The sequence below is a fragment of the Nyctibius grandis genome, chromosome 6 (genome assembly GCF_013368605.1).
Source record: "Nyctibius grandis isolate bNycGra1 chromosome 6, bNycGra1.pri, whole genome shotgun sequence".
Classification (NCBI taxonomy): Eukaryota; Metazoa; Chordata; class Aves; order Nyctibiiformes; family Nyctibiidae; genus Nyctibius; species Nyctibius grandis.
In genome coordinates, this window is record NC_090663.1 from 6,402,443 (window position 1) to 6,523,238 (window position 120,796).

The 120,796-nt window shown below is 42.9% G+C and overlaps 4 protein-coding genes across 6 annotated transcripts; 2 read left to right on the forward strand and 2 right to left on the reverse strand.

The window, feature by feature from the left end:
• Positions 1 to 5,975: 5,975 nt before the first annotated feature.
• Positions 5,976 to 12,878, forward strand: CD8A (CD8 subunit alpha). Its single transcript, XM_068402995.1, has 6 exons — positions 5,976 to 6,021; positions 6,595 to 6,963; positions 7,540 to 7,629; positions 8,216 to 8,326; positions 10,201 to 10,231; positions 12,824 to 12,878. The coding sequence occupies exons 1-6, from the start codon at positions 5,976 to 5,978 to the stop codon at positions 12,876 to 12,878; spliced, it is 702 nt and encodes a 233-aa protein (XP_068259096.1).
• An 8,606-nt stretch (positions 12,879 to 21,484) lies between these two features.
• On the reverse strand, positions 21,485 to 47,369 carry RMND5A (required for meiotic nuclear division 5 homolog A). The gene is made up of 9 exons (XM_068403147.1): positions 46,999 to 47,369; positions 42,954 to 43,096; positions 35,896 to 36,030; positions 35,624 to 35,724; positions 30,346 to 30,512; positions 29,442 to 29,607; positions 26,941 to 27,043; positions 24,591 to 24,745; positions 21,485 to 23,210 (listed from the first exon to the last, which is right to left on the reverse strand). The coding sequence occupies exons 1-9, from the start codon at positions 47,138 to 47,140 to the stop codon at positions 23,147 to 23,149; spliced, it is 1,176 nt and encodes a 391-aa protein (XP_068259248.1). The 5' UTR covers positions 47,141 to 47,369; the 3' UTR covers positions 21,485 to 23,146.
• A 5,096-nt stretch (positions 47,370 to 52,465) lies between these two features.
• On the forward strand, positions 52,466 to 87,109 carry LOC137664856 (charged multivesicular body protein 3). 3 transcript variants are annotated; one of them, XM_068403427.1, is made up of 7 exons: positions 52,488 to 52,817; positions 54,971 to 55,110; positions 77,059 to 77,119; positions 81,347 to 81,526; positions 84,133 to 84,254; positions 84,989 to 85,103; positions 86,543 to 87,109. In XM_068403427.1, exons 1-7 carry the CDS (start codon positions 52,592 to 52,594, stop codon positions 86,674 to 86,676), a joined length of 978 nt encoding a protein of 325 aa, XP_068259528.1. In that variant the 5' UTR covers positions 52,488 to 52,591; the 3' UTR covers positions 86,677 to 87,109. The 3 variants fall into 3 exon arrangements, with proteins under 3 accessions (XP_068259526.1, XP_068259528.1, XP_068259527.1); XM_068403426.1 differs by lacking the exons at positions 52,488 to 52,817; positions 54,971 to 55,110 and adding an exon at positions 72,385 to 72,500; XM_068403425.1 differs by lacking the exons at positions 77,059 to 77,119; positions 81,347 to 81,526; positions 84,133 to 84,254; positions 84,989 to 85,103; positions 86,543 to 87,109 and adding exons at positions 64,657 to 64,772; positions 66,914 to 69,066 and having other exon boundaries at positions 52,466 to 52,817.
• A 2,509-nt stretch (positions 87,110 to 89,618) lies between these two features.
• On the reverse strand, positions 89,619 to 120,550 carry KDM3A (lysine demethylase 3A). Its single transcript, XM_068403822.1, has 26 exons — positions 120,468 to 120,550; positions 119,774 to 119,962; positions 116,969 to 117,124; positions 115,023 to 115,133; positions 113,268 to 113,370; positions 112,272 to 112,396; positions 111,645 to 111,717; positions 111,475 to 111,560; positions 109,208 to 109,359; positions 107,499 to 108,070; positions 106,044 to 106,245; positions 103,636 to 103,850; positions 100,480 to 100,632; positions 100,161 to 100,256; positions 99,560 to 99,687; positions 97,169 to 97,355; positions 96,513 to 96,682; positions 95,476 to 95,712; positions 94,884 to 95,055; positions 94,621 to 94,711; positions 93,906 to 94,036; positions 93,007 to 93,126; positions 92,779 to 92,918; positions 91,097 to 91,273; positions 90,880 to 91,014; positions 89,619 to 90,362 (listed from the first exon to the last, which is right to left on the reverse strand). Exons 2-26 carry the CDS (start codon positions 119,942 to 119,944, stop codon positions 90,282 to 90,284), a joined length of 3,984 nt encoding a protein of 1,327 aa, XP_068259923.1. The 5' UTR covers positions 119,945 to 119,962; positions 120,468 to 120,550; the 3' UTR covers positions 89,619 to 90,281.
• Between the last annotated feature and the right edge of the window lie 246 nt (positions 120,551 to 120,796).

Here is a 120,796-nt window from a genome sequence, read left to right on the forward strand (position 1 = left end):
CAGCATTCAAGGATTTACACAATGCATTGGACCATGCATTGACCATGGATTGGACCATTGGACCATATGACGACACAGCTGTGTTCTCTGTTTTATAGCCCATTTCTTTCCTACCTGCTAACATCTGATTTGCTTTTCCTGCTGGGCACTGAATTGATGTTTCCATGGTAATACCTGTCTTAATCCAAATTTTCACCCCTGAATGGCAATATTTGGCTCCTTATTGTATAGCAAAGCCAGGACTCGTTTTCCTTGCATGCATCAGTTCATATTTACTTACTCCAAATTTCACCTGCCCCTGTATTTCCCACTCTCTGAAAGATCCTTCTGCAGTTCTATATTTACAATACATAAATGCAAGTAAATTAATGTGCATAAAAATAAAGTTTGCAGGATATGTTTTAAACATGAATTGTTATATGGCTACTGGGTCCAAGACTCACAAACAGGGTGGGAGTGGTACCTCTAGGAGTCCAGGTATGGAAAGAGCAATCACACGCTTCAGAGCAATGGGCGGGGGTCAGGCTGTTAAAAGTGAAACTCTTAGCACCGAATTTAGTTTGTTTTGTTAAGCATTAAACCAGCAGCTGCTTTTCGATGCAGCCATCTCTCCTTCTCTCTGCCTCTTTCAAAAAAGATATCTTGGCTTAGGGCTTTGTCTTACAGGTCTAATTCTACAGCGAGGGTTGGGTTTTTTTCAAGAAAATGCAAAATTGGGAAGAAATAGCAAGTTGTACAAGGCAGCCAAATAACAGGACCACAAAACAGATGAAGCAAGTAATCTCAGGCAAGGGTTTCCATACAGCCAGCACTGTCAGCAGGAGGGGTGGATAATCAGAAGTGGGAACACTCCCATCTGACTTGCTGTAACCAACTATGGAAATTAAAGTTCCCTCCCTCTCAAAGACGTTAACAGTAAAGATGCACAGCAATACCCTGCTCTGGGAAAGTCCTCCTGCACCCCAGAGATGGGCCCAGAAACTCCCTGGGGTATCTCCACCAGGTTTTTCTGCCCAAGGTCTTCAGGGTAGAAGGTCAATGTGCAGCAAGGAAGGAGACCAGACATGACAAGACTCTGGACTGGTGGAGACAGAAGTCAGCTCCCAGGGTATGAGACCCTGGAAGGGCGATGAACTAGGAGGACAACTGCCAAACAGTGCCTCAAACCCAACAGAAATTTGATTGTGGGAATTGGAAGTGAGATAATGAGCCCAGCTGCCCAATTAAAGACAACTGGAACTGCTCTTCAGACAAAAAAAATTATACACTAGAGCTATACAGATGATTTTCCTTTTCCTAATGAAAGCCCATCTTCAGTCCTAGAAAATACAAAGTCTTTCTGCCGTTCTGGATTGAGTCTCTGTGGTATTTAGGAGATTGGAGCTGCAAAAATCCCAACCTGTCTACTGCCAACTCCGTCTGTGGCACTGGCAGAGTAAATTGTCGCCAGTCCCCAGAAGATGCCATCACGGATTGCTGATTTACCAAATGTCTGCACAAACCAGCTCTGCAGCATCAAGAGAGAAGGTGCGGGAAGCATGTGTAGGGGAAACTCCTAACGCAGTCAGGTCTTCTGGTATCAAACTCAGCTGAGGTACCAACACGCATGGAGATTACGGAGATTTTCAACCACCAGTGATCAAGTTAAAGGTCTACACCATGGAGGCATGAGAGCGCAGGAGTGATTGTGGTTTGCATACTGTATTGTACGGTATGTGATGTTTACACTGAGAGTACCCAGAAGAGGGTGCAGTATTGGCCACTGAACTGGAAACACGCAGCCACAGTGGAAAGAGAGTGTGTGAGTATCTGGTGTGTGACAGTTGCACTTTACGTTCTCCAAACCCCTTCAATGATGCAGCTTTGCAAAGAAAAGGAGGGGGCAGCAAGTTGCTCATAAACCACAGCTTCATTCCACACCGGAAAAGTTGTGTGCTGTAGCCTTAACAGGTTTTTTTTTTCCCCATTTGAAACAGGTTTGTGATTTGAGACTAAATTTTGAAATCTTCATTAAGTTTCCATTCCTCCTTACAAAAGGGATCCTTCAAAGATTAACAACAGGAAGAACTGGCAATGCTGAAGCAAACACAATCTGTTGTCACACCCTGAGTTACCATCACTGATCAGTTGCAGGGATCAAGCAGCACTTGCTCATCATCAGCAATGTTGCATCATTGCTTAGCAATGGGAAGTCCTTCTGAAGCACTACGAGGAGACACCATGGGCAACAGAAACAATGGACCTGATAGAGCATGGTCATTTTGATGCTACTTTTGTGTCTACCAACCATCACAGCATAACTCCCATGTCCTGAGATAAGCTCCTGCTGCCAGTCACACAATACTGTGAGCCATCCATGCGATGTCTGATATTACTGATACTATGAAGCTGAAGTTTCTTAGCACTGTGCAAAAGTCACTGATCTTTCCACAAAATGACCACGAAATCATATCTGAAACCCAGCACCTCCTCCAGCTCTGATGCCCCAAGCTCGCTCTCATTTCCCATGTCTTCTCTGTTAAATGGATGTAACCAAGCACAGAGAAAATTAATCCTAAACTCACCTTCTGCCAAACCCCATTCAAAAAGGTGGACCCTTGTTAGTCTGTCTCTTCCCTGCGTGATTTTGTCTCTTCTCTCCTTGCTCCTGTCTCCTTCTGTTAGTTGTTTGACATTAATTAAATACAGACCTAGGCTGGCCTTAGTATATAAAGATAAACCTTGGTCACAAGCAGCTTAGGTTGGAGCTCACCAGCAATCAGAGCCCTGTAACCTTAGCTACGAGTAAAATGAGACTTGTTGGTAGGTTTGGGAGAAAGAAGAATTTACCTTTTACTGTCTAACCAACCTGTTTGGTCTCCTGACATCTCTTACATGATGCTCTGCAGAAGTAACTGGTTGTCTGAGTGCTTTCTTCTTCCTTAGTCATATCATAACTGTGGCAATCCAACAGAAATTACTAATGAAACGTTATTAATGCTAGTGTTTCACTGATTTGACTTATGTCCTTAGTCTAACAATGACAAGTCTATTGCAAAATATCATCTAAAGGACAAACTGCCAAACCAGAGCATGCTAAAGTCAAAGAGATTCTTCAATTAATCTGGTTAACCATCTACTCCTCCCAGTTTTGGAGTAGGTCATCAGTGTAAAAACTTACATATACTGATCTTAATTATTTATAGAAGTATTGATTTTAAATTAGAGCTTTTCCTGGAGGTCCTGCTTGTGCCTGGAGCTTTTCGTAATCAAATAATTGCCGTTGCAACTTTTCCAGTTGTTCTTCACTCTATGCGAAATAGAAACAGCTTTGTGCTAAGTGATACCTAAACACAGAGGCCAGAAAAGAAAAGATCCCTGTCCCAGCTAATTTATTATTTAGGAGAGATGAGATGGGGGCACAGGAAAGGGGTGGTTTCATCTGATCACACACAGATGCCTCCATTGGAGCTACTCTTCCCTGGGTCCCTCTCTGGCCAACGAAGGGTGCCCATGCTGAAAAGAGATGCACGACAATCCACTTACAGCTATATGTCTCCACTGACAATAAGCTTTTGTCTTCCCTTAAAAGTATATATTTATTAGCAGTTTATTGCAGGCAGCAGAAAGGAAATGCTCCCCCTGAAGCCGTCTCCTGTGACTCAACGTCACCCTTCTCCAGTGCAAGGGACAAGCATCAGAAGAGACAGGGACTGGTGGTATCTTTCGTGTAGTGGTGAGTTACAAAGAGCTTCAGGAAGTAAAAGCATGAAGAGGAAAAGGAGACCTCTGAACGGTGACAGAGGTTCTGAACATGACACAGGAAATGGTGGCCTCACATGGAAACCAGCTCAATCTGTGAGCCACGAGGACCAGGATCAAGGACACCTCTGCACCCAGGAGAGGAACCTCTGGGCTCCGGTTTGGTACCTGGGACAGATTCGTAACAAAATTTACTGTTATTCAGAGACAAGAGAGAAGTAAGATGTCCCTGCTAAGAAAGTCAATAGCCCTTCATGGATGATCCTTTAATTTTATAGGTTCTACCAGCACATCCATCACCACATCTCTGAGGACACGCACTATGTGCTCTGGTTAAGCATCCACGCTCTACAGCAGAGTGAGAACCTAGTCCTGACAAACATTTGATCCACCCTCATTTGCCAGCACGTTCACTTCCATTTAAATCATACTGAAAAATGGGAATCAGGAGTTTTCCTACTTTGGTCTCGAGAGGGTTGTGCTTTTTTAAATGCCTCTGAAATTTCATTTTCTGACACTGAGTTGTGATAGCGATGGAAGTGGAGGGGCACTCGCACAACCATCCCGATGGATGGCAGGAACCTGCTCACTTCAGCATCTCAGAAAACATGAGACTCAACTGTAGTCATCTACAAGGCAGTTCCTTTCCTACATTCCTCCATCAGCCCCTGAAGACAGGCGCTTCACAAGAGCAGCTTATCCCGTTATAAAGGGAGGCTGAATTGTACTTAGAATAAGGAGAATAAACTGTCCACTGAAACCAGAAGGAGCCTACACATGTAGCATCACTTAGGTATCTCATCTGGAGATGACTGGAGAACCTTGGAAGAACCTCAAGCCTGATGTTCACATTTGCTTGATAGGATTTTGAGATCCAGATGCTTGTAACGTTGTTTAATTGGTGAAACATATTTTCCTTTTATTTTGCCAAAATCTGCTCTATTTCAGATAGACATCACAAATATCACAGCCTCATGAAAGTATGAATTTTACACATCTCAGCAGGCCTATTTCACACAGATGTCACAAGTATCACAGCCTCATGAACATATGAATTTCACACATCTCGGCAGGCCTAACAGCAGCTTTCCTCACTCACCAACATGCTTTGATGCCCAATGAAATAAACCCAGTTCCGAAACCATTTTCCATAACTCATCTCTAAGCAGCAGCCACAATAGCAACGTCATCAAAGTCAGCAGCACCCGGTTTCTGATGTGCCCAGGAAAAGGGGGCTTTCTTTGCAAAGAAGTAATAGAAAAACACCTCGCACAGCAAAATAATCAACAGAAAGCCAAGAAGTGCCAACTGAAGTAATAAATAAAACACCAGCCCACCGCCTCGCAGCCTGGTGAAACTGTTGCTATTGTATCTGCAAAGCTCCAGGAAGCATCACCCATACCCATGTGCAAGTGGTCACCTGGAGGCAGCCACAAGGGCCCTCTCCGTTGAAGCATGCAAGGGTTTTTTTGGCAGGGCGGAAGCCCCTGTGGTTAGAGGAGAAAACCACAAGATGTTAAAAAAAAAAAAAAGCGTACCCCTGGGACATGGGGCTTTCTTGGTGGGTTTCAGATCACAGACCACCTGCCTCGCACAAAGCCAATTTGCAGAGCAATTGCAAAGAGAACAATTGAGCACCTGAAGAACCCAGCCGCGTGTCAGCAGTGCATGCACTCGGAGATGAAAAATACGCATGGATACACGCCATGAAACACCCCGTCTTTCTTGCTGGGTAACAAAACCAGGTGTGCTCTGCCATCCGCGTGAGACCCATTGAGCGCACACAAGCGAGGGCAGCAGAATCCCTGCCAAGAAACGCAACCTGGAGCCTGCAGTGAAAGCACGGGGCTTGTCCGTGACTTCTGCAGAGCTGGACCTGCTGTGAAGCCCCAGACGGCTGGGAGATAGCAGGCTGCGGTGGCTGATGCTACCTCAGGCACGAGCATCATCAGTCTGAACCTCTAGGGAAGTCATCGCGGCAAAATCCTTGAGGCACTGTTAAGAACCAATAATGATAACTGAGCCCAAATTCTGAATTAGAAGTGGATTTCTTCAGAAATCTTTTTTTTTTTTCCCTTCATTTTGCTGCAGATGCCGAACATCGTCTCATTACCCAAGAGGGTCCTGATGACATCACATCCTCTCCAAAGAGTAACGCAGCCTCCCAAGTCAAGCGACAAAGACCATCTCTGCTCTGCTGCACCACCCCCGAGGACAGCCACATCTAGGAGAAGATGGCCGGGTCTCCTGCACCGCTCCTTCTGCTCGCTCTGGGGCTCTGTGAGTATGGACACAGGGTTGGGCATCACCTTCACTGGGAGGGGCAAGTAAACCCCTTCCATGGAATCAAAAAAAATTGGGCTAAATAGTTAAAGGGAAAATAAAAAGCAAACCAAAAAGGCTGACTTCGAGGTTTGCTCAGTAGTTGTGGAGGTAAAGGTGGCATCGCCTCAGCCAGCGTAGGGCAGCCGGAGGGGTGGCTGCAGCATCGTGCGCACCGGGAAGGGAGCCCAGTCACAGAATTGGTTCTGGAGGGGAAGGAGAAGGGGAAAAAAAGAGGATTTTAGCAGTCAGAGTTTTTAGGAAGTCACTTCAGATAAGCTGGGAAGAGGTAACATCCCTGAGAAGGCAGATGAAAGGCTTTTCTGAAGGGCAGCACCCATCTTTAAAGCCCAGGTCGCTGATTGCTGAGCATCCTCCACGCATGATCCCAGCAAGGACTCCAATAAAACCTTCAGACAGCATGGTCCTCCCTTTGCATTTGACCTCACACCCCATGGACAGGGAATGAAGTTCGCCCAGAGAGGACGTGGCTCTTCCCAAGCAGTTCCCGTGAGGATTTCTGTCCCGCAGGCTGCCCTGGGATCCATGGTGGGAAGTACGAGATGACAGCGAGGTTTCGTGGCAGCAGCACCACTCTCCCCCAGGTGGGACAGCGGCTGGAGCTGGAGTGCGTGACGCCCAAGGAGGATAGTGGCATATTCTGGATGCGCCAGGACAAGGGTGGGACCCTTCACTTCATCGTCTTCATCTCTTCCCTGTCCCGGACCACCTTCAAGGGGAATGAGAAGACATCCACACGCTTCGAGGCGAGGAAAGAGAGCAGGTTCTACCGGTTGGTAGTGAAGTCTTTCATGCCGTGGGACGAGGGGAACTATTTCTGCCTCATGAACAGCAACCAAGTGCTGTACTTCAGCCTTGGCCAGCCTGCCTTCCTCCCAGGTCAGCAACACCTCCACCCAAACTTGCTTAGCTCTGCCAAAATGCCCGCCACCTCCTGCCCATGCCTTTTTTAATCAGTTGCCTCTCCCACAAACCCTGTTTTACCTGCTTGCTTGCCCAAGGCATCCTGTGACCAACGCACAGGTCCTCCTGCCCGAGGCTCCCCGCTTGCTGTCTCTTCTTGTGGTACCACTCCTGCCCAAAGGCAAAGATGATCACCTCCCTATCCCCACTTTTCCATCCCATTCATGGCTCTGAAGGGATAAGACTAAAGTGAAGTCCACCACCCCCCCCTCCTTCCTCACCTCACATAGGTCCCAAAAGTCCTACCAACCTCAGGGTACTCAGGCTTTCTGAAGGTGGTGGAAGAAAGCAAGAAATAAGGAGCCTGCAGCCCCTTATTGGGTCTTGGGAGACCCTCCTTGGGGGTGTCAGCATCCAAAATGGGCTCTATGAAGTCCCCCCAGACCTGAGCCCTGTGCTGGCCAGAAGAGCAGCCATGCCCTTGTAGAGGGCAGGAGAGCGCTATTTTATTGTATTTCCCTCCATTCTGTATTCATCCGTTTTCACTTATAGTCACCACCACAGCGGCATCCACTTCACCGGCGCCCACCACCCAGTGTGGCATCACCGAAAAAGACCCCTGCCCGAAGACCCCAGATCAAGGTAGCCCAGCTGCAGGGAGGGAGAGGGGAAAAGCTGGGCTCTGGTCCACTGATACCGAGGGGGACCCTGCAGCCATTTTGGGTTTGGGGGGGGGGGGGGGGCAGGAATCCTTAGAGCTTTCTCAGAGTTGGATAACTGGGTACGTGCAGCTGGGAGGGTTAAACCCCAGCCTTTCATCCCACGTAGGAAGGCTAAGGATGACTTAAAAAGCATGAGGATGTCTCATGACTGGGTACATTGGGAAGAGGTGCAGGGATGGCAGACCCTTGGGGGCTGGTGCTGGTTTTAGCCTCAGTAGGGGACACAAGAAAACTTTTGGCTGTGTGTCCTCCTTCAAGTCCCCAGGAAAATGCTGAGAGCAGCAGCACTAACGAACACTCACTGCTGGGGATGACACCCATGCTGTGCTTGTGGACATCCCTGGTGCCCACCTCTGCCTTTGCAGGCCAGGGGAAGCCCTCTGCTTCACCACCAGCCTCACTGAACACCAGGCAGGTCCCTTGGTAGGTCCCTTGGCTCCACCACAGCTGACCGTATCACCAGCCATGAGCACCTGGTGGACCTTTCCTCTTCTCTATTCCTGCAGAGCTGGAGAAAGAGCTGAGTTTCTTCTGCGATATCTTCATCTGGGTTCCCTTGGCAGGCGCCTGCCTCCTGCTCCTCATGGCCCTGGCAGTCACCATCGTGCTGTGTCAAAGTAAGACTCACCCGTAATCCCCTGTAGATGTTCCCCTAGCCTGAAACCACAGCCCTGTCCTTCAGGGGAATGGATCTTCTAGCTATCCCTTTTACATAGACATCAGATAACCAGGACGCAGTCAACCCAAGAGAAGGACCACTGTTAAAAAAATCAGTGTCCATATTTTCCTCATCAGTAGCCTTAGCCTGAGAAATAATTATCAATTTCTACACTACAATGAAGAAAAATAGATTATAAATAGACAAAACTTACTCTATCAAACTGTATTGGCTCTACCATCCTTAAATTGGTGTGTCGGGGTTAAAAAGGGCTTGTAAATACAAATGCTGAGACTCCCATTATTAGCAGCTTGAGCTGTAACCAAATGAGCAACTTAATTACACAGGTTCAGAGACTGCTACGGTTAAAGCAGTAATGCAAAATCTCTGGGCAGGCGAAAGTCCTTTGGTGAAATTTCATGTTTGAAATGTCTTTAAATTACCCTGAGCAAGCACTGAGTGCAAATGTATTTACATCAATTTAACTCTCGCTGAAATCAGTTTAACTTGCCTTCGGGGAGTGCCCCGATACCCCCAGAAGTTACACTAACTTCATTAAACCAGCTCAGCTCGTTTGCCTGGAACACCAAAGTGTTTTTCTGCTGAATTAACCCCACTGTATCCTCACTGATTCCGCAGCCTGGAGCTGATGGGAGATGAATTTGCCAGCTGATCCAGTTAAAAACATTACAATTTTTCAGCATCCTTCAACCCTGAAAAGTAAAGGAGGCTGAGGGGAGACCTTATCGCTCTCTACAACTACCTGAAAGGAGGTTGTAGCGAGGAGGGTGTTAGTCTCTTCTCCCAGGTAACAAGTGATAGGATGAGAAGAACAGCCTCAAGTTGTGCCAGGGGAGGTTTAGATTGGATATCAGGAAAAATTTCTTCATTGAAGGGGTTATCAAGCATTGGAACAGGCTGCCCAGGGAAGTGGTGGAGTCACCATCCCTGGAGGTACTTAAAAGAGGAGTAGATGTGGTGCTTAGGGACATGGTTTAGTGGTGGACTTGGCAGTGCTGGGTTAACGGTTAGACTCGATGATCTTAAAGGTCCTTTCCAACCAAAACTATTCTATGATTCTAATCACCATGGTCTGCAGCAATAGGAAAGAATACATGAAAAAACATTGATGAGCCACAGCCAAAAATCATTCTTCACGAGGGAAACAGCTGATGATGCAGCAGAGCACCCGGAGTTGGTCCAAATTCCCTCTGAAGTCACCAGGAGCCAAGAGCCCTCCCCACGCACTAGGATTCCCCAGTGACCTGCAACATCGTTAACCTACAAACGCCACTCAGTGATTTATTTCTGCCTTTTAATGTAAATGATCAGTGAAAAGCCATTAACTGCAACTCATTTCTGCAGCAGGCAGCCCAAGCCCTCAAGGACAGATTTTTATTCTGTGCTAAAATTAATGGCTGGACATTGTATGTTGCTGAATACATCCCAAAATAATGACATCGATGCTAAAATGGGGGAAGAGTATCACACAACTTGGCCACGTGCTGCATGGCATCGTTGCCACTCGCCTGTTGTAGAAATTAATTGCTGCCACAGGGTTTTCAGCAACATGCTGAAGTTGCTGGAGACAGTAAGAAAACATAATTCACTGTCAGTGTTCCCAGGCTGACGCTGATACTGTTACTCACGTGAAAATTTAATTCCTGAAAATGCTGAAGTGGACTGCCAGGGAAATGGGAGCTGTAGCCCTGCTCCCGTGCATGGCTTTCCTCAAAAATAAGCTGCTAGGGAATGCCAGACCTTGCTGCAGCGTTTCTTCACTGAGCTGTGACTCGGTATCTTTGAACTAAAACGTTTTCTTTTTTATTGTAGAAACCAAAAGACGAAGATGCAGATGTAAAAGGTTAGTAAGTGACAGGTGGTGACATTTTTCTCTTAAACTCGGCAGCGTCTCGCCCTCAAGCGATAAAGCAGGCAGGTGCCAAAAAGCGACCTAAAAATTCTTCATTTGATATACGGTGGATGGGAGGGGACCATGTAATGAATTAAGGGCAAGAAAGAGAGATAAGAGTCTCTTCTCCTGTGTTTGTTTTTTTAAGTCATTCAAGCCACTGAGCTCTGACACAGCAGTAGGTACTAAACAGAGAGACAGGAGCTGTTTGTGGCAGCTTAAAAAACTTTGTGAATCACCCGACGCTCAGAACTAACATCACTTTTGAGTGCTCCCAATGCACTGCTCCAACTTGAGCCCATATTTAACCCCTTCCCCTCCCCAAACTGCTCATTTGATTTCATCACTGGACCTTCAGGTCGTGTCCATGGATTAGATGCAAGTTATCGCGTCCCAAATCCCCCTCTGCACAATTTGGGGCCAACTTCACCATGGCTTTATGCCTCCCTTTCCCCCACAGGCACTAAGTTACAGCAGCAGAGAGGCTGATGCAGCCTTAGGTGACTTTCCTGAGAAACAGCAGTGCAGATAGGTACAGCTTTAGAGTTAACCTATTGTCTAGGGCAGACAGGAACCGTTCTTTTATGCTTTACTCCTGCCTCCCCACCCCACCCTTCACCCTGAGTCACCAGGAAAACACTATTGGAATAAGAATTGCAAAGTTTGGAAGAAGAAATCCTTTTGCCCACAAGTAACGTGCAGTTTTTGCTTCTGCAAATCGACCTCCCTGCAGCCGGTTCCTTCCTTTGCCTGCTCTGCAGAAACCCACCAGAGCCCTGAGCACACCGTAGGGCTTCAGCTCTAGCACCAAAACCCCCACCACTGCTCCAGCCAGGCCAGTGCTGGGGAAAAGTGGGTTGCAAGAACATTTGGAACAGTATTGTCACACCTCTGGAGCCTTATTCTTTGCGAATCAAACATCTTTAAAAGCAGATAAATTCAAATTGCATGTTATACATAGTAACAAAGTTAATAGTTGTTCAGTTGTCCAAATTAATACGATCACTCAAAGAACCTCCCTCCTCCTACATTAACAGAAAATTGATCCCTACAATTACTTTTTTTTTTTTAAGGCAGAACGCATCAGAAATCATTGCCTGAATAATAACAGTGTTTAAGCAAAGAGGCACTGCGTGGCAATGCCTTCTGCGCTTCGGGTGCAAACTTCCTACGTATGTATCAGGAACACAGCTGCACCCACAGACCTGCATTTTCTTTTATCTGTCTGGAAAAGGGAACAGCCTGTCATTTCTGTGATGGATATTTATTATACCCAGCGTTCTTCTGATCCTCGCCTGGCTTTCCAAGGGCTAAGTGATAACCAAGAGCTCTCCTTGCAGCCCTGTTTAGGACCATGCTTGCATTCTTCACTTATCTCGATGCCTGTTGCCAGCCCCTGTGCAAAGATGTTTTGTCCCTAAGGGGAAAAATGCGATGCAGAGCTCTTCAATTTTGCACCAATGGAGCAGCTGGTGCCTCAGGAAATCATCTCATCAATGATTTTAAACTGAAAGAGGGGAGATTTAGATTAGATATTAGGAAGAAATTCTTTCCTGTGAGGGTGGTGAGACACTGGCACAGGTTGCCCAGAGCAGCTGTGGCTGCCCCCTCCCTGGCAGTGTTCAAGGCCAGGTTGGATGGGGCTTGGAGCAACCTGGTCTAGTGGAAGGTGTCCCTGCCTGTGGCAGGGGGGTTGGAACTAGATGATCATGTAAGGTCCCTTCCAACCCAAACCATTCTGTGATTCTACGATCGAGGACAGCTTTCCTTCAGCAGCACTAACACGACAGAGTTCTGGTTTAAGCAATTGTAACGTATTTAAGCTTTTATTTAGAGAGGAAATTCCTGCTGCTCTGAGCTGTTCCCACTTACTGAAATGAAGGTTTTTTGGAAGTTAATAGTGCAATTCACTCAATTAAAGAGTGCCTCAGGATCTGGCCTGGGATTCTTGCTGGCAGCTGAGGGATTCATTTTCCACCACAAATTAATCTTGAGTGAAAACTGGTGCCAAATCTCCAACTCATTAAATCAGCATAAAACTATCAGTTGTTGGAGACCAGTAATTTCTATCATCTTGCGAACACACTGGTAGTCTAGAAAGCTTCCTTTTAAACTCCTCTGCAGGAAAGCGCTTTGCAACAAGAAAAAGTGCTTATGAACTGATAGCAGCTTCCCCAACTCCAAAAGAGCCCTGAACTCTTCTTCCTTCATTCATTTCTGAATGTGGAGAAAAGCTTGATGAGGGGACAGGAGTGTGCAGAAGTCAGATGTAAATTTAAAAAAGCCTTTTTTTTTTTTTTTTTTTTAAATTAGTGTAGCAATTGATTAGCAGTGTATCTTAAGAAAGTCCTTCTACCGGCTGTCACTAGTTGAAATGTTGGCAGATCCTTCCCTAGTACGAAGAGGATTTAGGAACGCTTTGCAGCCTGACCTTGGAGGTCCCTGGCTGCAGACCAAGGCTAAACGAGCTGATCAGCAGCCGTACATTCATTTCCTTCTTGTTCCTCTCACATCAAAGTAAATCACCACCTTTCCTCTCTCTAGACCTGCAAATGGGAAGCCCAATGCGAAACCCATCACGCCAAGCCGACACGTGTAAGCATCTGCACCGTCTGGATCATCTTCTGGGAGCTGTCACCACATAAGCCCGTCACCTATGTTATCTATAATGCTACTGCTTCTCATGCACTCTACCCTGACAAATTTGAACAGACAAGATGGAGCAGACACACGGACAGCAAGCAGGCACTTCTGCAAACTGCAGGCTAAAGCACAGCTCCTTCCCAAACCTGAGCTTTTCAAATGTAATTCCCAAGGCCAAACGCCATCTCTATTCCCAGTGACGGAGCTCTGCGGTTCAGGCAAAAGAAACAGCTCAATCCCGATGCTGACATGCTATCAGTGAAAAGCTGATGAGAAATAAGGATATTAGCCAGACCTTTGCTCAAGGGCGTGTAATAATTCTTTCTAAAATGCAGACAAAATTTGAATTTGCTGCAAAATGACTTAGAAATAAGAGCCCTCACTTCACACACTCTTTTTTCACGGCACCACGTATCTCCCAGGAGCTTTACTATTTCATCTAACATAACACAAGGCTGCACTGAGAAGGTAAATATGGACTAAAAGACATGACTTTTTTAGGTTTTTACAGTCCTGGGGGCTAAGGTTCACTGTTTCCCTCTTGCTATTCTTGTTCTGCTGCTAGCCCCACTCCGACCGATTTCAGCAGGAGTCTTGCCTGAGCAAGAAAGGTGGGATTTTCTTTCTTTCTAGAAGAAATTGTTGAGTGGTAAAAAAAAAAAAAAGTCTTTGTCACTTGCTGGGTTAAGCTGCTTGGGTTAAGCAGGACTTCTAGCACACCCACCTGGGACATGTTGGTTGACTACAATGAGTTCTGTTTTTTCAGCTCTGTATTTGATGTGAATATTTCCTTACTACACTTGCAAATCGAGAACTGAGAAACAAATAAAACAATGTTTCTAGTCAGATTCAATAACTGAATGTTTCTTTCTTTCTCCAGTTCCTAGCCTCAAAAAAGCTAAAATCCTTCATGAAGGTGATAAATGAGGGTTTGAGGAAGTCTTGGGTAAGGCAAAAGGCAAGGATTTACATACCAGCCTGAGCTTTAGGATACCAGAGCTCAGCTTCCAGCTTACCACTGCCTAAAATGATATAAAATTATTTTCCCAGGGACTCGCAAGATGGGCCCCATAACACTCCTCTGTCCCAGGTGGGTGCTGTGAAGGCGGATGAGATAAAGACTCTGGAAGCACTCGGGTATCCTTGCCAAGGGGCTGATAAAAACCTGGGAAAAAAAAAAGAATGAAAGAAACTTTGCTAAACTCCTCTCCTTTGCAAACAGGCTGGGAAGGAGAGAAATTCGGAGAGACACAAAGTTCTTCCGAACAGTTTTTTGTAATAATAATAAAAAAATAATTAGGGACTAGATAAGTGTCCCTAAACAATAGCAGGCAAATACTGAATAACAACTACACATATCTACACACACTATAAAGGAAAAATGAACAGAAAAGCCTTAACATTGAAATGTCTATGAATTTACAGGCATTAAGAAACATTAAGACACCTTCAATCTATTAAGGGTGGCCTTGTTCAAGCCCCAAGTGCTCAGCTGGGGAGAAGCAAGGCTCCCACCACACCTGTAGTGCCAGGGTCTGCCCCATCGCAGTCAGCCTCATCACCAACGTGCAGCTGCATTTGGACAACAACATGAAGCAGATCTACTCACCAACCTGTTTCTAGGCAGGCTAGGCCCAACCTTTAGCCCTGTTTTAATACATTATTGTTAACTAAATCAGTCCAATCTCATCCTACAGTCAGCTCTAACCATGCAGGTGAAAAGCTCATACCTCTTCTCTCTCTCTTATGAGCATCAATGTTATTATTAGCTTGTCCCAGAGTCTCTTGTTGACTTAGTTCGAGCTAAAAGGCTTCACTTATAAAGCCTTAACTCATAAAGAGTTTCTGCAAAACAGTTTACAAGAGGTGGAAACAGCACAACCTCACTGGTAGCATTCTCTACAGCTCCTTCCTCGCTGCTCTCACTCATTTTATCCTGGGTTTTTATATTACACTGGAGCTTTGCTCTACACCCTGCCACGTTCCTGTAACCCAAGCTGTCAGGCAATGCTCCTCCTGACCCAGCACTATCCCCTGAACCAAAATCCTCTTCCAACACCTTAGATGGTCTCCCCACTCCCACAGTCACCTTCCCCTCCCACTCCGTCTCTTTTAAACGTTTTTGTAAAAAGGAGGTGAAGAGATCTGACTGCATGAAGATGTTGTTGTTTGCCCACGAAAGGCCACAGATTCTGCATGGGAAGTATTTCCTTGGAAATGCATCTTCTCTAGCACTGTAGTTGAGTGGGGCCTGTGACACACACCAAGATCAAATGTAGAGTGTTACACACTGAACAGCAAACCTAGCAGAGGCATTTTTCTGTATTTTACTCCCTATAAGCTATGCTATTCTTTCAAATTAAATAATCATTTCATGATCCACAGGTCAAATATTTATTGCTAGTTCTATTGCTATGAGAGCCTAGAGAGGTCAATCCTGTAGTGAAAAACAGGACATGGGTATTTAAAACTCAAAGCATTTCAATAAGATGAACACATGTACAACAAATTCCTCGGAACAGAAACTGCATTGAATTCTAATGCAGGATACAGAGCAAAATAGTACCCTAAGCAATGTAAAATACATATATTTAGGCATTACTAACTACTGACATTACTAACAGCAACACTCCTCTGTGCAGTCAACGACTGACCCCAGTCCTGCAGCAAGATCGATGCAGCCAAAGCCCTCCTGACACCGCAGCTGAAGAACTGGAAGCAGTACACGTCTGTCTTCTGGTTTTGGTTTGTTGGGTTTTTTTAGTAGTCTTTATTTGCACAGGAAAGCAACATCTAGAAAAAAAATTACACCACTGACAGTAGTAATTACCCTCCTGAATATAGCACAAACCCCACCACACAGTGGGGGCTACCGATGTGTGACCTCTGGTTCAGAGTCACAGAACATCATTGGTCTCTTTTAACCCCAATGACAAACTCGGGGGGCTGTGGGATGCCTCCTGCCTCCCTCTCCATGCTGAACCTCCAACTGCACTCCACAGGCCACAGTCCTCATAGCACCCCGGGGTACACCCTGCTCGGCACAACCCTCAGGACCCAGCGTGCATCCAGGGGTCAGAAACCCAGATAAAAACTGACCATCACACAAAGGCCCGTGGCAACTCGCACCTACTGCTTCAAGCTCTGGTTCCACAGCCAGGTGCTTTAAAAGAAACCAAAACCAAAATCTCATCTTTGAAGATAACTGGAGCCTTCATTCATAAATTCACGAACCTAGCAAGCCCCCAGCAGTTTCAGCCCTGCAAAGAAAGGACTTTCATCGCAATATTGCTGCCTATGTAGCATGTTCCCTCTTTAAAGGGTATGTTTCATGTAAAAGAAAGCCCAGTTAACAGACACATTACCAGTTCTTCTGCCTGCCAACCTCCGGACAATGTCACCACAGCTGTAGGCTATGAGGGCACGGCTTTTTACTGGGTATAATCAAGCTGTTAAAAATACATGACTGTCCACTGAACTCCATTAGCAGCTTTCAGCTTCTTACTCGCTAACTATCATGTGAGCATCATCTTCAATCCTTTATCTTCGTTCATGTCTTGCATCTCTTTAAAATACAGATCTTGGTGATCCCTGATTTTGGTTCTTAGATCTATAGACAACCAAAGGGATCTACCACCTAAACTGAATATTAAGCTTGGCTGCAAACTGCATATAAAGTATCAGTAGAAATATTATCCCTCTGTACTGTTGTAACAGGTATCATGAGTTAGCATAAACCTATTAAGAAATTAATTTTAAAAGCATATCCAGCTCTCCACCTGAGGACTTTCTGCAAGATACTACAAATACATGTTCATGGACTGTTGTCCATCCCAGGATACCCAGGGATAAAACTTATCTGTCTCTTACATGACCTTTCCTATTTGCGAACGACTGTGATTTAAAAGTTTTAGAAATACACCAAATACACTGGACTGAACTGCTGTGATTCAGCATTTGCTACACAACCAGCAAAATCACATCTGCAGAAGGTCAGAAGGCTGAGGGAACCAGAAGAGGCAGCTTGGGGCATGCACCAGCCTAAGCACTTACTTGTGTTTAGTCACTGCCATGAGTTTCACGTTGAATACCCCCAAGACGAGGAACACCTCACGGGCAGACACCTCCATGAGAAGTTTCCTTCAAACCACCAGACTGACTTCACCGAGAAACCCTCCAGCAGAAGCAGTGGCACTGCACAGCTCTCCAAACCAAGACTGAGTTTCCTTTGCCAGCTCTTCCTTCCATAGTCCCATGACCGATCCCCGATCCATCTGCCCGTTCAGGCCAGCTGTAGCCAGCACTGCGTCTCGTATTTAAACCTATAGCTCAAGAAGGCTCGTTAAGTTTTCCATTTACACGTAGAGCTGAGGAACAATGTTGTTTATAATCAGCTTAAGACCTGAATTTTCTTCACAAGACCAACATTTACCTTTGCACCCCTACTGATAAAAGGCAAAAACCAAACCACATCTTTTGCACCAAAACCTTGATAACCAGATGCAAATATCAGTGCAGCAGTGAGAAGGGAAGGAGCTGAGAGCGACTCCAGCTCTGCCATAGAGGTGAATGACTAACACAGCATCAAGCAAAAAGGCACGTAGATGTCTCCAGCGAATCAAGCAAGTCTGGAGCAATCTGGCTGAGTTTGTGGTTGAGTAGCAATGTCTGGGCAAGAAGCCTGGACTGCTGTTTGCACCGATGAAAAAAAGGACTGGCTGAGCTGGAGTCTAGAGAAGAAGCTCGAGGGTGCTTGTTTCTCCATGCAGGAAGCTGTTGTTGGACAGGTCCTACAGATCTGACAGCTTTTTGTTAATAGCATGTGGAAGAGGTTCTAAGTTACACAGTGAGATGACTGCACTGGGTGCAGAGGCAAAAGCTGGGAGCTGTTATGGGTTAATAGGAAGCAAACAAGAGTCTGAGACATGGAATGATTTTCAAAGAGAAGCGGAAGGAATAAATTTGTTCAGAGGTTGAAGGTTACCTAATAGCAGAGACGGTTAAAACTAATAGTGTTTAGTAGGAGTAGCTCAGAAGCTGATGGGCTAAAGACAAACCTAGGAATGAACACTTAAGGGTGGAAAGAGTAAGAGCTGATTTACAGTTTCAGCATAACCCCAACTAATAAAGAAAAAAGGGTACAAGATGGTCACTGAAAGCCCTATGAAGCTGACAGAGGCATCAGATGCCCCCACAACATAGAGCATCCAGAATTTCTTGCTTTTGTTAGACGCCTGCTTTTCCCTCATCCAGTGCTTCACTTACTCTGAAATATTTTCTGAGTGATAAAAGGATTTTGATGAGTTAAATAAGCTCCAGACAAACAAAATGGCCAGGATGACCCCAGAAGAGCCAGTAACTGGACTGGTCAGTTAAAGTCACTTTGTCTGTCCAAGCCTGTATTTGACAGCTGACCTGTCACAGTGAAGGCACCCAAGCTCAACCCAGACTCCTCAGACTGATTCTGTGGTGCAAGTTCTGCAAGTGCTTGGGAGCCGCCCCGTAGAAACCATACCCTTGGCTGCTGTTTCTGCAGCATTCAAGACAGAAAAGCAGAATAAGGTGAGGGAAGAATTGCAGAAATCACAGAGACAGTGAAATATGACCTTCCTGTAACTAGGTTTCTTCCTTCTGATTCATTTGTAATCAAATCTGACATGCAGGGTCAGCATCCTGGATTCCCATCCTCAGATGTGCTGAATAAACTGAATACTTACAATTTTTGTCATGGGAGACCTATCACATCTGCTTGTGCTCCATAGTCTTGGAAACCTCTTGTGTAATTTAGAAACCCTGGAAAACACTGGAATTTACCCTCAGTTCTGAGGGGGAAAAATTGTCAGACAAAATAGCTGTGTTTGTATGTTTAGTTCCTCCCCCCACATGCAAATGTCTCATGGATGATGCTTAAATCTTGAACCGAGACACTATTTGCATCTTCCCCATCCCTTTGTTTCTTGAACCAAAGTAAAGCAAAACCCACAGCGATAACTTAGTAAGAAGGAAGAAACCAATAGCAGTGTCCCCAAGTCTGAAACTGAACAGGAGGCAGAGGAAGTGCAGGAGAGAAGGGGATATCCATGCCAAAGGCTGAATTCAGGTAAGCTTTGCTCACTCCAGGCCAGGTCACGGCACCCACCAGCTTCAGCACCAAGTCTTTGTTCCAGCTGCACTGGAACTGTGCTGTCTGGCTACGTTCAAAATAACCCTCTAGAACATGAAAAATTCTTAGTTCTGAAGTGGAATAGGAACCAGGCCACACAACCAGGGCTTTTGCATTTGAATAGCCAGATACAGCTGTCCTGTAAAAACTGCTACAAGTCAGCGGGATGTGAAAACACCAGTTCCTGCACACAGGCCCAGCAGGATTCAGTAAGAGCTTACAGTAGGCTGTCAACAACTCCAGTTTCCATATTTCCCTATAGGACTGCTAATCTAATGCAAATATGAAGTCACAAAGGAATATTAAGCCACTCTTCTCTCATATACATACAGTTTTGCAAACCACTCTTATATGCATTAGGGCTTGAATTAAATTCAGAATAGTAATGTAACATCACATTACAGCTTTACTCACTACAGATCATTGCTGGCACTCTCTCATTTTTCCTTCTGTTCTCGAAGCGCCTTTCCCTACACTGCAGTCTCCTCTTCACAAAAGGAAAAGTGCAGCAGTTGGGATGGATGAAGGAGCATGAATTTTTCTCCCCCTAAAGACAAAGCAACCTCTGCAGTGATAAGCATAGAAAAGAAAACAGTACCTTGGAGTAGGCAAACAAACCTTGCAAGGAAAATCTAACCCAAACTTCCTATGTTAAACCTGGCAAGTTGGCTCTGAGGAGTCATAAATAACTTCAAACTTAAATTTTAGCAGCAGCCATCCTGTAAAATGTTAAGAAGAAAGAATGAAAGCAACAGGATGGAGACAGGTCTGAGTGAACAGGGATCAGAAGCTCTAACTCATTATTTGTAAGATACTTTCCCTGCAGCTTCTACACACATTAATGAACCTGACTTACAGTCAGAGGACTGAAATCAGAGTATTTCAGTACAGAAACACTGATTTTTAGTAGGGAAGATGGGTTGTTCAGCCATGTCTTGTTGCAATGCATAGAGCTGAAGTCATTGCAGGAAAAGTCTTTACTTAATTCAAAAATACTTCACAGAGCAGCTGATCATCAAGAGTACTAACAGGAGGTGAGGACATGAGCTTTGTGTTAGTGACAGTCACAGTACTACAAAAATGATCAATACCTTTTGAGATCACAAAGGCTATGTACTATTTTCATTTCCTACTATCTGTTTTTAAGGTTTGATTATGTTTTATACCACAAGTCAGACCTGAGACCCCATAAGAACGTATCACAATAGATTTCCTATTTAAGACATTTACTAAAATTCAAACTATTAATAGAGTTAATGTAATACAGCTATAAAACCACATAGAAACAACGCTACTAACAAGCCACTCCTATGGAAATCGTAGTTGTAGCCATCCATTACTTTCAGAGCACCTAAAAGCTAAACCTTCTATATAAGCACGGTCAAAAAATCCTTGGCTTCAGGCCCATCTCCATTACTAGCCCGTGTGCTTGTTGCCCACACGTTTTGCAGAGGAGGGGGAAGCACCGGCTGCAAACCCAACACAGTGTGCAGAAGTGACCCGGCGATGTCAGTACAGATATCAATGCGCTCAGTCTCCTTACTCTCATTATGCAGCAGTCTCATTAAAAGGCACTTGCTGCACAAAGGGACTAGTTAAAGTGGTCCAAAAGTGCCATAGAGACAGACCTCAGATACCACTGTAGCTTTAGAATCAAAGACATTTTACTATGGATATTGCCAAACCCTGTTAGAGCAAATGTATGCGTATCAGGGGCTAAGTATATTTTAAGTTGGAAAACCTCAGAGAATTATTCCCTTCTCCCCGTGCAAGCACTGTCTCTAGTTACCAGAAGCCTACCAGGCAGTAGCAGGAGACAACTTGCATCACCTCGACGGGCAAACTGGATAGCTGTACCCACCAAAACGCAGACATGTTTCACCAACACCCAGCACAATATCCCCTTGCTGTAAGCACATAAGCATTCTGTATTAAACTGCTAGCATCATCTGTTGGTGTAACTTCAAAACTGCAAGCAATTATTTTTAAGTAAACATACAGACAGCTAGGAAAAGAACTGCAATTATCTGGTGCAAACAGCAGAGTTTTTGAATTACCTATGGATCTAGAACATGCACTATTTAAAAGGGAAAACAGGACCACTTCGTATTAAAAACATTCTAATACGTAAGTTGAATTTGTACCCTATTGTCATTTAAAAACTGCCATTTTTGTACTCCAAGCAATTGCATCAGAGGCACCATCAACACTAACCGGTGTTCACACCAGTGCCAAAATACCAGCAGCATAACAGAGAAAGAGATGCAGCATTTACACTTCAGGGTGGGTTTTGGGGGTTTTGTTATTATTGGGTTTTTTTTAAATACTTCATATAAATCCAAAGCATTAAACAATTCCACTCAAAAGATTAAAAGCAATTTCAGCAAGACTAGGAAACCTACATGGAAAATAATATCCTCACCCGTTTATTGTTGATTTTACCACTTGGTAACGCGGTTGTGTTCTGAACTCAGTGTGAATACAATCGAAGTTTTGCAGGAAATCACACACCTGTATTTTTCACACGTATCAAACATATTTATAGTTTAAAATTTGTGTGCCTTGACTTGCTCCTCTTAATGTCTCTTCAGGGATGTCCATTGTCACGGATCCGATAGAGTCCAACTCAGTCTCTCAGGTCAGGTGACAAATTCAAAAGGTGTAGATCTCTCAAAGACGGTCTTCTCTGTAGTGCATTGTGCTAGTGCATTCAACCAGTGTGTCAGGATTCAACCACATAAGCTTGGGTTTGTTGTTTGTTTGTTTGTTTTTTTAACTACACAATACAGAAATATAATTTTACATGTAGCTTCGCATGCCTTATGGCTGCTTGCCCTACTATAGGACAGTGCAATAAATACAAATATATGCACACTAGAAAAGATTTAACTGCCATGATCTACGTCTTGTTTATGAGTACAAATTTACCTAGTCAACAATATGACAAATTTAGCAGAAAAAGTGGTGATGGCAGTAATATTCTACTACAAAAACAAGGCTAGAAGCAAAGTGTTCTCAAGCTACAGAAAACTTGCTACCTCCTAATATATGATGTAGGGCCCAGTTCTGCCAAGGGCAGAGTTGTGATCAGTAGATTGCATCAGAACATGCTTTTCCCCCATTTAACAATGAATACTTCTACAATTTATTTGGTTTTGATAACTGTTTATAAATAGCACACTATAATGACTATTAAACTACACAGCCACATGACATTTATAGCCTAATCCTGAATACAAAGTTCAAAGAACATGACTACAAAGGCCAGACAGCAAATGTCATTGACTAAAAGCATTTCCACTTCAGAATTTATTGAATGTTCTCTTACACAAACACTTGATCGTGAAACCAAAGGAACAGGATTTCCTATTCCCTCTCTGCTCCAGTAGTAATTTAGCCACACACCACCCTTATAAATTAGTGATGGATTTCAACAGGTAGCCCCTTGGGGCTATATATTTTATATACTTTATATATATGCACATTTACTTTGAATTCTAGGTAAAAGTTGAAAAAATGAAAGAAAAACTCAGAATATATCACAGCTTTTTCAGCAAAAAAAATACAAATTAGTTTTTATAACCACTATTCAATTTATCAAACTTTTTTTTTTCCCCCGAAGTATTTACCTTTAATTATGTACACATTACAGGGAATAAAACTTTTTCCACAAACATTCTCTAAGGTGACAGTTATCAATAGAATGATAGATTAATAGCAGGAAGAATATTAAACAAATGGGGGCGATCAATTTCTGCTTTTAAAAAGTAAAAAGTCACCATATAATTAAGTACAAAAACCTGCATTGAATGACAACTGCTGGTGTAGTAACTTGATCAGATATGGAGACCAAGAGTATAGTAAAGCCCTATGGTAATAATAATTCTGTAGCATTTCCACTTTTTATGTATATACTAAATGTTGGCAAAGTTTCTGTAGCATTAGCTTATACAAACACAGGAGTCCTCAGTCTGCTGCATAAGATGGAACAAGTGTATTTCAATTCTCCCGAAATGCACCCGAAATCCAGAGTGTCACAAACTGCATAATGAAACTTTTCTTCAGAAAAATATCTGTTTGGCATCCCCAGGGCTCTGTTCCATCGGACAATAGGGGCATTTTAATCTGGGGACAAAGACAACACATTAGAATTGCGGCAATGCGCAACCACTGAGCATTAAGCTTCTTCATCCATTACAAAGGTATCGAGTTTGCAGGGATAATCCTTCCCCTTTTTTCCCTTGTAGCATGAAACAAGCGTACTCTTAAGGCATTACACTTTACTTGGCTCCATTAAAAGCCACCTTTAGCTGAGAGAGACCTTATCACCAGTTGTCTTCTAATTATATTCTTTCTCATCTTTCATTCACACACCCCTGAATTATTAAATACCAAGAAATTACTCTTTGTGATTAATCTATTATTTCTGCTTCTGGATTAGTTTGTTGCATTTTAGTAGTTTTACATAGGTTGAGAGCTTTCACTTTGACTTCCTCGGCATCCAGTGTGTTTTACTCTCTGGTTCCCAAAATACTGTGATTCTACAGCCCACTTAGATCAGCTCCTGCAGGCTATGGCTAAATAGGTCAGCCTGGCCTCCCTGCTGAGCTCTCCCCTGATACAATTCCACCTGCTTACAATATTTCTTCTAGCATTGATCCATTTTTCCCCATCTCTAAGTCTGGGCCTTTCACACTCCCTGAGTTAACATTGTCAGAGCTGTGCTGTCACTGAAGCTGATCAATGAAAGCATCAGGAACGAATGACTGGGGACAGGAATATTGTAGCAGCAAGTTTACTGGCTTAAAATGGCTGAAGTCGCCCACAAAAGCATACCTTTAGCCTCTTCTACCAGGGCAACGAACGCAAACATCACTTGACATTTTCATTCGTAGCATCACTTATTTTCACACTGGATTTCACAAAACAACTTAGGGCTCTAAATTAAGCTGACAGCCTCCACGGAAGCGGTATAAATTCAATCCAAATTACCACTGGTTCTTCCTCAAGGAAATCTGTATAGCTCGCTCCCTCCCATTTCCTCCTTCCCAAAAGCCTGTAGGCACCCCACTGATATCTAAGAAGGAGTATTTCCACAGTGATAATTCAACTACCTGCTCAATTATGAAGCCATATTCCCCAGAGATTTAATTTTATTTTTTAAAGGGATGTTTCACGCATTACTAACCCTGCTCCCAACGAAAAACTGTGTGTGTAAAAGCCTCCATTTTGAATTTAAGACAACACAACAGTACTTACAACTTGGAAAATTACTCTGCTCATTGCATTCCTTCACGTAATCTCACTTTCTACAACATCAGAGGGTTTATTATGCTTTTCTCCAGTGCATCAACCTGGCTTATCTGGCTTCTAAGTCATTCTCTAAGATTAACAAGCTTCCACCAATTATGTAATTAGGGACTCAGTTTTCCTGAAACACAGTATTCTAGTCTTCAAGATTTGTCCTCATCTATATGTTGCTTGAAATAAAGGAATGGTACTTACTTGCTGCCATTAAACATTTTATTCAATGCATCTCTTGATATAATATGACCACAGACTAATTTCATAGGTGGATTATTATCTGTTGTTTGCTGACGAAGAATGGGGCAGGCAAATATTGAATGATACCAGCACTTTTTACCAAGGTCCACTTCAATCTGTGAAAGAAATTAACGTAACAATTTGTCACGAGAAACTACATTTCCAGACAATTATCCCCTTCGGTCATGGCTCTTAACGGATTTCACAATTCAGCTGTGAAGGCAGCAAAATCCATTGTGTGGACGCCTGACAATTTCCTTGTCAAAATTACTTAATTGTGATCTTAAAATGATGACTTATGTTGCTTCTCCCCATCCTCAACAAAGCAGAGTATTCTGCCAAGGGACAAGTGCATATTTTAGTGCTAATCTATGCCCTGGCAGGAAAACTGAGCTGATGACCCAACAAGACTTTCTGTATTTCCTAGCCAGTGATTTCCAAAGTGGTTTAGATGATGTATCTCATTTAAGGGGAGGGGGGGAATAAAAAGAAAAACCCTTGGATTGATTATGTTAATGTTCTACAGCTTCTTGAAAGACTCTCCCAACACCTACATGTCATGTCAATAATGAAGTTCATCATAATCATTTATTTTCAGTACCAAAACAGAAGACACTGGTACAGCACAACTCTTGCCATTTGGACCATATGATTTCAGAAAGGGTCATCTCACAGACAAGAACAGGTCCATGACTTCAGGAATGACTGAGAACTGCAAAAAATCACAGCTTCTGTACCTGAAGCTCCTAGATCTGACCAGTCCTCAGTTCTGACAGGCTTAACCTTCAACAAAAAACGACAATATAACCTTTTCACTCTACTTAACCTCTGTCTTTACGTGATGAAAATAAGGCTTCCCATCCCCATACCACCTTAGCAGTACACGCTAGAAAACCTTAAGTTTAGAATATGCAAAGAGGCATATGAATACTATTAACTGATCTGCATCTGATAGAAATCTTTTTCCAAATGTTCCCTCGCTAATCATCCCTGTCGGGACAGCAGGGCATGAATCTGTCACACTTGGAGGTTACACTCTCAAGTGTTACAGAAAACGTAGCTGGGAGAGACTCAACACACGTACTCGCACTATAAATGAATCTCTTACAGCTACAATCAGAGGCTAACTCAGTTCGTGCCCAGTTTGCACAAAACAGGTTTTTGTTCCAGATCAGGAGCAGGCCACTGGAGAGCTGCACACACCTGGTAAGAGCTATAAAGGGAAACTGGGGTTTCATAACAACTGAACTTCATCTTAACCAATATAAATGAGTTGTGCTGGAAGCATAATGCACTGGATCCTAATTCAGTTCCTGTGTCCCCAGATGTAGCACTAATTCTTTCAACTCCTATCTGCCTGATAAGGAGTGCAAAGCAACTCATGGACAGAGCTGAAGCACAGCTAGAGGAAGTTAATGTTTCTCAGTGGGATGCATTTCCTTTCCAGTTATATAGAAACATCTCATACGTTCAGTGTAAGGCTAAGTGGAAGGTAAGAGCATCTGTTTTGTTAAGGTTGTTTGATCAAAGACCTTTTAAATGTGAAAGGGAATAACAAGTAAAGGGGGGAGCAACAAACAAAACTGAAAGATACAAACCTGACAGACAAACATAATGGAGACAATAACAAGAAACAACCTTGTCAGTCACACTAATTGACAGGTCATCAAGAAACTGCAACCAAAACTGGACTTTGCAATGGGTAAGAATGCACACCTGAGGGTCTTGTAGGAGAGGGGGTCAGTAGAACCATACAAGCTGCAGGAGCAACGTGCAGGGGAGGGGGATTGGGGAGGAATGGCCAGAAGGGCGTATAAAATGGGCCAGAAGGGCCATGACAGTATTTGAGGGTCCATGAACATGCATTTGCTTGTGAAATCTAGAGTGGTGCATGTGGGCTTTCACCAGTGAATTTCAATCTTTGCCAGCCAAAGGGGAGGAAGGGATCTTGGCTGTCTATACTTATGTTTTATTCAAGTCCTGTATGTGGGTGCCATCGAAGGCAGCGCCTCGTCTGTGGCAGCCTGTGTAGCTGGTCCTATCAAGTGTCCTTTGTGCGTGTGCGTGGGTGGGTGTCTGCAATTCATGCTCAGCTTTGCTGCTGGCTGAACCTACAAAACAGGAAACCAGCAGCCACATCCAGCGGCCTGGGGCGAGACCCCGAGGTCTCTCTACGGCAAGAAGTCCCAAGCCCAGGAGCTGCTGGAGGTGGCGGCAGTGTGTAACATCCCTCAACATTCAGTACAAAAGAAATCTGAAAACAGCATTCACCATTAGAAACCTGCCCTGGGATAGCTCAGCATCAACTCACCGGTAGTTCATCCTTCTGGTTCCAAACACCTGTGCACTGCCTCTGTTCAATAACTGCCTTGATATTAATTAGAGCTGGTAATGCTACACAACCTGCTGAAAAACTGCAGAGGAAGGAAATGTTAACACAAGATGCCTGTTAGGAAACCAGCATTTTTCATATTTCTACCTTAAAGGTTAACTGGGACACAGTACTGCTTCATTCAGTTCTTGTCTGTCCTTCTAAGCTCCCTTCAAGCACAACAAGCAAGTTTTGGGGCAGGTTATCGGTTACCCTGCATCTTAGGCTAGGGCCTTCATGTACTGCATTCTGGACTGAAAACAACCATTAATCCCTGCTCTGAGTCTTATAATGAACTGATTTTCTGTATCACCTACTTTGATTTTGAGCTGTACAGGAGGAAGACATCATGTTAGCTTATATAGGTAGTTGCTCTCTTAACTATGGAAGAGTATATGCAGCCTAAGAGTTTCCGTGTAACCCACACATACACGCAACCCATAATGCTTTAATTACATGTAATTACCATGTAAAGAAAAATGTCTTTCCACCCTCACCTTAAATCAAGAAAACAAATGTTGAAAAAACATAGGAAGGCAACTGAAGGAAGGAAACCACAGCCTGTAAGAAGAATGGAAGTATAAAACTGAACAAAGTCAGTGTCCCAACAGTTCAGCCTGCTCTGGGAGTTACCCATTACCAGAACTTACCACATTATTTTGAAATGTTTCACTATGTTACAAAAGAAAGTATGACAATGCGTTTCCACAAATTAACAGATGTTTTGATGGATTTAAGTCCAATGACAGTACTATAGGCCCGGAAATCAGCAGCAATAGAAATAGGATTTGACCTTAGTATCAGCCTGCTCTGTTTTCTTTGGCAGATGATTTTACTATTTAGAATCATAGAATTGTTTTGGTTGCAAAATACCTTTAAGATCATCAAGTCCAACCGTTAACCCAGCACTGCCAAGTCCACCACTAAACCATGTCCCTCAGCACCACATCTGCTCGTCTTTTAAATACCTCCAGGGATGGTGACTCCACCACTGCCCTGGGCAGCCTGTTCCAGTGCTTGATAACCCTTTCCGTGAAGAAATTTTTCCTGATATCCAATCTAAATCTCCCCTGGCACAACTTGAGGCTGTTTCCTCTCATCTTATCACTTGTTACTTAGGGGAAGACACTGACACCCACCTCACTACAACCTCCTTTCAGGTAGATGTAGACAGCAATAAGGTCTCCCCTGAGCCTCCTTTCCTCCAGAGTAAACAACCCCAGTTCCCTCAGCAGCTCCTCATAACACTTGTTCTCCAGACCCTTCACCAGCTTCGTTGCCCTCCTCTGGACTCGCTCCAGCACCTCGATGTCTTCCTTGTAGTGAGGGGCCCAAAACTGAACACAGTATTTGACATGCGGCAAGTTTTATTGTTTACAGAAGTCATGATCTTCCTCTCCGCTCTGCCCCTCCAGATACTTGTTTTTATGTTTCTGCAGCAACACTATGGCTAGTTTACTTGGGAGGGATGTGCCTAAAACCTATGGATCTCTTGCCTAAGCTAAAAAAATAAAACAAAACAAAAACCCCAACATATCTGTTGTATTTTGTGACAGAGGTGCAAACAGGAGAAGCAGAAGGCTTGACAATTTTAAGAGCTCTAAACTAAGCACAGAAGTCTAGTAATAGTAACATGCAAACAGTAAAAATAAAAAAGCCAAAAAAAAACAAAAGAAGAGGTAGTGAAGCTTCTGCTAAGTACCAAATCTAGCCCAGAAAGAGACATATAATTTCTTTTCTATTTAACGTCTGAAATGAAAACGAGAACATCAGGCGAGTATATTGGGGGAACTGACATCCAAAGGCTAAGCATCAGCTAATCTGTTTTATCTTCAGAGAAGCTAGAAGGAGATCAGGTTGGTTTTTCTTCACATTTCCAACAGCCTCCTACAGATTTGCATTTTGTCAGATTAGCTACTGAGCTTGAAAGTGCCTCTCTTCTTTGTCAATGTGGTCCAGCAAACAATTTGGAAATTTTAGCAGCTGAAATTGCAAAATAACTCTTAAGCATTCTTCTAAGGAGAAGACACGTAAAGTAACGTGGATTAAAAATCAAGATGATCAAATGCTGACATAATCATGGCCAGAGTTTTGTGGGTTTTTGCAGTTGAACAGCAGGGATGGTTTTCACACATTTGCTGTGGGAATAACTGGCTGATCACCATCCTCATCTTTCACACTGATATCTGAACTACGGAAGCCAAATTCCATCCACAAATGCTGCTTCTTGAGCTGCGAAGGTGCAGGGTAAAGCACAGCACACTGGAACCTCTGACTTCTAATCTTTGCAAATCTTGTTAAAGCTAATTGTAACCATACTCTTTATTTAATACCAGCTAGGTGAGACCACTTCTCAAAAGCCGTTTCTTTTGTCCTCAACAACAAACAGAAACCTAAAACATTATGTACCTGGTCTTAAAAGCAAATGAAACCCAGCATACCTAACACTGAGAGGTGACTCAACTGAGAGCCCCAGAAGAGCACAGGCATCTCTTGTGAAGATGTCACAGATGTCTGCCCACTGGTTTGCATCTAATAGATGAACGTACGGAGAGTTCTCTATACCTTGCCGCAGATATACCAGGCTGCCCATCAACACCTGAATGTCTGCAAAAGACCAGGAACAGTTAAGTCACTTTATACTACAAATGAAAGCCAGCGTCTACAGTTTCAGCTTTTACATGGAAAACAGGCAGATAAACCATGTCAATAATACACATTCTCACCTCTACAAAATACAACTACAGCCATCACAGAACAGACACCTACAGCTACGAGAGCTCCAGGCCACTACGGATAGACTGGGGAGATCTCTTGCCCCTCTACAAGCACCAGCATGCTGCCTATTAATTTGCTTAAATCAGGTTTACTTTTTTGTAATCTGACACACACAGTACCCTAAAAAAACAGGTTTTTCTGGATTTAGTTTAAGATGGTTCACTTAATTCACATCTTCTCCATTTTTCAAAAGTTTCATTTCTCTTTGTATTACTCCACACAGCAAAAAATAGCAATGACCATTCCAAGAATGTTTCTGTGCATTTTTAACACCTTATCCTGGCAGCAGGCCTATTCTAGATGTAATCTAAGTACTAAAGAGTCAAAAACCTTAAGTTTAAGTTAATGTGCAGACATATTAAAATATAATTTTGTGTCCTCTTTAAAAGAAAAAAGGAGTTAATTCAAATTGTAAGGATTCAGGTTATACATGTTAAATACAAAAATAAGAAGGCTCTAACAAAATGAAAATAATGGAGTAAAACACATTTAGAACACTATTTATATTTTATTACAAGATGCCACATCCAAGTGGTTTAAATCCCCTTAATGTGACTGAAAACTTACCTTTCTGATGATTTAGGGCAAACGGCTGGAAGTTTTTCGCGTACTGAAGTGCTTCTCTTTGATTTGCTGTTCCACCCATCAATAAACTAATGAAATATAATCTGTGCAGTTTAAATTCCAACGAACTGTTCTGTGCCATAAGCATTTCTCTGTTGGATACCGCCCACCTAGAAGAAACGAGGAGGTACAATGGGACACGACACAAGAATAATTGTCAGCCTACACCGTATGAAATTATGACAATTATCAACCACCTATTTCAAGGAGAATATGATTGTTCCCTGAACTTCTACGAGTACACAGAGCACAGAAAATGGCAAGTAATGGAGCTACACAGGGCACACAACACACGAATGATGGTACTTCTGAAGCTATTGTACAGTTAATCTCTGCAACATTCTCACTGGCTGGAAGGCAAGACTGAATTAGACACAATATAAGGCAGAAATAGCTAGAATCTGCTGTATTTGGATTAACACCACTCTGAATCTTAACAATTACAGATAGTCTTCAGCTGCATGTTCAAGAAGTTTGACCAAGCCTTTCAAGAACGTATTTTCCAACTTCCTCATTCACCAATGATTTTCTCTAAGCCCCTATGTTTACACGCACGTGTACATTGCCCTGGAGAGGGGAAGCGTGTCTATGGGGGCCCCAAATATAGACATTGTCAAGACATTACAACAGGGGATAGTGGGAAGGGAAATCAGTTTAAATATCATACTTTACCCTGCTTAAACTTTGCTTTCTGCGTTATTTTCAACTTGGACAATAAACATATTTCTCATTTTCTGGGTCTCATTCACCATGACAACACTAATGTTTGGCTCCCAAATAACATGGAAGAATCCTTAAACACACACCAAGTAAATTGAACTGGAATTTTCAAAGCAGTTCATAGAAAGTTATTTTATTATTTAGATTTTATCCATCCCTTTCTTGGTATTTTGTGTTTTGGTTTTTTTTTTCTCCTTCATTCAATTTAGTCAGGCCTAAATCAATCCGATCTTTCTCTTAAGAACTTCAAGTTTCAATGTTCTTCAGTACATCTGTTTCTCATTAGTGTTAATTAGTTATACTATGTTCACTGTGGGGGCCCCATTAAGCAAAGAGCTTTTCACTTTTCAGCAAAGAAGTGAGGTAGTCTCTGTTCCTTATAAAGAAGGGTTATGTGAGGCTTCTGTTCTTTTCAAGCAATACTAGAATAAGAAAATTAAGCATTCTTACAGTACTGGTAAAGCTTTCAATGCAAGTTAGCCTTCTGCATTAAGATGTAACGTTAATGAGCAAGTACCTACTTTCAATTTGTTGTGGTGAAAGTGTCAGGAGTCTGAGTTTACTAGCAAGGCTTTGTAATGACATCAGTAATCTTTCAGTAGGAAACAGTGAAAAACGTAGCCTTTGAACTAAGGATAAGCTCCACTGTCCCTCATTTCAAGCAGTTTCACATAAGCAGCCTCAGAAGACCATCAACACTGATCTCCACCAAGAGGGTGGCTAACCACGGGTTGTTTGGGTTTGTGGGTTGTTTGTTTTTTGTTTGTTTGTTTTATGATCAGTGTCCTTGGTTTATACCAGGTATAGTGGCAATAAAGTTCAACTAAGAAAACAAGAGCCTGAAGTTAACAACCATAGACCAATAAGCAGCTGAAAGACAAAAAACTATTATCAATAAACAGTTAAGACTAGTATCATCCACAGTCCCATTAATGAGACATTAATCTGCATCGCATCAAAAGGGATGCATCAAAAGAGCCTCCATCCTCTCCCTGCCAATATTTGCAACCACATGACACAGTACTTCATCTTGCTGAGACTGAGTCTATTTTTCCAAATTAGCTTTTAGGCAGGCTTTCCATTTTTAGCTCTTTGAGTGGCAGCACAGATTTGTATCAGAAGAAAGCAGCCACAGAAGCCAGGCCTGAGGTGTTTGGTCTAGGACGTGCTGTTCCTATTTCTAATGGAAAGACAAAAAAAAACAAGTGAGGTTTAAAACATTCAACACACACACTCTCTACCACTGTCCAAAATCATTAGTAATCACAACACCTGTCTTCCTACCTCCTCTCAAAACGATACCTTCAGGGTATTTTCACTTCTGAGACTCAAATCCATCTCCATTTCTTAAAGTTTACAGTATACTACTCAAACCACAGGTACACAGAGCTCTCTTCTAGCTCCCACATGGAATTTAGTTAAAATGAATTTCACAAAGTCTAGCAAAGATTAAATTAAGTTTAAACCATACCTCAAAGGTCCCAGCAAATACCAGGACCTGTCCACCTTGCTGCTTTACAGACATAAGAGAAGACAGTATCTCTTCCCCAGGAGACTGCAGTCAAAAGCTCTGAAGCTGCAAGTCATTCCCACCAGACCTGAACACAGAGACCCACCTGGGCTCAGAAGGGCCAGAATCCACCCAGAAAGAACCTATGGATTTCCCTGCCCCGTCACCAAATTACAATGAGAAAAGTCACTGGAAATTAATGGGATCCTGCAGAGGTACAGAGGTTACACAGCTTAGGGCGCAGGGCCACACTGGGCATTTACAAAGTCAAGTTGCACACCCCACAAAAAAAGAAAAATCTTACAGCCAGTTGTACTAAAGTTAATTCTGAAGTGTAGTATTTATAAGTGTTGGAATTGGTATTAGTAAGAAAATCTGAAAGACACTACAACCAGGGTCTTTCTTTTGGTCAAAATAGATACGAAACACTAACTTCTCACTGTCACCACAGCAGGGCTTTGAAAGTCCATTTGAAAAGGCATTAATCTGACAACTCCCTTTCGATGGCAGTGACCAGGAGCCACCCGTGTTTGCTTCGTTTCCAACACTGAGTTAAGCCCAGCTCCAACTGCAGAGCACCGGCAGAGCCAGAGAGACTGGTTATTGTTTTCATCCCAACCTTTCGCAATTTTGCATGGGTAAACCCTGCTATACTCCCCTTCCTGGTTCATGATACTGTAATTAAATTTTCCTTGTGTAACACTTGCTTTCTGCTTCAACACCACTGTCAGTAGAGTAGCCCTAGAACAGGCCAGTTTGGGACTGCTTTTAGGCACCCCTGAAGATGTATTTACTGCTGCCAATTTTAGCCATTTATTAGCTTTTTGCCCAAAGAGCACAATGACAGTCCCTCCAAGCTCCTCTCACAGATAGACCATCCCTCCAGGAGTGGTTTCTAACCCTCCTCTTGAGTGCCCACACCTGCTGGAAAATAATATGGGAAATACCTTCACTAGCATCAACAGTTCTGCAGAATGACCAGGCATTTAAGACATCAGTTACCTCCTAAACTGTATAGTTTTGTCTTATTTTGATCATCCTCACTAACAACCATGTTTTTTACATAAGCATCACTATAAATAAGGACCCTCTGTGCCCAGCCGCAGGCAAAGAGAAGCAGATAGCTTTTGCACTGCAGAGTTTAAACAGAATAAACATTATAAACAGAAATGAGACAGGGTGGGGGAGGGAGACCAGCATACAAACTGTGCTGACAATACACCCTATTCTCTGTCCATTCAGCTGTCTTGGGAATAAGAGTTCCTTTGAAGAAGGACTATGCCTTCCCTTTTGTTTGAAAAATAATTTAACACATCACAGCAACTACGAGATATGACTAAGTAGCAACGAGTAAGGCAGAAGGCTGAGCTAACTGGAGCTAAAACGAATTTACTGACTTCAAGTGGATGGCTGTAACAGCAAGTTACTGTTCCGCAGAGAGAGTCCTTCGCAACAGCTACGTTAGCGTTTGAACTACAAGAAATCCATAGTGCAGCTGACAGTAAATCCTGTTTCAGTTGTAACACGAGGCATTTCAGTGTTGCTTTCCTTCAACTGGCCAATTCAATAGTAATAAACCACCTGAGCTTTCCACCTCTGTAACTATATTCAAAGACCAACTATGTAGGTCAAACTTCGCATGACCCAGAGGCACAATCCAGGATTTAGTTTATGAACATCACGGTCTGAATATCAGAGTATCCCCACACTTAGTTTAGATGCCAATGATCTCTGAATTGACACACCCACGTTGGAACATGTTAAAGGGAAGAGAAAAAAGTTCATTGATATGAAAATGTATTTAACTGAATAATGCAAGAAAAGTATTTTAAATGTATGAATTATGCTCTGGAATTAAGCAGAAATTTTGAATTGGCTTCATTTCGTTTTTTCTACTTTTAAACGGTCACTTCAAAGCTTTTTTTTTTTTTTTTTTACTTAGAGACCAACCTAAGCTTACCAAAACTCTCACAGCCTAAAAAAAAAAAAATATCCAAAAAAAACCCCCAGAAACATAGGCTGAGGGTTTGTTTGGTGTTTTCTTGTTTTTTAAAAAAAAGCTGTTCTGAAATGGTACAGCACAGTTACTTATCCACTACTGGAAATCAAAACAGTAGCCCATGAGACATTTCATCACATTTCCCTCTTCCCTGTCACTTTTAGCACCAGCTTACATGTCTAATGGTTGTAAAGTCTACTAAGACCAAGAAAATATCCTGGTCCAAGGCTGACTGATAGACCTCAGATATTCCCACGCTTTGTTTTCATCTGAGCGTTCAGCGTTATCCAGACTTCTGCGAACAGAATCGTTGTGTTCAGAAGAAATCTCCCTAACAGATCCTACTGTCAGCCCAGGCTGCCAACTCACGTACCGCAAAGATGTTTCCTGCCAAGGAAAGGGACACATCTCTCACCCAGTGTTAATCAGCACCTACCTGGCAGCAGCAGCCTGCAAAGTACACACCTATCCTTTCACTCCCTGTTCCCACCCTGTGGTCCTTATCTGGAAAGGGAGAGTGACTTGAGGAAAAGCAAGATATTTGTTCCCAGGTCAAGTTCTGCTCACCCCAAGGGCTCAGTGAAGCCAAAAAGATTTGGAGATACCCAACACCTTTAATAAGTCCTGGTATCCTTCATAATTGGACCTTTTAAAATAAGGTTCACTAATGATCCACTACAAGGCTAAACACCATCATGACAGACAACTGTTTCTCTAAGTGATGCTTCTTCCCAAAACCTTAAAACAGCATCACAAATGATTCAAGTTAATCTTTAATCTAAGAGCAAGCCCCTTAGTTAAGTACTGCCCACAGTGAGGGACATAGAGGGGACAAAAGGAGAAGGCAGGGGTTCACTCAGTAACTAGACCTCTCAAAGGACAAATGGGGACACATCAAAATATACTAAAGACAATATTTAAATTGGAAAAACTAAGGATTTGTTAAAAGCATTCAGAAAAAAAAAAGGAGAAAAAAACCTGAGCAGACTCACTCTAACGCAGGTCTCAGAACTCTAACTTTTAATGCTTCCAATATTCGATTCAACTCCACAAACGGTTCTTTTTGACTTTGATCTATTGACAGACCAGATTCCTGAAAAAACAAAGGCAGTTTTTAGTTGAAGCATAAGAAAACACGGGATTAGGCTGCTGTTGTTCTGACAGTTTAAATATTCACCTGGAACATTAACATTCAAATAAGGACGCTAACCCAAAGTGTAATTTTCCATGATCAATAACATTGAACATCCACACTTATCGTTACCTGACAAAGCTCCTCGGCTACATCCAACATCCCCTGCCGAAAGAAGTGCTCCACCATCACCTCGTTGAGGATTCGCTGGCTGTCAGCCTGCCAGCACCCATCTATCCCCACGCTGCTGATGTCGGAGTCAAAATTCTGAAACGTACAAATTAACAGTTAATAGGCTGGAACAAATCGCGCCACGTAATTTTTCCTTAATTATGCAGGACACTTATGTCTCCACCTTGATGCTTTCTGCCTATTACTCAGTTGGCCCTCAGTTACCTCCTGTTCAAAGAGAAATATATCCGTCAGCTGCTTCATTATCTCCTACGTACAGGAGAAAAAAATCCTTTGGCTCACTCATTTCAAGTCTGAATATTATCCACGATAAGGAATTACACTGAGAAATTACAAGTCTAGCTAGCAAATTAGAAATCTAGTTAACTAATAAAGGGGTGTCTAGACAACGATGTGTTTTTGAAGGAAGTATCTGCAGAAAAGGCTTTTTCCATATGTGAAAACTGAAAATGCATAGGGAACAGAAAACAAAATCACCTACACTAGAATCAAAATACTGTTATCAATGCATCACTGGCACTACAGCACACCAAATTAGAAGTAAAAGCTTCAACTCAAGAATTTTTGACGTAGCTGGAGGGGTAGACAATGCTGAAAAAGGAAATGTCACTTCTCCTCACCCCCAAACGACAATGAAATTCAAGTCTCTGAAGACCTCAACATCCCAGCAACAGGATGAGCTTTGAAGATCTGAGAGATCTTTTACACATCTAACCCCGATGATCTTACTGCCGTGTATTTTTAGGCCAGTGGCCTACAGACATATTCCAGGAACAACTAAAAATACTGTCATGGTGACTCTTTAGTAACACTTGGCACTGCGCCTCTTGGCAGCAGAAGAGCAACACTTATTCTAACCCAAGATATAAAACAGGATTTTAACTGCTAACATGTTTTATGATTGGGGCAGGCAGATTATGTTGAATAAAAATCCTCACCCATTGCCTAAAAACAAACCTCTTGAAAAACAAAGAGTCTAGAAGTCAGTGCCTTGCTTGCTGCCCGACCTGATGGCCTGTTCACTACAGTTCTGTTCCAAGAAGGAACTTCAGAAATCCGAAGTTTGGTGAAAATGGCAGTGCTTCAGCTACAGCTCTGTGAAAATCACCAGTCCTGCACAGTAAGGAAACACCGACCTAGCACAAACGCACACTCCTGTCAAAGCAGGTAGAGCAAACAACCAAAGTTGGTACGAGCTATCTGTCAACCACGTATTATGGGTTCCCCACCAGCCAGCACAACAACGGAGCGGCAGGTTAGCCGATACCCGACCTGCTGTAAGGTCTGCCAGCGTAAAGCTGCATAACCAGCTTCAGAACAGATCTGAGCAGGCGACGTGGGTTTACGTTAGACGGACACTTTGTATTCCAGGGACATGGCATCGCCGACCTGCAGTAGGAACCCAAAGAGTCATATGTTGTTTTGTCAAAACACATGCCAGGCAACAGACATTTACAGAGCAATGCTGCCAAAAGCGTTCGGGAGCCTACTATTAACCTGTTTCAGCAGTTAAATTAAGTTGGAAGAAGATTCTAAAATTACAAAAAGTAGAGAACATCATCACAGCAGCTTCAGACTTTCAGACCAAGGGGTCACTTTTGCCTCACACACGTCTCTCTTGCACAGTTACGCCTCACCGCTTTTACCTTAGGAGGTATCAAACACCTAACCACAATTCAGATGTCTGCCTCAGAGACTGGGACTGCTGCCTTTGTGGGCTGGCTAGAGAGGACTGGAGTCACATGCAGCGATCAGCTACAGTAAAGACAGACGCATGGTGGCACCTCCCATACAGCGGAGATCAGCCCTTCAGAGGCAGCCTTACCAACAGGGAGCACATCCACCTCTTACACAGCAAGGGGGAAGTGAGAGGGGGCACAGTAGCATAAATCTGTAAAGCTTTTCATTCCTCCTCCCAGTACTCTGCACAGCTCGGCTTCACACCACGTCTTCCTTTTATTCGTCACTTACTAATTTCCTTCACCAGTCACCTCCACATCTCCTTTGATGCTGCTCTGTGTCATCGTGAGAAAGGGGCAGGCTTCTCATCCCTGCACGTGTGGCTTCAAAACCATCACTCCCTTCGGGTCTCTTCGCAACCTTTCAGTAAAACATTACCCTTTGACTAGCAAATTGTCTCTCCCATCTTTCAGAGATGGTGGAGCAAGATGAGCATTTAAATCATTGCCATTGATTCAAGTCTGCCATTTAACAACATTTTTCACTTTGGTGTCTTAACCTGTAAGCTCCTTGTCATGCTGCTTGTCTTTAAGCTTTATCTTGGAAAAACTTCAGCATCTTGAAGACTAAATAATACTGGTCCTATTTGTGCCAACCCAGTGATTCTGATATCACTGTCCAAACACCACCAACAGGTAACATAAAACCATCGACAATGCATTAAGGAAATACCAGAGGCAGTATTAACAACACACAAGCTTGCTTTTGTTACTTAGATTCTGAGGTGGGGATCATCAGTAATCTAAAAATAACTAACTTTAAGCTATTCTTCACAGAATTTCAAGTTCTAGCAAATGTATAAGCCATTAGAGCTGAACCTATGCGTTAAACATCATCACATCCTTCTCATTGCTTGGGGGCAGAGGTGGTAGAGCCACTTACCTCAGTTCCTTCACAAAATCCACATTTTGTTCTGAAACAACAAACCTATGAGCAAATCTTTTCAAAACCCATCATAAATTAGAATTTTTAAATCCCATAAAAGATGGTAACTATGAGTCGTATCAACCCAGATGTGCAGTAGATTCAAGTCACATCATACAACCTGAAGACCTCAATTACCCCCCGCTCCATTCTCCGATCAACTCAGTCTTGACCAGGTTCTTATTTCAATAACTTGTTGTTGTTGTTTTAAATGATTTCTGAGGTCTTTATTATATGTGGGATTCTATAGATCTGTTTCCTCAGGGTCCTGAGGAGCTTCAAGAACTGACTGCACATATTACAGTGACTGTCACATGTCAGAACTAATTACTGCCTGCCTTTGGCTTACATATTTCATAACCATCAGGCATGCATGATATGCTGGTGACTACATATCTCTTGAGTTTTGTTTTCTAAATGCTAACAGTATGCTAACTGAGAGCACGTGGTGTTTAATAAGATTTCAAAAGTTGGAATAAATTCCATAAGTTACAAACTCCAGAAAGGTTATTTTGTGCTTTTCATGTTTTAAGCTTAGAAGAGTGTTAGTTAAAGAAAGGTTTGTTTCTCAGGAATATTAAGAGCCTAACTAGTAAGCCTAGGGCTAAAATGTAGACTATTATGTGCTAAATATACCGATGATAGCATGTAAAGTACATTACTGATAACTGCTGAAATGTGAGAAGGACTTCAAGACACACACACACACACACACACACAAGATGGACCGTTTTAACCAACATACAACCTTCCATGTTATTAGTAACAATATGCTATCAAGAAGGCTGATGATTAAGGGCAGTTTTATTCCTCAGTTTCTCAGTTGAGATCACTTTCTGCATTCCTCCCTGCTTCAGAATTCTGACCCAAAATACAAATAAAATACATTTGTTTACCTTCTCTGTTCAATTTGTTGGTTCATAAGATAAAGCTCAACTTGCCCCATTCTTCACAGCAACATAATTAAATGACGTTCAGTAAAGGTTTTTAGTTTGTTTGTATGCAAGTTTTTACATGAAACATACACTAACTTAGGTAAAAGTTTGCTTTCGCAAAACAGAGATTGGATTAAAGTGTCGGCCCTTTAAAAACAGGCTTAAAATTCATGGGGAAAATGGAAGGAGTTATCATTACTCCACTTACTTTCCTGAATGAAGGCATTTAACCACTACTCAGATTGCTGCTAGAGGGAAAACATTTACTAGCCCCATGAAACATGCTTAGAGATGAATTCAAATCATTCCAGAAGAGTGATTGATTTACAGGGAGACTGATGAGTGAGCTACCTGATAACAACTTGCTGAACAACAGTGACATGATGAGTTCTGGAAGCAGAGCAAATGCTCGTACAATACAGAAAAAACTGGATGCAAACATTTCCTTTCAAAGGAGAAAATGCTCTTTGGAAGAAAGGGTAACCCTTCATGGATCAGAAGCATGTAATTCGTGTCAAACCACTATGAAAAAAGGTCTAGCTCATTAGATGAACTTTCCAGGAACTGCTAACTAAAAAGCAACACACAAAGATTTGGCATTTCAGACTTCCAACGTGGTTCACATTTAATGCCAAATTTGAACTTCATTTTTCAAACGCTGAGGAGCTTCTGTTCTCAGAGTGAACTCTGCAGGCAGACAAATCCAGGTCCCACCCAAGTTCATAAGCAATGATTACACTAACTTAAAAACCAACCGGTCTAAACTTTACATTATAGATACAGCCCTGCCTCAACGTGGGGAAAAGAAATTTAACCTGAAGTTTGCCACGAGAAGGTAATACAGCAAGTTCTTTCAAACTCCAAGCTTGCTAAATAGGAAGTTTGTTGTTTCTACACGTAACAACAGCTGTCATTTGGATGCGTCACATAAAATTGGTACTAATATTAGCATGTTTCCCAATCTCAAATCAGGGAATAAAATAATGAGTTACGTTTATCTGTGCCTGAGCGTATATAGCTAGGAAGACCACAAGCGGTGTTCTAGAGGTGTTAACCCGTCTATAAAATAAAGGAGGAAAAATGCCAGAATGAGGATTTACACGTGACAGAAACAAAACTCAAATCTCATGAATCCAGGCAAGGGCTGTGCTGCTTTAAATTCCAACAAGCATTTAATTCAGGAAGCAGTAGTATTCTGTCCGGAACGTGTCAAGAATCAATTCACTACATCAATTACACTTAATTACTTCTATTGGTTTAAGCTTAAGTATATTATGGGGCAGGAACAGTGGGAGGGCAATTTCAATAGGTTATGGGACACGGATGCCAACAAAGACTTTGCTGGTAGGTTTCAAGCAAATTTGCCAGCAGGGGAGGGAAATCACATTAAGTACGTATGGAAGATTTCCTTCAAACATCACTGTCCAGGGAAGCATTAAATTCCACCTGGATTTAAACATTACACATATTCACCTGACAAACAGGCCAAGACTTCAGGGTACATTTTGAAGTAGTTCCCTTAAGATATTACAATCAGGGAAAACTAATAAAATCCAAAGTTACTTGCACTAAAAAAAAAGTCAAAGTTCACATTTAAGGAGACAGTCCTGATACTCTGAACTTCATGAAAATACATCCTTCACTACGAGCAGGACTGGGGATTCATGTAGTTAATGCTTCTAGTCTTTCAACGTAAATGCCACAGACACTAAGCAAGATTGAAAAGCCAGAGGAATGAACACACTGAATACAGCAAGTCGAGCTCATTTTTGAAGACCTCACTGAAACAGCCCTTCTGACACTCAACAGGCACAGAGCAGATTATTGGTATCCTTTCTACTATTTTACAAAACTACACACTTGAAATTTAAACAATGCTTTTATTTACAGCTATCCTTTTTCAAACAAAAATAGTAGATAAAACAGCAGGACAGAAACAACACTGGAAAAACGATGCACATGACAACTGAAACAGCTATTTGGAGATTAGACTCAAGTCTAAACTTTATTAAGCTTGCAAGTGTTGTTTTCTTTGGCTTCTAAGAAATACCATCACCAATTTCCATTGAATATTCACACCCTCTATATATGACCTAGGGCTGCCCTACCTCAGAGTATTTAAATGAAAAAGGTATAGCCAAACCTGAAAGCTTATTTGTACAAAGTCCACTTGCTGAAGCAGAACAGGAAAGTTTCAAACTTAGGACAAGATCACATAGATTTATTTCAGGCTTCAAGCCAGTAATAAGGATGGAATTTTACTCCAGTTAATTGGTTTAGATACAGCAGCAAGGATTAGAGACAGATACGTCCTTAAGCTTTGGATAACAGTGACGCTTGGAATAAAGCTATCGTACAAAGTTTGAGCTCTCCACGATGGTCAATCATAAATAAGCAAAAAATATAACAATTGCTGCATTATTGGGCAGAATGTCTGTGCATTACGTACTTTGTCTCTTCATCGCACTACTGTTCGATTATGCTTTAACAAATCATCATTACTAACAAAGTTTAAATAAGATTCCCAAAGGATGAATGAGCATTCTGTAATGCTGTGAGTGTCTTTGGCCAGATGAAGAGACTCATTTCCTAGTGTCTTCCTTAGTAAGATTATAAGGTGCCCCTTAAAACAAATGTTTAGACCCTATCAACATAAGCACATTCTGATATGAAACTATCACACACGAATGTCCAAAAAAGCAAGTACAAGACTCCTTGGGTACAGAACTACTTTAGACAAAATAACACACAGATATTCCAATCCCAGTTATTCTTGAACCTGGAATTCATATAAGAACATCTCATATACAAAGACAAATTGCCCTACCTTACTATTTGTTATGGCATAGACACAGGTACTATGAGAAGTTGAACCTACTCTACTCACATAAAGAACACTGCGTGTTATAAAATTAAGCCCTAAGAACCAACAATACACCTGAAATACATACAAAATATCTTTCTTAAAAAATTCTTTGTTTTTATACTGCCTTCTAGAACAAAATGCCACTTTTGAATTATTTGCTACTGACAATTAACTAGAAATGCAGTAGATACATATTAAAAAAAAACAGTATTTCTTATTGAGACAGATACTGAAGCAAACATTTTGCTAAACTGATGTAACACATACTATTACTAAGTCTAGTAATATCTATAGGGCATGTTCTCTTGGAAATTAAGACATCCGAGCTGCCCCAGCAGGGGTACTCTGTATACAGTGAGTTCTGAAAGCAAGTACTGTACACCCCACTGTCTTGCCTCTGCCCCAATCCTACGCTTCTGCAGCTGACAGGAAGATTTAATTAAGATTAATAGTAGTATAAACCCAAATTTTGTAAAGCAGAGTACACATCACAGAATATATGTGGCAATACAATCAAACCACAAAATAAATACCTTATCAATGGCTTTTCCAACTCGGGATACGCTGCTGTGAATGTCTTTATGATCGGAGGCCAGTTTTTGAACTGTATCTTTTATTCTTTTACAACACTGTGTCATAACAAGTGAAATTGTCCCTGACAAGTCTCCATCTTGATCTAGACAAAATAGAGGAAAATTACTAACTTTGTTAGAAACAAATGATAACATTAAATCTTTCAATATGCAACAACATATAAAGACAAGAAATGGTACTAAAAAGAAAGAAATGCAATCTAGAGAGTATTTGCAAAGCAAGATCAGTTTAAATGAAGGAAGATGCACAGGACACGGCTCACCCGTGGAATCAGGAATCCAGTCGGGTGCACAATAACACTGAACAAGTGCAACAGTTTAAAAAATTAATGTAAAGTTCTCATGTGTCTCAGTCACAGTAGATCAATTAACACATCTCAAAGAAACACCCCAATCCACAACCTCACAGGATACAAAAGGAAGCTACTGAACCTACTACAGGATCAGTTTTCTTTCAGACAGTTCCCTGAAGGTATGTCAGAACGTCATGTTTAACCTCAACAAGGTGCAAGCAAAATTTGGATTAACGAGGGCCCAATTCATTCCTGCCCCGCAAGCTGCCCACTTATATCAGACTCTGTTTGTGTTTGAGCTGTAGGAAACTTCTGCTTCCTGACTTGTGGAAACAGATCAGCCAACGAGTCCCAAATTCTCCTCGATGGACGAGAAAGAGCCCGTAAAGGATCTGACTGTGAACATCAGATCCACTCTTTCTTGTTACAAGATTTTCTTGATTTCAAAATACAAAGAGGATCTCTTTTCCAGTCTTACCTCTGAAGGTCTCTCCTTCCTCACAGTTCATTCTACATGAAGAATTTTTCCTTTAGGGACAGAGACTTACCAGCCTTCAACTGCACAGGAAGGCTGATTTCAGTGGGAGCGCAGCCCAGAAATACTTCCCTGACATTCAGGATCCAAACCCTTCATGTGAAAAAATAAAATCCCCAAAATATCTCTTTAGAAGAAAGATTTAAAAAGCAACCACGTTTTTGATGAAGTTTGTTCCCTTCTCATTTTGTATTTTAACAGGCCTTTGGTTTCAGCAGCACGTTAGAGTCCACGTTAGAGGCTCTGTATTTCTCCCTAGTGAATGAGTGAGGAGTAACAGGATCAAAACAGACTCTTCAGTGCACGTTCACTAACTTGACTCTATGCATCCTGAATTAAAAGCAAAAATTTCACTCAACTATTAAATAAAGTTCATCTCCTAAAATTATTTCAAGAATAATCATTATTTCTCGGTTGCTATTTAATTTTTATGATAGACATTTAAAATCACATGAAGGATCTTAAATAACTGGCTCGTGACTGTTGCCAAGACAAAATGATCAGTCAGAGATTACGCAATAACCAAATGGAAATACTCATTCCCCAACAAACGGAGAGGTTAAAATACACTCTCTTAAGAGCCCTTTTTTTGGCAAGAAAAGCCATCAAGCTAAAACCCAAACAACTTACATGCGTAACTGTTTTTACCCCAAGCAAATAAGTGAATTACTGTCCCTTAACACTCACTGCAGCAGAAACCAACTACAGTAAAGCAATGAAAACGTCTACACAGGAAAAGCCATCAGAGCCGTAAGAGAAAAGATTTCCCCCTGCACCCATCTCTTTCAGCATTAATTAAACTATGAGCTACTCCTAATAAATCAGCAGAAAGAAGCCTGCAGACCGTCCTCCCAGTAATTCAGTGTTTAGAACACTACAGACCAACAGCTTCTCTCTGTATTGCGTACGTGCAGTCACAATTTAAAAAAAAAAACAACACATTAGTGAGCAGACACTAGGCACAGAATAGAGTCCAAAGCCAAGTTTACTCAGCCAGACACATTTATACCATCCAAGAATACGCAATCCTGCCTTGGCTGCTCCAGGTGGTGAGATATATTAGGGGAAGAGTGATGAAAAACAAACTTTGTCTTCCCATTCACGGGCCTTAGCACTGTACTTCGGCTTTAATATGAAAACAGCTCAAGAAATTTTAAGAGACTGCATGAGCGGGGAAAAGAAAATCAGTTTAGAGGCTGAAGCAGCTTCTAAGAGTTTCTTTTTCTCCACCCACTTCCTTTTTACATCCACTGCCTATTTAAGGTCTTTTCATACATCTTTGCTCTCAGATCTTGTCCTACAGAATTAATTCTTTCTTCATCAGTCAGGGTTTTCTTTCTCTTTTTTCCTTTTAAATTACATACGCAAGCATGTATCTGCAGTTCGGACCCCTGAATTACAGAGCTCCACATTAAGATGTCTGGCTGCTTCCACTTCCATCAATTTTCAAAAATGCTCAGGATACAGTTCATAAAAGCTGCAAATACCTGTTCTTATTAGAAAGTTATAAATAACATGTTAAAGAAAAAATAAGAATTCTGCCACTTATGAAGCCCTCTTATCCTCAGATGCCAAAATTTAACAGAGTCCCCAGATCTTTGTGGGTGCACTAATAACATATTGGCTTCATTCTAGAGTACTTACTAGAAGAAAGCTCAGTTTGGGATGTACTCTGCTGAGACAGCACCACTGCTTATTTGGTAAGTGCTGAAAACATGTCCAGGGCCTTCACAGGACAGTCCCAAAAACTCTTAATCCAAGTCTGGATGGAAAACCCAGTGAGGACCCTGAAGGAACTGCACACTGGAACCTTTTAATTTTATTATGACGAGAGTAAAATCTCTGGACCTGCAACAGGATTCTTACAGACAAATCTTTACAGGCCCCCAGAGTCCTATGAAGATCAATACAAAGGTCACGCCACGCAGCTTTCCAGGCAAGGTCAGCATCTCAGTTTGTGAAGACGCGCATTTTATCGACTGTCCTTAATGCACAAGCCCAAACTGTTTCGAACAGCACAAACTACATTTATTGAAACAGAGTTCAAAACAATGCCCAAAAGACTGAAAGTTATTTTATCCCAAACAAATGCCTTGGAATTGGAGTTCCATGTTTGCTCTCTATGGAAATTGCAGTGTACACACAGCAGCTCTAATACGCTCGTGTTTATGTTCCTGGGATCATACGCACTCATAAGTGAGCTTTGCACCGTATTTGTACAAGACTACAGCAAACACATTTTTCTCTGAACCAAACAAAAGCAGATCCCGCAAAACAGTGAAATAGCACAGTTTGCTCTCCAAGGTGGGCTCAGGAGCCTCCAAGTTCCCATTTTTAATCCCTGAGCCATCACTCACTTCCTGCATGGCCTTGGGTAAATCACTTCAGCTGTCTCACCATCCCCTCCCACTCCATCAATAAACACTGCATTACCTCCAGCTCAGGGATTTCGCAAGGTTTAAATGTCTCATGTTTACAGCGCGCTTTGGCCATCCAGCCCGCCTGCGCCAGCGCTCAACATCAGCTGCAAAATACGGACAAGACTTTGGAGGCCGTGTTTACTTCCTGCTAAAGAGTGGCTTTACCCTAAACACTTCCAAATCTCACCACATCAAAAGAAAACAACTTAGTGACTGAGGAAGAAAAAAAAAAAAAAGAAGAGAAATAAGAGGGGAAAAAAGAAAACAGGGCAGCCCCGCTGTTTCCTTCCCCCCCACGCCCCACTGTAACTCAACACGAAGGTGCAGGAGGTACGGACACGCTGATCAGGGCCACGCCGTACCTGCTGCTGAGGAACAAACTCGCCTCTTCAGCAGCACACAGAAGGCAGGCGAGGCCCGGGAGGGCCGATACCTGTTCCTACTTTTAACTTTTCCCTGTCAGAAACGCGCACAAAGCTCCGACTCCAGGGGGGTGAGGGGAGGAGACCTCCAGGTCATCTCCCCCTCAGCAGAGAGACCTTCCCCGGGGCCGGCCATAAGCGGGGCAGAAACCCCCCGGGAGCGGGGAGCGCTGTTCAGCCCCGAGGCTGGAGGAAGGTCTCCCCGGATGGGTCCCCCAGCCCACAAAGGCCCAAAGTTTTGGGCCTTCTCACCCCGGAGCAAGGAGCCGGGCCCCGTCTCCCGGGGGAAAGGGTAGGGGAGGGATCTCCACGTACTCTCGGTCTGGAGGATCTCCCGGCGCAGCCCGCCCGCGTACTGGATGAGCTCTTCCAGGCTGCGCTCGCAGAGCTGCCCGTAGCCCGAGAACTTCTGCAGCACCTTCTCCAGCTCCCGCTCCACCGTCACGCACTGGTCCATAGCGGCCGGCACCGGGCCGCGCTGCTGCTGCTGCTGCTCCTCGTCCTCCTCTTCTTCCTCCTCCGCCGCCGGGCCCCCCTCTCCGCCCGGGCCCCCCTGCCTGGCCGCCCCACCCTCGCCGCCCTCCGCCAGCACCGTCCCGCCGGCGCGGCCCAGCCCGGCCCGACCCGGCGCGCCGCTCGCTCCCAACTTCCCCGTCTCCTCAGGCTGCGGCACTTGTGCACAGGCAGCGCCGCAGGCAGGCGGGGACCTCGGCAGCGCTCGGCACAGGCAGCACCATAGACACCTTGGCCAAGGACCTCCCCACAGCCCGCGAGGGGCGGGACAGCGATTATTACTCAGGCAGCGCGGCGGACAGCCCTCGCGTGCCGTGGGCCGTGAGGCGGGAGGGGTACCGCGTCTGCCGGTGCCCCGCGGCCCGGGGTGGCGTATAGGGCAGGCGGTGGGGAGATCAGCTTGGGGAGAGGGGATCCCTGAGGTGTTACGGCTCAGGCAGGATGGTAGGCTGCTAAGAGCGGGAGCTCCGGGGGGGGCTGTTGCCATGGCGACAAAGAGGTCGGCGGGGTGCCCGGGGAGGCGGCGGGACCGGGCCGGGCCTGGCCGGGGCCGGGGCTGGGGCTGGCATCTCCCCGGGCTCCGCAGGAGGCCTCGGAGGGCCGGGACGGCTCCTCTCGCTCTCAGGATCGGGCTGCGCGACCCCTCGGGCCGGCGTCTGGCGGCGCGCTGCAGTTGGGAGGCGGCAGGCCGAAGCCTGCGCTAGCGCCGGTGGGGCGGGTGTGGTGTGAGCGCTGAGGTGAAGCCCCGGGCGGCAGGAAGGCACGGCGGGGGGCTCAGCACAGTAGTGTGCGACCTGGGGCAGAACCGGGTTCGCTTCCAGTCAGGCTGTGGGGAACGCATCTCGCAGCTGCCCCAAACATTTCACCAGTACAAACCGAAGAGAGGCTTTAAACAGAGTCAGCGCTGCATTCAGAAGCCTGGTGTGCAGGAAACAGAACATTTCGCCTGTCATTAGGTTGTTAACGTGGTCAGTAAACTTCCTCGAGTTTTATGTTGACTTACAGACTGGAGTCACACATCTGACGGGCAAGCATCTTGTAAAAGCGTGCTTGAAAGAAACACCTCAGCTCGAATACCACTTGCTTAACATACTCATCACAACTTCAATATCTGGATGTGGCAGCACAATTCAGATAGACTCTGTTTTTTCTCTAGCACAGTACAACCAAAGCTCCTAATAAACTTGGACAAAGTTGACTGCAAAACAGAATTTAGTGTGAGTCTGGGAAAATGTTGCTTCATCTGTGCCCACGCTGCTGGAACAGGACAAGAAAATAGAGAAATCTGCCTTCTCATAAGAATACGTGACTTGTGTAGATGCTTACAAGTCACTGTCATTCTGTCAGATTTAGGCCCAAACTGCTGCTTTTGTTTGTATTCTTGCTCTTTATATAATCATAGATGATGTTTAAAGACACGCGAATACCTTCTCATTTCTTATGTCATTAGCACACTGGTTTAATTTGTTATGTTCTTTACCGCTATGGTCTCCTCTGTCATCTCTTAGCACCTGCAAGCAAGGTCTCCCGATTTTTTTTTTTTTGGTCATTAAACAGAGTCTATCTTCACCAAGGGGCAACAAATAGTTTTTCACTGTTACAAAAATAAAAAAAGCAACTGCCTAGGAAAAAGTGTCTTATATTTCAAGCTTTAATTAATGTATCCTGTGAGTTGGTTTGGCCTTGGTTGATGTACATTTGTGTGCTGTTAAACACTGCATGTTTGTAGGCAAGGAAAATTGCCACGGGAGAGCAAGGGGTGACCACTGGATAAAACTGTAGACTGCGTAAAGCCCTGAGCAACCTTCTCTGGTGTCGCAGCTGACCCTGCGTTGAGCAGGAGGTTGGGCTTCATAACCTCATGACATCCCGTCCAACCTGAACGGCTGTGTGAATCACTACCGGATCACGTCGGTATTGCCTCACCCAAATAGCCGGTGTCAGATTTAGCTGAGGTGTCAAATATTGGCCATTGTATTACAGAATAACACCTATATATTAAATCTACTTCCGTTTGGCCACTTGTAGATAGTAGGAAACATCTTCTGATTTAAAATTCCTCTACATGCAACAAAATAGTGTCTGGGCTGCTGTCATCTTGCTTTGGGACTCTCGTACAGGCTTGTTGGTTTATTTAATAAATACCAGATAATGACAAGTAGTCACAATTTCATATCATGCATGAAAATGGGTTGAGATGCACCTATGTTGCTTAAAAAGTACATTAAGAGACTCTTATGTTAGGGGACTCCTAACAATTCTATATACAGAGTTGGCTGACTCTTAGGAAATCGGAGTTTCAGGTAGTTAAAATATTAGTTTGCTGAAATTTATCTTGATATATGGCAATATTAAAACTGTCCAAAAAAAAAGGGTATGATACTATTTTAACATGGTAAAGGATTGAATTAAGATTTTCAGTCCTCGGTTTTACTGACTTCAAAATGACAATACTCATCTTAACGTTCCCCACAGAAGTCTGGAAAGTGGATTATTTTCTGTATTCCCAGGCTGCGCAGTCAGCAACTGCTCGCTGGAGAGGGAATCCTTGCCATTTATCAACGGGCAGCAGAGACTTCAGATTTGGCTGTCTGACAAGAAAAGATGGCTGTCCCAGTTCTCAGGATTTGCTCTCATTCTCTTGTAAATCATAGTAAAATATTTTTGCTGCCAAAATTGTTTAAAAGCTGATCCCTGCTTCGGGTTTTTGTTTAAAGGTGGAATTTATATTCTTCATTCTCTTCACATTTGTAATATTTGCTCTATGAGCATGGGGCTGACTGATGACTGTTTAATGTTGTTAATTAGGTAGAGATCTTTAAAAATGTCAGCGTATGTCATCTTTGTCTTCAGCCCAAATAAATTTTAATTCACTGTAAAGATATTTAAATTTTCCAGATAATTAAAACTCCCTGAAAAATTATTCACAGGCGACATGTCAAAGATATTCTGAGCTGTGCCTGGAAACCAACAGACAAGGGCTGTATCTAGAAAATACAACCATTTCCAGTAGGGTCAGCTTCGTAAGTCAGGGTTGTAAAGGTAGGGAGGAAAGAGGGGCCCAAAGAGCCTGGGAGACAAACCGAATTGGTTTAGGTTTTCTCTGCCAGGCCTTTGGTCAACTCATCACCTGCAGTTCCTGGCTGTACCCCTCCCTGCTCTTGACGTGCAGCTCTGCCCCTGTCCCGTCTCGTTGCCTGGGTGCTTCTGTGTCAGGAGCTGCTTTGCTTTTGGTTGTTGTGCGGAGTTTTGAGTCGTGGTTTGAAACATCGTTTTTACTTTCTTGAAACGACTCCAGGGTTTTGAGTTTTGGCAGATGATTAGCTGCGTCTCTGCAGGGGACTCGTCATCAGTTACCACTGGGGAATGTTAAGAATTGATTTAACTCAGCCCATGAGCATTAGGAAATGACATATTGGTGACAGCCTCCCCAGCAGTTGGTGTTGCAAATAGTTGAGCTGTGAGCGTAGACACGTAATTGTTGCAAGGTGCTTTCCTGCCGGAGGGGGCGAGGGCATCCCCGGATGAGTTACAGGGGAGAAACACAGGGATCGGGTGGAGAGGGATCTACAGTGCTCATTAAAAACAAACCAGCCAACAACAACAACAAAAAAAACAAACAAACAAAAAACAGCAATACGTTTTCTAACTAAAATTAAGTATACAAGGTTCCTCTTCAAACACTTCCTCCCACCCATCACTTCACATACGCTCGAGCTGCTCACTTGAAACAAAAGGTAGAGAAATGAGGCAACTTCTTGTCTGTCTGACGAAAGAAATGGGCCCTCAGGAAGCATTTGCAGAAGACCTGTGTTCCTGGAGTGTGTTTTCAGGGCTCGGGGGCCAGCCTGCCTCTGGCCCTTACAACAGGTGACGTTACGTGTGCGTTCCATTGAAAGCCCTGTGGCTCTGAGATCGCTTTGTATTTAATCGAGCAGCATTAGCACTGTTGGGTTTTACAGTCCCACCTCTAAACTTCACCGCATACAAATTATGAAGAATAAAGGTTCATATGATGCCCAGTGCGAGGCACAACATTTATCAGCCCATAAGGGCTTTGTGAGCAGCTACTTCTGCAATCCGTCTGCTCTTCCCCTTTCAAGACACAAAATGAGCCCATTGCCACAGAAAACAGTGTCATGATTTTTCCTCTCGAAGGGGGCTGTGGTGGCTGCATGACAAAATGGGCTGAACTTGGGTTGTTTGGGTTTTTTTTTTTCCCTTTTTAAATCCTATCAGCACGCTGAGAACCCTGTAAACGTGTTTTAAAGGCCCTGAAGAGTACGGCTGTTGAAATGCTTTCTACAGGTCAATAGTAATGTGTCTTTTTGAAACTCGATAATACAGAATTACTTGTGCGTGTACACTCCGGGGGGTTGTCAGTGTTTTAAAAATTAGGCAGTGCTATTGTTGTGCTCATTGGCAATTTTCATGTAAATTATGGATTCTTAAAGTAACGACATGTTGAGTTTCCTTCAGAGGAGAGCCTTCGTCTCAGAGGAGCAGCTTGATTTTAGTATGTCTTTTTGTAGCGGACTAAATCGTATCTTTGCAGCCTAATGCTTTTTGTATAGCCCGGGATAATTATTTGTGGATCCACTTAAAGGAGGACCCACGCTGCGCTCCGAGTGCTTCCGACGTGAAGAACAGACCCAACTTAAACCTCTGTCAGAAGTCGTTGCCGGTTGCCTTTTACTGTCGCTTTAGCACGACAAGCTCCGAGTGCTCGAGTGCTCGAGTGCCAATGCAAAGCTGCGAACTCCCACTTTCAATCCGTGCTGAGGGATTTCACTTCATTATCTGCTGTAGCGGCGGGGCTGGAATGAGGAGCGGGGGGATCACGCCTACGCCCGAGCGTGTAGCACCCCGCACCCCCGTAACCCGTGTCCGTTAAGCTGCCCTCACGCTGACCGAACACATCGACTCAGCTCCGGCTGGGTAAATATTTTTCTTCTCCTGAAAACCGTCGATCCGGGGTTGGGATCCCCCATAACCCAGACCCCGGGTATTTATTTATACGGCAGGTTTTTTCCGCACCGAGCGCAGCCGCTGGGTCCCAAAGCGGACGGCGGGGGCGGAGCCGCCGATGCCATCCGGGCCCGCGGATCCGGGGTCGGGCCGAGGTGCTGAATCACGGGGGGGGAGGAGGCGGTGCCGGTCGGCGGGGCAGCACCGGGCGCCCCCCCCGCCCCTGCACACGTCACCTGTTATGACTCCGCCGGCGGCCGCGGCTCCGCCGGGGCGGGGACAGCGGCGGGCGGGAGGCGGGGGGGCCGCGGCCCCGCGGCGCTGACAGCCCCCCCCCGCTTCCCCTCCTCTCCCCGCCCTCCCCGCGGCAGCCCGGCCTCCGGCTCGGCTCTGCGCGGCCCCTCGGCGGGCAGCCCCCGGCGGGAAGATGTGGGTGAAGCTGTGCTGTTTGCTGCTCTACTTCCTGGCTCTCTTCGTCCTGGCCAGGGTGTTCGAGGCCGTGGCGTGGTACGAGAGCGGTTTCCTCGCCACGCAGCTGGTGGACCCGGTGGCGTTGAGCTTCAGGAAGCTGCGGACCATCCTGGAGTGCCGGGGGCTGGGGTACTCGGGGCTGCCCGAGAAGAAGGATGTGCGGGAGCTGGTGGAGAAGTCAGGTACGCGGAGCTCCCCCAGCGGCCCACGCGTGGGGAGGGAGGCCGGTCCCCTGCCGCCCCTGCGTGGGGAAAACCATCCCCGGTGGCCCCCGCACGGGCTCCCGCCGCCCTTGGCACGGAGACCCGGGCGCTGCTTCCCACGGCTGCGGGCCAGCGCCTTCCCGGGGTGAATTTGGGGAGCGAGTCGGTTTCCCCCACCGAGGACCGAGACGCCGGAGCGGTTAAATGGAGGAAGGCAGGGGGGAAGCTTGGGGATGGCGACGCTAAAAACCTCCGCGGCGTTTTGAGCCCGGCTGGGCTGCGCGGAGGGTAGGCCTTGGTTAGACGGGTCACCGAGACGTGGTTCTTGCTGCTGAGTTACGCCGGGGTGCTGTGGGCGGTTGGGGTCGGGATGGCGAGGTGGTGGGTGCACAGATGAGAGCGAATGTCGTCTGCCGTGAAAAACGAGGAGGAGAGAACCCAAATGTGTGCAGTGGGTTACTGGTTACAGCCCGGGCCGGCTTTTTTTCCGTCTGTTCCTCTCCGTACCCGTTTGCTGATTTCCTTACAGGTATTGCTATCAAGATGGGTACTGAGGAGAGCAGTGATTTTATAGCGGAGGAGCAGAAGTGATGGGGACTGATGGATGCGGTGGTTTTATAGAAGATCCTACGTACAAAAAATGGCTTGGAAAAAGGCAGGGAAGCGTTTTGGAAGTAGGGAAAACCAGGTGAAAAGAGGTGGACTTTTGAGGGGTGATGAATAGCGAAGGACGAAGAGCAATGGAGATGTAAGGAATGGCAGAAGTGTCTTGAAAGTAAGGGTGCTGGCCTGGAGGGAGCTGGCCCCAGGGACTGGGAGATGGGGCTGATGTAATAGCTGTAGTGCCAGCCAAGGAGGAAAATGTGAATAGCTGCTTTTAAATCGATGTTCGAAGGGCTGCTGATCCAGGAGAGAGAAATCCCAGTGGTCGGGATAGGCAGGGGTTTAAATGTCCGCACAGAAAGAGAGAGGGATTTGGATGAATAGTGAGTGCCATAACCTTACAAATGCTAACTCCTTTTAAATAATTTATATTAATGCTGGGCATTTAAAACTAATTTGCTTTTGTTGTCCATTGTTTATTTATGTTGTTTATTCACTTTGCTGCTCCAACAGTAAAAAGTCTTACGCGATTTCACTTTTGTTTCCAATCACTTTCACTCCTTGGCTGTCAGGTACTTTCATAATGTCATGATGTTTGGGTTGCAAATGCTGCAGGGAAGTGTTTAACTCCAAACAAACTGTATTAACTGACTTCTTCAAATGTCATGGAAACACTTCTCATACCAACAGGCTTTGCAGCATTTTTTCCATAATTTTTTTTTTTCTAAATTCTATGAATACTTTTGGAAACCCCTCAAGCGCTTCAGCTGTAACACTTTTTTATTTTGTATTTTGAAGGAAACAGCCTTTTTGGACAAGACTTAAATTTCTTCAAGCTTCATAGGCTGGTTAATAGAATTCGAGTTGCCATTAACAGCGTTTGTAGTGATTGTGAAACAAAATGTGAGAAGGAAATGAGATTACAAAGGAAACATTATCAGATGATTTTACTGTGAGCTCCTTACGTCACTGGGATTGGAGTTCGTGGGAACTTTTTCCAACTTCCCAAACAGAAGCCAACAGCTAAATTATTCTACCTGAGATTTTTACTTGCAATGGGATAATCAATATGTTTTTTTTGGTACAGAATTACTGATTGAAATTCTAGAAGGCTGTTTGAATTATCAGTGTTAAGAAGTCAGTTGCTGCAAAGTTACTATCTGTGAAATGAAAGTAAAGATACATGAATTCAAATTGCTCTCAGCCACAGAATGTTGTTATTTTCAGAGAGTGAGGCTTCGAAGATGTTCATTTTTTGTTTCATGCACTCAGCTGCACGTGTTGTCTATCTGTGTAATCAGAAGCATAGTGTTCATATCCTCTGTGGTCTGACAGCTGAAGTCAAATTGTTCATAGTCATGTCATTGTAGATAGAATTAAAATAACTTTAAAGTTTAGCTACCTTCATACTGAAAAGGTTCTTTGAGCCACCATGTAAAATATAGTTAGTTAAACTGTTACTAGAATTTATGAAGTGATCTTTCTTGAGTGCCATTTTAATTGAATTTCTCCAATTGTTTCTTTCTCAGGAGACCTAATGGAAGGAGAGCTTTATTCTGCTCTCAAGGAGGAAGAGGCCTCTGAATCGGTTTCCAGTACAAACTTTAGTGGTGAAATGCACTTCTATGAGCTTGTAGAAGACACAAAAGATGGGATCTGGCTGGTACAGGTATAGAAATTTGATCATTTATTTTTATATATTTATCACATCCAAAATGTGTTTCAAAGGAGGAGTTTATGAGGGTAGTTAACTAGTAGTAAAAGTGTATAACAGAGAGATGGTGACAAAGATAAACTACATCAGGGAGATCATAAGGAATAAATCTGTTCAAAAAAACAAGAAAGGCTGGAAGTGACAGAGTTCCTGTACAGACAGGAAGAAAAAAACCTGTTATTCTGTGGATTGCTTTTTGAAAACCAGGTACTTCAGAACCAGAAAACAAGCAAAGCAGCACACACTTCAGTACACAGACTGTGCAAGTACTTGGCCCTGGTATTGTAAGAGCTTGTGTAATGTGTGAAGTGGGCGCGTTAAGTATAGATGCTCCCAGCTGGCACAGGAGAGGTGCCTCTGGTGTTGCTCTTCCTTTTGGTTGCATTACATGCTCAGACCCAACCAGTTTAAGATTCTGTTTACATAAGGGGCTTAGAGCACTTTTAAAATCTCTGTTGCCTCTTCACAAAAGCAGGATCTCAGTGTGCTGCATCCCAGGCTAGCACACTGCTTCTACAACGTATTCCAGTAGCTTAAGGCTAACCTTTCCCCAAACCTTGTGGCCCCACCGATTTTAGAGTGTGCTTCCCCCAGGCTGCATGAGAATAAGGGAACATTCAGGAAAAGAAAGAAAGACTTTGGCAAACAGGATTCTGAAACAATTTATCATCACTCTTGAGAACATAATGTAAAATGTAAAAATGCTTTTCTGCATCAACTTCTCTATTGGTAAGAGATTTTTTTTGAAAGGCGTAAGTTCCTTGCTGACAGCCACATCAGGCAATCAAAATTCTCCACCAGACAATTAATTGTTCATTTGACAGCTCTCCTGCCTGGTTTGTCTGGTCTCCTCACTTCGTGTTTTCTATTTAAATAGATTTATCAAGATTTAATGACTTCCTGTTATTAGCCCTGCACTGTCACCACATCAGATCTCACCCTAAAACAGACGATGAGAGGACAGATTACCTTCACAGTCGAAATGGCATTTGTGTTTTGGGAAAGATATGCTTGGAGTTTATTGAATCGAAGTTGCAGGTTTAAGTCATACAGAAGGGGATTCTTCAAGCAGAGAGCGAGCATTGAAAGGAAATTTACACATCTCCAAGCTAGTTGACAAATATGAGTATGAATATGCTATGAAAAACCTTCCCTTCCTCCCCGTGCAGCTCAAAAGAGTAAAATATGGTAGTTCTCTGTTTCTGTTGCTTACAGGATTTTAATCGTAATATATTTTCAGCTAGCTTCATAATAGCAGATCAGATAGGCTGCGTTTTGATATCTGTAGTGTAATGAATGTTGTCATCATTCTGGGAATATTTGCACAGCTATTCAGTTGGTCACAATAGCTGTGGAAAAAAGAATTAGTAGAATTTACTGAATAATTTACTTGCTGAATGCTATTTGTCTGTTTCTCCACAATAAAAACCACTAGATGTGTCAAATTTCTTTTTTTTCATTCTTGCCTTTCGAGTTTTCATCACTTTGAAGTTTCATTTGCTCCCTTCCCCACCATAACTCCTGTCTGGATAAATCCTGTGCTGGATTCTCTGTGTCATTTCACAGGTTTTCCCGTGCTCTTTTCTTAGACCTTATCCCTCCAGAGTTGCTTTTTATCATCGCTTCCCTGTTCTAATTCTTGATTACCCTCCCTTGCCCATTCTCCTTTACTGTTAGGCATCCTGTGGAAACTTTCTAGCTCATTAATCAGCTCGATGCTTAGGCAGGGGACAGTATGAGAGTGAGGATGCCTCGTGGATGGGTTTGGTGACTGCAGACAAGGTCGGAGCATTCCCCTGCTCTGTTGTTGCTACTGACTGGGAAGCAGAAAGGATCTCCAGATCCTTTTCAGGATCCTGACCCTGAATCTCTGATCCACAGGGGCTGCTGGAAAGTGGTAGAGGGAGAGGAACAGCTCTGTCTCAGCTAGCCCAGTGGCTGTTGGTTGAGTTGGTTTTGAAGACGACATGATGATGTATGGGAGGATGGGGACTCTGAAAATGATTTTTATTTTCCAGTGCATGTGAATGAAATTTCTGGGGTGGCACAGGCTGGTAATATGATAGCCACCACTGTCTGCAGAGAATCAAAGGAAAAAGAGGAAACAATTATTATTTCTTGATATGTTTGACACAAATTCAGATATGAATTTATCATTTAGAGCCCGCAACATTAATTCCTTGTAGAAAGTCAAAGTCCATACACAAGGAAACTTTCCAGGTTGCTGCTGCCAGCAAAAAGAGAGCACAGCCTCTCAGTACCCGTAAACTTTATTAAATGTGTGCTTTTTCATTCTTAAAATAAATTAAAATCAGCCTGTTTCATACTGAAATAGCACCAAAGGGAGGAGGATGACAGTATCACCAAGCAAAGGGGAGGGAGGAGAGAAAACCCAGAAACTGTTATATACGAACAAGGATTTTTTTAATGGTTAAGAAAATGGGCAATTTTTCTCTTTTTTTCTTAATCTGGAGACTTAAAATTGTGTATGCTAGTGTGTATGTGGGAGAACCGAGGAGGCAAAGGATGGGTGCAGGGTGGGCATGGCCAAATCACTGCTGGAAATTCACCTTTAGTGCTGCACCCCAAAGACCACCCCAAATACCATGTAGAGGAGTCTCGTACGCTGATCTCTGTGGCACATTGCTGCTTATATTCCTTTTAACTGTGTAAATTATTGGGTGGCAGCATGTGAGACCCTGGCCCAGGTTGCCCAGAGAAGCTGTGGCTGCCCCCTCCCTGGCAGTGTTCAAGGCCAGGTTGGATGGGGCTTGGAGCAAGCTGGTCTGGTGGAAGGTGTCCCTGCCCGTGGCAGGGGGCTTGGAACTAGATGATCTTTAAGGTCCCTTCCAACCCAAACCAGTCTGTGATTCTGTGAAACAGTGTTTTGTGGCTTTGTTTCTTTATTTTCTGCAAATCCACATGCAAAGCATCCAGGTTCAGTGGTAATTTGTTTACCCGTGTAGCTGTTCACAGGTGCCCTCTTCTCCTACGTGGAGCTTCTGTAGAGCCACAAACAGCAGCATGTTCTCTCTCCTATTAGCTCATGATCTCATCACCTTCCTTTTTATGCCTTTCTTCTTGCTTGCCAGCTGCTGTTGTGCACTTCGTTGGCTGGCAAGGAGGATGAGTGGTAGTTTCTAGAGCTGCTTCTCTTGTTGGTAGGGGAGTAACACGTAACGTTCTGGCTTTTCCAGACTGCTGTGGCTCATGCTCTCTGGTTAGTCTATAGAAGCCTGTCACATCCAACAACAGCGTAGTCATTATGACTTTTTAAAAACATACAGTAAATGATCTACAGATAAAAATCCTCTTTGAATGAAGTTAAAATGTAAATTAATGTATATTTTTATTTTAAAAGTCTCTACTGTAACACAGTGGTACAGAGAAGTAAAGGGAACTTTTTCCTGGCATTGAAGCAGGAGGACAAACATTTTGATCATGTCTGGTAGAGGTGCAAAGGACGTTATTATAGATATAAAATGTTGCAGTCTATTCTGCATCTCTGCTTCTTGTTCAAGTGGCGTAGTCACACGGCAAGGGATGTGCCTACAGGATTTTAGTGGTGGTTCGTTCATTCATTCGTTCTTTCTGTCTTTTGCTTGCATGTAGGATGAGTAATTTTCATATTTGCCTTTTTAATTTTGCCAGGTGATCAGTTATTCTTGCTACAAGGAAATTAAGTAGAAATGCTCAATTCTTTTAAAACACGTCATTCAGTGTTTGTATCTTTTCCAGTAGCCCTTCAGGATCGTTTACCATAGGACACCCGATTTTAGCTTCCAGTATCCTTCTTTAGAGTCTTCCTATCCAGTCAAGGGTGCAGAATACCATCAGCTAGAATGTAATAGTTCTCATATTGCTTGCATATCCATGTTAATTCATTACAGAAGCTCATTTATTCTCAACCTCTGCTGTAACTGACAGCTTAACTGACCTGTTCAGATTGGTGCGTAGATCACCCCACCTCCCTTGAGAAACTACATGTAATTTTGAGGTGGTTGATTTTTGCATGCTATGATGGATGTAGTCTTGTGTCTTGGCCTATTTTGATGTAATTTCTCACAGACACTTTCTCAGAAAAGCAAAGCAAAAAATCCCCAGACATATTTAATCCATATGGACAGGTTTTGAACCAGTTGTGAGTTCTTAGGGAACGGCGACTATGCGGAAATCCAATTTCACCAGCACGATGCCGAATAATAAACAGAGAGTGAGATGTCTCAGAATTAATAAAAGTAAAATCATGTAGAAACTTACTGATGTTGTCTGGAATAAGTGGGGTTTTTTCCATGCTGCTAATAAATAACTCACCAGTCCATTTATAATTAATTCTAATTCTAAATGAGAATTGTCCAGGTCTTTTTACTTCTATGAGTGGGAGGATAGTTTGCAACATAGCTGTTGAGTGTAAAGGGTTCTATGAAAAGCACATAAGCAGCTTAATTAACAGACCAGAGTTGTTGAACCTTTCTGTCTTTATGGATCCCTAGAAGTCTTCCAGCGAGTGCATGGACTCCTTACAGTAATGTCACGCTTCCTTTGCTCCTTTACCCTCTGCAGGCACTGCGAAGGAGTTCCTGGACTTCCCAGGGGTCTGGATATCTCAAACTGGAAACTCCTGAACCAGACTGACAATTCTGGTGTACATACAACCTTACCAGTTCATTAAATAAGTGAGAAATCAGTTTTGCCTTTAGCAAAATCATGCAGTTTTTTCCAATTCAAATGTCAGTACTCCTTCATGCAGAGACTGACTTGCTGAGGCTGGGCGAGGATTGACCGCTCCCGAGAGAACCACCTGCACGCGTGTGCGCAGCGGGAAAGGGTGTCTCTTATTTAACAGGTTTTGTTCTTCCTGATGGTTTAAAGCCTGTCACAGTGCCCTAGTGCCCTGAGTTGATGAGCACTTGGAGTTGTTGTTTTTGTGGCTAAGCTGTAAAACCAAGTTTTGACTATTCATGCATATTCAAAATTGTGTGCTCGTGGTATGAGCAGGTGTGCCTGGCACCTGGTACCCTGGCTAAATTCCAGCTCAGATAATGCCTGAGCTTCCCTTGGTGCTTTCATTTGGATACAGTTTTCTCTTCCTTTCGTGGCATGTACTCCTATCCCATAAAGGCTGAGAGATGCTGCCAATGTGAATATTTTTCCATACAAAAAATTATATATATAAAACACATGTGCATTCTTGCTTTCTGCTTTGAGTATTTTTTTTTAGTATTGTTCCCATCTCTGGCACAGTGTAACAAACACAAACAGAATGACTCTTAATCAAACTAGCAAGGCACAAGGGCTGTGGAATGTGCAAAGTAGACAATTCATCAGGAGGTTTTTCCCTTTAGTCTTACTGAGGTTCCTTGAGGTTCCTGGGGCCGTTAGAAGCAGTAATAACTAGTTTTAAGGGCCGTTTTTAAAATGTGCTCTTTAAAAAAACCTATTTGTCAAGGGCGTTTAGGTTCTGTGGGAAGTTACCTGTGCGTATTCTGTGGTTGCAAAGTACTCAGGTTGCTGCACGTTGTTGGAGTGAAGGCAACTTGTTAAGAGTGTTGTTTTCATCCCAGATGTTATATCTGGTCTTGTGCACGGTACATTGTAGGGATTATTCCCCATTAAAAAAATACCGGTTAATCCTATTTTAGTATCTTCGCTATCAGGATATGTGTAAGCTCTTTCCTCCATCATGCTGTAATTCTTCTTATGCATCAAATGTTCAGTACGTTTCTTTCCTCCGTATGCCTTAACTATAGGAGAAAGCAGAGAAAATAATTGAAGGAGCTAGAATTGGTTAAAATAATGAGAGCTGAAACATGAACTGTTTGTTCTGCATTTGTCCATCTCTGACTTTCATTCTCATCCCTTGTGATATTTGAACATTTCTAGTTGTGAGTGAGCTTCAAAACTTCCTGAGACCAAATCTTGTTACAGTGGCCTGTTTTGAAATCTCTACGTACCTGTCCAAAAGGGATCGAACAGTATCTGGTTTAAATGAACAGAAAATAGGAGAATGCTCAAATAAGGCTACTATCATGTTGTGCTCAAGTACTGCTGGAGTACCAGAGCAGGAATCTGTCTTTGCATATGGCATTGCTACAGCAAACACTTAACAGCAGCAGTGTTTCCTTGAGGGAACTGGGACAGTTCTGTCTAATTCAAAGTCAGGAGAGCTCTTCCAGTGCAACAGCCTGTTAAAATAATCAGAATTTCGATGATTTCAGTATTGTATGTCCCTAGATGAATTCTATTTTAACTTTATTTTCTGTCGTATCTGAAAGCCACCTTTTTAGGTACTTACGGAAACTAAACAAGAAAACTCAATCAGAACATGAAGAAATAAAGGGGATTTCCAAACCCCCGTCTTTCCATTTTCATTTTGCACATCTTGGCGGCGTAACTAACCTGCAGTATTTCAGTGTCGTTGGCTGAGAATCTCCTGACCTTTTGGGATATTACGTGGTCCTCCCAAATTCACAGATGGAGTACAAAAACCCTTGTGTGTGAGACTTCAGAGGAAGTTTGTGGATGGATGTCCAGTGAGGGCCTGGCCTTCTCTCCAGCGTCTTCTTCCACTAAAGCAGCTAGTAATTCATATACACAGGTGGTAATTCAGACGGTGTAGTCAGAGCCAGTCCTCTGGCCTGGGTTAGATTAGGGAGCAGATCTGTTCCGTCATGTGGGATTGTTAAATGGCTGGGTTACTTTGATCCTGTTGGATTCCCTTAGCCCATTAAGATGACTATTCACAGAATCACAGAATGTTAGGGATTGGAAGGGACCTCGAAAGATCATCTAGTCCAATCCCCCAATTCCCCATATTCATATGACTGAAAAATCTTTTGGTGCAGTTTGGAATATTCTTTGTATGGTCTAACTTGAATTGCTCATTTTTCCTTACATGGTTTTGATTTCTCGCATATCTTTCTTTGCTAGCTCTTCCTTTTGACCTTTTTTCATTCCTTGTAGATTCTCAAACTATTTCTAACATCTTTTTGGAAGTGCTTGCTAGGAAGAAGTGCAGGACTTGACAACATTTTTTCCCCCTTGCTCGAAATAGAAAATCCTGATAGCTTTAACACCTTGGACTTGAAGAATTTCCAGGCCTCTTCTTCATGCAAATTCCTGCTCTCCTCAGTCACAGGTTTTTTAAGCTAAATTTCTTAGCTTATCAAAATTCACACTTCTTAAATAAAATCTGTTACAAGTGTTTGCAAGTTATCATCTTTAATTTCAACTGAATTACATCGTGATTGCTTAACCTGCAGTATTTTCTCAGACTCCCTCACCCACAGAGGTGATGACTACTTTCCAAAACACAAACCCTTGCCTCTGTGTGGTGAACTCCCAATGTTGTAAGCGGGTGTTGTCTGCAAGGAGCAGCTGCGATGGACATGTTTATTTGGGCTTTTTTTTTTGCCATAATGACATAAGAAAGCATGAGCCCAAGAAATTTTACAAAGCTTCAGTGTGCAAAACCATAGTAGGGTTCTCTCTGTCTAATAACAAAACACAAACTGCTAGTTGTGTTGTTGTGCTACGTTATAAATAACTTTCCCCAAGAGGAAAGACTTTTTCATAGGAAGGAAATTAAACTGGTGATAAAAAATCCACCAGTACAAACAGCCAGATGACAATAAAACATACCAGTGACCGTATTTCTTGGCAGTGCTAGGTTAATGGTTGGACTTGATGATCTTAAAGGTCCTTTACGACCAAAACGATTCTACGATTCTATATTTGCAACAAATCTCCTTCTCTTGACACTTAAAGTGAATATTGCAATATCAGACAGAAGAAACAGCTGTGCAGGACATGCACATAGAATTTTGGAAGCAACGGATCTCTGAGGAGTTGTACCAAAGAGTAATCCAGTTACCAACGTTTTATTTGTATGCTTACTAATAAACGTAGTGCTTCCTTACTACGTTGGATGCATTTATCATGCCACAGTAGCTCTGAGGATATACTGGCTTTAAGGTGTCTTCAGGAATGCGGTCTCTTTTAGTTGAAGCACCTGAAAGGAAGAAGTTTAAAATATCCAAAGTAATTGCCTCAGTTATGTTGGATGATGTAAAGAAGCCTCAATAATACAGCAGATTTCCCCAGCTGGTTGTCTCCGTGCTTGAAGGTTGTGTTTAGCTAATCAAAAAGCTTTTCTGTGTGATGTGTGTGTTTTGAAAATAACTTGAAGGATTCTTATCTAGATGTTCACCTCTGGTTTTATCTAAACATTTTGGGCTCAGTGGAACGGGAGTGTAATCTGTAACTTCAGTTTAACTTTGTTTCCCTATGTAGAATGTTCTGCTTAGTGAATTCTCTTATTTTAAGTTTCTGAGAGGATACTACTTACCACAGAGCAGGTAATTCGTTTTGAGTCTCAAAGGCCAGTCATGCTTTTCACTCTACGTCTCAGCCTGTATATAGAGAACTGTTAATCATGGTGACAACCGAACTTCCAGAGGAAAGCTGACATTTGAGGTTATTAAGTCAGAAAATGACTGGGACAAGTTTAATGGCAGATAAACAAATACCTAACAAATGGAAGTTTCAAAACTTAATTTAAAAATATATTTTAAGTAGTTGCCAGTAAGCCGGCAGAAGCATGTGAGGCATTTCTAAAATAGAAACCGCAACGGCTCATGGAACAATGCATGATCAGTCATGTCATTCAAAATTACCTGTCAACTGCAGGCAGGCAGGTTTTTCTTCTTCTTTTCTTTTTTTTTCTTCCTTCCCTGTACAGTTGTAAGTCAGAGAATGAGTGCTTATTCTTTGTCATTTGCGTCTGCAGCAGCGTACGTCTAGGTAACCTGAAGTACTACTTTAATATACTAAGTTAGAACAAATTAGACCTTGGGATATATCACAGTGAATTATCATTCTGAAATGGCAGATGAGACATTGGAGCTGGTGGAACAGTCCCATAAAGGTACAGTGGGAGTCACTGGTAAAGCTGGAACGAGTCAAGATTTTTAGACATTATGTGGGAGTTTAATCACTAGTTTCGACCCCTTAGAAATGGTTGTTGGCAGTGTAATCTGGTACCAGGTACACACGTTCCAACTCATTTTACTTGCTCTGAGGCAACATTTCTTTGGCATGTTGTAACTTTTCATGGAGAATTGTAATAACATAATGGTCTTTTTTACTGCAAAGAAGAGGAACCTGCTGCACCCTCTTCCTTTCTCCCCTACTAGGAACTGGTGAATGATAATTTTGTTATTTTCCCAAGATTTTTGTTAACTACCACTGATTTTATATCTCAACAGGTACTTAAAGTGATGATGCACTTTTGTCTTTCTCCAGAAACTATTTCTGTCTTAGAGCTTCACTCTCCAAAGACACGTAGTGTGACTACCAGTTGTATATATACCTATTGTGTGTTCTAAGAGAAGGGGAAAACGGTATCAAGGGTGACTAGATCTCTGTTTTCATGAAACTTGCTCTTTATTTTGGGAAGCAAACTTACTGTAATATTAAAGTATTATTTCTTTTTGGAAATAGGTTGTAGCAAACGACAGAAGCCCACTGGTGGGTAAAGTCCACTGGGAGAAAATGGTGAAGAAAGTGTCAAGATTCGGCATACGTACTGGCACTTTTAACTGTTCCAGTGACCCCAGGTATATTCTTAAAGGATTATCTAAATCCCAAGAATATCTCAAGGCTCAGCTGTGTTCTGGCAGCAGAGCTTGCTGTGTTGTAGAAGTAGCTATAACAGAAGGTGGCTTTATTCATGTTTTTATCTCTAGTAACGTCTGTTCAGAATTCTCCATTACATTATTTATCAGCATCATAAACAGATCTGCAGCTTCCTAAAGCATCATGTGGGAAATAATGATTAGACTATGTGGAGTGTAATACACCAATGGAAGGGAATGAATAGATGAATCTGGCCTTATAGTCCAGGCGTTTGGGGACAAGAACTGTGCTTGCTTAGGACAAAGCTGAAAATATATATATATACACATATATATATAGCGCCTATATAAGAGAGCTATATCAGTTGTGGAGTTGTTATATAGCGAAACATAGGTTAGCATGAACCTTGCGAACGGTGCCTGCTTCTCAGGATTACTGACAAATCCTGTTCCCTGACAAATGTGTATTTTATAAATAAACTTGCACACACCCTTTGACAACATCCAGGGTGCTATGCGAGATTCACTGTTGTTTGCATATGATTTCGAACAAGGAAGAAGAGCAGAGCCAAATAAGTGATGAATAATTCTGTGCTGCTGTAAAAAGAATTTCTTTTGAACATTTTGTTGGAAGCTTTTGCTTCACATGACAGGAAACTTCGTCTAGAATTCCAGTGGCATCTATGGATATGCATGTCTTACACAGCTTAAGTCCTACATGTTTACAGAAATCTCAAAGTTAATCTTAAGAGAAAATTCTTAGACTTTGCAGTGCTTGTGCAAAATCATCTTGTATAATCAAAACACTGCTATTTGAACGTCTTAAAAATTTGGCAGTGTTTCTCTTTTCATAGCTCCTAACTAGTCCTAATGTTATGATCAAATATTATGTTCTAAATTAATTCTTTTTTTCCTAATACAAGAAATGTTTTGTTGAGTAACCCTCATGAAGAGTTTTCATCAGGTTGCAGCTGAAATTCAGAAGAACACTGCGTGCTACAGTAATCAGGATACCTTTATTAGTAGGCTAATGTCTTACAGCTCCTTCTAAAAAAGTTACAGATTCCTGAGATGGGGAGTTGTAATTGTCTAAATTTAAGTTGATGGGTCAAAACGAGAGAGGACGTAGGTAAGATGGCTAGTGAATGAGGCTGATGGCCCCTATTTCCACGTGCAGGGTTCTCAGAAGCAGTTTTCATGCCTGCTGCCTGTGTCATGTTTTGATTGTTGAAACTTGGCAGACATTTCCTAAAAGGAGGACTAGATAAACTGGGTGGCATAGTGATGCTGGTACAAAAGATGCATGTGAGAAGGCATCTTCTGAGTCACCAGACTTGTCTCACAGTTCCTGGGGTCTGGACCACGACTCAAGGTTCAGCCTTGAAGAGCCTCTTCTTTTAGGTATGGATTTGGAGTTTATTCCATCTCAGCACTCTGCCTGCCAGACAGTGGGGGTATTCTTTTAGCCCAAATCATCCAGCAGCATGAGTCTGCTTCCTTCTCCGCTGGTTTTGTGGCGAGCTCTCTCTCCACACCTCTTAGCCTGTCTGCATCCTTCCAAAATGGCCCCAGTAGGAAGTGGACACTTTTCATTAAAGCAACTGCAAAGAGACCAATGTCTTGTTAACTTCACCCCACTGCTGCTTGGCAGAACTAGGGTGGAAGGAAGCACTGGGAAAGTTATCTGCAGGCTCGGGAAAGCTGTGGGACATTGAGTTACACTGTAGTTGGTTGTCTTCTTGTCTGGAAGGCCAAGGAAAAATGGCTTCTAATACTAAAGCTTTATAGTGAAGAGTGAAAAGTCAGCTTGCCTATTTTTCAAATCCAGTTACAAAGCATGAACGACTGTATGGCGTTGTTTACTATAATGACCCATGAAAATTAACACTATTCCTCTTCCTATTTTATGAATACGTCTCTCTTTACAACATTTCTGTAAGGTAGATAACAAATGTATTGTAAGAATACACTTTGCCAGAGAATATTCAGTGCCCGTATTTCCTACTGTCGTGTAGATTCCCAGGTGCTCAGCATGTCTCATTTTTGGGCTCAGAACACAAATTTAAGGACTGCAGCTCCAGGGCTATGAAACTCTGTAATCTAACCTGCCATTTTCTTTGTAGATACTGCAGGAGGAGGGGCTGGCTGAAATCCACCCTCATTATGTCAGTTCCGCAAACCAGTACCTCCAAGGGAAAAGTAATGCTTAAGGAATACAGCGGGCGCAAAATCGAAGTGGAGCACATTTTCAAATGGATCACAGCCCATGCTGCTTCTCGGATCAAAACCATCTACAACTCCGAACATTTAAAAGAAGAATGGAACAGAAGTGACCAGTACCGTGTGAAAATATACCTGTTTGCCAACCTCGACCAGCCTCCAGCGTTCTTCTCTGCACTAAGTGTGAAGTTTACTGGAAGAGTAGAGTTTATTTTTGTGAACGTGGAAAACTGGGACAATAAAAGTTGCATGGCAGAAATTGGTATCTACAAGACACCGTCATACATACTTAGGACTCCCGAGGGGATTTACAGGTATGGAAATAACACTGGTGAATTTATATCACTACGTGCCATGGACTCCTTTTTGCGCTCATTACAACCAGAAGTTAACGATTTGTTTGTTTTAAGCTTAGTTTTGGTTAATCTGATGGCTTGGATGGACCTGTTTATTACACAAGGCGCTACTATAAAGCGTTTTGTGGTTCTTATAAGCACTTTAGGGACGTATAATTCATTACTAATTATTTCCTGGCTGCCCGTGTTAGGTTTTTTGCAACTACCCTACTTAGACAGCTTTTATGAGTACAGTTTAAAACTCTTCAGGTACTCTAACACAACTACTTTGGCTTCTTGGGTAAGAGCCGATTGGATGTTCTACTCTTCGCATCCAGCCCTATTCCTCAGCACGTACCTAGGTCACGGTTTACTAATTGATTACTTTGAGAAGAAAAGAAGACGCAATAACAACACCGATGAAGTAAATGCCAATAATCTGGAGTGGCTGTCAAGCCTGTGGGACTGGTACACCAGCTACTTGTTTCATCCTATTGCTTCTTTTCAACACTTTCCTTTTGACTCGGATTGGGATGAAGACCCGGATTTGTTCTTAGAGCGGTTGGCCTTCCCCGACCTCTGGCTTCACCCTCTGATACCAACCGATTACATAAAAAACTTACCGATGTGGAGGTTTAAATGCCTTGGTGTCCATTCTGATGAGGAAACGCTGGAAACCTTTCAAGACAGTGAAAGTGACTCTGACAGTGAAAACAAAGAGGGCTTCAGTAGTGAAAAAGAAGCCTCGGAGGACGATGAGCTAAACACGTTTCACGGGCGCAGTGAAGGAGAGCCTCAGTGCGCTGCCGAGACCTGTTCATGTGCCAGTAAATATTGTCATCACGAGCCATATGAACGGAAAGCGAGATCCTACGGCTCGTACAGCACCGCAGGTGACATGGGGCCAGATTGGTCAGCCTGGCCCTCCGAGATGTTGCACTGTACAGAATGCGTTGTGTGTCTAGAAAATTTTGCAAACGGTTGTCTGCTCATGGGCTTGCCGTGCGGCCACGTGTTCCACCAGAATTGCATCGTGATGTGGCTGGCCGGCGGGCGACACTGCTGCCCCGTCTGCAGGTGGGCTTCGTACAAAAAAAAGCAGCCATACACACATCCCCAGCCTTTGTCGAATGATACCCCATCTTAGCTGTGTGCTGATGTCCTTCGTAAGCTTTCGGGATATTACTGCTTGCCTTTTAAATGTTAGTCACTTAAAAGATTTATGTGGTTTGAAGTTTTTAGTTTAAATGTTAGTGCAGTGAACTAAAATATACATGATGCTAACGTTAACGACAGAATCATTTGGTTGCCTTGTATGTTGAACTGAACGCATACTTATCGTACAATAACTTTTTCTTTTCAACATCTGGAAACTCGATGCTGTTTTTGTAAGCACAAAACTCAAGCCTACAACAGAAGCGTATTCCAGCAAACGTTTACAACTTAGGATGTGGGTGAAATTGAAATTCTAATTGGAGACAATTGCTTAATTTAAGTGTTTCTTATTTTAGAGTCTGTTCAGCACATCTTTGTTGAATAATGTATGTTGTAAGACAGTACCATTTAAAAATAAATCAGTAAAATAAATTATTTTAAAAGGAGATTTGTAATGTTAATTGTTTTGATAAATATTTTGTGTGTATGGTTACGGATGTCTTGCTGGTCTGATTTATCTGTGAAGACAATAAAAATATAACACAACTTTTATGACTAATAAATCATCTCCTAGCGATGCAGGAATTCATTGCTCCAGTGTTAGTCACTGGCCAAGTGGAAGGTAACGGTGTTCCACTGGCAACTATTTCCTTCGTAAGTCCTCTGCGTTGAGGTGCTGCTCTGATTGACCGGTGGTTTTCCAGTTGATTACATACTGCTTTATCAAACGGAGACCCTCTTCTACCAGCCGTCTCTCCAGCACCCTCCTCTGCAGACAGCTAGGAAGACTTTAGGGCACCCCTCTAGAGCCTCAAACCATCGGGAAGTAGCAGAATATTGTCAGGCAGTGACAAAAGTGGCTTGTAAAGGTAAAAATTGTCAGATGCCAACTGCTGCTATTTTGAAGTGATTTCTGATTTCTTGGAGAAAAGTGATAGTTGTTGGATGCCATGAAAAATTAAGTCTGCTGTTTTCTTTATATTTCAATATGAAGCTGTGGTTTTGGTTGTGCCTTTCAGAAATCATCTGGCTGGAAATACAGAGAGGAAATGTTGGTTGGAAAGAAAAAAAGAAAAAAGGGGGAAAGAAACTAAAAAAGGGGGGGAAAAAAAAACAGCGTGAGATGATGTAAGTAGAAGAAAAGGCTAAACTAGAAAGGTGTTTTCAATTGTTTCATTGTTTTATTTCTTTCCTCGTTCTTGCCTGTGTGGTATGAAAGGAGGATAATTACATGAAGATGATAATAGGAAGTGTAAACACGGGCACTCTCTCTGTGCCTTTACTGAGAGTTGGGAGGCTGGTGCTCACAAAGCTGCCTGGCACCGTTTCATCTGTCCAGGGTACCTGGGCACTATTCTTTTTAATAATAAATGTTTCATGCCTCCAGTCACCATGTGTCCTCCAAGAAGATATTCTTCTAATTATCAGAAGAGCTGGTTTTAATTGTGAGTACTTTTTCCTCTCTCGTTTCCTTTTTCCTACTACAGTGGTGCAGCAGGGAGGTAGAAGGGGCACAATATCACCAACTCCCCTGTGGTCCAGAAAGTCATTTTTATTCCACTTGAGACCTGTCAGTACATGCCCTTTATCTGTCATTACAGCCGGGGCAGAGCAGTGGAGAGGCGTAATGAGGGCAAAGAGCATTTCTGCTTCCAGTTTGTGCAGCGGCATGACACTTAGCCTCTGTGCTTAGTGTAAGCAGCTGGGCTTGAAATTCATGTTGTTTCAGGACTGTCTTGAAACCTGCACTGAACTGAGGCCTTGCCATCTCAAAAGGGGAAACGGAGGAGAACTTTTGTGGGTATAAATAAGGCTGTAGTTGATGTACTGAAGTACACAAGCGAACCGCTGTAGCACAGTCCACCGTAGCCTTTCGCTGGTACCCCGGCATTTGCCAAACACTGCGAGAGGGAAGTTCAAGCAGCGCCATGTCCTCGGGGCACTGTGTGCTTCTGGAGCGCAGCTCTGCTACTGAGAGCTGACCTCCTCAGGCAGCACCTAGGCCCAAGCAGCTCCAGTGCACAGGCTCAGCCTTATTTTCAAACTGTTGTGCACACCTGTTTCAGCTGAAGACTTGCTTTAATGACCTCAGTTGCTCTACTAGTCCAATTCTTTTGACGAATAACACAAACTGCTCTTTAATTAGCAGCAGAGCTGCAGAAGGCGCATCCATATGAGCAGATAATTATGACCAGTAGATAGCTGAGACTCAAAGTTCAGTCCCCTCGTGTCCATTAGCCTGGGTTATATAAATTGTTGTGATCCAGTTCCTGGCAGTGCATCTGTCTCAAAATCTACAGCAGCTGGTGTAGCGTATTGGTAGTCCCAACAGGAAAGAAGCAGCAGTTGGATGTATTTACTTTATGAAATGCTCATGGCAGTAGCAGCAGAGGCATCCAAGTAGGGTTGTTTTCTACAGAGTGCAGAATGTCAGACAGCCCTTACCCAAAGCGTTGACAGTTTAAAATCTGGAGAACAGAGCAAAGACTGTGCCTATAACAAGGTCAGCAGTTTCGCTGCTCACTTGTTTTGCCTTTCTGGGCTGGGTTGTGCTAGTATTTGTCAACTGCCTTAACAGAGATGCTAAGTGTTCTTGAAGTAGTGTTTTATTCTCTGCATGCCTGAAAGTTGGTGGCCAACTGTAAACAGAAAATGTCAAACAATTGATCTGTGGTTACTTATGTCAGTAGGCTTAAAGAGGGTGATGGGTGTTTTGTGCTGCTATGAAGAGAGGGTGGATTGAGATAGTCTCTGAAAGTCGCTGCCACTCCCACTTTCAGCAATTACTGTTTTGTTAACGCTGGCTTTCCCAGTGCTGGTACCCAGTCCAAAATGAGAGCTCTCCTTTCCAAAGCATATCTAGATCTATCCTTGTTCTGCATTAGGTTTTGGAAAGAAAAAAAGACAAAGGTGAACTGTACATTTTTGTAACTGTTATTAAAATGTCTTTCTCTGGGAATTAAATAATGAGGGTAAGTATAATTGTAAGGCATTAGATTAAGCTAATAGCACCTTTGTCGTCTTAAGCTTTTGCACTCTCTCTGTGTATTGGTGGTTATTTCTAGTCCTCTGTGTTTCAGCTTGTGCATCGGAGCACAACGAGATGGAGTGACCTGTCAGAGCTCACCCCGCAGCACCCAGCAGGGTGGCTCCAAGCTGTCCGTTAATTTTGGCCAGGTTACTCGCCCTTCACTGCAGAGAGGACAGCAGAGGGTGGAGATGAGCCAGGCCTCGCTGGTGGGGCATCTCCAAAAGAGCCTTGGCAGCTGAAGACAAGGCAGGCAACGTCTTCTGTGCTAGCAGCTGCTGCTCTTTCTCTTTGGGTCTCCTGCGGGTCTTCCCTGAGCTGCAAGGGAAGGATTTGAAGTGTGGTTTGAGTCAGCCCTTGCATGACTACATCCCTGTGCCTTCCTGCGATCTGTGTGACGGGGGGAGGGCAGCTGGTGATGTAACCTGCTCTGCCATCTGCTTTTATTGCTCTTAACAGGTACGGCCCACCATAAACTCCTCCCGGTCCAATTCACACCGCCACCGACTCGGGGAAGGTGCCCGGGCAGCAGAAGCGCCTTGGCCAGATCTTGTCACCGCCTCCGCGCCCCCTTTCCCTGCCCGCCCGTCCCACACGCAGCGTTGCGGGGCCCTGCGAGGCGCAATAGGGCCGTGCGGAGCCGTGTGGGGCCGTGTGAAGCGCGGCTGCGCCTGGGCCTCGATGACCGCAGGGACCCCCCGAGGGGCGGGGCAAGGGACGGGGCGGGGCTGCGGAGCCATCATCCGCCCCTCCCGCACGGGCGGCGCGTGCGCAGTGCCGGCGGGGTCGGAGCGGAGCCGTGCGCATGCGCGGCTGAGGGGTGGGGTCGGGCAGGGCCGGCGGCGCATGCGCAGTGGGATCGCCCGCCCCTGCGAACGGGCGGGGACCGGAACCCGGAAGGGCCGGGCGGCGCGCGGCGGAGCCGCCATGGGCCTGTTCGGGAAGACCCCCGAGAAGCCGCCCAAGGAGCTGGTGAGGCTCCCGCTCCCCAGGCGGAGGACAGGAGGCGGCGGGGACATGTGGCTCGGGGACGGCGGCCTAAGTGCATGGTGCTGCGGGGTGGGGGCTGCGAGGGGTAGGGCCCGGCCTGGGCCAGGCACCGCGGCGCCGGGGGCCCCTCCTGACAGCACCCGGCCCGGGAGTGAGGGGAAGCGGCGAGCCCGCGGCCGGCGGGGGAGGGTTTGGAGCGGGCGGGGTGCCCCGGTGAGCGCTGTCCCGGGGTGTCGCTGCGGCGGCTGGGCCTCAGCAGCGGGTGAGGAGCCCTTGTGCTCCGTCCCCAAAGGGGCTGGCGGCACCCGCGCTCCGTTACTTCACTTCTCAAATACAGCAGCTCCTTAACGCGCTGGGTCCGGGGTCAGAGCGTTCCTGCGCCCTGGGGGAGCGCAGAGACTTGGTGGAGGCTTCTCAGGGCCGCAGAAGCCGAAGGAACGATGCATCCTGTGTGGTGTGGTTTGGGGAGGCTTGGGCAGCGGCTCCTGGATTTTTATCTTGCTGTTAGCTGTCTTCAGTAGCTTATAGTGCTCCAGCTTCGTTAGGGGCTTCTAGCTCCTGTTGCAAAGGCAGTCTTAAAGCTATGAATGGCTGAAACATTGGGACTTGGGGTTTTTTTGAGTCTGCGTGCAAACGGTGTAAGCCTTGCTTCTACCCACAGATTTCTAATGTCACAGTGAAATGAAGTAATCAAGATATTGATGGATTTCGCTATTGCCTTTCGTAGATCACTACTAATGTGTTAATAAAAAAATCTGCTATTTGGTGGGGGAAAGATCAAATACATTAGAGGTACTAAAAAAAGCAACAGGGAGAAGGTGAGAGACACCAAAGTTGAAGGCTTAGAAGAGCTGCAGTGTCAGGATATTCCCTGCCACTTTGTAGCAACTGATTCCAGGGGAGCAGGTTATAGTCCTTGCTTGTTGGGTGGTAGCATTAGATGAGGAATATACCTTTGGTAGTGTGCTTTCTCTTCCTCCTCTAGATGTGTCAGAGCACTACGCAGTTTGGTTATAGTTTCTTCTGTTCATGAGCACTGTTAGAAGATACCACAGGGCTTTGGAGACTGCTGCTCTTGATGGTGGGATAAAGCAGTAGACAACTGTTTAACCCACACGATGTGGTTACACTGCATTGATGATAAGTTCTTGTTGTCTCATGTCCAATGATTGTTCTTTCCCCTTCCATAACTGACAAGCTTGTGTTTTCCAGTAACACAGCGTGTCTGTGGGTCATCTTGGAGCTGTTGGCAGAAAAGCCTGCAAAGGTGCTAGAAAACAGGCGTGCCTGACCCACAGGGAGAAGTGACTTAGGTCATCTTGCTGTCATGAGCACGCTCTTGGGTTTCAGGCTGGCGTGATGATTTCACAGGCCATAACAGAGATATTGAGAAACCCATTAACAGTAAGAAATTTCGTTCCTCCTGTATCTAACTGCACAGCTTTAGAAGGCAGAAGAAGTTATTTCTGCTTACTGGATGACAGGGAAACAGCACCACTTACCTCGTGTCTGCCAGAAGCTGTACACAAGCTACTGTCCCTGAGTAGGGCTAGGGAAAGTGATCCCAGCACCGCAGGAGGTGGCTGATGGTGGGAAGAGGTTGAGATTTTTGTAATGGCAGTGATTCACCCTGGGTTCATTTATATGCAAACATCTTCAGTCCTTGTGAGGAGCTAGTGATGCATTTCAGCCACTCTAAAGGTAGGGGTCTACCGTAAATTTGATGCCACATCTTGATTGTTTGAGCTTAAAAAGTGTTTTTTCCTCCAGTGTAGTCTGAGTGGTTTATTTCAGCTTAGTGTTTTGCTGGCTGACTCTGGTGTGACGCGGTGCAGTGAGAATGATGTTTTTGTTCATGTCAGAAGTGGAAGCAGAATAGCTTCATCAGCATGGAGTTGTGCTCCGGGCAATTAGCCTTGCTTAGTTGGCCAAAGTGCTACCTCTGTGCTGCATTGTGCCGTGGTTCGTAGCCATATCCCTGGTGTCCTGCGTGTGACTGGCACCACAGCTTCTTTACTGCTCAACATATTGCCGTGTCTCGTGTAACTGGAAGCGTGCAGTTGTCTAGATGGGAGTCAACGGGATTTCCTCCTCTTCTTACACACAAAACAGGTGATGAGCCCTGGGAAGACCAGGGAATGCAGAAGCACCCAACTCTGCCGTTATGAGGACAGTTGTGTGAAGCAGGTTGTTCCTGGGCAGTACTAGGCATGAGCTATCAGAGAGTTTTCTGCTGTCAGAGTTAGCAGGGATTGATGGCAACATACAGCCAGTTGTGGTTCAATGGTGTCTTTGTGCTGGGTTGTGCATCACAGAGACAGAATCTGTGAATCCTGCTGTAGTTCATTTGACAGTTGCCAATTATACATGAAGGCTTAATGCATGTTGGTTCGTTCTAGAATACGAGTCTTAGAGCAAATCTCTGAAAGATGTTACATTTGAGACGTGGCAGTTGGCCAGCCAGAGTTCAATCATGTTTTACCTCAGTCTCTTCCCCCTGCTTCTCTCCATATAGTTTAGGCATGTTCAAAAAAGGGACCTTCTTACTCCTCATGCTGAGAAGAGGCTGAACCTACAAGAAATTTTCTGCTCTGTTCTGAAGAACAAGAGGGGAGGCTGCAGTCAGTCCTGCAAGGGCTTTTTTTTTTTTTGCCCTGTAATAGAACAGGATTCAACTAAAGGTACAGGAGCCTTCTGAAACCCCTTCAAAACTCCTGCACACCCATAATGTGTACGCACAGAGCTCTACAGGGCGTTTGGATTTTTTTGCAGTGGATTTTGTGCTTGAGCAACATGGATGGTTGTTGTCTGTAGTCAAAACATGGTCTTGTTCATTGCAACTGAGAGCATTTCTGTTGAGACCGGTAAAAGTCTAAGAATGTGTCTTGCTCTGCTGGGCTTGAGCACTGAAGAGTGTTCTTTTTACAGGTCTCTTATAAAGCTTATTCAGGTAGGTGAAGCTTTTTATTTGAATAAAAATCAGGGTGATTTTCATATGAAACTACTCATCCAGCCAGCTATGCTTCTTGAGTGGCCTGTGCGCTGCCACGTGCAGTGTGTGAGTGGATCCATGAACTGAGCTCATCTTAATACCTAGGGGTTTTTTTTGATACTGAGCAAAATTTATGCTGCTGCTAATAAAAGTAGCATCAGAGCTCCACAAGCATTTGGCACTCTGTATGCTAGTATTATCTCCTGATTCTTGATTCTGGGGTTGTACAGCCCCTCTCTGCTTCCGTATTTACCACAAGCGCTTCCAGTTCCTGGCTGGATGTGTGGCAGCTGCTGCCTGCCTGATGTCTCCTCCGCTTCCCCAGAGAAGTAGTCGGGGCAACTGGTGCTCCCCACCAGCACCCTGTGCTGAGGAGCCAGGAGGGCTGGAATAGAGAGATCTCGGTGGGTCCCAGGAGGGAAGCTCTAGAGGGGGTGGCTGTGTTTGAACCCCACCAAATGCAGGGGAAGGGAAGCTGGAAGGCGGAGCTCCTGTGTAGAGGGACTTGAGCAAGCGGGAGGAATGGGGCGGGAGGCACCTCATGATGCTGAGCAGTGCAGGGTTGTGGATGTGGGACAACTGTCCCTGCACGTAGGCGCGTTAGCAGCGTGCCTTCGCGGCGATGAGGGCAAACTGGGCTGCGTTACTGACATGTAATCATCAAGTTGAGGCAAATGGTTGTTCAATTACTCTGCTACATTCAGCATTAGTGATGCCACATCTGCAAAACAGTGTCCTGGTTTGGGCACCTGGTTCAAGAAGGTTCTCAACAAACTGGGGAGAGCATGGCAGAGGACTGGAGCCCATGGCACAGGAGGAGAACTGGGCTTATTTTAGGTTGGAGAAGAGAAGGCGAAGGGTCTAAAGCCTTTCACTGCCTTTAGTGGGGTTGTAGTGAAGACAGAGCCAGGTACTTTTCAGGTGTGCACAGTGATAGGAAAAGGGCTACAGGTGGACGGAGAAGAATTTTGTATTGGACATGAGGAAAGTTCTTCACCACAAAAGTGATTAAGTGCTGGCACAGATGCCCAGAGCAGCTGTGAAGTCTCTGCCCTTGAACAGTGTCAAAATTCAATGGACGAGGCCCCGAGCAACCTGTCTGAACTCTGAACTTGGTCCTGCTTGGAGCAGGAGATTGGCTTGGAGGCATCGTGGTGTTCCTTCGGACTGAAATGAGTAGTAGCACTCTTGGTGCTGTCATCCTGTGCCAAAGTTTCTACCTTATGCTGAAATCCCCTGTGGCAAGTTCCCTCTGCACAGCGACATTGCTGTGACATGGGAAGTTAGCCAGGCAGTGAGTGGTTCTGATTATCAAGTCATGTCCTCCTTAACTCCTTGTCTGAATGGTAAGAGGAGTGCAATAATTGGTGGTGTCTCTGCAGTGGTGTTTTTTTATTTGAATAATGAAATATTTAAGCATCACTTGTAACTTAAAGCTTGTGCATTTTGAAGTGCTGCTTTTGATATTAATTGGTTAAGTTACATGAAAGTATAAAAGCATCCTGTTAAAGTTGGAATTTCAAGTGACTCTTACTTTCTCTTTTTAAGGTCAATGAGTGGTCCTTGAAGATACGGAAAGAAATGAGAGTGATTGATAGACAGATCAGAGGTTTGTACTTACGTCTCATTTTTTGTTTTTCCTTTCCCTGTCTGCCTTCAAGGTTTTTTTGCTTTAATTTGGGGGGGCTGTGAAATCTAATAACCCGGGGTGCTCTATCTGGAATAAAGGAAAGTGAAAGTGCTCCTGGGGTCAGACTTGGTCTGTGTTACAAAATGACATCGCTGTGAAGTTCTTGAGGTAAAATTCTCAAAAGAACCTGAATATTGCATGCTTCCAGTAAGACATAATGCTCTTAAATCCCATTTGGTGAGATGAATTAGACTTCTTATCCAGAACTTTACCTGCATTGGTTTAATGAATAGTATCGGTGTGGTATGTTATTTCTACGTGTACAAAGTTCCATGGATATATACTGGCGTGAAGTGCACGTGCTGAACAAAAGTTGCTTGCTGTCAGCTTGGGAAAATTGCAAATGGGAGAGAGGAAAAAAAAAATACTTTTCTCAGTGGGCGTTTTGCTGTTAAATTATGGGCATTACACTTCTGAAGAGCAGAGGAGTTGCTTGTTATTACACTGACGCTAGTTCAGTTTCTTGTTCTCTCTTCTGCCCACCTTCCCAGAATCTGAACACAGGTTTGGGGCAGATTCTGTTTTCCACTTTTGATCTTCTACCCTGCCCTCAGGATTGGTCCATGGGATGTGCTGGTAAAGGATATTTTATGTCAGCATCTGGTTATTAGGCACGTGCCTGTTTTGAGTGACTCAAGGAGAACGTTCTCCCTTTCCTCCCCAGCCCCACGCTTCTGGAGTAATCTGGCAGGGTTCATGTATTCTCCCACTAGTAGATTTGTACGAGTTGGTTGGAGAGAGGTACTTGTGCAGTACAAAGTCTGTCTTTGTCCTCATCTGTAAAATGAGGACAGGGTTTATTCCTCTTCCAGGAAAACCAGTGTACAGTGGTGTTCATTACGCTTGTGAATTGTTTTGCATTCTCCAAGGCACTTTGTATGTCTGTATCGGGCCCAGAAGAACTGAAATGTGGCTGATCTTGTTAGCAAGGTATGTTTTAGAGGTTGCACCTTCCATGGGAGCAAACTACCCATGTGTTCATTATTGATGATTACTTGAAATTTTGGTTTTCTCTCAACTTTGTGCACGCCATAATACTTCTAATGGCCTATATAGAATTTGGGTTATGTGGTAGTCTGATATTTTGACATGGATGTAAATCTAGTTATTGTAACAGCTCTAAACGTGTCTGTATGTGTATTTCATAGTGTTACATTCAAAGAAACACAGTTCAGCATGTAAGAGCTTAAACTAACCACCAACCATCTGCTATTCTGATAATTCTTTTTAAAATAAAGTACAGAACAGCTTTGTAATGCCCATATTGTGCTAGGATTTCACATCTTGCCAAGTGTCAGCTGTGGAAGTATGTGGTGCTGCTGGACACTTGTCAGGCTGGCAGGCTGCTGCTGAGAGATGACAGTCGTGTGCCACTAAAGGCTTTCTGAAAAATGACCCACTGTAGTTGGATTCTGCCGTGCTTTTATCGTTTCCATTGAGATTTACACAGGAAATCACTGCAATCTTTGAGTAAGGGTGCTGAGCTGGGACCTGTCTTAGCTTCCCTGGGGAAGGCTGTGCTAGATACGTTTTGATATGCAACACTCAGATCCTCCTGGGATGAACTGAGTGGGCCTGGATGACTCGAACACTTGGCTCACCCAGTCAGCACAGTTACTAATATAGCAACACACTGTTCCAAACCATCTGTTGTTGGACTCTTGCTGTTGTGATTTCTGTTGGGTGTAGGTTGCTTTTGAGGGCTTGGGAGGTTTGAATAAATGAAAGCCATTCTTGTGATTTCAGAATCGAATTTTTTGGGTCAATGTCGTTGGAGTAATACAGTAACTTTATGCTTTACTGAGCTTGCAAGTCCCTCTCATGAGTGCTTTGGACTGCTTTGTGCCTCTGTTGCGTTTGGTAGTGCTGCAGAGGGACTGGTGTGATGACTTTGGTTTGCTAGAGGTGCGTAGCTGGCATTGACCTTCAGAGGAGACTGTTCTTGCATATTTTAGGTCACTAATCTCACAGTCAGCAGTTCGCCGTGCAAGTGAAAGCATTCACTCGAGTACAGGGCCACCCTACACTAGTTTGGATGGACTAACACAATAGCTGTGGTTGTTCTTAGCCTGACGAAGTAAATGCCGTAATTCCTCAGTACTGCTGGAGCAGGCCTGGTGCTTTCTGTTTTCTGCTGTACCACTTCAGCTCTTTCTTACCTGTTCTGATACGTTGGGACTCTGCTCACTCTGGTGTCTGACATACGTCTTCAAGCTGATGACATTTCTGCAAATAATAGTGGGGAAGCAGCAAGGAGTATGTTTTTCTGATTACAATCCTACAGATTTGCACCAGTCCTTTAGGATGAAGACACCATTGAATGATACTGAGAGAATGACTCGAGTGCAGGGTTCATTAGCTCCCACGTGAGAAGCTGTGTCGAAGTCTCCAAGTTGGCCTGTGCTAAAAAGTGTGTGTTGATGCCTGTTTTTGTAAAAGGACAACTTCTGATTCTTGCCTACGTGTAACTTCTGTGTGGTATAAATAAAGAAGACTTGAACAAAACCAGATTTGAGCAAAGCCTTTGCTAGAAATAGTTGTTCTTATGGTCATTTCCTTCAGCTCTTTGCAGGAAGGTGAGCCTAACCCTTACTGTCTGAATTCTTTCTTTACTTTAGGATAATTTTTTTGCGGACTCTTAAATCCACATTTCATCAGCAGCTAATTTATTGCTGAGTCTGGAAAAGAAAGGGGGGTGATACAGCCCTTCCTTGTTCCTGCGCTTGTTACTGTGAGCTTTTTGAGGTGCCTGGCTTCTGCTGTACACAGCCAGCGTTGTCTGACAAGGCAGACGTACAAACAGTCACACCAGATCTGCTAGGGAAACCTTGTTATTTAAGGGAGCCTCTTTGGTATATAATATTTTAAATCCAGCTATTTGGTGCTTCTTTAGTACAGGCTTAGTTCAGTATTCCTGCTCCAGCATGCTCTTATAAAAAGCATGTTGACTGAAGCTGGATACCAGGAGAGTTTAAACAGGCTGTTTTAAGTTAGAGGTAATGATTTACCAGCATACTAGTTTTTGCTGATAAATTATCCATAGCTTTGGCGCCAGCCAGCTTCTAATTTGAATGTGCCAGTTTATACGAACACCTAATGTGTGTGTGTTTAAAGTATGAGCAGTAGAAACTCAAGAACTTAACTCCTTAAGTACAAGTATAGACTTGGTTGGGTATCCAGTTGAGGCTCAGTGAGTTGTGCCTGACGAGGGGAATAATTAAGTCTATCTGCAAGGATGAAGACTTTTTTTGGCAGTAATTAACAAATTTGTGGTTCTAAGTAACAAAGTTGTGGACACACACGTATTAATTCACTATATAAGTGGTTATGCTTTTTTTTTTTAAAGGCAGCATAGATCTAAAACTTTCTAGCCTCGGAGAGATCAGCCTTCTACAATCTTTCAGCACGTATTTTTTTCAGAAAAACACATTTTGAGGACTTACTTAGAAACAGTGAGGTCAATTTTGCCTAAAACAACCCTCAAAGTCACTTGAAGTTGGGCATATGGGTTAAGCTTTAAATGTAGTCTGACAGGGAAGCAGTTTTGCTGGTAAAATGCCTGTCTGTCGTCTGAGACGACTAGTTTTAAACTCCTTGTGATGACTTTGTTCCTTCCTGGTGAAGTAGGGCTAGCTGGTGCTGAACACGGAAGAGGTAATCTCATAAGTAGCAAATCAGTACAGTAGTCTTAAACTGTGTGTGTACATATATAATATGTGTGTATGTGTTTATATATATATTTATATCAGGCCAGTTTAATAGTCAGGAAGTTATTATGAAGTTGTCAGTCAAGTAGTCATCTCGGAGTGCTTTGTTCTTACTGGACCTTTTTTGCTTCTAAAGAATTTGTCTTAGTCAGCTCAGCTTCATGCAGTGATATTCCTGGTCAGTTCTTTACAGTACTCTTAACTGTGAAGGAAATTACAGATCTGCATGTTTAGTAATGAGAATTTTCCTACTAATCTTTGGTTGAATTAATCAGTTAACATGTAAATCAGCCTAGAACAAGGTCTTTGAGTAACAGAGGGAATCTGAAATGAAGCAGAAACGATTCTTTACATTGAAAATACACCCCAACAAATGACTGGTTTCTCTTCCAAATCCTTGGCAGCTTGTCACTATTTGGTTTGTTTTTCTGTACTCCAGATATCCAGAGAGAAGAGGAGAAGGTGAAGCGATCGATAAAGGATGCTGCCAAAAAGGGTCAGAAAGATGTGTGTGTGATCTTGGCGAAGGAACTGATTCGCTCTCGAAAGGCCGTAAGCAAACTCCATGCATCCAAAGCTCACATGAACTCTGTTCTCATGGGGATGAAGAACCAGCTCGGTAAGAATGGCTTCTGAGCCCAAGTACAACGACTTCTCTAGTGTTAGAGGGGAGGCCTGAGTTTCCATTTTCAGAACCAGGGTCAAATGCAGGCAGAGCTTGAATGTGGAAGCAGTCCTACTCTTGTGAATGGCAGCTGATTCCAGTGGGCTTCAGCACCCAGGGAAATTCCTGTAGCAGCCCAGAGGTGTGAGGCTGCTGCAGTTCCACATCCTCACATACAGCCAGGCTGAGCACCTATTCCTGGTAGGCACACGCACCCACAGACGCTCACAGCAGTGCCGTTACCAGCACCCATGTAAACACATGCAGCTTTCACACCAACATGAACAGCACTGACAGCTCAATCCTGGTCTTCCTCTTCAGCTGATGAGGACAGAGGTCTGCTAGTAGAACACGTTGTATATATACACGCACACAATATATGGGTGGTTCCGGTAGCTGCTCTCAGACGCTCAGTCTAAGTTAGCCAGCTCTCCAGTAACTGGCCCCAGATCTCCTCCTCTGCCTGAGCTGCTGGTACCTGGTCCTGTAGGCCCCTGAGGTTTGTGTGTTCCCTGGTCCACCTCGATTCCTCCTATTCTCCACCTTTGGTTGTTGCCCTAAACATCCCATAATAAGTTTCTCGTGTTCAATCACATTCCTTCAATCCCCTTATCCATAATAAGTTTTTCCTGAGTCCAAACATGCTTTTTTCCCCTCGCATCCCGTAGTGAGTCCTGTATCCCTTCAGTCTGCAGGATGTTCTGGAGACTGTTTCCCCACTGCCCTGTCTGGATGGGTTTCCCACCCTGGGCTCTGGAGCAGTCTGGGAGCTCGCAGTTAACTTCCTGGGCTTCCTACCCCTTGTTCCCTAGATCCTCACTGGCTCTCTCTGTTTCCTCCAATTAGCTGCTCAACAGATAATAACCCCTCTGCTCGGAGCCTGAGGGTTGCAGTGATGTGAGAACCACGTGCTCTGGAACAGAACTCTCTGCCAGTAATTTGCGGCGCGTTTTTAGTGTGCGTTCCCGAACAGTTTGAATGTGTGCCTGGTATCCCTGGATCCCCGTGGAGCCTTGTCATTACTGATTTTGACAGGATGTGTAACAAGAACTTTATTTCCTTCAGTAGAATTCCCTTCATCTTGTAAATTATTGTTTCTCTAGCAAAAGCCTTAGGACACTTCCTAAGTCCTAAATGGAGGTAGGGAGGCAGTGTTTGATTTTCTGTGATGTGGATGAATCGATTTGCCCTGTGGCTGAATACCCAGCTCTCTGTAAACCCTGTGTGGTCCTTTGTGCTACCCCAGTACCAGCCTATTTCCCTTGTTCCTTACCCACATCAGAAATCCGTTGTAATAGGCTCCCTGCAGTATTTTCCATACCTTAGAGCGTTCCGGTGTCCAACGAGAGCAGAGCAGAAAGCATTAAAGTCAGGGAGAGACTTGGTGGAGGCGAACGTGCACTGAAATGTCAAGTATTTCCCCCTGCCCCAGCGTTATCCATGCTGGTTGCTAGCAGATTTTAACACGCAATGAGTGATAAATCAGGAGTCGCAATGCAAACCTTAAGTGTAATCTCACGAGAGGTCGAATGTGGCTCCCCATGTACGTCATTCAGGAAGGGGAAGCAGAGGCTCTCCTTGCAGCTTGAGGTGTCCTTTAGAAGGAAAAACTCCTTATTACTGCTACCAGCATCTTCATCTCACTGGGAATGTTCTGATACACTGACCCAAGCAGTAGGAATGGATCCAGAATTCAGCCTAGGGTTTGTGTTAACTTGCTTCATCTTGAGGAAATGACCGCTAAAGGCAAGATTTGTTTGTTGACATTACAGGTGTAATGTTCTTAAAGAAATTAAGTATTAAAATGAAAAATAATACATGCTGTACCTTCATTTTGCTTCATTAAGGAGTGACCATTTTATATACAAACAGGTAAGTTCTCCATGACTAGGAAGCTGCGAAGTTAGATGGTACAATTCAAGAACCTCAAAGTACCCTTAATTATTGCATTTTGATCTTGGTATAACAACATACGTGAGAAGAGCTTTTAAGCTATATTATGAGAATAGCCTCTGGAAAGAGTATTGTTAAATTCAGTTTAAACTACACTTATTTTTAGCTTATCTGCTTCAGTATTCATTTTCTGGCTTACTGTGTGCTGTGAAACTATTGCACTAGAACTTCTGCCAGAGTTAGCTTGCACTCCCCAGTGTCAGGCGGAAGGTCGCTGATTTGGTCAGCAGTCAGGCCTGGAGCTGGACTGCGGCTCTGCTGGTGAAACGCTCAGCCAGACCTCTGGCTGCTGAGGGACACAGGGGGGAGTTCCTTGGGGAACTCTCTTTATGAGCTGGAGTGCAAGGGGGTTGAAATCTCTCTGCAGGCGATCTGGATTGCTCCAGGTAATCGTACAGGACTGGTATCTTTGCTAGAAATTTTTTCCCAAGCTGAGTTTTTCCAGGAAGGAAGATAGGAATGAAGCAGCAGGATGCCCATTTCTTTTCTTTTTTTTTAATTGAATTGCCTAAATGAAAACAAATTTCTGTCCATGTAGGGAGGATATAATTTCACTGCTTTCAGTGGTGCAGGGATCGTTCAAGCTTTTCTATGCCTCTCCTTCACAGCTGTCCTGAGAGTAGCAGGTTCATTGCAGAAAAGCACAGAAGTCATGAAAGCTATGCAAAATCTAGTAAAAATCCCCGAAATCCAAGCAACGATGAGGGAGTTGTCCAAAGAGATGATGAAGGTAAGATCTAGAACGTAAATAAGACTTGGTTGCACAATAGGTGGTTGTTAGAAAGACCCACCACAGCCTGTTGTGGAGTGGGAAGCTGAAAGTCCCACCTTCGGCAAGATGGCTACACTGACACTGGGTTTGAAGCATCTCCTTAGTGTCTCCATCTGATGAAAGTGCTCTGATTTTAAACTATACTAATTCTCTATCGTGGCAATTATCTTTGCAACTACCAACACTGTTTTGCTTTTTCTCCTCTTACCACTCTAGACTGTTTAGTTCAAGTCAGTTTCTTGATATTTTCACCATTGTGCACCAGAACAATTTGGCCGTACCTGGGTCGCAGGCCCTGCAGAGGAGCGTTTTCAAACGCAGACAGGAAAAAAAGGAAGCTGTGTCAAACACTAATTTTGCAGCATGTTAGACAGTTTATGCTTCATGACTGAAGCATGTGAAATACAGCTGCAAACTTGGAGCGAGCTAGGTCGTCGGTGTTCAGACATGCAACAACAAGGAATAATAGCTTGAGGGTTTAAAAGTGAGAACATGTATTTAATCCTCAGTTTTCTGATTGCTTTTTCTGTGCACCAGTTGTACAGACACGTGCTTAAACTGTAGGCAGGTGTGGTGGCCAACCCTCATGGAACAGGATAGCCTTGATCCAGAAACCTGATCTCGAAGGCAGGAAGTGTGTCCTCTTTGCTGTTTCCAAGGGCATCACGCGCTGTGTTTTTGTTTTCTGCTAGGCTGGTATTATAGAGGAAATGCTGGAGGACACCTTTGAAAGCCTGGAGGATCAGGAGGAAATGGAAGAGGAAGCAGAGATGGAAATTGATAAAATCCTTTTTGAAATTACAGCAGGTGAGTTTGCATGTGTTTGCCGAGACTGGAACCTTGTCCCTGCTCTGTTCCAACACCACACAGCGATTCCAACCTTCGTTGTTCCGACTGGCGTGCGCCCTCCTGGTGCTGTCTCGGCCTTTGCAGACAGGCAGAGTGCTCTGACAAACGGGTTCCTCGGGGAACACTGGCTGGGGAGGCCTGTGCGGTTCAGTAAAGCATCAGTAATAATTCCTCAGCTGATGTCGCTGCAGTGCTCTAATTGAGGCTTTAACAGAGCAGTGTTTGTCTGTACAGTGGATCCTCTTAACAAGGTGAAATTTATATGATTGACTAGATACACTATTATTAATGAAGCCAGGCAATAACTCAGCTGTGTTGCCTTGAGTCTTAGGCTGCGTTGTGGTTCCTGGCTGTAAAACGCTCTTAGTGTCTTGAGTTGTTGGGGGGAAAAAAAAACACAAAACAAAAAAACCTCCCTAAAACCAAAACCCAACACCCCCAACTGCTGCCTTACAGCTCATGAAGTAATGATCTACTGTTTTAGTGGTTTGACTTAGATAACGCTTAGCATGCTCCTTACCTGAATTTCTTGTGACAAACACAAGTCCTGGAGCTCTGTTCAGCTGTACCGCACTGAAAGCACAGTTCCCCAGCTCCTGCCCTGCTCTTACCTTGTGCCTGCTGCTGCCTTGTTCCCCTCTCTAGTTTCTCACACCCTGCTGTGCTTTTTTCCATCCTGTTTCCTGGCTGGGAGCAGCTCCCTTCCTGCAGGGCCGGCTGCGGGAGCGGGTAAGCAGCGTGGCTGGGCAGGAGCTGCTCCTCCCTGGCTCACCAGCAGCCACGGGAGCACAGGCTCAGGGCTGATAAAGTCCTGAGGGGGCCACGAAGATGATCAGAGGGCTGGAGCACCTCTCCTATGAAGAGAGGCTGAGAGAGTTGGGGCTGTTCAGCCTGGAGAAGAGAAGGCTCCGGGGAGACCTTAGAGCAGCCTTCCAGTACCTGAAGGGGCTACAGGAAAGCGGGAGAGGGGCTTTTTACAAGAGCATGGAGTGATAGGATGAGGGGGAATGGTTTTAAACTAAAAGAGAGGAGATTTAGATTAGATATTAGGAAGAAATTCTTTCCTGTGGGGGTGGTGAGACACTGGCACAGGTTGCCCCGAGCAGCTGTGGCTGCCCCCTCCCTGGCAGTGTTCAAGGCCAGGTTGGATGGGGCTGTGAGCAACCTGGTCTAGTGGAAGGTGTCCCTGCCTGTGGCAGGGGGGTTGGAACTGCATGATCTTTAAGGGCCCTTCCAACCCAAATGATTCTGTCATTCTGTGATGAAGTCAAACAGTTCTTGTGTGTGACCTCTACCAAAAGTGACAGGTCAAATTATTTTAAATATATGTACCTGAAAGCTGGTAATTACTAAACGAAGACCTAATGCTGACTAATGAGCCTGTTTGTTGTTTGCAGGGGCCTTGGGTAAAGCACCTAGTAAAGTCACAGATGCTCTTCCAGAGCCCGTACCCATGGGAGCGGCCGCTGCTGCTGACGAGGAGGAAGACATTGAGGCGATGCAGTCGCGATTAGCGACCCTCCGGAGCTAAGGAGGAAACACACCTGTACAGTTTGCCTTGGTTTTGTTTTTGTTCTTTTTTTGCAATGGGATATTCTGTTCTACCTTCAAAATGCAAAACTTAATATGTGAGAATACTTTATGTAATATATATTTTTTTTTTTCTTTCTGGGGAGTGTATTCTCCAAGAAACTACTGTAAGATACTTCTTGGGGAGTGCAGTCTGTAGAGATTATCTTACTGTTTTTTGTTCAGTCTGTCTGCCCCGTGAGAGGCTGTGGTGAAATGGTGTGATGTTACGTATTTTCAGATATAAAGTCCTGAAATACAGCCTTAGCTCCAAGTAGCATCTTTCCCTAAAAGGCACTTTGGCTTAATCTGCTACCAAAAATCTTCAACGGTAAGATCTTTGTTTTCCTGAATCACTACAAATTTTATTAAAGCTGCTCCTGTGCATCTGTTCAGTTTGCATCACTTCAAACTCTTTTCACAATCAATATCCACCTCTAACAGCTCCCTCTTGGTTTTATAGCACCTTTTTTTTTTTTCTTTAGCACAGTTAGGGCCTTCACAGCATTCTTACAGCAAAGCTTTCCATGAGAGCAGCTGTTAAATAACTGCTCTGCTCCAGTGCTGTCCAGGCACTGTGTGTTCATCAGCAAGCCTTACTTAGTAAGGTGGTGTGAGAATGATGAGGAACCAGAACCAACCCTAAAACTGACCCTGTGTAATCACCTTTTTCAGTCTTTCAAGATTTATAAAACTTAAAGCTGGTACCCACAAGACTGCTGCGAAGAGGTGTGGCCCATTGCAGCTGCTGCTGAACAGTGGCATTTGTTACCCACTCTGCTCACCTGCAAATCCAGCTTTACAGGCAAACAGTCACTAGCCAGAGCTCTTCATCGGGTATTGTGTTAGTCACTGAAGTATGGCACCAAAAGGGTGCTTCACTTCAGATACCCTAACATTTTCTTAATCATTCCAGGTACTATCACTTCACTATCCCAAAACCACAAGTCATGAGAAAGCCATCTGCTGCTTAAATGGCCCATTTTTAGGGTCAAGACAATCCAAAACACAAGGGGAGGTGTGTCCTCTCAAGCAAAAGCTTCAGGCACAACTAATGTTGTGACTCACAAAAAGCAGTTTGCAAAGCAAGTGTCCACTGTCTCTCACCGGAACACGTCATTGCCACAAGAGCCTCACAGGCAAAGGAAAGAGTTTCTAATTTTAAGGACAACTTACCAAAAAAAAAAAAACCCGAAGTCTGTAAATAACTGTATTCCAGCAGCAAGGGTGGAGGGACAGACAAGGCAGACAAACACCTGGATGGTGTCCAACAGCTTCCAGTTTCAGCCATAAAAAGCAAGGAGGGGCCAAGCACTGTTCCCCTTTGTGCCAGTGAGCAGCAAATGGCAGCACATCTCACAGCAGGTGAAGCAAACCTGATGCTTCAGGGCTGTGCACTCCTCTGGAGAGCTGTGCTGTTCAAGTGCTCCATCTCCACCCCCAACCTAACAAGATCAAGCACATGGGACTGTGTTTCTTGTGGTCTTAAAAATCCAGGGAGGGCAGATCAGAAAGGAGAAAACGCAGCTGAGTCAGTCAGATTGGGTAGATAACAGCTTCAATAAAACCAGATTAACAGCAGCACAGGGGCAAGAAAGTTAAAAGTCCAACAATGGGTCTGTTCATACATCGGTGTGAGATCAGTGTGACTCATTTCACTGCCTGGGAGGTGAGGCTCCTGTACACCAGCTCCCACAACTACTCCAGCTGGCTCCAAGAAAAGCAATGAGCCTGCTTTATGTCATGTACTTCAACTTGATACTGCAATAAAGGCCCATGCAGCTAAAGCCTTGCCTTAAGGATAATTTACTTAACTCTGGAATGCCAAATCAAGCGTTAATTGCTTTTCCTTACAGAAGCCAGCTGAAGCAACTGGGAACAGGCTAGCATTTACCATCAGCCAGAGGCCTCAGCAAGTAGAGGTGGAGTGAAGTTCTCACTCAACACAACAGAGATCATGTGCAGTTGTTCAGCAGAATTTAAGCTAGCAGCATGAGCCATTTCCCAGCCCAAGACCACCACCCCAGCGCTTCCACTGCCTCACAACTGCCTCAATTCCTCACCCAGTGTTATGGGCCTTGGCACAGGCAAGGTGAGCTGTAAACGGTCACCTAAAGGTCTGCGGGGCTGACATACGACAGGACCTCCCCCAGTGTAGGCCACTTCAGACAGCCTTTGGGAAGGCAATAACCACCCGTCAACTTAATTGACTCCCTGCAAGTCCCTGCAGTCTCAGCTCCACTTTGGATACTGAGAGGCAGATAAGAGCAAGTTTCTCTGAAAAAAGATACTGTCACCTGAGGGACTCAGAACAGTTAGCGCTGATCGTAAGTAGCAGGTGAAGTACTACAGGGAGGGGTATTTGCAGAGAGCTTGTGAATTTGTTACATAAAATTCAGGAAAGTGACTTTTGGCTAACTGGGAGGCTCCCCTCCTGCCTGGCTCTTCCCAACATGTCAGTGCTGGAAGGGACACTGAAGAAGAGAAAGGCTCCTTTTATCCTGGCTTACCTGGTTAGATGGAAGATGCACTTCTCCACTCTCAACCCCTCTCTGCCTATTTTAAGTTTTATGATGTTTTCAGTCTTTCTCTTAAGTAATTTTGGAGCAACCAGCCATTGAAGACCGAAGCTGCAAAACTCCCTTGATACAGTGACCATAGTACTGGCAGTGGCTGAGAAGCCGTGGTCAAGCTAAGCCACATTTGGGTTAACCAAAAACAGCTATAGAGAGATCTGTCACTAAATTCAACACCCGCCACCTTCAAACACTTCAAAAAGCAGTATGAACAGTATAAAAAGCAGTATGAACAGCGTATGATAACAGTTTTCTTGCATTTCAAAGCACTGCATCAAATTAATTACATCTTAAAGAGTCAATTGAAGAAGCCAGGCAAGGAACAATATCTGAAATAGAAGAATTTTTATGTAGACCATTCAATGTTAAAAACCAGAGAATCGAACATCAGTTCAAATTAAAGAGCAGTTTCAAACAGAACATATCCTTAAAAGTTTCTTTTAACATTTAGAAATTTAAATACATTTACCTAAAGATGGTTAACCCCCATCTCTATTACTATACAATAGCTTAAAGCTACTTTTAAATGCTAGTTCTATGTTAATGTGAAATTCCAGAACTGCATTCTTATTTTTATGTAAATTGGTTATTAAATTGGGTGACTCCATTCTTCCTCCCACCCCAAAATAGATTTTAAAAATTGGAGCTTTACAATGTCTTGAATAATATTTTTCAAAGGAATAATTTGGAATAGTTTCCGACAGTTCTATAGGAGGTATTTTGTACAGTCTGGAGAGCAACTCCATATAAAGTTCTATTGCAACTGAGCATTCACAGTATGCCACAGTCCATACATATTACTACATATACATATCAGGTTTGTAAACATTGGAAGAATACACAGAACATAGTACCACGCTCCTCTGGTACTGCTGAAAGGAAGATGAGGTAACATTCATATAATCTCAAAAGTCCACAGAGGTCCTTGACTGAGTAGTTAGAACAGCTGCCAACGCGTCTGTTTCATAGTGTGTGGTTAAGGCTTTCTGCTTCATGGTCTGCTAAGGCTGGACTCGTTCGCCCTCAGTATCCCAACGGCATCTTTAACAGCGTGGTATATGACATTCTTCACCTGGGAAGAAAGAAAAGCGTTTAGTTTTACAAGTAAGCAGCATGGTTGGGGTCAGGTTGGGAGCCTCTGACACAGAGAAACACTTGCACAACTGTCCCGCTTCCCCACACCCCGTGCAGCTCTCCTTTCAGTTTAAACACGCTCATCTGCACGAGCTTCGCTTAATTCACTAACTTGGGAAAATAAGGTTCAAATTCTAGCAGGATATAAACTGAAACCCTGTAGCTTGAGGAGAATATTGCAAGCTCAGCGAGAGGGAAAACAAAAGAAATGGAAGAAAAACAATTCAAAAGAATCTCAGAGAAGCTTCAGAAGGCTTCCTCAAAACTACTAAAAACTAACTGACGGAAATTCCTCTTCAAGATCCAATGCATTAAAGCTGATCTGAAGATGAAAGCAACTTGGGTTGTGCGGACACAGCCTGTATGGGTGTGGTGAGGGTTGGTTGTTGGGTTTTGGTGGGTGTTTTCGAAAGGGCTAAGAGGGGCAGGGTTCATCTCGAGCATTGGTAAGTTACCTGCAGTTTATCTTCATGGTTCGTATGCGTATGCGACAGATATCTAAATTCCTGAGTGAGCCAGAAGCAATGTTTGACATGCTCTGGGGATACAAAGTCTTCTGCAACTTTAATACAACTGTACAAATTATGAACCTAGAGAGAACAAACAAGCGTTAGCCACGTGCTCAAACGTCTGCCCAAGGGGTCAGGCTGTAACAGTGTCCCTGGTCCTTGCCTGGTGCGGAGCTCCTGCTGGAATGAAAACTACGTCTCCTAGAAACTGTACAATAGCCCAGCCTTGAACTCCGTACTCCTGATGAAGGCGTTTTCTTAGCGATCGATCCAAGTACCAGCTCTGGTCATGGATGGGATCGTGATCTACAGGGTTTTCTTGGCCTTGTTCTTCCGCAACCTGGAAAAAGTCACAAGATGACAGGTATTACAACAGTCTCACTGGGCAATCAAGGTGTATTGATGGTATTCCATATGCCCACATGCCAGACAGAGTGACCTGCACCGTGTTCTGGTGTAAGAGTCACACAATGAAAGGTTGTGTAACTCTTATGGATTCTTACTCAGCCCTTGGTTTGCTTGCCCAAGGCTTCATCATTTCTCAGTCCCTCTTCCTTCACAGACACATTGCAAAAGTGGGTATAAGAAATACAAGTAAACCCAATTTGCAGTAAGAAGAAACAGAGGGTTAAGTGACTCACGTGTGTTCACAGCGGGAACTACTGTCATATATGGGCTCAATACTCTTACACTGCAACAGCCCATAAGTGGGATTCAGCAGGTGTCTGCCCTGAGGCCAGCACCAGTCAGTGTGCTCACTGACCAAAACAGAGGGTGCTAACTAGATTTTCAGGTGAAACAAGGCTGGGAGGCACAACAAGTACTTTAGAGGAGAAATTTGAGAGATGTGGGGAGAGAATTTATGAAAAGAGTTCCAGTATAAATGCAATTTGCTGTGCCAATCATTTACATCCAGGACCGTAGCCCAAAAACTCATTTGGGAGGAGACAAACAGCTTGGTTCTACTCCAAGACAAGCTGCTGAAAAGCCTCACGCCTGCAGGCCAGTATGCTACAAGAGACCAAGAGGAGGTGTGAGACACATGTCAAAACTCAAAACACCAATGCTTATCAAATTCAGTATCATGTCTTAATCAAGATTTGTTCTTTGTTAATACTAAACAAATCTGCTGTAGCCTCTCTAAGCTTCCGCCCAAGACAGTAGTTGAACTGCCAAGGCCAACAGTTGTTCAGATCATCCCATCTATCCTTTTAAACATCAACAGAATAGCTCTTTCCCCTTTCAGGGCACCAAAGAAGTTCCAGAAGCAAGACCACCAAGAACTCTGAACCATTTATGGTGAATTTAAATACTGAAACAAGCCCTTTTGAATATAGTATCACATCTCTACTAAACCTTTAACTCCAACGAAAACATCACCCAAAGCACCTCATGCTTTTCCCTTAATCCAACCCTCATGAAGGTTTGGGGAAAAAAAAAAAAAAGATAGGAAAAGAGAGAGAACAAGGAAGAACTTTATGTGCCACGTATTGCTCTGACACTTCCCAAGAACATCTCGCATGCTTTTAAGAAGGATCTAGTTTAAGATTAAACCAGTTTTTGCTGAAATCTAAACCAGCTGTTTTGTTCATTTCACAGCATCACTACTTGGGCTACAAGAAGTGTGGGCAAAAGCAGTGTATCTACACACAGGATAACTTCAAGCTTCAGCTCACTAGCCTCAGACCCTACAAGATTCATGGCACATGAGTAGTTTTGTCTTGGATACAACTCAAGTACATTTGTTTCCAGAATAACTGGGATAGAAAGGAGGAGAAAAGTCCAAGGACACGTATTTGCAAGGCTACACAGACAGCAGATCAGTTTTTAAGATTAACAGCTTACCTTTTTAAGGAATTCCCGGATCTTCTCGGTATCTTTAGCAGCATAAATGTGCCACAGAGCTCCAGGTTTTTCTCGACTTTCAGTAAAACGCTTAATTGTCAGTTCATCAGCATCACCATCTTGTATGGTTTTAAGCACTTCTGTTGAGAGTAAACACGAGCAGTTACGCTAAAGGACCTTCCCTTCAACGACAGAAATAAACCCCCCAGAAGACAAGACAGACTTTACCTTCTTCTTGATTCCCCTGGCCTTTGGGGATACCCACATAAACCATAACATTGGCTGCATCAGACACGTCCAAATGGAGGTTTGTTGTGCCGTATTTTCTATCGTCTGCTGTTATTAAGCCTGAAACAAAAAAGCAGCAGGTACATTAGTAAGACAAAAAGAAAGCTTACGCCCCTCTCAGCAGCACTAAGAACAACAGAGAGCTTTTACTTTTATCAACAGATTACTCCAGTACCACAATATACTTTATATCCAGGGCCTTGCACCATCTTGTGTGTCTTCCCAAGTGATTAGTTACAGGATGACACATTGATCTGTATCTATACCTAGCCTGCATGATCTATTAAACTCCTGTTTTAAGTCCTGCTAGAAGAGGGTTTCTATAGCAGTTTAGAATTAAGTATTCTCAGAAACAGTCTCTTGTTCACTCTAAAAGGCAGCTGCTACAGTATTTACTAGTCACAATCTCTTTACTGGCCATGATCTCGCTTAGTTTTAAATGCTTTTTGAGTGACAGCAGATAACTACCCATGGAAAGAACTGCTCAAGAAGAGATTAAAAACAATGATACAGCCCAAAAAGGAGAAGTAACAAAAGTGATACAGCCAGAAGTAGCAAAACAAGGAATACGTGTGGCCAGCTATAGGAAAGAGAGGCTGTGTATACACGTGTGGAGCACGTTGACTGGAAGATTGGGAATAAATATTATTGGCTTGAACCCACCTGGACAAAAAAACATTTAATAACATCATATAATGCTCTGGACATCACTAGTACCTATAAATGAGCCAAAATTAAGTTTTCCGATCAATGAGATTAATCAAATTGTCTACAACAGCAAGGATCCATTTCGTTTGACTGTGTGGACAACATGAGCTTTAGAATGAAAAATCCCTTACCGTATGCATTGTACATCTTTGGGCCCAAATCTGGTCGTACAAAATAGTTGGGAAGTCGAGAGGCAAGGTTGAGCTTGCCCCCTCTCCTAGTGTATTCTGGCAATGGAATATTTTTCATCAAATCATCAAACCTAAAGTAATACAGCACAATTTAATGTTAGAAACTCATAAAAAAGCAGACTAAAATAGACTGCAACAAAAGCATTCTCCAGTCAAGAAACTGTACTCCTTCCCCCAGGGGGTTTACTGGACACTATGAAAATGAACAAAACATGCAAGACACAGGAATACAGCAGATAAACAAATTTAACTGCTCTGGAGTAATGCTATTTCCTTGTGTAATCTTCTCAACTAATATCAAATAGAGTAAGTCAGAATACTTAAAAACGTTTGGCAAAAAAAAAAAGCTTCAATTGAACTTCAGATTGCAAAATGACTCAGGCTTTTAGGAAGCTTCTCAAGTTTAACCAATCATTAGTAATTTTAGGTACTTGCTTTGCTTGGCAAGAAATACAATGAACTACATAAACATTTATCATCAAACCTGTTTAGTGCTTCCAGCTATGTCAGGCACCTCTGAGAAACAAAATGGTTCACTTGTGACCGATTGCTTCTCAAAGCTGAAGCAAGTGTCAAAATGTAAAAGTATTCCTACATTCCATTACTTTGGGGGTGTACCCCACAAACGATGAACAGTTTCTTTGTGAATTCATACCGAGAAGGCATCATATCTCTGAAGTCTTCTCCTGGAGGCCAGTCTTTAAGCTTCAACACCATTGGCTCTCCTTCCTCTGTTCTCAGGCGATCTGTTGTCAAATATTAACAAGTCTTTTTAACAGTTATACAACTCAAAATCCAAAGAATCAAGACAAAGAAATCCTTATCTTAGTTTAAAATCGGATGGCAAATTTGTGCTAGGGCAAGATTATTGCTGCTGAATATTTTACCTATTGGAACAAACAAAATCACACTACTTACTTGAAATATCTTCAAATCCATCCCAGAAATCTCCTACAGTAGCTCCAGTGATGATTTCATTGGTCCTGCAGTTAACCAGATCTACTTCCTGTTGGCCAAATTCCTTCCTAAAGGACTTCGGTCTCCAGAGGTCTGTATTTAATTTGTGATGCACTCCTGACACCATTACAGGCTATGAAGAAGAACAATATATTCTCAAGAATTTTTAAATGCCAAAAATTCTAATTCCAAACAGAACAGGGTAATACATAAAATGTACTGAACACCTGAACACAGGCACTTTGCCAACACTCTATTTTCCAAAATAAATGCTCAGCCTGCCTTACCAGAATTCTGCCGTGCGTTTGATCATTCTTTATTTCAAACTATGAGGCAGCTTTTTACACAGAGCCCTAAGCTCAGCAATGTGTTTAGAAACTGATTTTAAACAGTAAAATATATATCCTTTTATCCAAAGATCTAACAGCCTTCATGTAGCACATTTTATGAAGGTTTAGCATTGCTTATCATTGCAGTTAAGTTTGTACCTGCACTTCAGTGAAAGGGCAAAGCACATGAACTGAAAATGGAAAAAGCAGAAAAACTTAAATACCTGTCCCTGCTTCCAGCACTCCCTGAAGACATTCCAATTACTTTCATTGTTGGGATCTTGAAGGCATAGCAAGCGGTTATCACATAACCAGTAGTGAGGCGTATCAAACCCCATTATCGTAGGCTTTATAGTCAGTCCTTGTGGTTTCTTAGGCAAGTCTGTAATGGTTCTGTTTTGCACTAGGGAAGCAAAAATGTCATCAAGGATTTTGGGTGTATTCTTGAGTCCATTGTCTGCCTGATTAAAAAAAAAGAGAGAGAAAGAACAAAAAAAAGAAGTCAGTGCACTCTTCTGTTGCCTTGTCCTGCAGACTTTAAAGAAGATACTTGCCACTTTCAAAATTTTTCACTTGAGCTCATAATCATGCAGAGAAACAAAAATCTGTGGAACTTATGTCTAGAAACTCACCATCATTAAATGCCAATGCCATTTCTGACACTTTGTCTATAGCATTCTGGCCTAAGTTCTGCTCCAATTTACATTTCAGCAGCACTGCTGAAAGCCATGAAATACAGCACAGAACAGGACTTTCTTTATATCAAAGAATGGAAATACAGTTTCATCAAGGAACTCTCAAGACCAATATTTTACCCCATCACTTTACAGTCATGTAAGAGCAAATAAAGCTCAGGAACACCTGAAGTGAACCAGTCTGCAAATGAGATATGATGAAGATAGTCACCCAACACTGAATGTTTTTCCTTCATCTATAAGTTCCTTGATGCTTCTTTTTTGAGCCTAATGGACATGCCAATCAATGCACCTGCCAGACACTGGCCTAAGTAAATTCAGCTGCTTCACCACTTGGTTCCCAATCCCTCACCAAGCAAGAACTGCTGCTAGTACCACTAAGCTGCTACTCTAGAAAGCACTAACTGGAGCACTGCAACACAGACACTGAATTAAGTCTTTTTTCCGCAAACAAAGACAGAATTTTACCTGCTGTGACAAATGTCTGTGGTAGCTATTCACACGTTTAGAACAGTAGTCTAAGCCTGCCATTAACTCAAACCTGTAAACCACAATTTTTTATATACCTTTCCTCCAGAAGAGTTCAGCAGATTCCGCAAGAAACCTGTGTTATTGTTGCTCACGGGTGTTAATATTGCACTGTTGAATGTCTGCAGGGCTGCAGCAGGCTTCGCTAAACTAGGGAGTGTCTGAAGAGGTTTATTTTCGTTCTTTGAAATAGGTATGAGGAGTTTCTCTGAAATAAAGAAAAGAGCACATCTGAGAGTGAAGCCAGGATTAAGCCTCTGAACCATGACAAGTATATACTTTGGAGTTTTATTTTTGTAAGACAATGAGATACTCCTACATGCATACATGTAGGTATGTACATATGTATCTCTCTCTCCTCTCAGTACATGCAGATGAAATACTCCTTTCATGTAACTTTCTTCAATACTCCGAAGTTTTTAAAATCACACATTCTAAAATAAACACATTCTCAAACTGAATTTAAGAATACTTGCATCAATGGGACGTTAATCCAGTTTTCAAAAAAGAATATGCTAACCATGCCTGTTTTTACTCCAAGTCATTGCCATGGCCAGTTCTGCAGTAGAGGCACTGAGTGCCCATCCCAGCAGGCAGATTACACCATTCTCAGTGCAAGGTATTGCTGGGTCTGATCTATATTCTTCTGACAAACAGCCACAAAGGGTTTACTCTTCACTGGTTCTGCACATACCTTTGTTTTCTTTATTCACGTTTCCACTTGTTAAGTTTGATAGCCAGTTTAATGAAGGAGAAGTATTTACTGAAGCAGTTTGTTTATTTCCAATTGCTGATTTTAGAGAAGGATCATGTGTAGTGACTTGTGGGCTCAGGACAAAACTGTTATGTTGGAGGCTGGTCCTCTCTCCGGGTACCAAGTTCTGAAAAAACAAAGTGAGAACTTGATTAGACACAAACATGCTTTACTCAAAAAAGGGAAGGAAGCAAGAGCATGTCCAAATTCATTCTTTTACCCAAAAAAAAAAAAAAAAAGGTTTGGCCCTTCAAAAACTGTCTGCTCTCCACAAGAGGTCAGCACTGCATCTCAGTATTGGCCAGAGATGATGATCCAGTAGGAGTGGGGATGTCCCAACTTTAAAAGCAGGCAACAAAGTCCATCACCCCTCAAGACAAGCACAGAAAGCTGAGTTTCCCAGATGCATTTTCTGGGCCTGCTTTGGCAACAACATGCAGTTTTAATAGCAGCACTCTCTCAAGTCTAGTGACAGCTGATGTTCAGACCAGGGCTAAGCTGAAGGTCTAGTTCAGTAGACTAAAACAAATACACAGCGCTCCTAAATTTTTATCTTAAGAAGGTGGCAAAAGTCCACTCACCTGCCAGGTCTGGAATACACCTGGCTGTGAGTGCAGCACAGGCCTGGCCAGCACAGTCCAAGCACAGGACTGCCATACATCTCCTGTGCAGCTGATTTATCTACTTGTTCACAGAATCAATCAGGTTGGAAGAGACCTCTGGGATCATCAAGTCCAACCATTGCCCTGACACCACCATGTCAACTAGACCATGGCACTAAGTGCCATGTCCAGTCTTTTCTTAAACACATCCAGAGGTGGTGACTCCACCACCTCCCTGGGCAGCCCATTCCAATGTCTAATGACCCTTTCTGAGAAGAAATCCTTTGGTTTTGTTGGGAGATTCTAGGTAACAGACTAACCAGAACCACTGCTCTGGCCTGGGATTCCTGCATTACTGGCCAAGTGTCTTCTCTCTGCTCAAATACTTGCCAGTGAAGAAATTATTCTGCACCCGTGTCTGCCTATTGCTACGTTCTTTATTTCATCTCTTAATGACTGCTGGTCATTGGTAAGGATTCCAAACATGACATAATATGAAATGCTTCAAACTTTAATAAGCTTATCCTCACACCACCAGGGAAGTACCTAATTTTACAGAAAGAGAGGTATAAATTTCAATGCAGCTGTTTGTCCAGGGTCACAGAGAAAATCTCAAGATTTTTGAATCAAGTAACCATCTTCCTCACTTTTAACATTTCACAATATTTTTTGTCTCTTCTATTGATTACCAACACCAAAATCAAGTTCAGCCTGCTTCTTACACTTAAGATAACACATTTATTCTCAAAATAAGTTTATGAATAAGCATATAAGAAAATTAAAATTACTTAATTCAGCTAGTTTCTTGCAAGATGCTGCAAAATTAAGCCATTATTTTGTGCTCTATTTTCAAAAGCAAAAAAATACTGCATCCATTTACAAATAAACATATGGTGAGGTTTTGGTTCTTTGGGGTTTGTTTTTTTGGGGTGTTGTTTTGTTGTTGTTTTTTTAATATAATGAGCAGCAAACTTGCTACGAGGATTCCCAGAGAAATCAGTGCTTCTCCATACTGCTCTAGTCCTCACAATTTTATTCATGTTTAGTTCTTTTATGAATTCAAGTGCTTTTCCACCCTTAGATGCTGCATGTATTACATCTCCAGGACCCAAGGGATAGCCTACACAGAATCACAGAGTCACAGAATGTTAGGGATTGGAAGGGACCTCGAAAGATCATCTAGTCCAATCCCCCTGCCGGGGCAGGATTGCCTAGACCATATCACACAGGAACGCGTCCAGGCGGGTTTTGAATGTCTCTAGGGAAGGAGACTCCACAACCTCTCTGGGCAGCCTGTTCCAGTGTTCAGTCACCCTTACAGTAAAGAAGTTTTTCCTCAAATTTAAGTGGAACCTTCTGTGCTCCAGCTTGCACACTTCACAACCATTCCCACTAGCCTGTTCTTAAGACTCTTCTCTTAAGGGTTCTCTCAATCTAATCCTATTTTTGCTCTTAAAAATCCTCACAGACATTTTTCAAGGGCAGGTCACTTACTAAGGCATCAGTGTGTCACAGGGACACAATGAGATTTTTCCCAAAACTTATAAAAGAACTGAACCAGAAAGATGAAAACTAAATACAAGTTTTGAACAAGAACGTACACGGGGGGGTTAGCAGCAGTGGTCAGGATTGGCATACCTACAAAGTCAATTACCATTGGCTTCAAATGTGGGTAGCAGACTGTGGCAAACCTATGCTACGCAGACATAGTGTGAGGCAGCAGCAATACCTGTTTTGAATCCTCCTTTAGAGTTGGCTTCGATAGTGCCTTGAACTGCTTATTTGCACAAGGACAATTTGCCTTTATTCCCCATTTTGTTCTTATGGAGTGAACAATATCACCAACATCATAGAGAGCTGAAGGAAAAAGAGTCATTAGTGAGCTCACGTGTAATTAGAACATCCAGCATGCAATATGACGTTTTAAGAAATTGTGTATGCTAAGCAGGTAAACAATAGTACACGAACACAGTTCATCATTAAACAAGAAGCTTTGCTACTTCTTTGTAAAGGTCAAAGATAATAAAATACTACTAAGTACACAGGCTGTTCCTGTCTTTGGACAATATATCACAGAATGGTTTGGGTTGGAAGGGACCTTAAAGCCCATCTAGTTCCAACGCCCCTGCCTTGGGCAGGGACACCTTCCACTAGACCAGGTTGCTCCAAGCCCCATCCAACCTGGCCCTGAACACTGCCAGGCAGGGGGCAGACTAAGCTTTTACTAACTTTATTACTAAAAAACCCCTCACTCAGTACAGTATTAACAACATACAAAAGACAGCAAAAGCCTACAGCATTTTTTCATCCCAATCAAATATTTAAAATACCTCTTCCGGGAATTATTTGTGTAGGCATTAGATTCTCTGGCTCATGTGCCTGCCCCTTCACACATTTAAACCAGGAGAAAGTATCCGACTTATCATCTGTAAAACAAAACCATTAAATTGTTTTATTAGTGCATCTTTCATCTTCCTCTGGAAAGCTACATATTTTTCTATTATTGATATACCAAACCCCAGGTCTACAACATGTTCTTTTTGTTGGCAAGGCTTATTGCCTTGCTGTTTAAGGTTGTTACTGACTTCCAAGTTCAAAATACAGGTTTTCTTTCCCCGCCATGTTTAACGTAGCAATATGCATTCTCACCTTTATGTACGCTTTTTTTCTTCATCCTGTAACAATCCACGCACACGCCGAAGCCGCACTTAGAGCAGACCCAGTGAAGGTTGAAGATCGTGGTGTCACAGACATCACACATTTCTCGAACTCCACGAACTGCACGCTTCCAGGCTACCTGAGCTGTGGTAATTGACAGTCAAAGTGTTAGTTTAAACAAAACAAAACATTTGCATGTTAAATACAGCTACATTAAAGCACTTTAGTGATATAAGACTCAGACTTGGTTTTGTACTGGAACTCCAAAACAAAGCCTTTGCTGTTTGGAAAAGCAGGTCCAGAACAGAGTCTAAGCCACCAAGACCATTTTGCTTTCTCCTGCGCAGCACCAACATCATCTCTTACTCCTGACAGGTATTTGCCCAAGTTAACATGCACACTGCTGACATTGTCCTACGTGGAAATTCCACAGCTACTCTAGAAAAAAATAACTTACTACTAGCAAGCTAAGCTTAATGTCTACTTTGCCACAATCAGCTTGTCCTTGTTCTCTTTTCAATAGCATAGTGGGCAAGTAGTTCTCTTCCTTTTAGTAGGCTTTCTATATGTTGATAGGTGTGTATCAGACCTTCTCAGAACAGCAAGTTGTTCTTCTCTGAAGAACTGAGCACGGGCGTTCAGGTTTCTTACGTACCCATTATATTCCACCTTTCCTCACCCCAAGTCACTTCCCCAGTTCACTCAAAACATCCCAAACATTGACAGTATCTTCCAAAAAATGACAAGCCCTTCCAGGGCAGTGTTATGTACAGATTATTTTAGTCTAATCTTCATTTCAGCTAGAAAACCAGACTAGACAAAAAGCACACATCTGCCTCCTCCTACCTCCTACCACACTTGTAACTTCTCTGCCCACAATGTTTCTTAATTGTAAAAGCAAGTTATGAGAGACCCTGTCCTACATATGCTAAAAAAACCCACACCAGGAATCAAGACATCTGTTGCTTTCCTTCTGTATAATGCCCATTAACTATGTATGGAACAAAACTAGAACAGCCTGGCACAGTTTGTTCCTAAGTAGGAGGTAAAAATTGTTTGGCTACTGGCTTTAAAATTCTTCCAGGAGACAGAGGTCTACGTGTCACCAGCACCATTCTTCTCTGCCTTTTAAAAACACGCCCTATATAGATCATTTTCTAGGCCAATCCTCCAATTTCCCCCAAACAGGATGAAGGGGTTTTTTTGTTATCTTTTGCACATAATTTCATATTTCAGTTTTCTGAATTTTGTCCTTTTCCATTCCTCCTGTTCTTTTTTTTCCCTCTCTGTAGTTTGATCCTGCCTCCTCTCTCTGTAGGTCTCTCCTTTTGGCACTTGGTGGCCAAGGAGCAATGTGACCTAACAAGCTGTTCTTTTTACACTGGTCAATCTTTTACTACATGGGGATAATTTCACTTGTGCTTTTCTACTAATCCTTTAAGGGACTCTCTTTAAGGAAGCTCTCCCAAATAATTTTCTCCCTCATACTTGTTTGTCTTGTGGCTCTACCCACCAGTCTGGTAACTCACTGGTAAGAGAGAGAAGGGATGACCCTGAGACAGACTGTGCAGCACAAAAATATTCAAACATAAATGAACCCCTAAGAAGTAGTATTTTGACATTTTGAAAAAGGTCAGTTTGTCAGACATGGAATTTTTATGAAAAGGTACCATTTCAGCTGAACTCTGCCAAGCAAAGTTCACTGTAACTTCAAATCATGGTGGCAGAAGAATCTACCTTTCTCCTGTGCCAACTGAGTAAGCACTCTTTCACTGAGCTGTTCAAAGAATTAATACCTAGACTGTAAATTACTTCTTTCCTACCCAGGGCATTAAAAATATCCTCCCTTTTAATGAAACTGAGTTCCCTTACTCTAACCAGCCAGGGCAATAAACAATCAAAGAGGAATTCATGACATTTTGCTCCTTTGAACTGAACTCCAGAACTCACAGGTGTCTTTGTTTTTTTAAGCAGAAGATGTTTCTGGTAGGTATGCTAACATATGTATCCTCTGCTATAAGAAACACCACACCCCTGCTTTGTTTCATGAATTCCACTCAAAATTTCATCCTTCTGACAGTGTTTCAGTATTCCAGTCTGTACCTCTCACTCTGGCTATTGATACTCTGGCTCCGCAGGCCTGAACGTGCTCCAGTTCAAGCAAAGAGCAGAGCCTGCAGATTCCAAGTAGCCCAGGGTGAGACCCCAGAGCAAGCACTTCTGAAATATCTCAAGTCTTCCCTCCCCATTTGAAGGTCATTCCAGCCTGTTCAGCTTTTTCATCTATTCAAAACCTTGGAATGACTGGTAAACTGATATCATCTTTATATAATGCCAATACTACCCAAACACAGAAGACATTGGGTAGGCAGTCTTCTGAACTGTAATACATCTCGGTCATCTATTATAATCCAAAAAACAAACATAGTTTTAAGAGTCATTCTACTCTGAGAAGTGATTATGCAAGATCACAACCTTCCCCAGCTGTCTGCTCATGTTGGCTACAGAAAGGTTCTGATGTGGCCAAAAACCTGTGTTCAAGGATGCAAGGCTTGCCCTGTCTGCACTGATGAAGCTCTACAGCCAGTTACCCCCTCAGTAGCACCTCTTTGCTCTATTCCCAGTAGGGCTGCACATATAATCACTTAAAATAGTCCTACTGGAAAATTTCAGGTGGAAGGAAAAAAGATTTCTTTATTGACTTGACAGGCAGCATTAGGTCCATTATGCAAGAACAACAAAACCGAACCAAAGCAATCTGACAGAATCTGTGCAGATAAAATGAAAGCTTTATTTCAGTTACATGCTAAGAATAGATTGTCAGCTGCCTGCTGTTTTATTCTTTTTTACACTTTGTTTCATAACAGAATTGCACTCTCTGCAAGAGGAAAAGGATAAATTGAGAAAAGTCATCTGACATTAAGAAGGGTAGAATTGCTTTTCCCCTTCGCCCTGCCTGTGAGCAAAGAGTTGTTGACACTAGTTCACACTGGATCTTAACCATTACATCTCTGAGAAGAGAGGGAAACACCGAAATCAGATAGGACATTTCCAAATGCATGCAATGTATTTTCACAGAGGTCAGAAGCTTAAAGTTTCACATAAAGCTATTAAAATACAGATTATTTTAATACAAATAGATCTTACTGTGTGGTTCAATCGTAGACATAACTTCCTTTTCAGATATCACTAGCTGACAAAAGTGATCTCCAATGTTGGCTAGGATGTACTTCGCTGTGTCGAGATCTAGACCAACAACATTTTTTGATAAAGGTAACCATAAGCTAATAGCCTCAGGGTCGTAGTTATTTGGAGTTAAGAAGCCTTCCTCACGCAGTATTCCATGCTTATTAAATTGCAACCTGTGGAAAGAGGGGGGGAAAAGGAGAAAACTCATCATCTCCAGTGTTTTATTAGTTTACATTCATTCCAATGAGTCAATGCCTGAACTGTAAACATGTATACTGTATGTCAATGAGTTTAACACTTAATGGTTGCAACAGACTTGGGGCAACATACTTGTCATTAGCATTAAGCATGCTTAATGTACTGCTTGTTTAAAAAAAACCTCAAGACATCAATTTTTTGTAGTAAGGTAGATTTCCTAAAGATTTTTTTTTATTCACACAAAACCAAATCAGATTAACAGTGTTTTTAAAAAGCATTGGCATACAGGATCACATCTAGAGGAGGCAACAGTAGGAATTTAATCTAGAACTATGTACAACTCACAAAAGACATTAGAACACCTTAAAAATACAATATATTTCAGTAACAATTAATTCGGAAGTAGCTGCCAAAAAAAAAAACCAGCAAAATTTGAGTAAGATATTCTTGAGTAATTCTGAGTAGGTGGAAAGAATGACATTTGTATTGTTAGTTGTTTATTAAATAAAAAACCATCAAGAGTTCTGAAAGAGTTGAATAAAAAGAGAGTTCCATCAGCTTCAAGTTCTAAACTGAAGGATTCAGCTGCTTTGAACTGCACTGCAAGTCTGGGTTTTCACCCTGAGAAGATGAATTAGCATAGTCTGTTGTTGCTCTGGTCTCACACGTTTTTGAACGTTTCAATTAATGTCAAATTATCCCATGATTTACTACAATAAAATCTCTAATCTGAGGTTAAATAACAGATTACTGACTTTTTTTTTTAACCTTTAGCTGCAAAACATGCAGTGGAAGAAGAATAAACCTCAAGAAACAAGTGAAAGAGCGGAAAAGCTTTTTTTTTCCCCCCCATGATCTTTGTAACCTTTCTGCTTTCAGTTTTGTCTCTTCAAAAGGTCTTCAGGCCTACAGATCCTTTTTATTCTACCTAGAGACTCAAAAGAAATCCATTCCTCTGAAAATCAAAAGGAAAACTAAGAATAAGAAAGCTTCCTATCTCCCTTGTATTTTTCCTTTTCCTCTCTAATATCACAAGCATTACCTTCTTCCCATAAAACACAGTCCATGCCTCAAAGCTTAAATGGGTGTGGGGGGAAATACAAAGCAGCATGCAACAACATCTGGATATGAGATCAAGTAGTTCATGGAAAAAATTTACACAACTTGAAAACAAAGGAAAGGACATGTTAAAGAACAGCCAGACACTGCAGTTTGACAACATCCACCCTGGGCTTACAGACAGGCTTCAAGTAGCAGTTTAACGCTTTTTGAAAGGGTTCCTCATGGTGCCTTAAGACCTAGAGGTAAAATATCAAAATACCTCGACTGTTCAACACAAGAATCGGGCTCTGGGGGCTGTGGGTGGGTTAAATGGTTCTGAAGCTGCAGATCGGGTTTCGAAAAGCAACCACCACTCCACAGTAACCAGATTTTCCTTAAAGTTGCCTTGCTGACCCTCCCCACCCGCCCCCCTGACACCCAGTGAGTGTACTGATTAAACGGTTCTATGGCAGGCTTAAAGAAGTGGCACAAACTCCCAAGGGTAAAGTGAAACAAAGAATGGAGCTACCCAATGTAAATTATTATTTTTCCCATCACTGTTCAATGACTCCAGCTGAAAGCCCCTGGCCACTTACTGCAAGTCTTCCACAGCTGTGGATATACATCTGACATTTCACATGTCCAACTGCTAAACTTCGGGAGACACAAACAGAATCTGCCCTCTCACTATCTCCAATCCTACTGAGCTGTAGCACTCAAACTAAACTCGTGTTATCCCATTGGCACTCAGCCCAGAACAGCAAAATAAAGAGCTCTAAGTCCTGCCAAATTATTTTCTACTCAAATGAAGCAGTTATAAAATTTCTAAGAGCTAAAAAAACACAGGCAACCTCTCATTAGTTGGGTATATTAGCCTTATAGCTTAACAGCTACACACTGAGATCTAGTGGTTTTGAACCAGAGACCTAAATGAGACCACTTTGACCAAAGAACTGTTTTTACTTCTGTCCTGGAAGATGAAGATCCATGTTACAGCTAACAGTGAGCACTCAACAGCCCACCTTTCAGAAAAGGAAAAAAGGTCAGATGTCCAACTCAGATGTGTGGGGCATGTTATTCACATTTAAAGAATATCAAGGGCTAAATAGAGTCAAAATTGTTCTTACCTTCTGAAGTGAAAGAATCGACAAAAGACAGTGGAGTCTCTTTGCTCTTTGTTCTTCCGGTAACTGTCCAAACGGCATTCCCTGCACTTATGCAAGTGAGGTGCAATATAATTGCAGGAACCATCCTGCACAAATGCTTCTCCACTTTGCTGCAGCTTCTTCACTTTAGAAGCATCTGCTAAAATTGACTTGCGAGCAATTACTGCAGGAAAGAGTAGTGTAGATTAGACAAGCTCCAGTTTCTCACATAAAGGTGCAAGCAAATGTATTTTAGTGAAAGATCCACGTCAATTTCTCCTATAAGTTTCATGTTCCATCGTAACAAAGTTATGCTACAATATTTGCAGTTGGCAGAAACCTCTTTTCAGGTCAGTAGAAACTTTCCCAAGCTATAGTTCCACTGGAGTCATTGTCAGGGGACCCAGGTTTAACAGTTCCTTTTGCTCAATATTTTGAAAAAGTGTCTGCTTTTAATGAAAGTCCTTCAGCCATCATGGCTGGAATACCAGAGCACTGAGTAGACCAGGACATGAAGCGACCACATTTCACAAGTAATGATGACAGAAGTACAACCTGGCCATTTCTCAGTCCTGTTTTCACCCTTCATGATGCAATGGCTGTCAGCATCTTACCGTAACAGATGCCAAACATCTCTCTTCTCCCACGTTGTGCGTAAAGTCTAGCATGGCACAAGGACTGCTTGGCTGGCTGTGTACCCATGTTAATTATGGAACACCACACAGTAATCCAAGACCAAGCAACATGAGATTGGAAAGAAAGAGGAGGTGGGTGTGTAGGGAGATTCCCAGAACCCTGAATTCATCAGCTATACCACCTGATGCACAGCACAATACGTAACACCAGGAGCCCAGCTCCTTAAACAACTACAGCCTTGCCCGTGCTGTCCCATGTGGAAGACTTGAAAAGCTCAAACAGAACTGGGCCACAGAAAACAGACAAGGTGGGTTGTTTTGGGGTTGGGTGGGGTTTGATTTTTTTTTGTTGTTAGTTGGGGTTTTTTTGTTTTGTTTTCAGAACAGTTATTAAATGAAAGCCCCTCTTGAACACAGCTTTGTTGAGAACAACTTCCATCTCTCACTATGCTTACAAAATCTAGGACCATTGCTAAAAAAAAAAAGGTGGTCTCATGATGCCATCAATATCTGCATTCCAAACAGAACCTTGTTTTTGTAACCTGTTTTACCATTCTGTTCCTTGCACACATTTTGTAACAACTTATTTCTAGAAATCAATGATTAGTCCTTTATCAGGAAAGGACGATTTTCTCGAGTTCATTGCATTCCCCTTGTAAAAGAACCCACAAATTACTCAAATTCCAGATTCACTCACACAATTACTAGTTTTGCATACATTACAATGGACTTACTTAACTAGACTCAGTTACACTGAAACTACAAGGACTTCCAAATGATAGGAAGTTTCAAAAATACTTACTATTGTCCTGGACCTTGGCACTTCCAGCCCAAAAGCTTTCATTTTCATTTCTGTCATAAAAAAGCTCATTTGAATTTCTTCTAATAAAATATTCCATGTCTATAAGTTCATCAGTCTTCTTTCTTTTCTGGCTCTTCTGGCTATTGCAATTGCTGTGTGGTTTAACTCCAGACTCAGTAAAAGAGAGAAGATGAGCGTCTGAGGTTGAGGGTCTACAGTCTAAAGTCCGCTGCAGTTCAAGAGTGCTACTGACTCTGGGTATTGCCATGGAAGAGTTGAAGTGTTGCAGCGATTTTAGAGAAATGCACTCTTTTGGAAAGTCTGTTGTGGGCTTCTTAAGAGGTTCATTTGTATTTTTCAGGTTGGTTCCTTTTTCATTAGCTGAATCAGTCAAAAAAGAAGATCTTGAGGTTGTCAAAGAGGTATATTTACCATTTTGACCATTAAGATTTTGCGTTTGTTTGTTAGATATAAACCTAACTTTAGGAAAGGCCGTCATATCTTCCTTCAATCGTTTAATTCCAGTATTAAGACAAGAAGGATGAGTTTCTGGTAAGCTTCGTTTACGCGTGCTGAAACACACAACATGCAATAATTAGACAAAGAAAAAGGTGTTAAATCAGGGCATCAGCTGCTCAATGTGGTCACATTTAAGGCCTGAAAGAAGAAAGTTAATTATGTACTTTGAATTCTGATGTTCCAAGATTTTAAATTTTGTGTGAGGTTAAATAGGTTTGTGTTTTTGAAGGGATTTTTCTGTTTGGGTTTTTTTTTGTTTGTTTTGATATCACAGAATCAAAAGAATGGTTTGGGTTAGAAGGGACCTTAAGGATCATCTAGTTCCAACCCCCCTGCCACAGGCAGGGACACCTTTCCTCTAGACCAGGTTGCTCCAAGCCTCATTCAATATTTTGAGAGTTGGACAGAATTACAAAGCTGTACACACATGTAGGCACACACAAATTCAGGTACTGCAGCTACTCTGCTACCTTCTCTCGCAATTAAACAGTTACTTTTGCGTTTCACTTCTATGTCTGTGTGAGAAGATTCTCTATATTGGAGACAGTCAAGCTGCTCCCACACAAAAGCTCAAATGAAAAAAAAAAATCTTTTCTGCATTTGTCTTGTGAGATATATACACAAAACTAAGTGGGGAAAAAAACCTATATCACTTCTTTTAAATCTAATACACAAAATTTGAGTTTTCCTGTCACACTATTTCTACCATTACGTTCATTTTTGTGACAGAATTGGGGGTAACGAAGTTTAAAGCCACTGGTGTTCAACAGAAATATAGCTGAGGACCTGTACGTGATCTGCAAGAAGCTAGCATACAGGACACCTGCCTGAATGGGTTCTATTTTTCTTGGGGGCAGGGGAGGAATGCATTTGACAAAAAGTAGGCATCACACCTACGTATAACCCATCAGTTTACAGATGGGTACAACAAAGCAGTAACGTTGGCCTGTGACATTGAAAGGCAACTACCTCAAAGATAAAAAAGACAATTACAGCATAAGCAAATAAATTATGTATTCAGAGCAATTAAGTCTAACCATTTTCTATGCCAATATTACAGAAGATTAGTTACTACAGTTCTTTAAAATGACCTCAGAGTTTGTTTTGCTAAGAACTGGAGTTATTTTTGAAGGAAAAGAGGTCTGTATAAGCATAAAGAAAGTCTGTATAAGCATAAACTCAATCCTTACCCCTGAGGAGTTTCTGCACCAAGATTGGGTGGTGAGTTGGCTGGCAGGGGCAGGCCTTGATGCCTTTGGTCTTTATTAGCAGGAGTACATCCTAGCAATGCTTCACCCAACACGGTTGGTACTGACTGCACATGTCCCTGTTTGGGAGAAACCTGTTAAGGGAGATTTTAACAGTCAGGAAAATTCAGGATAACAGAATTTTACCCTGCTTTGCAGGGTTCAGCTTAAAAAGAAAAATACATTAATACTCTTTCCACTGTGTTTAATAAAGCTCATTGAAGACCATTCCTCACTCAGTCTGTAAGATGGAAACACCTTAGAGTGTCCCTTTAAACCTTACAGGCTCCATGAAACACTGCTCATGCTAAATCATTTTTCCCCAATTAACAACAAACTTTTTTGGGGGGAAGGAAGGTGTATTAAGAAGGTGGAAAGGAAGATAGAAAGCTCTGCTCTTCATAATGACCAGTGCAATGATCTTCCTAAAATAACTGCAGTAATCAGAATTCAGAAATAGCTTTCAGAGCTCATCCAAAAATCCTAGAGAAAATTAGAACCATGAAGTTGCTGGACATTACCAAAAATCTAGATGTGAACTTTCCTATAGCGAGAAAATCTTTGTACTGGGATCCTAGAAAGTGTTAAGTAAAGAAATCCTGTGCTGATTAAATCACCAGCCTTACAAATCTACAATTCCTTCAGGAACACAACAGGCCTACCAAATTAGCGAGTGTCTTTAAAAACAGCAGTTTTTTGTGGGGCTCCTTCCTCAGCTCTAACATCCATATTCCACTCCCACATGCTAAACTTACTGCTGGAAGCTACACTACAGACTCATTACCATTAACTCCAAAATATTTCCTTTCTGCTTTGGTGTAACACAGCTGTCAGCTATGAAGACAAGCTCTCAAAAAAACACTGGAATTAATTAACTCTATATTAGAAATCAGAGTACTATCACATACTAAGTAAAACAAAAAATACAACTTCAGCTTATCAGTCCCATGTGTTCAGAGTAACAGAGCTTCTGTTTTCCTTATCAGAAAGTACACTCACTCGTAACCATTTTGAGAAAATAGTTGCAAGACATTTCCCAAAGAGTACAAAAGTGATAAAGGATCCAGTCCTTCAAAGAAAGGCAGACTAGAAAATTAGAAGTAAATAACTTCACTACTTTAAGGAAAAACTGTGGTGAAAAAAGCTATGAATTCAGATCACAATAACTCTTCTACAGGGCATTTGGAATACAAAATAAAGACCAGCTTTGCGTGTATCAAGCAGGCTGCTCAATGGGTGACTATGCAGAAAGCTAAAGAATGGCAAATTGAGCACCTGAAAGATGCTAAAGGTACTCAAGCACAAGCTATAGAAACAACATAAGAGGAGTATGACTGCAATACACCAGCTACTTCATGCTGATTTGCTGCACATTTTCCCTCAGCAGTAAATACAAGACAGATCACTCTCTTCATTGAGGAATGTTATCCTGTACTTGCTACCTCACACTGTATCTTTGTGAAGCCATTAAAGATTTCTAATAATGATATCCAGTCATTAGCAGACCTACATAATTGACTCAGCACAGGACTGACTGCACAGAAGCCAAAAAATGAAAACAAAACCCAATCCTCTCACCCCACCTCCGCTCTAGAACTTCCAGAAGGCTACTCCTGCCCAAAAGGCAATTTTTGGTTTGAAACACTGGGGCAAAATTATAGGGTAAGTTTGAAGTACTGTTCTTCAGCCAAGCCATTATTTTTCATTTGCATTTCTATACTTAAGTTACCCAGATCATCTTTTGACCTTTGAGACAATTCTCTTAGATCTCAGTGATACTTGGCAGGTCATTCACAAAAGAAATACATGTAGACATGGAAGCACTAGAAGTGCAGCTGAAGGTTTTGGGTTTAAGTACAAAATACAAAAAGAATGAATGTGAAAAGCAAGGGTTATAAACTTGAGAACTGCTTTGCATTTTCTCCTACTACAGAATACATGACCAGGCAGGCTAACTCCTAAGCAGGAGGGGGCAAAAAGCACAGTTAAAAAAAAAAAAACAAACAACCTTCCAGGCTCAGTAACTTCTTCTCCGATTATGACAGGGCAAGACGTTTTACCCATGTCCAGACAAGTTTCAAAGTACTCAACACACCCTCCCAGGGATTATATTTATTATTCCACTTTCCTATCTAATCCTTCTTTAAGACTGTTCTGAGAAATGACATAACCATTATATAACAGTCATACATAACACAGTAAGACATCACCTCAGCAGACTTCGCGTGTTTAGCATCAATAGTTTCACTATTCTCAGACGACTTCCTTTTTGTGCCTGCAATTCTTTTAGATTTATCTGGAAGAGAAGGTGATGAAGATTAGTCTGTTTATCACAAATATGCTACTTCATTTTTGAAGTACAAACACGAGTAGGGCTTACCGCATTTTCCATTGTTGTCATATATGATTTCAACGTGAATTAGCTCCGGATCAAGAGTTTTTAAAGCTGGAATCTTGGAAAGGAACAAAAATACAGAAGCAGCCATTTAGAGATATGAAAGTTATTGTCTGAATATATTTATCTTAGATGTTGTAGTATAGACTAAGCTTAGACACTTCTAGGTTCTTTGAATACCATGCTGAATTTAACGATGTATTGTTATGACAGTGTGTCTGCATGAAAACACATATATAAAAACATGCTTCAGAGAACTGTCTACACAGTATAGAAAGTAAAGAAACCAGGATCATACGTCTGCCTCACACTTCCAATAAAAATTCCAGGTCTCCCTCATTTTTTGTAGAAGGCCATTTGCTATTTGATAATTCTACCGGCAGCATGAAGAAACACTTTGGGGTAACAGATTATTCTGCACTACACTGATCCCCATTTTTTTAAGCTTATCACAGTAAGGACAGAATTAAAAATGGTGTTGATGGGGATACAAACACAAGATCACACCTATTCCCCATCTCTGCTTGTAAACAAGCAATGGTTGGGCTCGATGATCCCAGAGGACTCTTCCAACCTGACTGATTCTGTGAACTCACAGCAACTGGTTCTTACCTCCTCACAGTTGACTTCTAGAGTTCTTGTAGCTGGATTACCATTGACAACAACTGCTGTGAACCACTGAGTAGATGGATCCAGGCTATAAATTCTTATCTTTGAACCAATTATATTTTTTCCACCTTAAAATTGAAAAAAAGAAAACAAGAAAAGGGAGCATGAAGATCATCACAGTTACCAACATGAATTTGCCAACAGTACTCCATGCAAGATGCAAGTAAGCAAAACAAACAGAGAACCTTGAGACAACTTTCACATAGCTGAGGGGGAAAAAAGCATGATAAAACAATGTTCCAGCTACCTCCTACCCTGGAATAGTTCAATGAAGTTTTCTGAAGGTTAAGACATGCAGCAGAGGCCAGACTGACCTCTGGATTTCAGACAGTGAGGCAGATCAGTGGACAGGGAAGTGCAGATTCAATGATTAGATGTTAATTTTTCCTCTCTTTACAGTATTGGAAAAGACAACTCTAAGTTGCAATGTTTACCTTTCCATAAAAGTAAGACATTTCTTGCACATGCAAGCATATGACTACAAATATGCTTGTATGAATTCAGTAATTAAGAACTTGAAGCTGGCAAATCTAAAAGTAACAATTTTAACTCAAGTAAAGTAGTCCTATGTAAAACTTTGGAAGTTTTTATAAACAAGCAGCAGACTGAAAAAAAAAAACAAAAATCAAGCTACTTTAAACAATAAAAAAATCCAAATAATTTCAGTGAGAACTGTTACAAACTTGATCTCTCTTTCACAAGTGCCAAGCCACCTATATGTGCCTAAATTACATACGTACTCTTACAAAGGAAATACTTTAAACTTAAATCTCTATAATCCTTCACATTTTGCACTCACTGCTGTGAAAGAAAATGGAATCATTATTTTAAAAAAGCTTTTATCCCTAAAACAGATTACTGTAATTTACACCATCACTGCAAAGATTTCCCTTTTGACTTTTTATTGCCAGAGTTTTCCGCTACAGAGTATGCTTGTACCTTGAACCAAACGTGTTTCATCTAGGTGTTTCTTAACCAAAGCCTGAATTTCTTCACTAACATTTTGATCATCCTTAAGAGGAAGCCTGGAACTGTCCACATCCTATTTAGGAAAAAAAAATAGAAGTTGGTATTAAGGATAATGCTTTTGATTAACAAAAGCCAATAATATTTAGAAACAAGACAGCAGCAATTCATACAAGTCCAACAAGTTTCTCATTACTCTGTGTTCCTTCAGCTCCCAGAATATTGTATTTATTGAGGCAGACATCGTTTTCTTACCACTAATCTGGATGTACCATCTGCAAGCCAGACTGAAGTGAGCTCTCCAGGTCCACTTTAATATTGTTCTGAAAACAATCTGGCTTTGTTTTACTACATTGCTAATGAGCACTAGCTTTAATTGAACTACCCATTTTTTAATTTAGGATTTTAAGTTCTCAGAAGCAGCAGCTTATAAGTAGTAAATGTAAATGCAGATGTAAATGCAAATGCAAATATTTTTTTATGTTTCTACTTGTGGTAACACCAGGATCCAGTCCATCTCAAAACACCATTATAAAATGTTCATATGAATGAAAACAGTCAGCTACATCTAAATAATTCACAATTATTCAGCATCATGTACTTATGATTTTTGGGGGGGGGGGGGGGGGGGGGGGGGGGGGGTGTGTTCGTGTGTGTTCCTCTATTGCTATCTAAAACAAGCTGCTTGACAACATTTATAATTGATTCTGAAATGGAAAGTTTAGAGCAAATTTTTACCAATCACTCAGAGTGCTAATAAAAGAAAAAAGTTTGTTTGGGTTTTTTTTTTTGTCCCAATCACTGCTCTGGTATTTGTAAGAAGCAGAAGGCTCAAGAGCTAGTAGCCAAGAAACTGTTATTCAAGATGCCAGAAAAGCAATCTTCTCCATTGCAGTACTGAGATAAGGCTTCTACATAAAGAAATCTCTACTCTGTTGAGCCAACACAGGCAAGACAACAATCTACGACTCAAATTTAGCTTTAAGTGATTCTTTTGTTAGTTTCTCAAGACAAGTTGTCTATTTGCTGGCTGTTAACAAGTCAAAGTATAACACTAACAATGGCACTACTAGCAGTCTCAACATGGGGCATCTATTACTAGTTTTATTCAGACTGTTTATAGGCCTTGAGAGTAGTTTCCTGAAAAGGTTAAATCCTTTATCATTAGCAGATACTATTGTTCAAAATGCCTGACCAGTCAGTCACGCAGAGCAATTGTTTCAACCCGTCTCTACACAATTTTCACTAACAAACTTTCCTCCTGATGCTCAATAAAAGGACTATAACTCAACCATCTCATTTACATCCTGCCCAATTCCTCATTTGTTTAGGATTAGAAGTGATGTGTTTCTATTAAACAGCAAGATTTATTCCAGACATCCATGCAACTCCTTCCACAGTAATGTGAACATGACTCAAGAACAATGGGAAACTATTCCAGAGTATTGCCACCATGAACATGACGCAACTGCTGTCACCTCGAGTAACTGTCCTAGCACACTCCCTCATCCAGCTCTCTTAAGTGACCATGTCCTGGATCAGCTTCAGAAGGTTTTTAATCAACAAACACATTACATTCAGAACTGATATTTATGAGTTATGGCAATACATACCTACTCCAAGTTTTTACCCATCTAAAGTTCACCTTTAGAATATATTAACTTGACATATCTTAAATACCAAGATAAAAGATTTATCTTCCATCTTTATAATGCCATACAAGGTTACCTGAATGGGTGTCAAAAGGTCTTCAGAAAGAAAAACACATGTCTCTTCACCAAGATAGCGTACTGAAACCATTGACCCCAAACCAGCTTTGTCCACTAAGGATTTGTAAGCCTGCAAAAGGGATAAACATTTTCTTAGAAACAGAGTAAGAAGATCTCATCATTCCTCATTTGCATTTAAAAAATCATTTTAGTTTTGCATCTATTCCTCTGTTAAGATACCACATCTACATGCAACTCTTGAAACAAAGCAAGCTTCTAATAAAAATTCTAATACATGTCTAATAAAGGAGTTACTGGACTATACTTGAAATCAATTTCATTTATTAAAATGAGTTAGGAATTCAGTTCAGGTGGCTGCCATTAACAAACATTAACCATTTATCTCAGCATGAAGAATTTACTAAAATTAAGTTACAATATTAAGTTACTAATATTAATTGTGGATATGTTAATAAAAAACCCTTCTTGTGGTAGACTGGGGGAATAACTAGCAAATCAACAAAGGCCTGCTGCATGGCTTACATTAAAGTTCTCAAAGCTCATGTAACATTGATAACATACTGACGCCTTAGTTTAGGTGTGGATGATGACCTGGATGGCCTCATAGTTGTTATGCCACTGCAGTAGCATCATGAAGTTGTGTTCAGGTATACCAAAGGCTTTAAGGACAGACAAGAAACAAAAATTTCCTTTAAAAGCTTCTGAACTCTTCCTAATACACTCAAGGTTAACCCTTCTTTCCTGCCTTGTTTGGTGGGAAGAAGAGGAAAAAAAATTATTCTTTGCCAAGTCAAGCTCCAGTATTGTGCTTCACTTTATCCTCCATCATTCCTCTGCCAAATGAGCTTTGAAACATCTACACCTCTTGAACTGACACTTCAAAGGAAGTGAAGCTTTATGCATAACAAAGACAAGTATCCAGTAAGAACTGTTCAGTTCCCTTGGAAGGGGACAACAGCTAAGTTTAAATAAGCAGGTTTTCAGAACATTGTATCAGCAAAAATCTACTAGTAGAAATGCAGATATCAATGCACAGGTCAGGAAATAAGGATTCATCTTTCCACTTCCTCTCCCACCTGATTTAGCCCTACTTCCAATAAATGTCTGCTTACATTAGCTTTGCTTAAGAAAAAGCTCAGCTAAAATGCAGCAATATGAATTTCACTGCCTGCTTTATACCTAGAGAAGTTAAAGAGTATTAAACACGAACTACAACTTCAGCATAATTAACGTTCCCAAGTTTACATCTGCATTTATTTCACAACTACTGTTATGAGTAGTACTAACCAAAGTAGTCAATTAAAACTATACTTGTGGAATACATTAAGAAATGCTCCCTGTTTACCTCTACTGGCTAATGTGCCCAGCCAGCCATGCACGACAGGTACAGAAAGCTTAGTTCTCTGGCTCGTACAGCACAGCTCAGGTTTTTATATGCATGAAATCCAGATCTCATGAATTATCTGTGGCAGGCGGCCATCACATAAAAGTCATTCAAATTATTTGTGTCTCAACTCAAGAATCACTGAAGAATTAACAGTACTTGAGGCAGACTAAAACAAGAATTTAAGATAAAAATACAAGCTATCCTTAGAAACCTATTACTTACCCCTTTTCCTCTCTATTCTTAACTGCAATTTCGTGAAAGGAGGAAGAAACATGAGACTACAGGGAGAAGGAATTAACGTTGTACAGAACAGTGGTTTGGGAAGGAAGCAAAGCCATAAAAATACATTCCTGTATTTCCAGGCACAACACACCAACCTCAAATGCCTACAAAAGCTCTGCCTAGCTCTAGCTGCACAAAGAGCTTTGGTCTCCCTTCAGACCCCACGCAGAAGTACAGGAGTGAAGCTGTACTTGAGAAATTCACACTTGTAACAACACTGTCCGTAAAAGATGGAACTGCAGGACCCAAGTGAGTTAGGCCAAGCATATACTTGCCATTGCAGGCCACTGGACAGAAGACATCGAACTGCCTTGAGATTTTCTTTCTGCCAGGACCAGCTTTTGCTCCACCAGGAATGCTTTCATTGTATGGTTGTAGACTTCTATCCATCGTCTCTTTTCCCATGACTCGTCATCAAATTCTACACAAATCTACAGAAAGAAAACAAAGTGAAGGAGTGACTAACCATAAAATTCAGACATGTACAACATGAAAAAGGATAAACAAACACCAATTTCCTTAAAAAAAAATCATTAAAAGTACTTATAATGCAAACATGATTATGGCCTTTCCATCATACAATCAAGCAATCACTAAAGCATCCCAGGCTGACCTAGTATTTTGTAAGTGATAGCCAATGTTAACTGGTTTGTCATCATTACTGTCACATAAAACATTAACATTCCTATTTAACTCTACAACCTTCCCATCTCAAAAAGTCCCCTGAGCTCAAGGACAGTTAGATGTGTTAACTCTGCCACCAGTGTTTACAACCAGGGAAAAACACAGCAAAAACCCCCCAAAACTTTATAAAGGACTGTACACAGTAGTGGCACGTGCATTTTCCACAACCTCTATAGAGTACTTGAACAAGCAAGCTGTTTCTCCAGAAATATTTTAAGAATAGGAATAACCTTAGTTAATTTACTGAAAGCACAAATGGCAGTAAGCCAGTAAAGGTGATCAAATTATATGATGTGAAGAAGGACATTTGCTGCCTGTGTTTAATTGTTATTTAACTTTACAAATCTCTAAAGCAGCTATACAAGCTTCTCAAGAGGAAAGCAGTTGTCACTTCACAGCAAAAACACAGTGGCTTGACCAGTTTCTTTGGAATGGCATTAGTCTTCTTTTGTAGGCAACATGGGGAGATCAGTGAAGGATTAGGAAAGACCACAAATACAACTTTGCCTGAATACAGGAATTGGAATGTCTTGGTAGAAAACACTACTCAGAAAAATCACTCCCTCTTCCCATAAAATATAATGATCCAGTCTAAACACATTTAGCTAATTTACCCTAACAGCAGAGAAATCTCAGTTGAGTGAATCTTAGAAACATTCCCTTGAGTTTAGCTTCCCTCTAAGGAGAGAGGCAAGTAAAAGCATGCACACAAACCAGCATTACCACAGACAGGAGCCATAAAACTAATGGGTGCAGAAATTAATTTAGTTATTTTGAAGTTCATGGAAACAATTGAAGAGATAAGCAAATAACACAAGTACCAGAACCAGAATGACTTGTTTTGTCTATAGTATCAACACTGTACAAACAGGAAAAAAACAGCTGAGAAAATACTTTCAAAAGCAGTTGACAGTCCTTTTCTGTAGCTTGCTCCTGACGCTATACAATGAGATTAAATATTTCTACTCCTTTAGAGACTTTTTTTGCCCCCCCCAATCCGTTAGTGTTTTGGTCTAACTATACATTACTCTTCCACAGAGCTGCGAGAGAGCAAAGGAGACGGCATGTGTTTTGGTACAAAAGCTCTCTACGCCTCGATTGTCTCCTTTGCAACTTCTTTAACACTTTCACTGGAGAACGCATTAAGTCAATCGCTTCTGGCAGAACCGTAACCAGTTACAAGGCTCACAGTGAAGTCCCCAACAGCACCTGCTCCTTCTCCTTTTAAGTCCCAGAGCAGGCCCTTCAGAAGAGCTTTCTGCGGCAGCAACATCCTCCTCCTCACTCCAAGTAAGGCACGGGCACAGCCCCGCTGACCAAAGATGGAGAAAGCTCCACCCCTGCCGCAGATCCACAACAAGAAGCTCAGCCTCTAACTCGGGACTCTTCAAAACAAAGTTTACACTTTCAAAAAAGAGTCAGAAACACCCACGATTTCTTCTTGTTTGACAAGAAGCAGGTGCCTCTTCAGTTAATCAGAGGTCACAAAGTTCTTCCCATTAAAAAAGAAAAAGGCAAGGAACCAGTTTTAATTGAAAGTTGGTAACGTTCTTGCTGTCATAGAACAGCCTGCCACCAAAGTCGCTTGTAAAAACAAGAGGACCATGTAACAAGATGCTGTTACTATAATGGAGTTTTGTCCTTAGTGAGGACCTTGTATGCTACAGTAATTGCCCAGACATGGTTAAATAGTTTTACTGACTACAGTTGCCAAACAGCCCCTTAAGAGCTTCACAGTCAAACTGTGAAAGTTGCTTGACTTCCACCCAAAATCCATAGTTAAGCTTGCAGTAACTGACTGCATGTTTAAAAAACCCGTTGGTGACCGTTATTAGAAGTGGCCACCACACAACAAGAGCCTGAGAAACCTCCAACACCATACATGAATTTGGTACGTCTTTTAAGACAGCAGAAGTACTTGTTCACTACCAGCTACTTCAAAGGGGCAAGAAAGGAAAGTCACCAATCCCATCAACACAGGAGTGTTTCGGTTTCATAACTAACCATTCTCTGGAAAAAAAACTGTTTACAACCGACAAGGTCTTAAATTACATCTAGGAAATACGCAGAAATAAAACCTGGGCACAGCAGGTGCAATAAAAACCTGAAGTTTTCAAAATGCTGGTGGAAGAAAGCACATTTATAATAAGTTTGAGGTAGTTTCCAGCATTAGTACAAGCATATTAGAGGCTTTAGCCAGACATGCACAAGTTTTCAAGCATGTTAAGCAGGCAAGTTGACCAAGACGACCTCTCTCCCCCCAACAACAGGGTATATATACATATATACACATCTGTATGTACACACACACCCACACACATGCACGCACAAGAAGTTTCCAGGTCACAGGGTAAGCACTCTCATTTTAGAAGGTCTCTTTGAAAGTTCCCGGTTACCTTCAGGTCTTGTTTGGATATGTCCGTGTGTGAAACTGCTCGGATCCTGCCCGACTTCCAGGGCCATTCTAAGATGCGGCTGGTGTCCCACGACCTGTCGTCTTCCTCCGACAGGCTGAGGAACCTCTTCCCCACCAGCAGGGACCAGCTCCCCTCGAGCCTCAGCACCATTTTAACTCATCTGGAGGCCTCCAGGAAGGAAACCGACGGAAGGAGGAGAGAAAAGCCAAAGGAGGCGTCAGGCCGCGCTCCGAGCCCTGCCGCCGGGCTCGCCCCCCGCCCGCCTGCCCTCACCGGGAGCCGCGGGGGCCGAGGCGGGCGGCAGCAGCGTTGCTTCCTTCTTCCTCTCCCCGTCCTCCCCCCTTCCTCCGCTTATTTTTAAGCGGTTCAAGCCCTCGGACACCCCCAGGATGCTGCTTTGCCCACGGTCTGGTTAATCATTGCCCCGGTGGGGGCGGGTGGAAGGAAATACCAGCAGCTGCTGCAGTGCAGCTCCGAGCTATTTCCACCCCGGCCGGCACCCTGCCCCCGCGGCCTCTTTGTTCCCTCCCCCCGAGGAGCCGAAGCGGGGGGGCGGCAGCTGAAGCGAAGGCAGGGAACCAGGCGGCCGGGCCAAGCTCTCTCCGGACGCCGCCTCCCCGACACCCTCTCCTGCCCTCCCAGACAGCCCTCGAGCCTTGCCCTCTGCCCTCACCTGCTTCCCCCCTCCCGGCCCCCGCCGCCGGTCGCCACCCGGCGCACCCCGCGGTCACACGGCGGGCTGGCGGGCGGGCAGGCGGGCGGGCAGGCAGGCAGCTGCGGGCTCCGCGCTCCCCCTCCGCCCCCCGCTGCCGCCGCGGCGGCCGACCCACCGTTACTACCCGACCCCGCGCTGACGCACACACCCCCTCAACCGCCCGCCTGCCCCTCACTGCTCCATCCTCTCTCCTATTGGCTCTCCAGCGCCAGCGGGGCGGGGCTAGCGGCAAGCCTCCCGCTGCGATTGGCCTAGAGGGGCGGTGTCCGCGTCCCAGGCCACGCCTC

What these genes read in the sequence shown, in the direction of transcription:
- CD8A (XM_068402995.1), top strand. Translation starts at nt 5,976, where the DNA reads ATGGCCGGGTCTCCTGCACCGCTCCTTCTGCTCGCTCTGGGGCTCT. An exon ending in CCAGCCTGCCTTCCTCCCAG is followed by an intron (nt 6,964 to 7,539) that starts GTCAGCAACACC and finishes TTTCACTTATAG; the next exon opens with TCACCACCACAGCGGCATCC. An exon ending in CACCATCGTGCTGTGTCAAA is followed by an intron (nt 8,327 to 10,200) that starts GTAAGACTCACC and finishes TTTTTATTGTAG; the next exon opens with AAACCAAAAGACGAAGATGC.
- KDM3A (XM_068403822.1), bottom strand. Translation starts at nt 119,944, where the DNA reads ATGGTGCTGAGGCTCGAGGGGAGCTGGTCCCTGCTGGTGGGGAAGAGG. An exon ending in GGTGCAGAAACTCCTCAGGG is followed by an intron (nt 108,071 to 109,207) that starts GTAAGGATTGAG and finishes TGTGTGTTTCAG; the next exon opens with CACGCGTAAACGAAGCTTAC. An exon ending in TCCGGGAATTCCTTAAAAAG is followed by an intron (nt 91,274 to 92,778) that starts GTAAGCTGTTAA and finishes GACTTTTTCCAG; the next exon opens with GTTGCGGAAGAACAAGGCCA.
- RMND5A (XM_068403147.1), bottom strand. Translation starts at nt 47,140, where the DNA reads ATGGACCAGTGCGTGACGGTGGAGCGGGAGCTGGAGAAGGTGCTGCAG. An exon ending in TTGGAAAAGCCATTGATAAG is followed by an intron (nt 36,031 to 42,953) that starts GTATTTATTTTG and finishes TGTACGTTTCAG; the next exon opens with AATTTTGACTCCGACATCAG. An exon ending in GAGTCACCTCTCAGTGTTAG is followed by an intron (nt 27,044 to 29,441) that starts GTATGCTGGGTT and finishes CTTCCTCTGCAG; the next exon opens with TTTTTCAGCAGGTTGTGTAG.
- LOC137664856 (XM_068403425.1), top strand. Translation starts at nt 52,592, where the DNA reads ATGTGGGTGAAGCTGTGCTGTTTGCTGCTCTACTTCCTGGCTCTCTTC. An exon ending in GGAGCTGGTGGAGAAGTCAG is followed by an intron (nt 52,818 to 54,970) that starts GTACGCGGAGCT and finishes TTTCTTTCTCAG; the next exon opens with GAGACCTAATGGAAGGAGAG. An exon ending in AACTGTTCCAGTGACCCCAG is followed by an intron (nt 64,773 to 66,913) that starts GTATATTCTTAA and finishes TTTTCTTTGTAG; the next exon opens with ATACTGCAGGAGGAGGGGCT.